The sequence below is a fragment of the Macrotis lagotis genome, chromosome 5, assembly GCF_037893015.1.
Source record: "Macrotis lagotis isolate mMagLag1 chromosome 5, bilby.v1.9.chrom.fasta, whole genome shotgun sequence".
Classification (NCBI taxonomy): domain Eukaryota; kingdom Metazoa; phylum Chordata; class Mammalia; order Peramelemorphia; family Peramelidae; genus Macrotis; species Macrotis lagotis.
Genome location: NC_133662.1, coordinates 253,447,929 through 253,591,315, shown reverse-complemented (window position 1 = coordinate 253,591,315; position 143,387 = coordinate 253,447,929). Strand labels below are relative to the sequence as shown.

The 143,387-nt window shown below is 43.5% G+C and overlaps 3 protein-coding genes and 2 long non-coding RNA genes across 8 annotated transcripts; 3 read left to right on the top strand and 2 right to left on the bottom strand.

The window, feature by feature from the left end:
* Positions 1 to 18,741: 18,741 nt before the first annotated feature.
* Positions 18,742 to 20,328, top strand: CLDN4 (claudin 4). Its single transcript, XM_074189417.1, has one exon. It carries the CDS (start codon positions 19,031 to 19,033, stop codon positions 19,658 to 19,660), a length of 630 nt encoding a protein of 209 aa, XP_074045518.1. The 5' UTR covers positions 18,742 to 19,030; the 3' UTR covers positions 19,661 to 20,328.
* A 2,582-nt stretch (positions 20,329 to 22,910) lies between these two features.
* Positions 22,911 to 38,795, bottom strand: METTL27 (methyltransferase like 27). 4 transcript variants are annotated; one of them, XM_074189416.1, is made up of 8 exons: positions 38,614 to 38,704; positions 35,858 to 35,963; positions 35,516 to 35,639; positions 32,289 to 32,417; positions 31,836 to 31,971; positions 31,351 to 31,443; positions 25,365 to 25,606; positions 22,912 to 23,273 (listed from the first exon to the last, which is right to left on the bottom strand). In XM_074189416.1, exons 3-8 carry the CDS (start codon positions 35,633 to 35,635, stop codon positions 23,253 to 23,255), a joined length of 741 nt encoding a protein of 246 aa, XP_074045517.1. In that variant the 5' UTR covers positions 35,636 to 35,639; positions 35,858 to 35,963; positions 38,614 to 38,704; the 3' UTR covers positions 22,912 to 23,252. The 4 variants fall into 4 exon arrangements, with proteins under 4 accessions (XP_074045516.1, XP_074045517.1, XP_074045514.1 ...); XM_074189413.1 differs by lacking the exon at positions 35,858 to 35,963 and having other exon boundaries at positions 38,614 to 38,794; XM_074189414.1 differs by lacking the exon at positions 35,858 to 35,963 and having other exon boundaries at positions 22,913 to 23,273; positions 25,330 to 25,606; positions 38,614 to 38,794.
* Positions 38,796 to 48,967: 10,172 nt separating this feature from the next.
* Positions 48,968 to 58,513, bottom strand: LOC141490169 (uncharacterized). Its single transcript, XR_012469082.1, has 4 exons — positions 58,306 to 58,513; positions 57,066 to 57,664; positions 56,069 to 56,241; positions 48,968 to 49,096 (listed from the first exon to the last, which is right to left on the bottom strand). It is a non-coding gene; the product is annotated as an uncharacterized LOC141490169 (long non-coding RNA).
* An 8-nt stretch (positions 58,514 to 58,521) lies between these two features.
* Positions 58,522 to 62,998, top strand: TMEM270 (transmembrane protein 270). The gene is made up of 3 exons (XM_074190412.1): positions 58,522 to 58,685; positions 61,661 to 62,089; positions 62,725 to 62,998. The coding sequence occupies exons 1-3, from the start codon at positions 58,614 to 58,616 to the stop codon at positions 62,989 to 62,991; spliced, it is 768 nt and encodes a 255-aa protein (XP_074046513.1). The 5' UTR covers positions 58,522 to 58,613; the 3' UTR covers positions 62,992 to 62,998.
* A 12,039-nt stretch (positions 62,999 to 75,037) lies between these two features.
* On the top strand, positions 75,038 to 81,274 carry LOC141490167 (uncharacterized). The gene is made up of 3 exons (XR_012469081.1): positions 75,038 to 75,248; positions 76,485 to 76,636; positions 79,877 to 81,274. It is a non-coding gene; the product is annotated as an uncharacterized LOC141490167 (long non-coding RNA).
* The last annotated feature ends 62,113 nt before the right edge of the window (positions 81,275 to 143,387 follow it).

Sequence of the window (143,387 nt, the reverse complement as noted above, 5' to 3'; positions counted from 1 at the left end):
CAGTGTTAAGCTAAAGCCTGAGACTTATTGTAGCAGCTGTGTGACCCTAGGTGAGTCAACTTCTCTGAATCTCAGACTACTCTTTAAAAAGACAGATTTTGCTTGGTAGCTGTCCCCTTTTTTAGGCCAGAAAGAAACAAAAATTCCTTCTTCTTTTCATTAATCCAGAGTGGATAGGACAGGGTTAAATATGAATTTTTCCTCTATCAGTCTCAGTCCAGTCATTCTTTAGTGATTGTCATCCTGGGGTAGGAGCTGCCTAGAGAACAATGGGGTCCTTTATTGCTAAGGATCTCAACCTCCTTTTCCAAGAAAACTTTATGGCTCAGAAGTCTAGTCCTTTCAACCCCTCTGCAGAAAAAAAGTAAATCCTTACATCCCATTCCTCATTCTTTTAACTCAATCCTTTGATCAAGGGTTCTTAACTTTTTGGGTGTGTTAGACCCACTGATACTCAAGGATGTTAAGGAGCCCATCTCAGAATTTTGCTTTTAAATGCATAAAATAAAAGAGGATTACAGAGGAAGACTATCCTATTGCCTTATGATTGTAAACATATTCAAGAACAAGTTTCCAAACTCCAGGCTCACAACTCCTATCCTAAACAGACACTTGTGTGCAGGTTCAGCTAGTAAAGGGCCCCAACTGGCAGGACCTTAGTCAATAATTAACCTCTCGTATCTTTTTTTTAAAATTTTTTAACTCAACCTATGATTTCATCGTGGGCAATGAGAAACTTCCCAGAAACAGTACTTTTCCCTGACACTTAGGGGTCTAGAGTTGCCTGCCTGCACAGGCGTGTGGCTGCTGAATATTTAGCAATAGAATTTTCTGAGGAGAAAAAGTCGATAAGAAACGTTTTAAAGTATAATCTGTATCATTATTATTTTCTACATCAATTTCCTAAAACTAAACAATCGATTCGGCCCTGATTTCGTATTATTTGCCAGTCTCCAGCCTGTGAGTGCTTATACTGGAAATCTAACAACCTGCTTTCATGAACTTGGCTTCAGCACCCCCCAGATAGGTGAAATCAGTTGGCCAAGATCTCACACATCACACACAAGAACATACACATCTAAGATGGGACGTGACTCCTGTGAGAGTTCAGGCTCTCAAGTCACTTTCCTTGGCCAAGGAGGAGGGAGCAAAGGCACAGGGAGGTTTTGAGGTGACTTGCCAGAGCCAAGGGTTAGAGCCAACATTTGGACCAGTACCCTTTTTAATTCTACGACTTTGCTTCTTTATGGGGAAACCGTAGGAGACCGCTAGCAGGGAAATGGGATGATGGAAGTAACCCCTTCTTAAAGTTCAGTATATGGGTCTCCTATGGGAAACTACACCTGATCTTAGTGCCCTCTCTACTAATAGTTGTATTAAGTCTGCTTTGTGTAAATTCTGAATTCATTTTTCTGTCTGTTATTTCTGACTAATAGCATGTAAGTTCCTTGAGGGCAGACACATTCATGTTTTTTGTTGTATCCTCAGGGCCTAGCACAGTAGCTGTGTAACCACAAAGTGCTTATTTCCTGCCATAGTTTTTTTTCAGCCAATCTAATTTTTAAAATTTTTTTGCAAGGCAATGGGGTTAAGTGACTTACCTAAGGTCATACAGCTAAATAAGTATTAAGTTTCTGTGCTCCGATTTGAACTCAGGTCTTCCTGGCTCCAGGTCCTGTGTTTTATCTGCTGCACCTCCTACCTGCCCCCCCAAGAAATGTAGGGATGCATTTCAAAAGTTGCCAGATAATTTCAAGAGAGGAGTGGGGGTGGGGGAGGTGGTAATGATGGGATCAAAATGGCAGTTCAGCTCTTCTGGAGAATGAATCTGATGGGCTTTCCTTCTCTGTCCAGGTTCACTCTGAGTGATTGTGGTTCAAAGGACAAACACTAGACCAAGATCACCATCCTCTTTGTACATACAGTAGGTTGGCTGCCTTCCTTAGGTCAGCTGTGGAAACAGGGTGAGGTGGGTGAGGCAGGTACAGTGGGTACCTGCTGGAAATGGGTCAGAGTTTAGATCTTATGACCTCATAGGATTCAGAGCTGGATCATTTTATGGATGGGAAAACTACACTAAGATAGTGTAAGTGACTTGTTTCAGGTTGTAGAAACAGAGACAACCCCTGGCTCTGAAACCGAAGGGCATGGATTCAAATCCTGCCTTTGACACCTCAAATTGTACCTCTGTGGGTCACTGTAAAGTGAGGGAGGGGTTAGATGCCATGATTCAGGAAGTCCCTGCCAACTTGAGGACTCTAGGAGTCTAGGACATATCTCTCTTTGAAAGGCAGTTACAATGGAACAGAAATGGCTCTGGGGTCAGATCTCCTGAATTTCAACAGCACCTTTGATGACTGTTGGATCCAGGGGAGAGTTTCATTCTTGTCCAGTACACACAAATCCTAACCTCCATAGAAACTCCAAACAATGCCCAATCTCACCTTGGTGACCCCTCAAACAAAGCACATCCTCCATGGTGACCCCAACAGCTCCCAATCCTTGTAGAAGCCATATCACCCTGCCTCCTATATCCAAGACCCTATAAAAAGATTTGCTTTTCCCACTACCCACTGCAGGAGTCTGTTTGGACCCAGCCCACTGTACTTTCCTTCAATAAATAGCTTGCATTCACTTCCATTTAGAGTGCCATCTTCTTTTTATCAAGGTTCACCTTTTGATGTTTCAGTGATTACTAGCTTCATGACCTTGGACAAGTCACTTCAGCTCTTTAGACTTCAGTTTCCTCCTCTGTAAAATAAGTGAGTTGGAGTAAATGGCCTCTGAGGTTCTTTCCAATTTTTTATGAACTTCCAGAAGGAAAGGTTCTTGTAGCTTCCATTGGAAGACTCCTGAGAGGTAACTACTACCTCTAGAGACCTACCTGTACCCAATCAACCCCACAAGGTCTGGAGGTTTCTACTTCCATCCCCCCTCAAGAAGGCCTGTTGTTAAACATTTACCATCACGTGCCAATCCAGGCAACTCTCTAGGCTCCTAAGTTTGGGGAACAATGCTGCTTAATTTGGGAGAAGTTCCATTTTTCACAGTGAAATCCCGTGTAGAGCTAAAAACTAAAAACCAGTATGAGATGTTAATTATTGACTAAAGTCCTCGGGCTGAGCAGCAGATATAGGGAAACACCTATTCTGGTGATACTTGGACATCTGTTAGGGAGCCAGATCTGGGAAAGGGGAGACTAGTTTGGGGGGGGCCAGGTCTGGAAAAGGTGAGAGGGCTGAATGAATCATGACCAAAAAGGAACCACTGATGAGTGATGATGAGTAGTGATCAGAGTCCAGGATGTGGTCCTCAGACAGCTGGTTTCTATTCTTGGTTCTCATGCTGATGACTCACCTGGCAATCCCAGGTGGAATCACTCACCCTCACAAATGATCTCTGGTTTCTCTTTTCTTTTCTGAGATATTTTCCTCTGAGTCCTGCCCTTAAGCAGGCAATCAATGAAGGAAAGTTTGGGTTGCGAAGGTTATATCCCGGGGTAGGGGTGGGGAGGATACCTCTCCCTCTTGAAAAGCAGTAGGGAAGGGAGCTGCTAGGTAGCAGCTAGTGGAGCAGTGGATAGAGCATCGGCCCTGGAATCAGGAGAATCTGAGTTCAAATCCGTCCTCAGATACTTCATGATTATCTAGCTGTATGACCTTGGGCAAGTTACTTAACCCCATTGCCTTGCAAAACAAAAAAGCAGTAGAGGAAGCTGACCCAGGGTGTTGAGAAGACCAGGGATGAGAACAGGATTCTCCTTTATTGAAGTTTATTTCTGGACGATTGAGAGACCTTGCTGGGGGAGGCGGAGATTGTTAGCAATGTCAGAATCAGAAAGATGTTGGAGACCTTAAGTCTTTCTTCCTCTCATCTGAACCTAAAATTTAAATATCCAAATTCCAGCCCCTCCCCCTAAATTAAACCACTCTCTCCATTGCTAGCAGAGAGCTCTGATGCCAGAATCGACTTTCTGAGCTCCAAAGGCAAGAGGAAATTCATGGGAAATTTCCAGAGAACGTCTTGACCCTATTTACAAAGATATCTACCCCCCAACTCAATTTCTCTTAGCTTCATGATCATAAGTCCTCAGTCCTTCTATTCTGGGACCCCTTTGATTGAAAGGGAGAGCACTGAGTCCCTCTAAAAGTTCCATTTAAGCAAAGCACCCACACCAGCCATCACTTTTCCTGGTTCTCAATCAATTGCACTCCTTTGGACTTCTCTATTATTGTATTCCCTTGGCTTATAGTTAATATATCCTCATCAATTGATGTGTTGAAAGCACATCGTAACTTCTTTGGCCTTGCTCCAAGGACAATCAGAAGCCTATTTGGAAGAGAAGGGAGACCCTGAGGAAGGGACTTTCTTTCCTCATTGTTCCAATATGACTCCAGGGAGGTGTCCAGAAATGGTTTTAGGATCACTGGATTTGGAATAGAAAGAACTCAAGTTCTGGTCCAACTATGGATGAGGAAACTGAGTCCCAGAGGGATCCATTTACTCATTCAAGGTCACATAAGTAGTAAATATTGAACCTGAAATAGTAATCCAGATATCGGTCCAGACCCAGTGGTCTTTTTGGTATTCCATGGTCCCAACGTATGAGTTTGGGAAGTGAGGGTAGAATGGAGTGGCACTCTATTTCTGATTTGACTAGGGACTCTTCCAGATTTAGTTTGTAGGAAGGACTGAGCATTAGGGACAGGGGTCTGGGCTAACAATGTGGCAGTTATGGCCAAGGTTAAATCTTAACAAAAGGGTAGAACTGATCTTTTCCATAGAGCTCTTTCCTATGGTGGTCAAAAGCTGAAATGACTGCAGAAACAGAGATTTGAACTTCAGAGAATAGCAATTTATTAAGCAATGGATGCCAACTGGATGGCATCTGGACAAGTTCTCCTGAGCATGGCTGTGGATGTTGAATATAAAGGGAAACATTTTATGCATTAAAAGCAATTAAGCAAATAAGACCTATTCATTAAAAGACAACAATGAACCAGAATATGAAATTGGGTCATCTGATATTTAATTGGATGAAAGAATGGAGATTTTCCAACCTGGGAGAGAGAAGAACAATTCCCCGAATTCAGAAAGAGGTGGACCATTTCTCACAAGTGGCGATGTTCAATCAAAGGAACCTGGAAACTATAACTGATTGATTGGGATGGGGCCAGTTTTGAGATAAGACATAGTTTGCTTGGGATATACAACTGGGAGAAACCTCCTCGCATCTATCTTCAGCTCTGACTTAGTTTCTCATCAGTATAACCTGGGGCCTTGGTTGAGGGTCTCCAAACAGCAGGTAGAGATGGTCCAGCCTCCTAGCCACACAGGATTAGGTTAAAACAATGCCATAAGGTCTTAACACAATGATCACAATGGAATAAAGTTTCCTAACAAGACAGAAATTGAACTAGGTCCACAATTGAATAAAAAAGGGAACTGAGGTCTAGAACTGAGTCACCAGATGAAGTCAGTGTGGTTCCCTCATTACCCAACTACTTTCTTTTTCCTGATCTCTCTTCTTTCTGACTTCACTCTAAGTATTCATGTCTATCATTGAGTTTTCCACTCTGATCAGACCCTATTAAGTCTATATCCCTTGTCACTGGGTCCCCCCACAAGACAAAGCTTCTCCAACCTTGAAATGGAATCCCTGCAGCCTTGGCATCCCTGACTATGTTTTCATTCTTAGGTTTGAAATGCCATCCTCATCTTGGAGCTTCCTTCCATCTCTGGGACATGGTCTCTCTTGCTGATTCCATGCATCACTGAACCCCATCCCTGACCCTTTACCCCAGGAAACCACAAGTCCCAATTTTCACTTTGATTCTGATTCCCTGATCCAGTACAGGGCCTTGAGTATTGATTTATTCCTGGTGAATGAATGCTTCAAGCATTATTCTGAAACTAGAATCATTCCCTTAGCACGATACTGAATAATTCCTAATCCCACTACTCAGAAGCAGGGGCTAGGCCAAGGCTGGCTCCCCCAGTGTCTCCTTGGAACTCTCTATTTAATTGCTACCTCTCACTCTCCTGCTCCATCCACACACCCATTCCTTTCTTTGCTTCTCAACACAGCTGCAGGGCCATTGGGGCTATGGCACAACTTGGGCTCCATGGGTTGAGCCCCAACTGACTGGGTGTGCTCAGAGACTTCCACTGTAGTCAAGTCTGTGATTAGCTAAAGCCCTTGAGGCTTCTAGTGATTCTCCTGGCTTTCACCACTCCCCAATAATCTTGCACAAGAGAAGAGAGCAGGTCTGGTGCTTAGACATGTGCCTGTGAATAGTCTTCTGAGCCCCAACAGGAAGCAATCCTGTAGCAGTGAGTCCCCTTCTCTGATAAAGAAACTCTTACCCAGGCAAGGAGCCCCTAACATAGGACCCTCCTGCCTCAATTTCCTCATCCCTGACACTGAGCTCCCCATCCTTGACAATGAAACCCACCCCAGGTAATGATAGTTTCAGAACTAAGCCCCTTAGATGGAGCTCCTGTCTTTGAGACTGAATTCCTTTTCACACATGGAGCCTCCCTTTTGATACCGAAGCCTTGTCCTTAACATCTAGAACACACACATCTACTCAGCTTTTAGATTTAATCTTTAACTTAGAGACCTTGGGGACTTTTCCAGGAGTCAGTATGACTCCAGAGAAATCACCTGCTTTCCTATGGCTTCTGACCTCAAATTAGGGTCGGAGGGCTCAGTCCAAGGTCGTGACCACACTGGCTCAGTTCTTGACGAACCCTTTCCTTGGTTCCTGAGCATCTCCTCTGGTCTCCTCATCCTTGCTGAGTTGAGCATCTCCCCTTTTCCTGGAGTAGTAGATGTGTGGGTCCCTGAGCCCCAGTCCTTTTGAAAAAGGCCCAAGGCTTGTCAGTAACTTTCAACCCACTATAAAGAAGAAAAACCCTATGATATGGTATGGCCTTGGAGAAGTCCAACTGCTGTGGCCAAGCTGTGGGTGGAAAGCTAGCTGTGAGGGTTGGTGCCTTTGGAAAAGCAGGTTCTCGTTTCTTCTGAGTCTTCAGTGGCTTCTCAGAAAGATTCTGAAACGTTCCTGGTTCCTGGGGTGGAGGGGTTAGCTGCTAAGTGATTAATAGTATATATGTGGAAAAGGGGTAGGACCCAGGATCAGGGATTACAGACTGTGTGGGAAATACCTGCCTCAGTTTCCCTCTCTGTAAAATGAGAGGGTTAGAGTGGAGCTTGAAATTTCTAGTTCTCAATCCTATGCTCCTCCAACTCCTCCCAACTTGCCTGAATCTCCTCATCCCCTTGGTATGCTGTATGTGCCTGTGATATGAATGGGGTTGGGGAGGGTGTGGAGGAGATCTGTTTACATCTTGGCCTAACCATTCCCTGACAGCTGGGGCTGAAAGTTGGGGCTGGGACTGAGAAACACCTGGGTGATCCAAGATTCCATGTGGCTCATTGAGAGGCGCTGAATCTCTTGTGTTCTTCCAAGACCGGGCTGGGACACCTAGAACCATTCACCTGAGTCACTCCTTCAGTTTCTCCCAAATTGGGTGGGGCCAATCAAAGGTTATTCCGGGGAACTCCTATCTCTCATGGCAACTGATGGCAAATCCTAGGACAGCCCCAGGAGGAATTTAGGGCTAGAAATGCTTATATTGGGCTGAACCAGCTGATATATACATATTGCCCCCGCTCCCACTCATCCCTACCCCACAAGACGCTGAGAAAAAAAGTGGGTGGGGAGGTGTTATGCTGTAGTACAGCGTTGAATTTGGAGATCTGGGTTCCAATCTTTGTTCTATTGCCTACTATCTATGTTGTCCTGTACCTCAGTTTACTCACCTGTAAAATGAGAAATTGGAATAATGGGCCCCTAAGAGCCCTTCCAACTCTAAACCTACTATTCAACAAACCTATGAATGGTAATAGCTTGAGCCCAGTTTTGAACAGCTCAGGGTCAGGCTACCTGGGAGCCTAACCAGCTGGCAGGGGGGTATGGGTGGTATCAGTCTGAGTTAGAAGTGGTATGTAGGAACAACTCAAGGAGAGAAACAACTCTACATCCAGGAAGACACTTACTAGGGAAGAGAATGTTTGTTCTTCATTTTCTTTCTTGGGGGGGGAGGGTTGAACGGCAATGGTCCAGTTGTGTTACGAGGAGCTCTTGGTGTCCTTTCATCCAAATGGAGCTCTTCCGTGTAAATATCTTGGAGATCTTCTGAGGCCCCTGCCGTCTGCCTGGCAGCAGCATCATTCATTCATCTGAGGACTAGAACTGCCAGATCTGATTGCTTTTCAGTCCTCATCCTCCTTGACCTCTCAGCAGCCTTGTTGGTCAACCCCTCCTCCTGGACTCTCTCTTTTCTGGGTCCTCATGGTTACCTTGGGCTGGAGAATTGCTTCACTGGATCTTTCTGATCTGAGGGTTCTGTGTCTCGAGTCATGATTTTAAGGTTTTTGAAATGTTTTGGAGAGAGCACCTAAGAGAGGATCTTTTCCCGCAGCCATCTTGGCTCCGCCCTCCTGGGTCTTCATGAAGCTGCTCTCTCTCCCCACCTCTTTGTTTCCTTTCAGTCTTTTCTGCCAGGTTTTTGCCCATGTCAAATTCATTAATTGTGAGGATTCTTTTTAAAAATTCTTTTGCCTTGTGCTTTCATACTTGGAGAATCTCATCATCCTATAGTTTCAACTTTTATCTCTATGTGAATGATTTCCAGACCTCTATGCCCAGGCCTGGTTTCTCTTGAGCTCTCTAGGATGCATCACTAATGGCCAGTTGGACAATTCAAATTGTCTATCCTATAGGCATCTCAAACTCGATGTGCCCCAAACGGAACTTTTTATCTTTCCCTATGCTAACCATAGGCTAAGAATGAATTAATAAAAGTTAGTTTTATAAATGAAATTTTATACTCTAGGTGCCATGGGTGGATGGCATCCTTCTGATACCAACCCAGGACTTAATGAAGAATCGATCTTTATAGAATTTTAATAAAAGATCACAAAATATTGGCAGCCAACCAATCAGGTTACATATTTGTGCCAAAGGTGCTCAAACCTGGGGCAGCCAGGTGGCACAGTGCAGAGCACCAGCCCTAGAGTCAGAGGGACCTGAATTCAAATTGAACCTCAGACACTAAATAATTACCTAGCTGTGGGACCTTAGGCAAGTCACTTAACCCCATTGCCTTGCAAAAACAAAACAAAAAAACAAAACATGTTAACCTATGATGCTCTATCCCATCCATAAGCCCGTTCTATGTCAGAATTGAGAAGGATCCAGTTAGCAGGAGGACTACTGTCTCCTCTTCTGACTTGACATTTTATATTGTTGTTAGATATGATATGGACATATAAAACATTGGGGCTTCTCCCTTTCCAAAATGTCGTCAGTATAAGAATTTATTCAGGTTATTATTTAGATAACCAGAGCAATTTCTTTAATTGATTGTTTACAGAACTTTTGCAGTAAAACTTGCAGATGCAATTAGAGGAGGACTAAGTTATTTCACACAGACAGAGCCTGCCTGCAGATTTATATCTAGAGAGAGACACAGATCTTGTGGAGGGGAGAGGTGAACATTCCAGACTTACAAACCTCAATTAGAGGCTGATCGAACAGTTTTTTATCAGAAATATTTAATTCTATATTAAAGAGTATCAGACAGACATCTACAAGTCATTTTCTCTCCCAATATTCCCTATTAATATTCAGGGGTCCCATCAATCATCTACTGCAACCTTAGCATCATCCTTGATGCTTCACTCTTATGCATCACTCCTCTATAATTGGTTATCATGCCTTGTCATTTCTATCTCCAAACATCGCTCAGTGGGGCAGTTAGGTGGCACAGTGGATAGAGCACCAACCCTAGTGTCAGGAGGACTTGATTTCAAATCTGACCTCAGACAGGTAATACTTTCTTAGCTGTGTGATCTCAGGCAAGTCACTTCACCCTGACTGCCTCACCTCCAGGGACCTCTCCAGTCATCCTGATTCATATCTGGCCACTGGACCCAAATGGCTCTGGAGGAGAAAGTGGGACTGGTGACATTCTTCTAGCAACTCTTGCTGATTTCTCCCCTTCTCTCCATATGTTGGTGCCTTCTTAATTCAGGTCCTTACCTCTAGCCTGTACTTGCAAGCCCTCTCTCTGGTCTCTCGGACTCCTTTCCATATCATTGTGCACACAGCTGCCAGCACTTTGTTCCTAAGGCGCTAGTCTGACCATGTCACTTCCCTGCTCAAGAATCCTCAGTGGTTCCCAGAGAATGTACAGACTCTTTAGTTTGGATTTTAAATTCCTCTACAACGAACCATCTATCCAGCATTACTTTGTATTGGTCTTCTCCATGCTCTTTCCACCATAACCAAACTACCTTGCTGGCCAGTTCCCGGTCTCTGAACTCTAGCTTCCTCCTTTGTACAAGCTTTCCTCCTTTCCTCCCCATTCTAAAAGGCTTCCCTCCTTCCTTCTGCCTCTTACAAGTCTCTGTTTCCTGTAAGGATCAGCTCCAGCATCACCTCCTACTGGAAGCATTCCCTGATGGAAGGGGCCAATCTTCAAGTCTCAGATAACCTTGTATTTATTTGTGTCCATGGTGTGTTCGCCTCATCCTCTTCAGTGAATTATGTGCACCTCAAGGGCAGGTAGTTGATTTTTTGTGGTTGTAGATAATTAATAGCGACAGCTAGGCAGGTGAGGTGGATAGAGCACAGCCTTGCAGTCAGGAGGCTATGACTTCGAATCCAGCCTCAGACATTTGACACTAGCTGTGTGACCTTGGGCAAGTCACTTACTCCCGACTGCCTCGCATCCAGGATCCAGTTGTCCTGCTTCATATGCGGACACTAGACCCAGATGGCTCTGGAGGAGAAAGTGAGGCTGGTGACAGCACAGCACCCTCTTACTCAAATCCAATTCACAGGCTTGTCATGGCATCACCTCCCTGATTTCTTGGTCTTCTTCCAGAACAAGGGACAAAAAATAAACATCACCTAATTAATGCTGGTTAAATTGAATCGACTAGAGGTCTGAGGGTGGGGTAGGGATGGGAGTGGGGAGAGTGGGTGGGAGGTGTGGGTGGATGCTTTAAAGTAAAAGTACCTTATTTGAGGACAGCACCAAGGACAGAGTCAAGGATGATCTAAATATCTTAATGGGAGGATTTCCCAAAGAAAAATAGCACTGGATTCAGTCAAAAGGCTTGGGTTCCAATCCTCACTTTGCCTCTTATGAGCTCTGTGACTTGGATGATTGCCTTACCTCTATGAGCCAGCTTTCAGATTGATGCCCTCCAAGGTCCCATCAGGCTCTAGATCTGGGAGTCTGAGTTATAATTAAATGTCTAATTGCTCCTCAGTATTTTCTTCCCAGAAGAATGAAGTTTATAATAGAATTTCACCTACAGCATAGAGTAAAAGGAGAGATAATTTTAAGCAGATGAGCCTTCTTTGAGCACCTCTAATCCCTTGGTATGGGCAGTTACCAATGCTGCTTATGCATAAAGGCTGGCTAGTTGATTTTTGAAAGCTATGTTTCTCAATGACTCTGTAGTGGCAGAACCCTGTAATTTAGACCAATCATCAGGCAAAACTCTAGTACTAAAAGGACATTTAAAATGCCTACTGCACCTCCTCACCCTGCCCCAGTAGAGAGGGTAAGCTTTCTGAGGGCAGGAACCATCATTTTGGTCTGGTGCTCTTACATCCTGCTTTTCCTTGCAGAAAGGAAGGTGAATTAAACTCAATCCCTGGACTATGGAGTCAAAAATTGGAAGGCTGGTTAATTTTTATACCACATTCTATTTCCAGATCAATGGAATTGAGATTCTCCTAGTGTTGGAGCTTATTCAGGCAGAATGAAGTGATTGTCCCCAGTAATTAGGGCAGCATAGCAACTCTCCCCGTGTGATGTTTCACAATCATTTTCATTTTTCCCTCTTTTTACTCACAGAACCCAGAGTTGGGCATGAGGAGATTGTACCAGATTATCACATTTTCCCTGAAAAAACAATTCAAGTTTACCAGATTTGTTTGAAAATCCCTTGTTCATTCTGCTAGCATGTTGGAATCATCTGTTTTGTTTTTGTTTTTTCAAGGCAGTGGGGTTAAGTGACTTGCCCAGGGTCACACAGCAGCTAAGTAAGTATCAAATATCTCAGGTCCTCCTAACTCTCCAGGGCAGGTGCTCTGTCCACTGGGCCAACTAGCTGCCCCCATTTTAGAACCATTTTTAAAAATCTAGGATTCCCTAAGGATCCTTAGAAATGAACCTGACCTGGAGGCAGTTGCCAATATGGCCATATTTGTTCTATATTCAGAATGTGGTGAAGCAGGCTCTTTCTTGGATGTTAATTCCCCTTTACTTCTGGGATCAAACACACCCACATCCATACTCACACCTACACCTCTGTTTGGCATTTAAAGTCCTTCACAACTGACTTTTCCAACCTTATTACCTATAACTCTCCTCACTCTACATTCCAGCCAAACTGATTTTCTTACTGTTTCTCAAAGGTGACATGTTTTCTTCATTCTTTCTGCTTCCTGCCTTGTCTGGAAATTTCTCCCTTATCCCTGCTTCTTGGAAGCTTTGGTACCTCAGCTCAAGTTCTGCTTTGTACAGGAAAGTGTGGTTGATCCGCCCCCCAGAGGTTAGTATCTCTTCTCTTCTGTTACCTTCATCTTTCTAGTTAGGTATGTTCCTATATAGTTGTCCTCTGGAAAAGGGTTGGTGGTAGGGGTAGTAGATGCCACCTCCAGCATAGGCTGGAAGAATGCCTCGGTCCTACAGAGACATTTGGATTTTTGAGTTTTACCCTTCTTCTGGGCCAAAAAAATTATTCAACAGGATTTGGCATCAATGGGGGTCCCAATTAATGAGCCCCCTCTCTAATATTCAGATCTGCTCTGAGTGTCCTTCCTGGGTCCCTTGCTAAAACCAGGAATTCTAACTATGACCCACCCTTCCACTTGTCTGAGGTCTTTCCTTATCAGAATACACTGAATGGGGTTATCTTTTAACCTAATGCAAAGGTCAATCAAATTCTTCCAACATCTGGAGTATTCTTTGATATATAAAAAAGCCTTTTTTACAAGTATGTGTTATAACTCTAGTAGAAGGTCAGTCCTTCTGGTGGTGCCAACTTCTACTCTCCAGATCCACAACTATTTGTCTAAGATCATTTTTTTCTCTCCTCCTTCCACTTTCCCCCCTGTATAGAGGAGGGTTTGTCAGATTCCTCTTGACTAGAAACTCTCCCTACTCTAGCCCCCTGTATTATACAGTAAATGACTCCTTTGGCTAAGAGATTGGCCACCATCTTGGGAATTTATTTTCAAACTTTCTAAGTTGGTTTTCATCCTCATTAGTTGGGGTGTAGGAGCTCTGACCTTTAAGGTCCCTTCCACAGTTAGATCTTATTCCAGCATTAGCACATCCATAGACACTTCATACAGGTTGATTGACTGGTCATCCTGGAGGTGACCCTGAGAATTTGAAGACATGCCCACGGAAAGTAAGTGCTAGGAGGGTTGGCCAATCTAGAAAGACTTTGAGTGTTGGCTTGGCAGTTCAGGGAGCATGATTTTGGCCTGTGTCAACTTTATCTATGGTATGGGACCAACACAGACTGCAGAGAATATGGATTTTGCCAGTCTGTTATCTATTTGCCAACCCAATGTTTTTCTTTTTCTTTTTTTGATTGATATTTTGTTCTTCTAATTACATATTATGCCAATGTTTTTCCTTGATATATTCCTAAGAGTCATGGAATCCTCATATTTTTTGGAATAGAGCTGTAGAAATGTTGCTTTAGAAAATTGTAGGGGCAGCTACGTGGTGGGTGCAGTGGAGAGAGCACTGACCCTGGAGTCAGGAGGACCTGAGTTCAAATCCAACCTTAAACACTTACTCATTACCTAGCTGTGTGATCTTGGACAATTCACTTAACCCTAGTGAACATTTATTTTGATAAATATAGAGTTGATATTTCTTAAATTATGTCCTATTTCCAAGGTTGCAAATGAATCAATGAATGAATGAATGATAGAATAGAAGAGAGAAAGGAAGAAGCATGGAAAGGAGGAAAAATAAAAGAAGGAAGGAAGGAAAGTCGTAGAAAGCCATAGAGAGTTAACTTTCAAATATAGAAGCATTTTTGGAAGCCCTGAGTGGAAGAATTGTGGGGGATTAAAGACTAGACTTGGGGGGCAGCTAGGTGGCACAGTGGATAGAGCACAGGCCCTGGAGTCAAGAGAACCTGAAGGCAAGTCACTTAACCCCACTGCCTTTGCAAAAACGACAAAAAAAGGACTCGACTTGGTATGGTAGAGATGTCATAACTGATGTTGGAATACTAAGGGGGTGCCTGATAATCAGGAGATATATCTCAAAATAGCCTGCAGTTTGATGAGACTGAGACCTTGAAAGAAGGATGTGAGAAGTCAGGTATCCAGAGGCAGAATGGCATCATGCCAGGAAGGCCAGATTGAAGTCAAAGGATCCGATTTCAAATCCTGCCTTTGTCATTTATTAGCTGGGTGATTTGGGGCCACTGTTTCCTCATCTGAAACTAAAGGGTTGGATTAGATTCATAACAGTGCTTTACCTTTTCTGGGTCATAGCCCTGTTTTGACATGTCTAAGAATGCCTGTTTTCAAATTCATCAAACAAAACACTTAAGATGGCCAATTATGTTGAAATAGATTTATCAAAATATTTTTTAAAGGTTCACAGATCTTAAGAATCCCTGGAGGTAGCACCTAAAGTCCATTCCATCTCAAAATTTATAATCTTATAATAAAAAAGATGGTCTTTAGGATCAAGGAGAAAAGAGAGAGACTAGGAAAGGACTTTCCTACTGAATGATGGTGATGGGACTAGAATTCCCCGGGAAATGAGAGTAAGCACAGGGAGCAGCCAGCCAACAGGGGTGGCCAAATACGCGTATGCACAATGGAATTGAGTCTCTGACTCAAAGGGCCCCCTGTACTGGAACTCTTGAGTGGGCACCAGGTGATGGCATGGGCCCCCTGCTAGGCAAGACTGAACTTCAGGAATGCAGGCAAGGAATGCACTCCCTCCTCCACTCCAGTTTGTAGAAGCCAAAGGGATACAAGGGAAAGGACACTGGCTTGGGAGGGAAGGAGCCAGATTCAGATCCTACCCCCTGAAACTTGACTTCCTTGCAAATCTGTGGGGCAAGTCATCTTGCTTTCCAGGGCCTCAGTTACATCATCCGAGAACTGATGACAAAGAGCTATAGATCCCTGGTTTCTTTCAAGCATCTGGATCAGAGTCTTAACTATTCTGAAACTCTCCAGCTGCTCGTACCTCTCCTTTCTAACTCCTTTTTTTTTAAACTTGGTATTTTTTTGGTATTTATTCTTGATAGAATGTAATCTCTTTGAGGGCAAGATTTGTTTCTATTCTTTTTTTTTTTTTTAATTTGTATCCCCATGAACCAGCACAATCCTGGGACATACTAGTTTCTGAATATGTCTGTTGAATGAATTCAACAAATTCATTTAACAATGCTCATCGAATAAATAATCTAATTAATTAATTAATTAATGGACAGAGGAATGGTCACCTTTAGGAAGTGATGGTGAAGCAAAAGACCCTGGAAGGGATTTGGTGAGCTGGAAAAGGGCTGCCATTGGCCACTGAGCCTCTTATTAACGTATTTCTTAGATATTTTTGAGTGTGGGACCATGAGTTTTTTGTTTTCATTTTTTTTTTTTTTGGTGGGGAATTTTGCAGGAAGAAGTGAGAAGTGGAAATTCTTTTTCTCTTAATAAAAGGCTTTTAAGAAAGAGGGTTTCTGCGAAGGCAGATTGGTCCCTGAGGGTTTGGGGAGGAGGGGCTGAGCACCAGATGGCCTATTCTCAGATCTGGAGATTCTGTGGGGAGGAAGAGGGAACTTGAGGGATTTGGCAGGGGGGTTCTTAGAAGTGGGGAGAAGCTGGGAAAATTTTGTGGGGAATCTTAGAGGAAGAAGTTTAGGCCCTGCTGGGAGGAGGGGGGTTATCCTGTTCCCAGGGGCTAGTTCCAGTGGGTGTGGCTGGGTCAACTTAGCTGGAGGTCAGTCAGTAGTCATCTTTGCACCATCTCCCTGGCCCCTTTGGTAAAACAGGTTCCACCGAATACTTGCAGGTTTGACTGGTATGGAGATAACCTGAGTTAATCACTTGCTTCCTGGAAGCTACATCCCCCTCCCCCCAACCTTTGCAGAGAAGGCGCTCGAGCTGGAGAGGACTTTGTAGGCTAACTTGTCCAGCCATCTCATTTTACACATGACAAAACTAAGGCCTCTGGGAAGTAGCGTTCCTTATTTAAGGTCATAGGTGATAAGCAACAGGCAAATTTTGAGCTCAGATGCCAACTTTTCCAACATCAGCTCTTTTCCTACTGTTCCACCTGCCACTCTTGTAGCTGCTAAGACCTGGGGGACCCCTCTTAGGTGGGTGGGGACCATCTTTAGGGGGATAATCAGTTAAGAAGTATTTAATAGGTACCTACTGTGTACCTGGACCTGTGAATACAGATATAAAAATAAAAGTCCCCTCATCCAGGGGGCTTTTATTCTTATTTGGGGTCAGCTTTTGCCCCTAAACATCTGGTCATCACTCCTAACATCTGAATGTGAAACCTGTATAAAGTATATCCCTTCCTCTGAGTTCATCATGGGGATGCCTGGGTTCTTTCCTCCTCTCCTCCCTCCCTCCTTTCCTTCCTTCCTTCCTTCCTTCCTTCCTTCCTTCCTTCCTTCCTTCCTTCCTTTCCTCCCTCCATCCTTCCTTGCCTTCCTCCTCCCTCCTTCCTTCCGCAGTTCTACAATTAGGCAATGTCCATGGCTCCATGGCCACCCCCTCTGTACAGGGCGATGCTCTCAGATTTCCCTTTTCATCAACTCTGACTGACTCTACTAGGCAACAGCCAAACCTGTCCATGTTTTTCCTTACTAATGTTTATCGCATCTATGCTCTCCTTTCTGTTCTCATTGCCAACACCCTCGTCCAGGGCCTAATTAACTCCCATTTGGCCTATTGCAAAAACTTCCTAATTGGTTTCCCAACTGCCAATCTCTCCCTTTTTCAATCCTGCCTCCTCATTACCTCTAGATTAATCTCCCTAAAGCAGTGAGGAATCCAAATTCCCCAGGCTGGCACCAGTCTTATCTCACTAAACTCCCCCACATTTTACCCTACACTCCAATGGTTTCCTCCCTGTTCTTGGAACACACCCCTCTAGGCCTTATCTTGGGACTTTTGCTGCTTCCTCTCCCAAGGGTGTCCTCCATCACTGCCTCCTAGTCGCCATCCTCAGGATCCTGCTCCAAGCCACTTCCTAGGAGAAGCTTTCTCTGATCCCCCCCACCCTACCCCCACCCACAGGGGAGCTCCCTTGTCTTGCTGACTTGCCCTAACTCCTATTTGTGTCTCTTTGAAGACACTTATCACATCCCATTTCATCTAGTTAATTGGGTAATTGCTCTCTTCCCCTTCTGGGACCAAGTGCTGTGGGAGGGTGGGGTCTATGGTGAATTCTGTTTATCGTGTCTTCTTCATACACTTAAAACTGGAAGAGAGCTTCGAAGTCTTCTGGTTCAGATCTATCACTTTGTGGATGAGGAAACTGAGGCACAGGGCGATTAAGAGACTTGTTCAAGATGGCATAGATAGACAGCAGAGGTGCTTTCCTCTAAAGAATCTCCACCACTAGGCAGAGCCGGAATTTAAAACCCAGATCTTCTGTGTGCAATGCCAGCATTCCTATAGCACAACGCTGCCTCTCCAACTCTGCTGCTTCCTACCTGTCTCAGACTGGGCAAACTGTGTCCCCCTTTGAGCCTTATTTTTCACATCTATCAAACAAGGAAAATGTCCTAGAGGGCCATCAAGTACCCTTCCAATTTCAGATTTATAGGCAGACCATTCAGGACTCTCAGGGGAAACAGGCGGAATATTCCAGAATGCGACCCCCCCCCCAGTTCAGTAAGGAATATTTTTTACTCTCCCTGGTTTAAGAAGAGAAAGTAGGATGAATGATCAAAGGGAGGCATTCAATTCACACTCCTTTCAATGTGTGTGTGTGTGTGTGTGTGTGTGTGTGTGTGTGTGTGTGGTGTGTGTATCTGTTGTATGTGTGTGTGTGTATCTGTGTATGTGTGTGTGGTGTGTATCTGTGTGTGTGTGTGTGTGTGTGTGTGTGTGTGTGTGTGTGTGTATGTGTTGGGGGAGGAGGCCCTGCTTCCAGCTCTGAACCCCCAGGCCTGCTCGACTGGATGAGATTGAGCTGGGTCAGTGCTGAGGCCAGGCTTGGAGGATGCTGATGAGGAGCTGTGCCCGCTCCTCGGGATAACACCACTAATTATCTTTGTTATTGTAGTTCAGAATCGGTGACAGCCACAGCAGCAGCCTCCTTCCCCCCGAGGATTTCCACACCCCACCTTGGCCAGCTCTCAGGTCTCCCCGGCCTGCCCTAGGTGGGAGAAAGGTGCTGGATCCTGGGAGCAGCTTGCCCGGGGCTCATCTCCCAGGGACCCTAGGGGAGACACCTTCCTGCTCCGAGGGGGAGGTGACTCAGCCCTGTCTGACCTCAGCGGCCGCCACCTGGCAGGGAGAAGCCTCTTTGGAGACTCCCTCTCCAGGATGACAGGCGGAGTGACTCAGGGACTCAGTCTCCTCCCGGGGCCCCTTGACCAGGGACCGAAAGTGTCTGCTGCTGGCTAGATGGGAGGAATCCAGAGGAACTGGTCAGGTGGAGGCCTAGGTCGAAACTCCACCTCCTCCTGCCTCCCCGGCCACACCCTCAAGCTTTATAAGTCCCTGCCGTCTGGCGGGAAGCTTCACCTGTGGCCCTGGGAGCAGAGAGAAGGAGATTTTCTCACCCGACTGCCGCATCTGGGGAGCCACCTCTCACAGCTCCCTCACCTGACTCCCCTCCTTGGAGAATTTGAACCCCAGACCTTGAACCCGAGCCTCCTCAGGTGCCCAACTCTGCCTTCTCTATCTTGCCTTGCCTTGCAGCTGAGGGCATGGGGTCCATGGGGCTCCAGGTGATGGGCATTGCCCTGGCCGTGCTGGGTTGGCTGGCCGCTATGCTCTCCTGCGCCCTGCCTATGTGGCGGGTGACGGCCTTCATCGGCAGCAACATCGTGACGGCCCAGAACGTCATGGAGGGTCTGTGGATGAACTGCGTGGTCCAGAGCACGGGCCAGATGCAGTGCAAGGTCTACGACTCGCTGCTGGCCCTGCCCCAGGACCTGCAGGCCGCCCGGGCCCTGGTGATCATCTGCATCATCGTGGCAGCGTTCGGGCTCCTCCTGGCCCTGGTGGGTGGCAAGTGTACCAACTGCGTGGACGACGAGACCTCCAAGGCCAAGATCATAATCGGGGCTGGCGTCATCTTTATCCTGGCTGGCCTCCTGATCATTATTCCCACCTCCTGGACGGCCCACAACGTGATCCGAGATTTCTACAACCCTCTGGTGCTTTCTGGACAGAAGAGGGAGATGGGTGCTTCCCTGTACATTGGCTGGGCCTCCTCTGGCCTGCTTCTGCTTGGAGGGGCTCTGCTCTGCTGCAACTGCCCCCCCAAGAATGACAAGCCCTACTCAGCTAAGTATACAGCCGCCCGTTCTGCCCCCAACAGCAACTATGTGTAGGCAGCATCAGGAGGACGCTGGACAGAAGGGGGAGAAGGGCAGTGGGACCACCTGCCCTTCCTCACCCCCACTCTTTTACCTCTTCCTTATCTGACTGCATCCTTCCCCCTTCCATTCTCCCTGACCATTCGGGCCAGAGCTCCTGACAGAGATTGGACACGAGGGCATGGCCCAAACCCTGTCGTCTCTCGGGCTGGAATCTGAGGAGGAGGGAGGCTGAGAGGGGGTCTGGGCCTGTTGGACTCAACAGAACAATGCCAGGGGATACGACCTGTGCTAGCTGGGGCACCTCCTCCAGCTCCTCCCCATCTCTCAAAAACAGCCCCACCTGATTCCTTCTGGCGTGCTTGGAGAGCTAGGACTTTGTCTTCTGAGAAAGTTGGAGGGGACCCTGTCTTTCTAGGAGACTCCAGCTGGTCCTGCAGTTTCCCAGAAGGACAAAGGAAGAGTCCTTGGTGGCCTTGGCTGAGGTCCCAAGTCCCTGCCGAGTTGGGGGCGGCTAACTGAAGAGAAGGAAGTGACCCGAACTGTTGCTGAGCTGGCTCGGTCCTTTGGCCAAGGATTTAAAGTTACAGTCCTTGTTGGCTGGCCCCCTCCTTCCTGGAGTGCATGGATGAGTGTGTGCGTCTTTGTGTGTGTGTGTGTGTGTGTGTGTGTGTGTGTGTGTGTGTCCTCAAATGGGTACATGTCCTAAAACCCATTTCTAATCCTGTATATAACCTCTGCTCCCTCATCTCCTCTCCCCCGTCTATGAGGGTTCCTCGTCTGTGCTGTAGTTTTCTTTAGACAGGAGGGGGTGGGTCCCTGGTCTAAGGGAGCAGGGAGCCACCCCTCCTCACCGCCACAGCTCACTGAACCTGGGCACCAAGGGATGGTTCAGGCTGTCCTTTCTCCCTTCTCTTCCAAAGTGGGCCGACTGGTTTCGGACCAGAGGGTTAACAGCAGAACAAACTGGTTTGGGGGTTAGGTGAGCGAGGCAGGCCTATGTGGGTGGCTCAGGTTGTCTCCTCCCTGTCCTCTCCCATTTCCTAGTCTGCAAAGTTCTCAGGACCAACACCTGGGGAGAGGGACTTTCCAGTCCCTGGTCTCCCCCTGCTCCTTACCTCGGGGCGACTCAGCTTTAGAGTCTGCTGGAAGGGAGTGGGCAGGGCCGGCCGAGTCCTGGGGAGCTAGCTCTTGGCTCCGCCAAAGGCCTCGGGGGATTGGGGAGCAGCGAGTGCAGATGAAGGGGCATTTCTGTGCCCCCTCCCCCTGAGGTCCTGGGCAGCCTCCCTGCCCAGGATGAGGTTTCTGTTTTGTAATTAAAGCTAAACCCATAAATTGTAATTATTATTTTCTACAATAAACGGGACCTGTTCATGGAAGTGTTGCCTGTTGACTCTGATTTCCGTTTTAGGGTGGATGGGGGGGGCATCGGCGGAGAGAGAGAGAGGAGGGGGGAGGTGGCCTAGGGAGACATCCGGGGCTCAGCTGCCTAGGGTCCCCCAAATGGACTAGATTTGGGATCGGACTCCAGGGTGCCAAGTTCCCCTGGGAAGGAGCCTGTTGGACATGGGCTCTCTGTTTTTATCTGGGTTCGGGTTCGGGCTCGGGCTCCATTACCTGGGAGGCCGAACCTTCAGATTCAGCCTTCATTGAGTTACAGAAGATTGTTTGGCAGATTTCCCCCTTGAAGGGACCTTAGAAACAATCACGTCTCTTGAGGCCTATTCTCCTTGCTCCTGAACTGTAGCTAAGTACATTACCGGCCCAGGTGTGGTCATAGGAGGAATGAGGATAGGCCAAGCCAGGGGGGCAAGGCCTGAAGAATGTGCTGGAGGATTCCAGGCCCCTGCCCCCGGGGTGGAGGATGTAGGGATGGGAACTCCGGGGGGAACTTTGTGAGAAGGCATGAGGTTCAGCATTAGGAGAAGGAGTAAGCCCCAGGAAATGAGAGTGTAAGGAGAGATGGACAGTCAGAGGGAAACAGAAGAGGAGGGAGGGAAGGAGAGACTGAGACAATAATCCAGGCTCCGGCATTCTGGCCAGAATGAAACTCTTGGGTCGGGGATGGGAGGGGCTGGAGATCAAGGATCAGAGACAGTCACACCCATGGGGAAGAAAGCTAACTACAGGGTATACTGAATAATATACAAATTGTGTGCACAGAAGCACTCATAAAAGATACAAAAGATGCTGAGGTTTCTTTCCTTACTGCCACCTGAGCGAGTCTGCTAGCGGAAGCAGGAGCTGGCCAGGCTGGTCCACTAACCCAGGCCTCTTCTGTACAGTGGCCGCCGGGGAGGTAGAGGCTCCAAGCTGGGGTGAATAAACTCCCTCTGCCTTCGAAATCTCCAATCCCGAATAAAGTCCATGAGCTTGGACCCAGGGATGAAGAGGCTGCTGGAGGAGTCCCAGCAGGCACTGGGGAAAAAATTCCTGGGTCCCTTGGGCCGGTTCTAGCACTTGGCCCTGCCCCGCCCTTCTCTCTCCAGATGAATGGGTCCGCTGAGTCACTGGGTCCACCAGAGAGGGCCAGGGTGGGGGGATAGGGAGGGGAGTGTTACCTACAGGAATTCAGGCCCACCCTGGAAGGAAAGTCTTCCATCCTGTCCCCCCACCCCAGACCTCCGGTGCACCTTCTTTTATAACCTTTCCCCTTCCCCCCAGCCTGGGATGTTTTGCCTGAAGGTTGGCCATGGCTTTTGAAATGAATCCACTCTGGGGTGGCTAGGTGGCGCAGTGGATAAAGCACCGGCCTTGGAGTCAGGAGGACCTGGGTTCAAATCCGGTCTCAGACACTTAATAATTACCTAGCTGTGGCCTTGGACAAACCACTTAACCCCATTCACCTTGCACAAACCTAAAATAAAATGAAATTCAATGAAACCACTCTGAGAAATCCATCTAGGCCAGGGGTTCCAGAAGGGGCCCAACCTCCTGGGAGGTAGGGAAGCAAATTCCTGGCTTGGGGCCAGAGGAGGGGTTGATGAGTGCGAGGTTTGCCAAGGAGACAAAGCATTCTTGGCCATGCCCCTTGTACCCCACAAGTTGTCGAATCTGTGGATTTGACCTCTACAACCTCACTGGCTGATCCCCTTCCCTCCAGCTGCCATCACTCGCTGCCTCCAGCCTCCCTTCTTCCCTCCCTCTTTCATGAGTAAGCTTCCTAATCCGGCCCTCCCCACTTCCAACCTCAAAATCTTTGCATGGATCTCCTGTGAGACTGGTTGACCTATTATTATCCACTGGCGGAGAAAATCCCTAATGACAAAAGATCTCTAAGAAGTCGGTAATGCTTCTTAATTCTCCTTTAATGACGGCAGCATCTCCATGCATTTGGACAAGAGTCATGGGCAGCTTGAGATAGATGATTTATTTGTTCTACCTCAGGCTTATTTGCTTATTTATAAAACTGAGTCATTTACTGAAATGAGATCAGTAGGGTGAAGAGGAAATAATACTGAATTTGGAGAGGTGACTTGAAGTTCAGCTCCTCCATGACTTGGGCAAGTCATTTCCCTTCTTGGAGACTCAAGATGAGTGGAACAGCCAACTGATGCACGAGGATTGAGAGTCAGAGGATCTGGTCAGTGTTTCTGAGTAACTTTTGTTAGAAATAACTTGCTTTAAGCTAAAAATGAAATAGCAGAAAGCTAATGTTATTCATTAAGTTTTGTTCTGTAGGATCTTACCGAAACTGCGTGGATGGCATCACTAAAGATACCAATCTTGATACAAAATTTTGGAGGCATTTTTTATAGAAAGGATCAAAAGAATCATGAAACTGAGTTAAGCAACCAATGAGATTGCATACAGATGACCTAGTTCTACATTATGATCTCATAAATTATAATATTTCCTCCAAATTCTTATCATTGGAGAAGTATCTGTCATGTTTTTATTATTAAGAAAATGTGATTTGTGCCTTTGGATGTTTTCTGAGGGCTCCCCGGGCAGCAAGGGCCCTAATCAGATGTAAATTCCCTCCTTTTGTTCAATGTAAATTCATAGTTAAATGTAAATTCGACAAGATTAGAGAAATCTCAGCTCCTTCCTTTACCCTTCCCCCAGCTTTCTGCCTATCTCCCTTCCAAAAAGGTTACCTGACCACAATCACGTAGAGGGGGTGGGTCCCTTTTTACCAGCTTTTCCCTGACTCTTCCCTACACAGGAAGTGGGCAAAGCCTTTGAAACTTTGGCCTATACTTCCCTTGAGGCTGGACTCCCTGGAATCTAAGGCCAGCCAGCTCTTAAGGCTATTTGCCTTTCTCTCTTTCCCTCTGGCAGTCTGGTCTAGACCTTCGTTGTCAGTGGTCCTCAAGCAACTTATTGTCTCTCTAGGAAAAGATTAAACCTATAACCTTTGCAGGGCTGTCAAATCAAAACCCTGGGCTTTCCCAGCTCCGGCATACTGGTGTGGTTTTCACTCTTTACGAGGCAACCCATTCTGTTACTTTTCCTAAGAATCCCTCCCAGGTTGGAGAGGGGATGTTCACCAGCAGCCACAGGCTAACTCTTGGGTCTCTTGGGATTTGCTGGCCTAGGTAAAGGATTTATTGGTGCTATTACAAAGTTGATCAGGTAATATTGACACAGACCAAGTCAACATTCAGATGTAGGGGACAGGTCTTTACGTGGCAGATTGACGTTTTACCCACAGAGACAACATTCAGATTTATAACTCTTAGTTGGAGGCTGAGACACCAATTTTTTTTAGGTTGTTTTTTTTTTTGCAAGGCAATAGGGGTTAAGTGGCTTGCCCAAGGCCACACAGCTCGATAATTATGAAGTGTCTGAGATCAAATTTGAACTCGGGTCCTCCTGACTCCAGGGCCGGTGCTCTGTCCACTGTGACATCTAGCCTCCCCGAAACCAGTATTTTTTTTAATGAGAATAAGACTTAAACACTTTGGATAAGTCACAGCCCTTCTGAGACTCAATTTTCCCATCTATAAAATGAGGGAGTTGAATTAGATGACTTCTCAAATCCTATGAACCTGTGAATAAATCTGGTTCCTGCAAATAAATCCTTTAATGGTGAAATTTCAGGTGCCAGTGATAAGTGGTGAGGAAGATATTTGGGAAATTGTGGGACCATATTCAAATTATATCATGTACCACATCCATTGCATCATACTGTGATGGATTTGATAATTAGGACCGGCTCTCAGAAACCACACTTAGGGATCATTCAGCCCAACCCCAATGACCATTGTTTTACTGCAAGAGGAAACTGGAGGTCAGGAGGGGAAGGGACTTGACCAAGGTCACATAGCCCAAGTTAATGGAAGAGCTGGGACTAGAATTCAGGTGGCAGACACAGGATTTAGCTTTTATTTCAGATAATAATTACCCAGCTGTGTGACCTTGGGCAAGCCACTTAACCCCATTGCCTAGCAAAAACCTAAAATAATAATAACAATGGGATCTTAAATTCACACACTTCTAATTTTTTCCCTTTTTCTTTTGCTATTTATTTGTCAAACTGTTTCCCCTCTTTTAATTCATAGTGTCTGCAGACCATCCTTGATGGACAAAAGCAGGGTTGATTTGTCCCTCATTTTACAGATGAGAAAAATCAAGCTGAAGCATCAATCAATATTTGTTAAATGCCTACTATGTGCTAGATCTGATGCTACGTCCTGGAAGGGACTTGTGTGAAGTCCCATAGCTGACTAGACACCTACAGTCTTCTGCTTGAAGTGCATTAGACCTCCATGACCTGGGCTGGGGTAGCTTCCTGTTTACGGAACAGGTAGATGACGCCAGAGATGAAGCCAGGGTTGCTGCCCGAAGAGTCTGCAGCTTCTTGTTTTGATGTAGCTTGTTCCCACTGGTCCACAGTGCGAACTTGAACTCGCTTCCAATGCCCTGCCTGCTCCAGTCTGGCCAGCTCTGCCTCCAGGGCCTCTTTGTAGTGCAGATTTGAAGGGTTGGCTCTAGTGGTCAGACACACCAGGCCCCCTGAGGAGAGTGGGGAGAGAGAAGGGAGACTGAGCTCTCTTGAGTCTGATTTCCAGGCATCTCCACATTCCCCTGGGAGGGAAAGTAGCTTTCCCCTTGCCTTTACTGAGTGTTGAAGGCTAGTCCAACCCCAAACTGGCTGAGCAAGAGTTATCCGAAATACTAAAGTCACCAGAGTTTCTTACAAGATCTATGGCTTAGCAGAAGGAGAAAGGTGCCAGGAGGTGATTGGGTAGGGTTTCCCAGAGGAGGTGAAACTTCCAAGTCATCTAACTCAGAGCCCAATCTAGCTGAGAGATGTCTGCTCCAATCCAGCCATTTGTATAGATGGGGAAAACGAGGCCCAGAGAGCATGGGCCATACAGGCTTCCGAGGTCACAAAGATCACAAATATTTAAGACAATGGTTTAAGCTTAGGTCCTATGCCATTGCCCTATTCATTATGAAATTATCATGTGTTCAGGAAACATGTCTGTGGACCTGCTCATTTGAGTCAACGCTCTCATTTTCACCAAGCAAGGAACAGAAGCCCAGAGAGCTAAGGATCCTTGCTCAAGGTCACCTAGTAAGTAGAAAAATCAGAATTTTAACCCAGCTCCCTTGACTCCGAATCCACCGCTCATCCCATTTCCCCACACAAGCCTATAGTAGAATCTGAAGATGGGGGGAAAGAATTTTTGCAAAGGGAAATGGGATGGAAGGGAAAATAATGAAAGCATATGTAGGAGACAAGAAATGACTCACTTGGAGCCTCTATCTCATCCTGCACTTAGCTCAGTAGGTACTTTGCAAACACTGGTCTGGTAGGATTCTCAGCACCCTACCTCTGCCCCCCACCCCAGCCCTGATAATCAGTCATCACCTAACCACCCCGTGTGTAAAAATCCTTGAAGCCATATCATCAGCCACCTGGGACAGGAACTGAAGGCGTATTTGGGAGTCTTACTTAGCGGCTAGCAGGAGTTTGTTGACTTGTGCTGAGAATCAAGAAAAGCTGGCTGTAGAACACCTGCAGACTTACTAGACCCCTGTCAAAGAGCCTCTTTGTTTCCAGGACTATGATGATGTGGTCCAGTGGGGCATTCCTCCAGTCCAACTCTACCCTAGCTTTCCAAGCTTGGTGATCCCTGATGCTCAACCCAAGCCCCATGTTGTTTCCTGATTCTGGGCTTTTTCAGACCCACTGCCCCGCTAAGCCCGGCATTCCTTTGCACTTTTTCAGCTCTTGGTGGTCATTCAGAGTCCATCTCTTCTGGAGATCTTCCCCTATAGCCCAGAGCCACCTCATCCTTCTGCAAATTCATGTGAAGGAACATTCATCAAGCACACCTGACCAGGCCATACCCTTTAAGAGTTGCAAAGGACATTAGAAATCTTTGAGTCGAAACTTCTCATTTTACAGATGCAGAAACGAAAGACCAGAATGGAGAGAAAATGATCAGGTTTGAAAGACTTAGGAACTCTCATTTAATACAATGACCAACCAAGTCTCCAAAGGGCTTATGAGGAAACATTCTGCCCATCTCCAGAGACTGATGAACTCAGTACAGGTTAAAGCATATTTTCTTTCTTCCTCCCTCCCTTCCTTCCTTTCTCCCTCTCTCCATTCCCCTTTCTTTCCTCCTTCTCTTCTTTCCCTCCTTTTTTTCTTCCTTCAAAAGTTAAATAAATTGGGGCAGCTAGGTGGCGTAGTGGATAGATAGAGCACCAGCCCTGGAGTCAGGAGTACCTGAGTTCAAATCCGGTCTCAGACACTTAATAATGACCTAGCTGTGTGTGGCCTTGGGCAAGCCACTTAACCCCATTTGCCTTGCAAAAAGAAAAAAAAAATTAAAAAAAATTAAATAAAACTGAATTAGGAAAAAAAAAGAAGCATAGAAGAGAGAAGACTGAACTTGGTTTCAGGAAGTTCTCTCAGGAGTTCTGCCTCAGGAACTTAATGGCTGTGTGATTCTGGGCAAACCCGTTTACTCTCTCAGTCTCAGTTTCCTCATCTGTAAAATAGGGATAATGACACCTGATTCTGAAGATTGTTATAAGGATCAAATAAGGTATTTGTAAGAACTTTTGCAAATTTTATTTTATTTTAGTTTTTGCAAAGCAATGGGGTTAGTGGCTAGCCCAAGGCCACACGGCTAGGTCATTATTAAGTGTCTGAGGCCAGATTTGAACTCAGGTCCTCCTGACTCCAGGGCCGGTGCTCTATCCACTGTGCCACCTAGCCGCCCCAAGTTTTGCAAATTTTAAAGCAATGCAAGCTATAATTATCATTGTCTAGGTCACCCAGGTAATAAGCAGCAGAGACTGGCTTTGATCTCAGGTTCTCTGGGACGTGGAGGATTCCATTCATTTAGTGGCATTTACAACACCACATTCAACACTGAAGTGGCATCTTGGTATAGATTCTGACCCTGGAGTTAGAGGAATTAAGTTCAAGAGCAGCTGCCTCTGACACCCATTGCCTGTGATACTTTGTACGAGTTACCTAGTTTCCCTGGGCCTCGGTTTCCTTTTCTGTAAAAATGAGAGGAAGTCCTTGGAACTCTAGATGTGGGATTCTGTGACTCACAATCCTACAGCAGAACAAGACCTCAGAGGTCATCTAGCCACAGGGTCATAGATTTTTAACAGGAAGCTTGATTGTCACGAAGCCTTATTTTAAAGTAGAAACAACTGAATCTCCTGTGACAGTGAAATGGTTTCCACTAGAAGGCTAGGTAGAGAGAAAAGACCTCAAAGGAGAGAAATCTTTAAATATATATGTAAACATCACTTACATGTATAACTTAAAATGATATATTCCTATATCCTTAAATGGCATCACCCCATTAGTAATTCAACAAACTTAGCATTCTGAATTTTATTTTTTTAAGTATATGGAGCATCTGTGATTTTTGTTCACGAGGGAGTTTTTCCTCAATCCAGATCATATAACTTTAAGTCCTAAAGAGTTCTGAGTTCTAGGCTGTTGGCCTCAGTTTCCTCATCTGGCAAAGAAACTGGAGAAGGAAATGGAAAACTCTCTAGTATCTCTGCCAAGAAAATCCTAAATGGGATCAGGGAGATTTGGACATGACTAATTGGCTAAACATGAGCTTTGGTTTCCTTGTCACTAGCTCTGTGATACTGGACAAATCATTCACTGTCCTCTCCAGGCCTTTGTTTCCTTATCTGTAATGGAAAGTGGTTAGACAAGGTCATGTCAAAGATTCCCTTCCTGTTCTTAATGTCTATGATTCAACAGTATCAAAATGAGGTCTTATGGGCCCTGTTATAGGGCAGGACCAAAATGCCAATAAACTAATTGAAAATTTTAAGGACCAAATGTTCTTTCACACGAATCTGCAGAAGGATAAGGCTATGGGCAATAGAGGAAGATCTCCAGAAGAGATGGACTCTGAATGACCACAAAGAGCAAATGGTTCTCCTAGCAACCAAGATTGGGCTGCACGTTACTTCATTCATCAGTTGGGCAATGTTTGGACTTCCCTATTATTCCGCATAAAGTGTCTTTTTCTTTTTCTACCAAGTACCATCTCTTTCCTAATATTAAGAGGGTTCTCCTTGTTTTTAACACCTTCTTTAGTAATTTTTTTAACAGTTTCCTGACCAACCTTGCTTTTCTGGGCTTTTGCTGCCCTTGATTTGTCACTTAATCTGTCTGCCTCAGTTTCCTCAACTGTAAAATAGGAACAATAACAGTGTGAGGCTCTATTGACATAAAGTCAACAGACATAGTTTCTGGTTCACAGAAGGCATTTACTAAGTGCTTGTTCCCTTCCTCCTTCCCTTCTCAATTATTCCAGAAGCTATTTTCATTTCCCCCATGAGTTCCTGTGACCCTTACCCAAGATAACACCCTTCATCCTTAGTAGAATAAGACTCATCATCAGCCTTCCTTCCCTCCCAGTGTCAGTTATTCCTTATTTTTTGGCATTGCCACAACTAAAGTGAGGCAGATATCTCCAAGGAAGTCCAAGCACAGACTCAACCATGGCCTCCTTTGCCTCATGAAACCTGGAGATCCTAAATCACCTGCCTGCTTGGGCTCCAGCCTTCTCTCAACCAGTCAGTTGAAATGTGTGCCAGGCACTCTGCTAGACTCAGGGGTTCAAAACACCAACATAACCACCCTAGTTAAGAATAATAGTTTGTGAAGCAATGAGAAAGTGTTCTCTCATTTGATCCTTCCAATCACTCTGGGAGGGAGGCTTTGTTATTCTCCCACTATAAAATGCAGAAACTGAGGCAGACAGAGGTTAAGTGATTTGCCCAAGGTCAATGTCTGAGGCTGGATTTGAACTCAAGTCTGCCTGAGTCCAAGTCCAGTCCTCTATCCACTACACTTCCCAGCTACCCATGAAGCAGCTCCTGCCTTCAAGACGTCTATATTCTACTGGCAAGATTCTATGTATACATACAAGGCTTACCATGTGCCAGGGCCCTTGGCTACAAAAATACAACAATTTCTAATCTCAAGGAGTTTTCTTTTTTCTTCCTGATGAGGGGACAAGATGTGCTTGTGTAATTCTCTATTTCCCCTATTTCTCCACTCTTTCTCTATCTCTCTGACTCTCTCCCCTCTCTCCTTTCTTTCTCTCAATTTTTTTTGGCAAGGCAATGGGGTTAAGTGACTTGCCCAAGGTCACACAGCTAGATAATTAAGTGCCTGAGGTCAGATTTGAACTCAGGTCCTCTCTATCCACTGTACCACCTAGCTGTCCTTTTCTTTCTCTTTAAATAATGTGTGTGTGTGTGTGTGTGTGTGTGTGTGTGTGTGTGTGTATGTGTGTGTGTGTACACAAAGATAATACAAATAGGATAAATAAATGCAAATCAATACAAAGTCTCTGAATATATTTGGTAAGGAGGTTATTGAAGAGATCAAGAAAAGCTTCCTGGAAAAGGTGTTGGCTTCTACAGATGGGGCCTTGAGGGTGAGAATGGGGGCTTGGTAAAGGAGGTTTTTGCCCTGGATCAGGAATGGGGCTTCTGTGCGGGGGATGGAGAGCTATTACCTGAAGGTTAGGGTAATGTTCTCCTTTAATCCCTACTTCTGATACCAATGGAAGGCTGAGATAGTATCTTAGACCCTAGTAATCAATTAGTGAGGTCAAGGGGTCTGAGGTCCATCCCAGCACAATGATGCGTCTCTTCCCCCAAAGCTCTTGGGTCCCAGAGGTGCTCATGTACCTGGACAGCCTACCAGCACCATGTCAGGGAACTGAATCGCTTCCATTTAAATTGTCTTAGGAAGACTCTGAAGATCACCTGGCAGAAGATACCAGACACTGAGGTCCTTTCTTGAGCTAAATTGCCTAGCATTCAAATGTTACTACAGAGAGTGCCAACTATGAAGGGCTGGGTATGATGTTAGAATGCCCAATGTATGGTTGCCAACAAGACCATTTTACAAAGAACTCACACAGGGCAAGCTCTCATAAGGGGGTCAGAAGAAGAGATACCGAGACACCCTGAAGGTTTCATTGAAGGACTTTAGAATTGACTGTATAGCTTGGGAGACACTGGCACAGGACCACCCAGCATGATGTGCCCTCATCAGTGGGGGGATGCATTCTACGAGGAAGGCAGAACTGAAGCAGCTCAAAGGAAACATGGCATACATAAATTTAGAGTACCCGCCCCAGGTGTTCATATGGACCATTTGTGCCCAACCTGAGGTAGAACATTCCGAGTTCGTATTCAATGATGAAGGACAAGAACCATTCTCTGATAGATCTCACCTGGTTTAGTGACCCGGAGGAGCTCAGACACTGCACTGTAAGGAACCTGCCCATCGCTCAGGGCCCCAACAATCATCACTGCATCATAATGATCTGAAGCAAGGAGGTAGTCAGTCATCCCTCTTGAGGCAGGACCTTCTCCCATCCCCCAAAGATTGACAGAAGTTTTCATTTTTTGCTCAGAACAAAGACAGTAGGCCTGGTCTCAAGAAAGATAGTTGGGATAAGGGATGGGAGGAAGGGCTGCTATATGAAGGGTTCTGCCTAAGACCCAAGGAGACATTCCAAATGATGAAAAGATCCACAGAGGGCTTCTTCCTGGAGACAAGTTCATGCTGAGGGCATTATTGATGTGGCTACATCAGAGAGCTGGGTGTGTGCAGAGGGAGGGGAATGGGGGCTCAGGCATGGAGGTGGTGGCTTAGTGTTGTGAACAGAAGCTTAGAAGAGGGACGCCTCAGGCATGGTGACAGGCGAGATGTTACCTGAAGGGGCAGGCAGGGGTTCTGGGCCCAGGATACAGAGGCTCAGCTGTTGGTACAAGCCTCGCCTCTCGGCCAGCTCTAGCATACTTTTGCTGCCATCTACTCCATGGAGATTGCAGAATCCTCGTTTCTGTAGCTGATGGAAACCAGGTCTTGTTATTGTCCCTACCCCACTCTGTCTGTACCCTCCGGCTCAGTCTTTGGTGTAGGGAGAGGAGAAAGCTGTTTCCTTGGAAGTCTGTCCTAGCTGGTGTTCAGGGTCCCAGGAGGAAGGGACTAACAGATATGGTTCTAAGGGGCAGGGAATTTTCCTAGCATGGGTAGGAAGGGGTGGGACAGAAAAGGGACCTTGGAGGGCAGGTAAGGAAAAGAATAGGTGACTGAGCAGTGGGGATAAATAGCTTGAGAACTAAGGGAAGATGAGAGAACCAGAAAGGTTAAAATCCCCCTTACTGCAACAGCCACCAGTCCAGTACCACAGGCCACATCTAGGAGCAGAGCCTCTTGGGGAGAGGAGAGAAAGGCCGAGGCCAGGCAATCCACAGCCAGGCAGGGAGCTTGGTAATCCAGGATAGCCACATCCTATGGATACAAAGACACATTCCCATCACAGAGCTCTTCCTCCTAGAATGTGGGGATGCCCCTCTCTTCTTCGAGGCAGCTCCATCCAGACTGCCTGTCAATCCCCCACCTCTGGGAAACCTTCCCAGTAGAGCCCACCTGGCTCTGTCATTGGCAATGGTTGGATGACTCTTTAATTTACCTCAAAATATGGTGAGGACTCCTCCCTGGGAATGTCCTTTAGAAACTATGACCTCAGAAGTCATAGCTCTAGGGACCTTGGAGGCCATCTTGTCCAAACCCTTAATTTTTTATATGAGGAAATTGAGTTTTCCCAACTATCACCACCATCTACAGAAGAAGCTGAGATCCAGGTTGGGTAAGAAGTAGACCCCAGGTCACATGAACCCAGAGTAGAGTCAGGACCTTCTTTGGAGTTCTTAGGGCCCTTGTGGCTTGTAATTTCCCACGTATTAGTTATAAAACTAGTTTCCTTTATCTCTGAATCACAAGACTCATCTTTGCAATAAAAGTTCAGATAACACAAAGTTGCTGAATGGAGATAAAAGGAAGAAGGAATCACAAGCTTCAGCAAGAACTTATTCACTGTCTCAACCCCACAGTGTGCTCCCTCCCTCCCCCCTCCCCTCCTCCATCCCAGTTTCTTCATTAAAAAATAAAGCAAGATGGGACTGGATAATCGAAGGACTTCTCTAACTCAAGAAATGCTGTGACTTCACGACTAGGCAACTAGTATGTGGGTCTGTGTGGATTTATGTAATGTGTATGTGTCAGTGTGTGAAATCTTCCTGGGTTCAAAATCTGGCCTTAGACACTTACACTTTGTCTGATCCTAGGCAAGTCACTTTAACCTGTTTTGTTTCCTCATCTGTAAACTGAGCTGAAGCAGGAAATAGCAAACTACTTCAGTCTCCTGCCCAGAAAATCCCAAATGGGGTCATGCAGACCTTGGGAAGCTAAAAAGAGAAGATTCTGGAGAAAAGAAAATGAACATGCTGAGTTGAAGAGGTCCATGGGACATCCAGTTTGAGATGCCTAACAGACCACTGGAGGTCAGAAGAGAAAGGTCAGGGAGGGGGTGGCTAGGTGGGGCAGTGGATAGAGCACTGGCCCTGGAATCAGGAAGACCTGAGTTCAAATCCAGCCTCAGACACTTAATTGCTTAGCTGTGTGATCTTGGGCAAATCACTCAACCCCATTGCCCCTTAAATAAAAATTCTAAAAGATTAAATAAAAGAGAAGAGAAAGATCAGTTAAGATAAGATGTGAGCCCTGTGGGGCAGGAGCTAGTTTTGTCTCAGAATCCTCAATGGCTAGCACACAGTAGGAACGTCATGAATGTTTGCTCATATTGCTTCACTGTTCCATCTCCTGCCTTTTGGAGACAAACATAGATGTAACAGGCTTCAGGTAGAAGTGATTTGCAAAGGAATTCCATGAGCTTTTTCTCTGCAGAAACGAGGAAGTAGGGAGGGGTGGCTTCTAGGCAGACATGGCAGGTGAGATCAGGTTGCTTCTGTTTCCCCTCAGTTTCAACCAGCTTTCTGAAGGTTCCCAGGAACCCAGAGGGTTGAGATTTCTGGAGTCTGATTTCATCTCACTGCTGACTTAGGCAATGAAGGTTTGTGGTATTTCTGTTTCTCCAGTGCCCATCTCCAACATCCTTGGCCCTTAGTCACTTTGTTTACTTTCCAATAACCTGAAAAACCTGTACCATTTGCTTGGATGTCTGAGTTCATTGTGCCTTTTGAATTTCTACTTTTTCAAATCATCACTATAATCAGGAATGATGGCATTTCCTGGGTACTGATTGGGGGGACTGATACTTTTTTCTAGCTTTCTGTGCCTGTGTGTATGTATGTGGGGTGTGTGTGTGTGTGTGTGTGTGTGTATAAGAGATATGGTGTGTGTGGTATAAGTGCATGTGGAGGATGTGATATGTGTTTCTGTGTGTGTGTGGTGTGACAGAGAGAGCAAGCTGTATGTATGTGAGTTGTGGTGTGTGTGTGTGTGTGTGTGTGTGAAAGATGAAGCAGCAGAATGGCATCAGAGAACCTAGCTTTGAAAATTGCCTCTGGTGGGCAGCTAGGTGGTACAGTAGATAGAGTACCGGCCCTGGAGTCAGGAGGACCTGAGTTCAAATCCAACCTCAGACACTTAATAATGCCCTAGCTGTGTGGCCTTGGGAAAGCTACTTAACCCCATTGCCTTGCAGAAAACTAAAAAAAAAATTGTCTCTGCTATTAAGGGCCATGTGATCTTGCTTGACCTCTCTGGGCCTCAATTTCCCCTTTTGGGAAATAAAGGAGAAAAATGAAAGATCCCTAAAGATCTGCTCCACTTCTGGCATCAACATCTAGAGTGCATGGTCTTCTAGGGCAGGACCTCTGCCTGGCCTCCAACACGCACCACTAGCCTTGTTCACTCCTGTGTTTTGGCATGTGCGATGACACACCCCACTGTTAGAAATACCAGCTGCCACATTTTACCTTCATTTGAAAATGTTCATAGACATTTAGCTATTTAGCTGAAATAACTGGAATTTTCAATATTTACTCAACAAACATTTGGGTGCATGGCTTTGGGGAGATAAGGATAGCACCCTCTTCTCCCAAGTCAAATAAGCCTGCATTTAGGAGGAGGCTTCTTTTATATCTGCTCTGGGTCAATGCACAATCATTCTCTACCCCAACCCATTCCCATCAGCCTTCTTGCTCACTAACCACACAGGACTGTCTCTTAGATTGAGGGGGTCCCTGAAGGCAAGGATTTTGCTTTCCCCTATAAGACCAGGATTCATTGAGGGTGGGGGTTGTGTTTCCCCCATCAGATCTGAGGCTTTCCTAAATACAGGGGCTGTTTCTCCCCATCAGGCCAGAGGCTCATTGAAGACAGACCTTGAGTCTCCCCTATTTGCCTGAGGGAACTTTAAGGAGAGTACTGGTCTCCCTATCAATCCTAGGATAGCTTGGGAGATGTACAGGTGTTTATGTGTATGTGTGTGTGTGTGTGTGTGTGTGTGTGTGTGTGGTTATTTGGGGGGGAAGGAAGGAGTGTTTATGTCTAGGAATGGGGGGGGAAGGAAATGGTCTGGTCACCTGATCATAGTCTGCAGCCCAATGGTCATAGAAGTGGATTCTTTGGCTCAGGTCAGTGATACTGTGGGAGGTGCCAATCCGATCTTGTACCTCAGAAAGGCTCCTTCCAGGGGATGCCATCTTCCTGAGGGAAGAAAAAAGATCATTTCCCTACTTTCCATAGGAGCTCTCAGGAGAGATGATCTGTTACAGGTTTCAAAGCCCCCAGCTATTGCCTCAATATCCCCATTCCAGGGCTACCCAGACCTATAGTTGGTACAGTATTGGGGGGTGAAATTTAGAGAAAGAAAAAAACTGCTCAAGAATTCTGATTCATTTTAATTTCTTGGTGGAAGACCTTACCTATGACCACATTTTTGAGGACATTAACTGTCAGTGGTGAGAAGGCTAAATAGGATGATGGGGCCCACCTTGTGATTGAGGAAAGTTGACCTATGGGCAGTGATATCTAGAAGAGAGAACACAGGTTTTAAAAATCTGAGGGCCCAGATGTGAATCTGACTCTCTATTGGAGTTTTGTGACTTTTCCCCATATCTTTTTGAATTAAGGGACTTGGATTGGATAACCTCTACAATCCTGGCTGGCTCTCACTGCTAAATTTCTCTACTATTCTGTGGGTGAGACTTGGGTTGGGACACACTGGGGACGTGTTCACAACTGGTTTACTGGTGTGGCTAGTTTAGGCCCCCACTGATCCCAGGGCAATCATTTCCACCTCAGTGATCAAAGGTTCTTCTGGCACTGATACTCTTTCTGTGCTCATGCTGGGGACAAAAGGGAGGTCAGAGGTAGGAGGGAGACCCTCTAACCCAATCCCCAGAGAAGTTGGGCCCTAGACCATCCCCTTCCTGTGCTGTTTTCATCTCTTTCTGTTCTTCTGTTTCTGTTCTCTACTCTGCCTCCCCTGCTTTGACACCTCTGGGTGGGGGGGGTGGGGTCGGATTCCAGTTCTCTTGCTTTTCCTCCTCTCCATTTCTCTCCCTACTGATGTCGTCCTCTCTCTCTCTCTGTCTGATCTTTTTCTGTGTTGTCTTTACCCAGTATCTGTTCAATTCCCTTGTGGTGCTCCCTTTAACTTTTCAATCTCAGTGTTACTCTGTCCATGGTCTTCTCAGGGGATCTGTGTTTTTTTTACCCTTCTTTGCTTATTTCCCATCTCTAAGCTTTTGCCCTGGCTGTGCCCTCATGTCTAGAATGTACTTATTTCTTATCTGTCTCTTAAAATGTTTCCCCTCTGTCTCTTTATCTCTCCTTAAATCTCTTCAAAGTGTCTCCCTCTTTTCTGTCCCTCAGTATCATTGTCTCTGCATCTCTCTTCCTTCCTGTCTCTTTTTTGTTTTAATCATCCCCTCCCAGCTTCACCTTTTCTGCCAACCTGAGGCTTCATTATCCCTGCCTGTCTTTCCTATTTTAATCATCTCCTTTTAACTTTACTTTAGATGCAATATGATGCACCATTAAAAAGCTTATTGGGCCTCTGACCCCATTTCTTTGTCCAACAGGCACCCCCTCTCTGTTTTCCTGGCATAGCCATTCCATCTTTCCTGGACTTCCACGATAACACTTCTGAGGAACTAAACTGAATCCTTGGCTTCCTTTCCCAGCACTTCTAAAAGCCCAACACCCCTACTCTATGGAAACTTCCAGTTCTTGACCCCTAACCTCCCTGCCACTGTTGACTGACTCCCTTCTATTGGAAACTCCAGTTTCAACAACATTACAGGTTCTTGGTTTACTTCCTCTGCCGCAGGCTCCCTTAAAGTAGTTGGTCTCCACTGGCTCTCTTCTTTTCTTCATCTCCTCTTCCTTGGTAATCCCATTCAGAACTGAAAGGGATCATCACAGAGGCCATCTAATCCAATATGCCTATTTTACAAATGAGGAAACTGAGGCCCAGTGAGGATGCAGCATTATATACATATATATATATAAAAGAGCTGGAAGGGGCCTCAAAGACTAAGATTAATCCCTTCATTTTATAGGCAAAGAAACAAGCCCTGGGGAAATGTGGTTATCTCAGGTCACTTAGATAACCATCCTCAGAAGTGGGATTTGAACCTAGGTCTTCTGATTCCAGAGACTATTATATCCTTTTTCCATGGCAATATCTATAATGATATCTCTAGCCCAGAAATTTCTTTGAGATCCACACCCACGCCTCCTGTTAATTTTGTGTACTAAATAGTTACTCCTGCCTGTTCCAGCAGCCCCTCAAATTCAATAGGGCTGCAATGAGCCTTGTGCTTTTCCTCTTTGGGCTCACTTTTTTGGTCTGTGCTGCCATCCATCACCCATGTGCACAGGAGTGGGACAGGGCTTCATCATCATGGGGCTGGATCATCCTGGATTTTTCCCTTCTTCCACCTTGTACACAACTTCTGTTTCCTGGCATCTGTTACATCTGGCCTCTCTCTATTCTCCCTCCCCATGCCTTACTACAAAATTGGATAATGTCTGGTTTAATGATGTCCTGGAATGGAGAAAGGGGAGCTGAATTGGGAATTTGAGAACCTGGATTCTAATCCTTCCTCTGTCAACTGAGCTGGGACTTAGGCCTGCCATGGAAGCCTTTGGGGCTTTGGTTTCCTAATGGGTAACATGATCTTCCTAAGACCCCTGGGCTCTAAATCTTGGAATTCCTATCAGTATATTCTATCTTGATTGTCTGAACTCCAGCCCTCATAGCTGCTCACCACTCACTGGTCTGGGCAATGCTCTCCTCTGAGATTCTAATGTTTTCGGAGCCTTCCTAACACCCTTAGAACCAAAACTTCCCACGCCTGGCATTCAAGGCCGCTATTCTAGCTCTCCGGCCTTGTCTCATCTTCTCCTCTACTTCTCCTTTACTCAGAGGATCTAGCATATTCTTTGACCCCAGACCCACGTTGTTCTGTCCAACTGAAGCCCTGCTTTAAAACCCATTTCAAAGGTCTCTTACAAGCAATCGAGGTGAATGTATGTGTGACCACAGGAGGAAGCTAGGACTCAGCTTAGATTTCCTGGCTTGCAGGGGCAGGAGTGTGCATGGTGCATGCTGCTTGGGTTCCCTGGGGTTTCTGGGGAACAGGGGAATCCAGGGGGAGGGGAACCTACTCACCTCTTCTGGGCCCAACCAGCTGGTCTGGTGGAGGAAGGGCCCTCAGGAGCTGGAGCAGGGGGGCCCTCAGGGACAGAGCCAGGTGAGTGGTCAGAGGGTGGGGGTGAGGGGAGGAGCTGTAAAGAAGCAATGGCCCCTTCCCCCATTCCTCCTTGGGTCTTGGTTCCTTCTTCCCTTTGGAAACTGATTGGTCCTTACTTAAAAGACGCTCGCCAATGAGATCAAAGGCTGTCTCCCCTCCCCTCCACACACTGTGTTGGTTTATGATTGACCTTTCCCTTTCTTTCCCTTTGCCTTTAAAGCCTTCTGCTGCTTGTTTCAGTGTTTTGAAAATAATCCTTCTTTAAAATCTGAGCCTTCCTGTCTGACATTGAGCTACGTTAGAGCAGTTAGCCTTATCTCCCCTCTCCACCAGTGATACATCATTCATTTTCTAATGTTTTAAGTAGATTTTTATTTATTTCATTAAATGTTCTCTCATCACTTTTAAAATTTTGACATTAATTTTTAAAAGATAGTCTCCCTCTCCCCTGCCCTTCTCCAGCCCCCTGAGAAGACAATTATGTCATGCAAAATATATTTCCATATTAGCCCCGTTGCAAAAGAAAATACACTCAAAAACCAAAACAAAACGAAAAGTTAAAAATTCTGTAATAATCTGAAGATAGCATTTTTATTATGTGTCCCTCCAATCTCCTTGGATCTTTTGCATGCCAACAGTAGCGAAGTCTCTCAGTTGATCATTCGTTACTGTTACTTTGTACAACATTCTCCTGGTTCTACTCAGTTCACTGTATCGGCTCCTAATTCTTTTCAGGTTTTTCTGAAAGCATCCCACTTACTATTTCTTATCACACAATATCCCTTTACAGCCATACACACTTATTCACCCCCAGTTGCTGGGCATCCCCTCACAATTTCTTAAAAGTGAAGGGCCATTCCAGCCACAAAGTTCCTGTTCCTGATGCTGAGCTACCATTTCTAGCCGGCATCATTGACACTGTATACAGTTAATCCTGTTCCTCTGAAAAATTTTATTATGTATTTTGCTTTTATATCTCTTTCATTTCTTATCTGAACCCTCCTCTTCTCTCACCCAGAGTCATCCTTTATAGAAAAGAATAAAAAACCCAAACCACTCATCAGAATCAACCACCACACCAATCAATCAAGTCTGATAGCATCTGCAGTAGCTTACTCACATAGTCTACCATGTTGGTAGAAAATGGAAGCAGATACATTCTCCTTTCTTGTCTTCAGAACCACACTTGGTTGAAACAATCCCTCCAAGTATATTGTTGCAATCATTCTGTATGTTTTTTCCCCCTTTTTCCTTTATCTTAATCAGTTCATCTAAGTCCTACCGCCATCCCCATTCCTAACCCAAATCTCTATTGCTGATCTGCTGAACTGTCATTCCAGATCCAGGTTTAACATCCCTACCACTGAGTTCCCACCCTAGACATTGAGCCCCCAATCCTAATGCTAAGACTGGCTCTAACACTGAACCCATATCCCAGAATATTCACATCTCAATTCCCACAACAGTCAGAAGCCTTGTTTTTGTCTTGGAGATCTAGGTTGGGGGTTTGTTTGTGGGGTGGAATGGGATGAGCTGGGCAGGGTTGAATGGAGAAGCTGGAAATGTTTATACAATGGAGTGGAGAGACCATAGGATTTTTAGTCAGAAGACCTGGGTTTCAATTCTGATTCTTTTACCTGTGTAACCTTGGGCAAGTCATGTTTTTTGGGGGGTTTCAATTTCTATAAAATAAGGTTGGACTAGATCATCTCTGAGATCCCCAGAACCATGGCTAGAAATTCAAACATGGGGTACTCTTAGCTGAAGGGGAGCAGAAGTATAGAGACCCCTGACACTGGTGCTGAGAAGACTAGAAGGTACCATCTGCAGACCTGGTCCTTTTGTTGGTTCTGCTCATATTATGGGATTTCATCTGTAGAAGCTCAACATTTGCAGTCAACCCCGAATTACAGAGGGGAGGATGGAACCTAGCAAAGGAGTCAAGGGTCAGAGAGGTAGTTTTATTAGGTATTGAGTTGGCAACAAAAGTCTGCTGTGGGAGAGGAAACACATGTCCCCAGCTAGAGTCACTCAGTTGCTTGTCACCAGCTCTACCTGTTTCCTTCCTCTCCATTCCCATCTTTACAACACATTCACACTTTCAAAAACCCTAAATCTCCAACCAGTGCTCATACATGTGGAACCCTGGGAACCCAAGGCTGTGATGTGACTCCATAGGAGTGACTGGTGAACTTCTCTCCTGTCCTAACATGAAGGGTGACTCAGAAACCATTAAGAACCAAGCATGTTTCCCCTGGTCCTCCCAAGTACCCTGGGAATAAGAATAAAATGTACTGGGAAATAGTTATCGGAATACACAAAAATATAATAAAATATGATAGTATCAGGAAATTAACCAATTAAACAATTATCAACAATACCCTTATTAAGCAATAATCATTCAATATTAATTTTTTTTTTTAGGTTTTTGCAAGGCAAATGGGGTTAAGTGGCTTGCCCAAGGCCACACAGCTAGGTAATTATTAAGTGTCTGAGACCGGATTTGAACCCAGGTACTCCTGACTCCAGGGCCGGTGCTTTATCCACTATGCCACCTAGCTGCCCCTTCAATATTAATTATTAACCAATGACAAATGGCATGTGACCCCCAGGAATCTTTTCATCTGGATTAATGGTCTGTCTCTATGAATTTGATACCACTGAGGTAGAATATGAGGAATTCAGAGAAAGATGGCCAAGTCTGTACAAACTAATGAGGAGTAAAGTGAAAGAGCAAAAGATGCAAAGGTGAGAACCATAGAGTTAGTGAGAAGATTCTTAAATGTTAGTTGAATTCCAAATAACTAAAAAAACCCAAGGAAACAGTAGAAAGACAATCAAAACATTAGCAAAAGAAAAATCTCAAACTATTAAAAATCACATGAAAGAATGCTCCAATCACTAATAACAAGAAAAATGCCAAAGCAACTTGAGGCTTCACCTCATCTCTGGAAAAATGGCACAGATGACAAAAGATGAGAAATAGGTAAGGCTGAAGGGTTGTGGAAAGAAAGAGACATTGGTGGATTATTGGTAGAGCTGCAAAGTCTGGGAAGCAATTTGGAAATATTCATATGGAGTGGCTAAAATGATCGTATCTTTGATCCAGAGATTCCACCTTTAGGAGAAACCCCCAAGAAGGGCATTGATAACAATACTCTAAATATATCAAATATTTATAACCATATATTTTTGTGCAACAAAGAACTGGAAACGTAGTATGTGTCCATCAATTAAGAAATGACTACATAATTTGTGGTTTATGAAGTAATGGAATTTTACTGTGTTTTAAGACAAACAGGATAAAGACAAAGAAACAAGGACAAACCACATAAACTGAATCAAAGGGAAGTGAGCAGAGGTAAAAAACAAGTCACAGTGATTGTAAAATGTAAATAGAAAGAACAATGGCTACAAAAGAATCAAAATTTATTATTTCAAAATTATATATAACAAGCTTGACTTAAAGAGATGTGAGAAGACTTCTTCCTTCCTTTGGAGAAATGGTACGGTGGGACTTGGAACAAAGCATTACATATGTCAAAACTTTTTTGATATATTTTCCTCCTCCTCTTCCTCTTCCTCTTTCCTCTGCCCTCTTTTCCTCTTCTTCCCTCTTTTCCTCTTCCTCCCTCCTTCTCTTTTTCCTTCCCTTCCCTCTTTTCCTTCCCTTCTCTCTTTCTCTTTTCTTTCTTCTCTTTCCCCTCCTCCTTCCTCCTCCTTCTCCTCTCTGTCTCTCTCTGTCTGTCTCTCTGTCTCTCTGTCTCTCTCTCTCTCTCTCTGTGTCTCTGCCTTTATCAGTCTCTCCCTTCCCCCTCCTCTTCTGTCTCTTTCTTCGTCTCTGTATCAAAGATTCTTTGTTATAAAGTATGGCTCTCTGAGGGCATGGAGGTGGAGGTGGGGAGGGAAACTGCGAAACCTAGATGATGTAAAAACAAACAGTATCAATAAAAATCTATTTTAAAAAGACACACCAATAAAATTACCTGGGAACAGATACTGAAACATTCCCTCTCTTTCTAGCAGCAAAGTTGGAGACCTCTAGAGTAGAATGTCCTATATAGTAGTAGATAGAGCAGAAGGTATAAGGTCTTTTTGCTTCACCTGTTTGGATGTTCCAATGAAGAGATGGGGAAAAGGGACTTTGTTCTCTCCCAGATTTGGCTGTGATATAGACACAATGTATCAGGAAAATCTTTTGGAAAAAAATTGGGCTTTCTCCACAGATTTTGCTTATGAGGGAATGGGGGAGTGGAAGGTTCTGGGGATGGTACCAGAATGCTCATACCTTCACTCCCAACTTTCAGGTAAATTATTACCTCCTCAGCTTTCCAGGCTCCATCTGTACATGTCCCTCCACCCCCGGCTTCTCGGGCAATCCTTCTAAGTGGAATCCTCCAAGTGATTCACTGCTAATTCCTTTCCTTCAAGCAGACCACAGGTTTCTTTGTAAAAACACTTATGTTTTTAACCCTAAACTGAATTGAGGAGAGGCAATTCAGTGGAGAGAGAGAGAGAGAGAGACAGAGAGAGAGAGAGAGAGAGACAGAGAGAGAGAGAGAGAGAGACAGAGAGAGAGAGAGACAGAGACAGAGACAGAGAGACAGACAGAGACAGAGAGAGAGAGTGAGGGAGAGAAGAAGAAGAAGAAGAAGAAGAAGAGAAAGAAGAAGAGGAAGAAGAAGAAAAAGGGAGAGAGGAAGAGGAAGAAAACAAGAATTAGTTGAAATCTGATTATTCCTATAGCATTCATTGATTTTCCTTGACTTTGTCAGATCCCCTGAGTGAGAGATTTAACATAAATAAAGGGTGCCCAGAACCAGGAATTGAGTGGCTCAGTGCTGGGAAGGGGATTCAGTATCCAGGGTGGAGACTTGGTATTCTAGATGGAGGTTTCTGGTTTAGGGATGGGGTTCAGCGTCAGGGAGGGGATTTCAGTGTCCAGGGTGGAGTCTTGGGGCTGGGGATAAAAGCTCAAAGACAGGGATGCTGGGTGGAGATGTTTGATGGTCCTGTAAAAATAGTTGGAGGAGTGTGAAATCTGGGAATGAGTAGAGGTTAACAAGGAAAGCTAATGATAACAAACAGAAGTGGTTTTTCAAACTTGTATTAAGGGAAAGAACAAAGGAGGGATTGGATTCATCGGGTGGGTGGGATAATGACATTATCAGTGAGAGGGCAGGCCTGATTAGTCAACTCCTTTTGATTCAGAAATTATTAACATCCCATTCACTGGAACTTGGGTGTCATCCTTTTTGGATCCTCCTCTTTTCCCTTATATAGGGTGCTTGCCAAAGGAAGTAAACATTTTTTTTTTCAGTAAATGTGCCAAATGTTTTATGGATAGTATCTCTTTTAGTCCTCCTAAGTTTGTGAGGTAAGTGCTATTATGATTCTGATTTTACAGTTGAGGAAACTGAGGCAGAGAGTAGTTAAGTGACTAGTTTAGTGTCAAACTGCTCCTTGGCACCTCAGGCTGGATTTGAACTGGTCTTCCTTGATTCCATACTTAGCACTCTGTTGGATCACTTATCTGCCCATGTCTCAGTCATGTTAGTAAATCCACTTGAGAGTTCAAGTTGAAGAGAGATGTCCCATGAATGGTGAGGAGTTCCAGATGTTTGTGAATGATATGCTGCTTGCACTGAGTCCCGGAATAAGACACTCTGTAGAGCATCTTTCATTACAACTATAATTTCTCCAAAGCATTTGGTCTAATTAGCCACATGGTAAAAACCAAATGGATGAAGAATGCCCAGTGTCTGGTTTTCTATCTTTATCTGTCTCTTCCCTATTTATCTTTTTTTTTTAGGTTTTTTTTTTTTGCAAGGCAAAGCGGCTTTTTTGCAAGGGTTAAGTGGCTTGCCCAAGGCCACACAGCTTGGTAATTATTAAGTGCCTGAGGTCAAATTTGAACTCAGGTCCTCCTGACTCCAGGGCCTGAGTCACCACCTAGCTGCCCCTCCCCTGTTTATCTCATACTAATATTGCAAATGGACAAAGAGTTTGGATTAGAATTGAACAGGAGGAGAGGAGAATGAATTGTCTTTGGGAAATTGTCTCCCTGAAAAGAGGGCATGGTTTTTAAATACCATGATTCTGTTGTACATCATAGAAAAATCAGAGTCTCCAAAGATAAAGTTGAGGAACACTGACAGGCCAAGGAACTGTATAAATGGAAAGAAAATAACCTGGTTAAATGGCAAGAGCGAGGCTAACCATTGACAGTCTGTGTGCTCCAATGATATACTCATATTCAGAGACAGTGACAGGACCCTAAGTTGGTGGATGCCCTTTAAGAAACTTATGGCAAGACAAGTCCATGACTCACCCATTGGGGCCCTGGACCCATGGATTTGCATCCTTGGAAAAAATATCTATATTGATGTGTCTTATGATACATTGGAGTATTAGATTAAAGAATTTATTAAGCACTGCCACTATATCAGTCCCTATTTGGCAGTGGAGATAAAGAAACAAAAATAGTCTCCACCCTCAAGGAGCTTACATTCTATTGATAAAATATTCACATGTACAAGAAAATATACAAATATATCAAATAAATGAAAATTAGTTTAGGATCCTCTAATAATATTTTTCTGCCAAAGAGAATGACCTTTGGACTGGAAAAGGACAATACAGAAATGAGCAATAGGGAGTTGGTATTCAGGTAAATGAGTAAATAAGTGATCGCATGGCTGTTTTTAATGAGTTTTAGTCATCTGGCTCCAATGAACTTTACTGTAGGGTAATGAAAGGGCTGGCAGCTGTAATTGTGGAACCATTCATTCCCAATGGCCTTGCAGAGGTTGTAGGGAATGGGAGAGGTACTTTAAGATTATAGAAAAGTGGGTACCCCAATTTTTCAAAAAAAAGAGAAAGGTCTGAACCTGTCAACCAAACATCAAGGAGTTTTAATTCAATTTCTGGCAAAATTCCAGAATGTCTCATTAAAGAGTTGGCTAATGAACATCTGGGAAAAGTTTGTAGTAATCTCAAAGAATCCTGGTATCATCAGGAACAGAACATTTTATTTCCTAGGACTGCAGACTGCAGACTTAATTCCTTTTTTTTTTTTCAGATTTCAAGATTGAGGGCAATGCTACAGGGTTATTTAGTTTTGAACAAGATTTTTGACATGATCTCTCATGAGGACAAGAAGAAGCTATAAGGACTAGTTGGATTTCAAACTAACTGAATGGTTCACCCCCCAAAGAAGTCAGTCATGATCCAATGCCTATTTAGAAAGAGATCTCTGGAGGAGAATCCTAAGCATATGTATGTGAATCCATGTTTCAGCTTCAAAAAATGACTTAGATAAAGCTTCAGGTGTCATTCTTATCAAGTAAGCTAGGAGTGATGGCTAACACAAAGGGAGACAGATAACTAACCCAGACTGAGAATTTGGCAGATTAGAACAATGGACCAAATTTAATGAGATGAAATTATATATATACATATATACACACACACACACACACACACACACACACACACACACACATATATATGTATGATATCATGCACTTGGCTTAAAAACAACAATCCAGAGACATAAGTAAGTACCAGATAAGAAAATGTGGCTAGGTGAGTTTGTTCTGGGCGCCTGCCAGCTCAGTACTAATAACTACCATATAGTGTAGTTTGGGAGCCAAGGAAGGGAATTCAGTCACAGATTGTATTCAGAGAGGCAGCATCTAGCACTAGGGAGCTCATAATTTAAGTCCCTAGTCCTAGGAATGAAGTCTATAACTGTCTCATGCGTCCTAGGAGCTGCTTCTTTTGGCTCCCATATGACACTCTTTACATCAGCTGATCAAATGATGGATATAGTCTTTGATTGTCTCTTCTCAGGAGTAGGGGCAGAAGTGATGTCTGCCTTCCAACGCTGAAATCTAGAGTTCTCAAAGCCTCAGTGCCAGATATGAAAACTACATAGCACTGGGCCTGGGGTCATGAAAAAGTGAGTTCAGATCCATCCTGAGACATTTATGTGTGGCAAGTCACTTAACTGTTGCCTGCCTCAGTTTCCTCAGATATAAAATGGGGATGACGACATCATGCGCCTCCCAAAGGGTTATGAGGGATCAGATAAGATATTTGTAATGTGCTTGGTACAGAGGAGGTCCTTGATAAGAGGTTTTTTCCTTCCTTCCTTTCTAAATGAAGGGGAAAAGAAGGGAAGCCTCAGAAACCCAGTCCTGCCAAGCTCTCCAGGAACATCTTCTGGAATGTCTTCATGGATCAATTCTAGTCCTGGTCGTTGCTGCCCCCTGGAGGTCAAAGGGCCTCTTTACACTCCCACAGGCAGGCACAGTAACACCAAGCAAAGACAGAACTTGAGTTTTCCCCATTTCTATGATCTTCCTTGAGTTAATAAATTTCTTTTAAGATGGAGAAAAGGACACAGGGATGATTTCCTCCCCCTTTGCCTTCTCATCAAGCAGCAGCATGAGGTACCGTAGTGGACAATGCATCATATTTGGAACCCATGGGGTTTGAATTCAAATTCTGTCTCTGATATTAATTTCTGGACAAATCACCAATCTTCTCTGAGCTTTAGCTTCTTCATCCATAAAATGAGAGGACTGAGGTTAGATGAGTTTGGAGATTCCTTGTGCCTCTGACCTTTTCCTTTTCTGGTCTTTTGGAAGGGAAAGGAAGAAGAGGAGGAAATGGGAATGGGGAAGGCAAGAGCTGGTGGGAAGCAAGGGAAAAGAGAGGGGGAATATCACAGCTCTTAAGGTCTAAAAGGGCTAGAAGTCCCTTAAGACCTTTTCACTGTCTCCCATTTAATCATGATCCTGATGTTTGTCCTTCTTTCTTGAAGAAGACCTTGACATCAGGGAGATGATGATACCATGACAAGCAAGTGAATTGGATTTGAGTGAGGGGGTGCTGGGCTGAGTCGCCAGTCTTGCTTTCTCCTCTGGAGCCACCTAGGTCCAGTGGCCAGTTGTGAATTAGGACAAGTGGACGTGGGATGCAAGGCGATCAGGGTTAGTCGAGTTGCCCAGGGTCACGCAGTTAGTATGTGACCAATGTCTGAGGTCAAATTTGAACTCAGGTCCTTCTGATTCCAGGACTGGTGGTCTATCCACTGCACCCTTCACCTTTACCAAATGACTAACTGACCTGAACAGAATTATAGAATTGTTTATGCATGTCTACTTATGATCCCTCTGGGACACTTTCTTTGCCCACCATCATAGCTCTGTCAGGAGGATCCTCCTCACCGAAGAAATGAAATACAAGGGTGTTTGGAAGTAATTAGGTATAATAGTGGGGGAGGGGCAGGGAAGCTATCATGTGGAATTAGGTGTTTGATCTGTGTCCTGAGGACAGAGGTTCTAAGGAGGGATAGTGAGTGAGGGAGACCATTGCCAGCCAAGGCAGGGCATGTTGGTGGGAGACTGAGTGGTGTGTGGAAGAGAGGAAGACTACAATGTAAAAGAGGGCTTGGAATCTCAAATGAGGCTCAAGATCCTGTTTTTTCCTCTGAACTCTTTGACTGATTCTCTTGTTAAGAGGATAAATGATTTGGGATGACTTTCTTCTCAACATCTGCTATGAATACACAAATAATGTGGTGACTGTTTCTCTAGTTACTTGGTGCTGGCAAAGTTGGGGTGGTACTAGGAATAGTGATGCCAAAAAGGAAGAAGAAAACTTCAGTGAAATTTTAAGTTTTAATTTTTGTTTTTTGTTTTTTTCCAAGGCAATGGGGTTAAGTGGCTTGCCAAGGCCACATAGCTAGGTCATTATTAAGTATCTGAGGCCGGATTTGAACTCAGGTCCTCCTGACTCCAGGGCCGGTGCTCTATCCACTGTGCCACCTAGCCACCCCTAAGTTTTAACTTTTTTAAAAGTATGTATTGAAAAGGACAGAGACAGCTAAGTGGCACTGTTGATAGAGAACTGGACTTAGAATAAGAAAGTCTTGACATCCTGAGTTCAAATCTGATCTCAGACACTAACTGTGTACCCTGGGCAAGTCACTTCATTTTGTCAGTTTCCTTGTCTGTAAAATGAGTTGGAGAAGGAAATGACAAATTCTCCAGTTTCTCTGCCAAGAGCATCTCAAATGGGTTCAAAGAGTCAGACAAGACTAAAAAAACCACAATAAAAAATAAAATAATCGAAGTTTGGAAAGGAACACAAATAAGCAAGACAATATTGGAACTACAGAATTAAATTGAGTGAATACTATTTATTCAATTTAGAACATATAATGGAAAGACTGGAATTTACAAAGACCTAAGGACTGATGGACTAAACCCTTCTTTGTGTAAATTTGATAGCCTTGTTCTTCAAACTGTACATATGGAGATTTGATATCAAGGCCTCTTTTTCTTTTCTTTGTATAAAGAAATGTTCATGTTTGTTGGTATTTGTCAAGTTCTGAAAGATAAGAATTTAAACATAAAATAAGGTTAGGAAATTTGAAACTAAGGAATCCATGGCAGGGAGGAGGGGGAGAATTGAAGAAAGGAGCTAGACATAAATTCAATAGTTCTGAATGTCTCTACACAAATGCCCAGCTTAAATAAGAAGCAATTAGAGATGTGAGAGTAAGTTATAGATGTAAAAGAATAAGTTAAATTGAGATGATAATACAAGATAATGAATTTGACCTTGCAAGTAGCCCTGAGACTTAGTCAAAAGTGAACCATGATGGAAATATGACTCTGAAAGGCATAAAATAGAATATCTTTTCTTTAAAGATTTTTTATTTTTGCAAGACAATGGGATTGTGACTTGCACAAGGTCACACAGCTAAGCAAGTTATCAAGTGTCTGAGTTTAGATTTGAACTCAGGTCTTCCTGACTCCAGGGCCAGTGCTCTATCCAACTATCCAGTTGTTTTCAGTCTTTTCCTAGCTGCTTCTTCTTTTAAAATTTTTATTTTTAACTCATTTTTTAGAATTTAAAATTTTGGGCTACAAATTTCATCATTCCCTCCCACTTTTTTCCACACTCAAAAGCAATATGATACCATTTCTACATGTGAAATCATGTAAAATGTATTTCCATATTAGTCATATTAAAAAAGCAAGAAAAATGAAAAATTAGAAAATTATACTTCAATTCACACTCATAATTTATTAATTCTCTGGAGATGAGGAGCATTTTTTTTCTTCATGAGTTCTTTTGGAATTACTTGAATCAGAGTAGCCAAGTCTTTCACAGTTGATCATCATTAAAACATTGCTGTTATTGTGCACAATGATATCGTGGTTCTTCTCAATTCATTTTGCATCAGTTCATACAGATCTTTCCAGGTTTTTCTGGAACCCTACCCCAGCCCATATTACTCCATCATCATCATATACCAAAACCTGTTCAGTCATTCTCCAATTGATGAGCATCCCATTGATTTTCGATTCTTTGCCCCCACAAAGAGGAGTTTTAAATATTTTTGTTCCTATGGGTCCTTTTCCGTTTTCTTTGATTTCTTTGGGCTTCAGACCTAGTAGTACTGCTGGGTCAATGGGTATGCAAAATTTCATAACCTTTTGGGTATAGTTCCAGATTGTTCTTTGTAATGGACCAACTCACAACTATATTATCAATGCTTAATGTACCTATTTTCTATAATGCCCTTCAGCGTCTTTCATTTCTGGTGGATGTGAGATGGTGCCTCAAAATTGATTCAACTTGCCTTTAGCTGATCAATTTTAGATTTAGAGCATTTAGATTTAGAGCATTTTTCATAAGATTAAAAGTAACTTTCATCTTCTGAAAACTGCCTATTTGTATTCTTTGACCATTTATCAATGGCTCTTATTTTTATCAGTTTGACTCATTTCCTAATGTTTGAGAAATGAGTCCTTTATCAGAGAAACTTCTTGTAAAATATTTTATTATTCATTGTCTATAGTATATTGCATCACTTAGTTGTTTTTAGTCTTTTCCAACTCTTTGTAACTCCATTTGGGGTTTTCTTGGCAAAGATGTTGGAGTGGTTTGCCATTTCATTCTCCAGTTCATTTGAGGAAACCAAGGCAAAAAGTTTTAAGAGACTTGCCCAGGGTCATAAAAGCTAGTTAGTGTCTGAGGTTGGATTTGAACTTGATTCCTTACTTCAGGCCCAGCCCCCTCCTTGCCCACTATCTATGTTAACTTTTAGCAAAATATAATTTCCCTTATTATTTCTTTTAATTAGTTCAGTTTTTTGCTTTTTCTTTGTCTGAGTTCATGATTGCTATTTCTATCTTTATTTTCTTCAGCCAAAGTGTAATGGGTTGCTCAATTCTTTTTGTGTCCAAAGTGTGTCTCTTGTACATAAAATATTGTTGGATTCTGGTTTCTAATCCCTTCTGCTATCCTCTTTCATTACATGGATTAGCTCAACCCATTCACATTTGCAGTCATGCTTACTGTGAATTTCTCTGTATTCCATTTTCTTGTTTCTTCTTCTTCTTCTTCTTCTTCTTCTTCTTCTTCTTCTTCTTCTTCTTCTTCTAGGTTTTTGCAAGGCAATGGGGTTAAGTGACTTGCCCAAGGCCACACAGCTAAGTAATTATTAAGTGTCTGAGGTTGGATTTGAACTCAGGTACTCCTGACTCTAGGGCCGGTGCTCCATCCACTGTGCCACCTAGCTGCCCCATATCCTGTTCCTTCTTAAAAAGTTTGTTTGGCTTCTGATCAACTGCATCCCTTAATCCACCCTCCCTTTTATCATCCCCCCCATCTTATTTTCCCCTCCTATTTCTTTTTTAGATAAGATAGATTTCTATGCCCAAATGAGGTTCAAGCATTGCCTGTCATCCCCATTCCATTTTCCCTTTCACTGTAAAAATTCTCCCTTGCACAACTATTTTATGTGAGAAAAATTTCCTATTCTATCTATCCCTTCCCTTTCTCCCTTTCTCATCCCTTCATTTTTAGTTTGGACATCATCCAAACATAATCAACTCACAGCCATGCCCTCTGTCTATGTAGATCCTTCTAACTGCCCTAATGATAATAATGATAATAATATACTTAAGAATAATACGTATCATCTTCCCATATAAGAATGCAAATAGTTTAACTTTGAGTCCCTTATAATTACTCTTCCATATTTACCTTTTTATGTTTTCCTTGAGTCCTGTGTTTGAAAGTCACATCTATTTTCCTTAAGAGCAACAGAGTAGAGATGGCTAGGTGGCGGAGTAAATAGAGCACCGGCCCTAGAGTCAGGAGTACCTGAGTTCAAATCCAGCCTCAGACACTTACTAATTACCTAGCTGTGTGGCCTTGGGCAAGCCACTTAACCCCATTGCCTTGCAAAAACTAAAAACTAAAAAAAAAAAAAAAAAAAAAAGAAAGAAAGAAAAAGAAAAAGAAGAAAATAAAAGAGCTACAGAGTACATACAAAATAAGCTTCCACGGGGACATTGTATATTATTCATGGGTAGAAATCCAGGGAAGTATGTGGGGGAAGAATGTTTGGATGAATATCAAAGGAGGTAGTAATGGAAATAATTTTGTCATTGGAAGTATTCTACAGACCACCTGTATAGGAAGAGGAAATGAATGAAAAATTGAGGAAATGGATTAAAAGTCAAGATCAGAGGGATGGCATCATCCCAAAACGGGACTCAAGTAAAGAGATATCAGCTGGAATTATTCATCTTGTCCCAAGCAGATCTTGGCCTACTAATAATTTTTTGAAAAATAAGCAATGAGGGGGAACAGTCATTCAGGACCTGAGTCTTATTAGCAAGGAAGGATTGACTTTTTTTGGTTTGGTTTTACAAGACAATGGGGTCAAGTGACTTGCCCAAGGTCACACAGCTAGGTCATTATTGTTTCTGAGGGCAAATTTGAACTCAGGTCCTCCTGACTCCAGGGTCAGTGCTCTATCCACTGTGCCACCTAGTTGCTCCCAAGGGTTGACTTCTGAAGGAGAAATAAGGCTACTTTCGGGAAGTGATTTCTCTCTTCTCAGTTTTGTCATATGGGAGAAGAAAGCTGAAAGATCTGGCTTGTACTCTCACTTTTGGGAGTGCAGATTTCAAAGAATTTCCTACAGATTAAAATTTTCTAGGAAAGTCAGCATAGGAGTAGTGGGAAACTTCCAAGAATGAAGTTTTAAGGACAAAAAAAGAAATGAATACTTCTAAACCTCTTCACCTTTTTCTCAATCAAATCCTGGATTCAGGTCCTGGAGATGCTGGGCTCTGAGGGATGAGCATTATCTTTCTGGGAATCAGACCTTCACCTCATGGCCAGGTTATCATAGCAAAACCAAGTCACAGTGACTATTATATGCTCCACCTCCTTCTATCTCCCCTTTAGGTGTATTGTAAGCTCCTTGGAGGGCAGGGTCTATTTGCTTGCTTGGGATATGGTATATGATGAGTAGAGTAAGTTAATAAATGCTCCATATTTCCACTTTCTGTCTCTCTGTCTCTCTGTCTCTCTCTCTCTCTCTCTCTCTCTCTCTCTCTCTCTCTGTTTCTATATATTGATCTAGCCACTCATCCATATTGATCTATCAATCTATTTATCCAGCTTTCTCAGTCTCTCTCTAGGGCCAATATGGAATAGAATGCTAAGAGAAGCAGAGAGATAGAAAGAAAACAGGAAGCATCCTTAATGAGTTCAAGTCACCAAGCCTAGAAAAAATGGCATCTAAGTCCCTGAAAGAATCAGCCGATTCAACTGAAGTCTTCCCTGTCCTCCTTGTTCCTCAGCTGAGCTGCTATTTTCTTCCTTCCTCAGACTATCTTTATATATATATATGACTGTAGTTTAGAACCATAGTTCTACAGAAGGGAGCTTGTCATATCCTGTACCCTCATTTTACACATGTGGAAACTAAGGCACAGAGAGTAAATGACTTATCCAGGGTCTCATAGCTAGTAAGTGTCTGAGTGAGGATTAAAACCCAGGTCTTCCTGAATCCAGCTTTCTATACCCAACCGTCTCGCTTGATTTCTCCCTAAATAGAATGTAAGCTCCTTGAAGGTAGGGACTATTTTTTATTTTCTCTTTGTTTTTTTTATTGTCTTGCTCAGTAAATGTTTTCTAAATATTTATTGGTTGTTTTTCTGACATTATGCCTGAGGCATTTGTTGGTGATTTTTTAAAAGATTGTGGGAAATCTTAAGAGGTGTCACAGGATTGGAGAAAAGTAAATATTGAACCCCAAATGGAAGGAACTGAGCCTGCAAACTATAGGACAATGAACTTTATTTTAATTCCTGCCAAAATTCTAGGATGAGCCATTAAAAGTTTAGGCCAGAAATATTGGGAGAAGGAAATGATCCCCCCAAAGCTAACATGACTCCATGAAGAACAGGTCCTACCAGACAAACCTCACTTCCTTTTGTGACGAAGCTCCTTGACTGGTAGACTGGTAGACTTATCAGTTCTTGTGGCAAAGATGGAGGAGTGTGAGTTAGGTGTACACAGAACTGGTTGAATGATCCAGTCTCAAAAAGTCAAAATTATTTTGGAAGGACATCTTCAGTGGAGTGCTTGGACCTAAGCCGTTTAACAGTTTTGGCAAAAACTTGGAGAAAGGAATATATCCTATCTGCCTATTGTTTGCACCTCACTCACAGGGCAATTGTGAGGGCCAAAGTATTTTGTACAACTCCAAGTGTGATCCAGAGTGTCCCCCAAATCTTAGTGAAGTTTTAAGTTATTTTAACTTAATTTCAGTGTGTCCCAAAAATCTTAGTACAGTTTTGAGTTATAGTAACTAAAATTTTGCAGACACCCTATATAAATGCTAGCAATATACATATTATACACATGTACACACACATATCTACACACATATACATACACACACAGACATATATATTTTAGGATTTTTTTTGTAAGGCAATGGGATTAAGTGACTTGCTCAAGGCCACACAGCCAGGTAATTATTAAGTGTCTGAGGCTGGATTTGAACCCAGGTACTCCTGACTCTGGGGCCGGTGCTCTCTCCACTGTGTTTAGAAGACATATCTAATACACTGACTGAAAGGATCAAGGTCCAGTAAGATTATGATAGGCTAGGACATTGATTCAAATAAAATACGTTGAAATTAGAGATAATTGTAAAATTTTACAGTTAGGTTCAAAATGTCTTCCCGAAGATGAGATCAATCCATAAACACCTATTAAGCACATGCTATGGGGTGGGGAGCCTGAGAAAGATCCTGAATCATTTTTATGTATTAAAAAGAGTCAAAAATTTGAAATCTTAGAATGTATTAAAGCAAGTCTATTTTAAGGATGTGACACTCCCAAACTCTTTCTGCCCTGGTCAGATCCCACCTTGAATAGTGTGTTCAGATCTGAGCACTACTTTGAAGGAGGAGGCTCCTATGCTCAGAAAAGGGTTAGCAGAATCCTAGGATCACAGGATGGAAGAGACCTGAGAGTTCAGATCTCATTTTACAGATGAGAAAGACACCCCAAATTAGTAATGCCATAGGAGGAGCAGTTAACCACAACAAACACCAAAGGGGCGATGGAAGGTGACGAGCTGAAGACTGTCTTCAGTTATCACTGGGGGAGGAGATCTTGACAGCTCTCACTGAAGGGTTGAAGACCAGTCATGCAGGAGGAGATATAACTTCCTCTTCTAGGTTCCAGAGGGCAGAACTAGAGGCCAGGGAGTGAGGCTATGGAGGTAAATGTAGCCTCTACATAAGGAAAGTGACCCTCACAAATGGACCTTCTCCTAGGGCAATGGGCTGCTTCAGGATGTTGTCCTCTTCGCTAACGGTTTTCAGGAAAAGGGTGAATCACCTGTCACTGAGGAGTAAAGGATGTGACTAATTACTAATTAATGTGATTTCATTTCCAGTGCTCCTATTTGGTGATGGGAAATTATCTCAATGATAGGAAATTTGACAGTAGAGCCTTGTCCCAATGTGGGGTTGGGTCCTTGGTCTAGACATCAGTCTGCGGATTTTAACTTGCAGGGCTATGAAAAGGGCTCCCCGGGAGCCCTCACTAGAGATGAAGTGAGCAGGGAAGCCAGAGCATTTCTCAAAGAACCGATCATGTTGCCTCCATTTTGGGAAGGGGAATCTGGTGTCACAGGAAATAGGCCATCAGATGAGCCAGCATGAGAACCCAAGCCCAGGGTCCTTTCCACTGAACCACCCAAGATGAAGACTTCTCACTTAACCTTGGTCACCTGATCTGTGATCTGAGCCCTTTAATGGTTTGATTTTTTAAAAAATGTTTTTAATGTTTTGATGCATTCTCACTACACATATCTTAAAACACTAACTGAAAAAGGATAAAAAAATCAATTCAGTCAAACTAACGAATATATCAATCTAATCTGAAAGTACATACTGCTTTTCATTATTCTCTAAAGAGGGAGATGCCTGCCTTTTCACTAGAGAAGTCAAGTTTGCTTATTATAATTACCCGTATTTTAATACCCCTTTCTGTTGTTCCATTTACAGAGTTGTGGTCATTGTGCATCTTGTCTTCTTGGTTTTGCTCACTTCACACCTTCATCAGTGCAGGAATTTTTCTAATGCTTCTATCAATTTTCACATGCCATCACACTTATATATCATGTGTTGTCTCAACCTTCCCTGTTCAATGAGAATTTATAAAGTATTTATTTTTATACCATTTCCATTTCTGAATGCATCCCTTGGCCTCAACCACCCAGAGAGCCATCCTTGGCAACAGAAAATACAAGTGTAAAGAAAATTAAGAAAAACCCCATCAGTTCAGCAAAACTAACCAATGTGTCCATTGAGTCTGATCTCCCAACCCTGAAAAGGGTGGGGGAAGATGGTCTGAAAATTCTCATATTCCACTGATATGTGAGTTCCTTGCTAGGAAGTATTTGATTTTTCTTTGCACTCTCAATGCTTAGTACAATGACTGGGACAAGTAAACAAGTAATAATTCCAGGATAGTTGATTCCTGACCCAAATGATTCCTACTTGAATCCCCACCTTCTCCTGCTGATGCTGATTAAATTCTCATTCTCAGAAGCCCTGAAAGGATTTGAAGGCAATAAGGAGACCAGCCTCTTAGCCAACCTCTCTCAGGCTGAAGGAATAGAGGATGTGTACTTTGGAGAAGAGAAAATTTGGGGAATGGAGATGGGTCTGAGATCAGGTTTCATTTATTGAAGGACTGTCATATGGAAGAGGGGCTAGGAGTGCTCTTTCCCTATAGGGGAGAAAGGAGCAGTGGGAGCTAGAAATCTGGAGAGGCAAATTTAAACTTGTTATAAAGAAAAGCTGCTGGGGCCAGCTAGGTGGTACAGTGGATAGAGCACTGACCCTGGAGTCAGGAAGACCTGAGTTCAAATCTGGCCTCAGACACTTAATAATTACCTAGCTGTGTGGCCTTGGGCAAGTCACTTAACTCCACTTCCTTGCAAAACCCCCTTAGTTCTCACCATTGTAAAGTTGGATGTGTGGTCTCATAGTCAGAGGATCCTAGGACTAGAAATGCCCTCAGAGGCCACTGAGTCCACCTCTACCTCCATTTTGCAGATGGGAAAACCAAGGCTGAGGAAGTGTCTTGTCCAAGGTCACAAAATTTATTGTTGTTGTCCTTCAAAATTGAAAAGACTATGATTTCAAATGAATAATAGGATGAGTTGCACATTAGGTTTATTACAGTGAGGGGAGGGTTGTACAAAGGCATCCTTCTCACTGCCTTTTTTGAGACCTGTTTTCACTCCATGGCATGATTTGATAGGAAAAAGGACTTCTGGTGATGGCTGGAATGCTCTGAGAGTCCTTCGTCTTTCCTTCCCATGTCAGCGAGACACCTTGGCACTCGTGCAATGATGGGGCAAAGTGTGATACGTGATTTTCTGGTGTCACATGGGTAGTAAATGATAAAAGCAGAATCTGAACCCAGTCCTAGACCACCAGAGCCAGAGCTCTTTCCATTCTACCACACTGCCTTTCTCGCAGGTGCTGCTCTCCTTTGAGGTCTTCAAGTCAAGAATGACAGAATCCTTTATAAAGAGACGTGAATGCCTTTCTTCTGTAGGGATAGAACTAGTTCATTATAAATATCTTTTATGGCTCCGGGATTCCGTTACCCCCCAAGTCTCTTTGTTCTCATTGGGCAATTCTAAGCACTATTGGAAGCTGGAGAAAGAAGGCTTTAGTAAAAAAAAGAGTGACACTGTCGGGAACCCTTCTCCCCATACCCAACTCATTTCCCATCTTCCCCTCCTTTTGCCTTCCCCCTCATTGCCCCTTCAGAAAGGGCAACTCAGAAGGAAGGTAACGGGGTCAGCACAGTAAATGGACTTAACAGTGGAAGTACAATCTGCATTGAGAAACTCTCCCTTGTCCTCAGTTTCCCTCTCCCAAATCTCCCAGTTCCACACCCTTCTCCTTCTCTGTAGGTTTTGCCTGGGTGGACAGAGCCCTCCCACCCCACTGGGCTTTGTAGCGTCTGAAGATACTGTAGTGTGACTTCCTTGTATGGGTTAGTGGGAGCAGCAGGAGGAGCTGGAGGTCCTGATCCATGAATGTCCTAGTCCCCCTCTCCCTCAGCCCAGTCAGGTTAGACTAGTTCAGGGCAGGCTGAGCCCTCTTCTGCTCCTCCCAGTCTTTCTGCCGTAGTGGAAGGCGCCTCAAGAGAAACTGGGTTAGCATCTCCCCTCAGATGCTTACCGTCCACGTGATCTTGGACAAATCACTTCCTCTCCTTGGGACTCAGCTTTTCTGATCTGTAAAATGAAGAGCTACTTCCTAGTTGACTTCTGAGATCTCCTCCTTCCATGGGCTCTCTGCTGTTTGATGTATTCTTTTCTGCCCTTGGTATCTCAGAAACTCTAGAACTGAGCAAGAGTGAGCCGTCAGAATAGATGGAGGTGGGGACCTGGTATCCCATAGCAACCACACGTCCATAGAAACAGCACCTTTTCACAGAGGATATCTGTGAAGTCATCTACTGTTCAGGTGACCAGGAGAAAATCAGGATGGCAGACCCTCCCCAAGTCCGATCAAGCATTTCAGGGATTGTGCTTCAAATAGCAAAGATCTCTGTGTTGGTGAGACCAGTTTGGGTTAGGGAGGGGGAGGGAGGAAGACTTAAGATGTTACCCAATTCTCCCTCCCTTGTGTTCTCTTTTCACCCACCCTCTCCATTCTGCCTCTGATAACTTGGTTCTCCAGAGTCTAGATTACAATAGATCGTCTATCAGATACTTTGTTTCCAGGGTAGGTCTTGCCCCTTTAGTTCCCCGGGCCTCAGTTTCCCTATCTGTAAAGTAAGGAGACTGGAATACATAGTCTCTGGGGTGTCTTCCTGATCTAGGATGATCTTTTCACCAGGAAAAGTCTCCCATCTCTAGACATAGGATAATAGGATTTGAGCTTTTTATCTGGAAGAGACCCCAGAGATCACCGAGGGCACCACCTTTATTTTGCAGATGAGGAGACTGAGTTTGAATGATCATGCAGGTAGCTTTTAAGCATCAGAGATGAATCCAAAGCTCGTTGAACTACACAGCCTCTTATCACCTTTCCCCTACCAACTTATCAGAGAGCATGTAAAAGACCCCTGTTACAGAGATTCACCCATTTGGGGTGAAGGCACCACCTGCTCCAATTCCCCTTTCTATCATAAAGCCATGAATCTGAATCATAGAGTGGAAAGGCGAGGAATTGAAGGTTAGGGAGAGAACTGCAAAGCATCACATGAGGGATGATGGATGCTAAGTCTGGAGAAGAGAAAACTTGGGGTGGATCTGGGCCATGGTCTTCAAAATCTGAAAGACTGTTATGGGAAAGGGAAGTAATAGATGGAAGATATAGCAAGGCAGATTCTGACAATATAAAGAATTTTCTAACAGGACTAACCAAAATGGAACAGACAGCGTGAGGTAGTGGACTATCTGTTGTGAGAACTAGATCCTCCCCCCCTCAGAGATCTATAATTTCAACACTGGACAGGAAATTGGTCCAGATCAGGAGTTCTCAGCCTTGTCTGTGTTCTGTTCTCCTTTAGTCCATGTCTGTTGAAACTCATGAATCTATTTTTTTTTTTAATGCAATAGGGTTAAGTGGCTTACTCAAGGCCACACAGCTAGGCAATTATTAAGGTCTGCGGTCAGATTTGAACTCAGGTCCTCTTGAATCCAGGGCCGGTGCTCTATCCACTGTACCACCTAGCTGCCCCTTCATGAACCTGTTTTAAGACTAAAGTATTGAAAAGCACAAAGTATTGAAAATATACAAGAAGCACATTGAATTGAAATATAGTTATCAAAATATTTTTTAAAAGGATCATGAATCCTGGATGAAGACCCTCTGACTCAGATGATGTCTGGGTTTCTCCAAATCTGAGATGCTTCAAACCTTGGGAAGGATCATAATCCAGTCCCTAATCCCTTGACTGAATGGAAAGAACACTGTTCTCATAAGTTAGAAGACTACACGTCTCGGTTTCTTCAACTGCAAACTGTTGAGGTTGGATGGAGTATCTACCCAAGGTTTCTTTCACCTCCAAATCCTAGAACCCCAAGATCTCTGTAGGACTGAGAGTATCAGTTTTTCTCCATGATAAGAAAATGGGGCAGCACCAGGCTGCTGTGGAAATGACTTTGGATTTGAAATTAGAAGCCTTGGGGATCTCCTCTCTGGGCCTCAGGGTATCTAAATCTAAGAATCTATGACCACTTTCTTTCAATAATTCATTGGGATGGGCTTGGCCCTGTATTACCATTATCAGTTAAGACAAGACAGAATCATAATTGATATTTATATAGCACTTGGAAGTTTCCACGGGACTCTCCATATTTATCTTATTTGAACCTGTTGCTGTCTACTCAATTAGTTGTATCTGACTCTTTGTGACCCTATTTGGGATTTTCTTGGCAAAGATACTGGAGTGATTTGGCCATTTCCATCTCTAGCTCATTTGACAGATGAAGAAACTGAGGCAAATAGGATTAAATGACTTGTCCAAGATCACACGATCATTAAGTGCCTAAGACTGAATTTGAGTCTTCCTGAGTCCAAATCTGGTGCTTTATGCATTATGGTGGCTCATGGTACCACCTAACCGTCTCCATCTTTTCTTCCATACATATTATTCCAATCCCTGGTCTTCTCTATCAACCCTTAATGGTTATATTGTGATTTGTCCATGTCCACCATGCACTCCTGCATGATTTTTTGAGACTGGACCTGTCATGTTGTTATAAAGAACTCTCAGTGAGGAAAAACTCCCTTTCCCAAGTCAATCTTCATCTACTCTGCAACTCAGTTTTAGGGCCTGGGAGCAATGACAGATTAGGTAACCTGTCCAGGGTCACACAATCAGTCTGGGTCAAAAGGCAGATCTTGAACTCAGGTCTTCCTACCTCCAAATCCAGCCTTCTATCTACTATTTCAATGCCCCGCCTGTCTTTTTTTTTCCCCCATGTTCATCCCTGAACGTCAAATATATCCTGGTGCAAAAGTAAGTTTAAAAAATGCCTCCAATGTAAAATGTCAATAATGGTTGGATTATCTGTATCTTTGTTCTTTCTCATCCCTGTGAGCATTGAGATTATTTATCCCCATGAAAAGTCAGTCCTGGATGGACCCTTGACGTTCTTACCTTTTTCTGTGTGTTTTACCCCCTCGGCAGTCTGGTGAAGCCTGTGAAGAGACCCCTTCTTAGAAATTATCTTAAAGAAATGCTAAATTTTAATTCAAAGTCTGTGCAAATAAATGAGTGATTTTTTTTCTCACCCAGCTTTACAGATCTCCTTAAATCTATTCACTGACTGTTGTGGACCCCAGATCAAGAAATTATTTTCTAGTCCAATTGGATAGAAGAGGTCTGGAGAGGGTGTGTATCCTAGCAAAGGTCATTTAGGGATCTAGTTGCAGACCTGGGGCTCTGATCAGCACTTCCCAGGCCATGCTGGGAAGTGTCTTCTGGAAGGAAGTCCCATAGTCCCTTTGCTACATGCCCACCCTGCTGTGTCCCTGACTCACTAAGGCTGGTTTCTTGTGCCTCCCTCATCCCTTTTAGCTTTTCCAGAATCTCTTTTATCTCTACAATTTGCTGCTCCTGAAGATCTTTCTTTTCAACCACTGGGTAGCAAGGTTGGCCCAGAAAGCAGAGGTCTCCGAGTACCTGATCCCTGCCCCATCCTGCTCCTGTCATTTCTGCCCCCTGAGTTCTGTAATGAGGAGTCTGGTGACTTTATGGAGTTCTCTGCTGTTTTCCTCTCTCTATCTGCCAAGCCTGGTCCTTATCCACATGTTGAATGCTCCTCATGCCCTTTGCCATTTCTGCCAAGCAGTCTATGGTTACCTGGGCAGTTTCTGGGGCATGTGGAAGAATATGCTCCATTATTGGCTTCAAAGCTTGATGCTTGGTGTCCTGCTGATCCTCCTGATCACCTGGAAGCTCTGCCAGACAGCCCACCGCTTCAGCATCAAGCAGCTGAAGCGACTGGTGAGTAGGCTAATGACCGGGCCAGACCTAGACATAGGGAGTGGACATATCATTGACCAGTAGGAGTGGTTGATGAGGGTGGAAATGGGGGGGCATGGTAGGTCAGACCCTTGGTCTATCTAGCCATTCCCATGGACTAATTGGAGGATGGGTCTTGATGGTTAGCAGTAGGTCAGGAGAACTAAATGTTGGAATGATTTATTTGGGATTGTCAAAGTAGATGTTGGAATAATCCATATGGGACACTATCAGTTGGAGAGGTAATAGGCATAGTTATCTGGAGTGGATGTTAGGGACATATTAAATAGGAAAAATGAGAGAGTGGTCTCTTAGGATGGCTATTTGGGGGAGATGCTTGGGTTTTCAATTGATTAGGCCAGCAGGGTAGAATATTAGAATGGTGTGTGGAGGTATAGTCAACAGGAAGGTTACATCTGTATAGATGTCATAAACAATGGAGAAGATAACCAATTGAAGAAGTTGGGGAATGGTCATTAGGAGTGGTTAGTTGGGAGGATATTAGGGATGATCCATGGGGGCATAGTCAGTGATCACTTGACGGAAATGTTGGAGCGGTCAGTGGGGATGGATATTGAGGCGACTTTTGCCTTGGGGTTACACATCACCTATTCTAGGCGCTGCTGGATAACCCTTTGACCCTGGAGTTCCTGGGCCTGTTGCAGCAATTATACTGGCAAGTGGAGAGCACAGCAGCCCTTACCTCATGGCATCTGACCTACATTGTCACCTGGGCCACCTGCCTGGTCTCCCATGTGCTCCAGGCTGCCTTTGAACACACAACCCAACTGGCCCAGGCTCAAGAAGGGGAGATGGACATGGTGTGGGAGGACAGTACCACGGACTCATTGCTTCCTGAGGAACTCCAAGCTGTGGATGAATAAACTGTCTTTGGAGCCATCTTGAGGAAGCTGCTTGTTTGGGGTTTTGGGGCTCCCTTCTCGGGACCATGGTTGAGAATCAGTGGGGCTATAGCCCCCTAATTGGGAGATATTCTGCTAACTGGGAGGGTATGTTTGCAGGAAAGCCACCTCTACTGAAAACTAACCCCGATGGGATGGGGTAGCCCCCCTCCCTTCCTAACTGGCAATATAGATGCCTTTAGCCCGACTATAAAAACTCATGTTGTTTGTCCTTGGTTCTCCAAGAAGACCATGACATCAGGGAGGTGATGCCATGACAAGTACATGAATTGGATTTGAATTGGGGGTGCTGTGCTAAGTCACCAGTCTCACTTTTCTCCTCCAGAGCCATCTGGGACAAGGCTGACTGGAGATGGTCCTGGATGTAAGGCAATCAGGGTTAAGTGACCTACCCAAGGTCACACAGCTAGTCACTATCAAGTATCTCAGACCAGATTTGAACTCTGGTTCTCCTGACTCTTGGGTTGATGCTTTATCCACTGTGCCAACTAGTTGCCTGAAATGGACCCTCATACTACCGGGTTAACTCCAGAGAGAGTTGGAGAGCCAGGATTGTCAGGGGCCAGAGAAATTAGCCCTGAATTGTTGGGGTCTCTGGGGGTTGTTCCCCTTGGGTCAGGGTTGGTGTTTCTCTGCCGTCACTCAGGGGGAATTACTACAGACTGCTTGAGCTTCCCAGAGGACTGAGTCTGGGTCTCTGGGCCAGTGCCATCTGCTCATCATGCCCCCTTCAAACATCACTTGGTTTTGAGAAGGTGACATAAGAATATAGTTGGTGGCAGAGAAAGCGTTCACTTCCTGTCTGACCAGGCTTCTTAATCCTTAGGACTTAATGGGGGGTGGTACAGGTTTGGTTCAGGACATCTCCCCACCATGCCCAGGTCCCATTGCTTTGGCAAAGAGAATGGTGGTCATGAAGAAACTCCAGTGAAGAGGAATTGGAGGGTGGAGGAAGGGTCCCCGCAGGCACTTCTCTAGACTGGAAAAGGGGGAGGCCCCTGTAGTTCCATGTTTCGGGCTCTGGAGGGAGCCACATCACCATACTTAGGGGATCCCTCAGGTAACCGGGGAGATGTTCCTTCTGGGCAAGTCCCCAATCATAGGACCTGAGGGACCTTAAGAGTTCGTCTAGTCCAACGCCATCATATTTCAGAGGAGGACACTGAGGCCCAGCAAGGAGTAACTTGCCCAAGGTCACCCAGACAATGTCAGACCTTGTTTTTCACCTGTGCCTCTGGTCTCTCACTCTCTCCCTGCCTTTTTTTCTTTTCTCAACAGAGAGGAAACCTCAGCTCCAGGGTGGGGTTAGAACTGGTCTAGGCCAGTGGGTTGGGGGGAGGCAGAGACCTGACTGGGACTGGTCAAGAACTCAGATCATTCTCCTGGTTCTAGAAAGAATCCTTTGGAAAGTGGCTCTGGTATATCTGTGGCCACAGCATGAAGACCCACCCTTGAGAATCTGGTCTTGGGAGGCACAATGGCTCTGCTGTCAGAGGAGCCGGGTTCAAATGCTACCTCTGTTACGTGCTACCTATGCGACCTTGGGCAAGTCACTGTACCACCAACAGGGCCTGGCACCTGTGGCTTCTGCTTTCTAACTCCCCTTTCCTATACTCTTCTCCACACTCAGCCCCATTTAACAGAGGGGAAAATCAAAACACTAAGAAATGGGGTGAGGTCGAGATTGGGCATTTATAAAATTTATAATTGAATTGAGTCCAGGCAGAAAAGGTGAAGAATGAGAAAGGACGATGGACCCTGTCCAGCAAGTTAGGGGAGTCTGCTAAAAGGAGGTGGGATCTTGAAGCCCTTGATAGGATGGCAGCGTGTGACCCCATTTCCCTTCAGTCTTTCATCTCCCCTTCAACATTATTCAATTCACTTATTTAGCCTCTGCTGTGTTCTGAGGTCTGCCTAGGCACCACCAATATTCCAAATGGAAAATGTAAGCATCTGCCTTCAAGAAGTTAGGAGGGGAAGTGTCTGGGGACCTGTACAATTAAACAATCATTGGGCAATAATGTGTAAATGTGGTGAATAAGAGCAAACTGAGGGAAACGTTTCCATCTACCTCAACTGCCCACTCCTATTGGCCACCCAGTGTCCAGACCCGCCAACCACAATAGCTACCCCAGGTGACCAGTTCAGTCAGCTTCAACACTCATGGTAAATATAATTCTTTGAAGCTAGAAGGGACTTTAGAAATCCTTCAACATACAGATGAAGAAATCGAGGCACAAAGAAGTGAATTTGGTACCCAGGTTCACTGCCTGCTGAGCCCAGGGCCCTTCCCACTGTACCCCACTGCCTCCTGTCAGCAATGTTTGGGGGTAGAGTTGTCCAGCTGATAGGCTGAGGAAGGCAGACTAGGGACACACACGTGGAAGTTCTCTCTGGAGAGGGGTGCAACCACTGGACAGGACCGAGACCACTCTGGATGATGGATTTCAACATTTGGGTTCACATCTTGGTTTTGCTACCTACTGCCTGGTGTGAAATGAAGGGTTTGATCAAATGACTTCTGAGATCTTTTCCCTGACTAGATAAGTCACTGGCTCTCTTTGGGCCTCAGTTTCCCAATTTGAAAGATGAGACGATTGAGCTAGACACACTTTACAGTTTCTCTCAGTTCTGGGTCCATAATAGTAATTATGTAGGAAGGAATGAAATCATCAAAGAGGGGAAGGGAGTCTATACCTCCAAAACTGAGCTTATTTCTCCCCAGATCTGTGTCTCTTCTAACAAAGGACAAAGGATGCCCACACTTAGGGGGTTTGTTGATTTGTTGAACAGAGCAGTCATCCTAATAGCCAACATTTATTTATAAATGTTTATAAACCTCTTTGGGGTTTGCAAGGCACTTTATATGGAACATCTTGTTTGATCCTTAAAAGTACCCTGAGAAGTGGATACTCTTTTATCATGCCCATTTTACAGATGAGGAGACTGAGGCAGCTTAAAGTCACAAAATAGAGTCTGAAGAAATTTTCCTGACTCCAAATCTGACACTCTATAACATACTGAAGTTACCTTCACTGGAGTTGGCAATAAAGAAATACATCCCCCCACCCAGGCCCCAGAGTACCCCTTGGCCTCCCCTTCAATCTCTAGATGGGCTTGAGGCCAAGTAGGGCTCCACCTGTCACTTCCTCTGGTTCAGAGGCCCTAGACAACTTCTCCTGCCCTGCCCTCCTCCCTCCAATCTTTCCTTTTGCCCCATGCCTTTCAACCCATTGAAGGGTCCACCCAGACCTCCCCGCCATACCCCACCCTCCTTAAACAACTTGTTCACACTCCTTGGCCCTTTCCCACTGATAATTGGAACTTCTGGTCCTCTTACAAGATCAACAGAGCAAGGAACTGGGCCAGTTTCTGCCTGGGGTCCTGGCCCGATGCCCCTCACATTCCTTTCTGCCACCCCCACCTCCCCCAACTCTGGTTCCCAGGGATGTGCTGGGTTCTTTGGTCTCCCTGAGGTTACAGCTGTGCAAACAGGCTTAGGGAAGAGGTCACCTGTCAGCTGCCCCCAGGGCTCCAGCTATGGACGTCCTCGGGCTAGAGAGGCTGTCCTGCAGAGGTCATTTCCCAGGCTCAGTCTTGGCTTCCCTTTCACCCCCCACCCCCCATCCAAATGCATTTGGGCAATATTCTGTCTTCATGGATATCTTTTCAGTCCTCAACCACCTCCCCAGGACTGGAGACAGAGGAAGAAACTTGTCATCCTTTGTCAACTTTCAGCCTGTGGGAGTAGCTACAGTCCTAGCTTCAGGGGACCTGGGCTGATGGAAGAGCCCCATCCCCTGCCCTCAGGGATCCCTAGTGGGACGGGAGAGAACTGTGCCCACAGGGAGCCCTGTTTTGAAAGTTGCCAAATCAGCCGGGGAGTCTCAAATCCTCAGATAATTTTCTCTTTCTGAACTCGCATCTCCACTAGCCAGTTGTTCCCGTTCTTTCCTCATGGTTAACAATACTCAACAAGATGGCGTCCACTTTAAATTGATGTTGGTCTCGGGTCTATATACTGAATGGTTAATAAAATACAACTTAGTCCCTCTGGCTCTTCTTTCCCTCTTTATCTGCTTCTATGCCCTTATTCTGTCCCCAGTTTTTCTTTCCTCCTCCATCTTTCCATGCCTTCTCTCTCCTTACCCTGTTTCCCACTCCTCCCAGTCTCTCTGATCCCTCCTCATTCTTTTTTTCTTGGCTTCCCCTAGTCTTTCCCTTATATTCTACTAATGCCCTATCCCTAGATATCACTTTCTTCTGTTCTTCCCACTTCCCCCCCTGCCTCCCTGCCTCTGCTATCCCTCTAGGCCTCTTTCCTCCCCAACCCACAGAACTTCAACGATCAGCTTCCCCTTCCCTCCCCTCAGGAAATTGCGTCAGCCACGGTTTCTCTGGTTTCAGTGGTTTGGTTGGAGTGAGCAGTGGAGGTTTTGGGGGCTAGGGGAGGAGGTGTGAGAGTCTGTGTGTGTGTGCATATGTGTGTGCGTGTGCGTGTGCGTGTGTGTGTGTGTGTGTGTGTGTGTGTGTGTTTTGCCCCAAAGAGAATTCTTTATCAAATTCCTATAATTTTCTGGGAACCATTCTATAGTACAATGGGAAAGAGGTGATTAGGGTCCCCAGATCATGTTAGCCCCCTTAACTGGTATACTGGTCTTTAGGAGGTCACATCAGGCCAGGATGCAAATCCATCTTACTCACTCTCCCCTGGGGAAAGGACCCATAAAGCAGGCATCCCATTCTGGATTAACCCATCTAGTCACGGACCTTTGCTTTTCTCCTCCTTCAGGCCTCAGTTTTTACCTGCAAGCTCTCAAAACATTTTCTGAGTTTTTTCCAGGGAGTGAGTCTCTCAATTCTGGCATCCTTGGGGTAGCTGATGACTTCAGTGGTCAGTTGCCCAATCCTTTCCTTGAGGAATGTCCAGTTGTAAGGTTCTAGACTTGAACTGAGAGTAGAGCCAGCTAGTCACAACTTGGACATAAGAAGAAGACATAGAATAGATTATTGGTTGAGATGGGATGGCAGGAGAGATCAGTGTGGGCTGACACGGTCAGGGAAAGCTACCTTGGAGGAAGTGGACTAGAAGGATATTAGCCCTCATGAAGAAATACAACCCCTTATTCCCTGCCTTCTTGGAAGGCACTCAACAAAAGACCCATTTACCCTATAAATGTGATTGGTAGAAATGACGCAAAAAAGAGCAAGGAGACCAATAAAGTAAGTTATCTAGCCATGGGGAACTGGAAGTCTGAACACTGTAGCCAAGGATGCTGGGAAAACTTGTGTGTTTAGACATCAGAAAGTACCTTGGCTATAGAAACCAGTGGCAGAAATCCCCTGATACTAGTGATCTGATCTTCCTTTGGCTCCTTTTCTGAGCCTCATTGTAAAGAAATGGAGCTTGTTGAAGCTAAAGCAAGGCTGAGGATAATGCCTTGGGAAACTCTGACCAAGTAGTTTGAGAACATCCGGTCTTTTTTATCCTCTGTATGAATCTGCATATCTTCCTTGGAGGCCTTCCATAGGGAGGCTTGGTCCCAGGAAGAAATGTCCTGTTGATGTGTTCTTCAGAGAATGAAAAACTCTTAGGTGGGATCTTTCTGTAGCCTGAATTTGACTATGGGGAGTGGGAAGGCTAAATTGGTCAGATGACTGAAGTAGGCAGCTGAGGATGGGTTGTAGGCAAAGACTAGGCCAGTGAGTATGTATCTGAGCGTTTATCCTTGTTTCCATTTTCAAGGAACCATACCCATGAAAGAATTAAGTTCACCTCACTTGAGTAGGATCTAATGAGGTAGAAGGAAGGGATGATGGCATTCCAAGAGAAGGGAACCGTATTGGGTAGGGGCAGGAATTGAGGAGACTGACCTGGATGGAGTAGTCAGTCCACATGCATTTTGAAATGTGTTTGCACTAAGTTCATGGAGTCTGGAAAGTTGGGGATCTAAGGCAGAAATCCCTGAATTCTTCTGAGCTATGGCAGTAAAATTTAGAGAGCTCTTCTCAACACCTCTTGGGCACAGACCAACTGCTGACATGAGTATGTGTGGGAAGGGAAATAACAAGAGGGATAAAAAAAGGGCCCCCATGACACAGCCTTTGGGTAGTCTGGCAGCCAGTTTGTGTAGTCTATAATGCACTTAATGGGGGGGGGGCAGAGTGGGGAGGGGAGAGCACTGTATTAGAAGTCAGATAACCTGGGCTCAAATCCCAGATCGACTATTGCTTATATGACTTCAAACATATAATGAAGCTCTGAGCCTCATTTTCTTCATCTATTCCATAAAGGAGTCAATCTCAGTAATCTTTAAGATTCCTTCCAGTTTTGAAGTCTTTGATCTATTGACCCCCCTTCTTTATCAGGGCAGGAATAGCACTAGGAGCTAAAATGAAATTCATTTGCTAGGTCTACTCTGATTTAAACCTTGGAATCATTTTTGATTTTTTTTTCCACCCTTCCTTTACCTCCCTCTACATCCATTGAATAATCAGGTCCTTTCATTTCTTCATCAGAAATCTCATATTCCTTTCTTCTCTATTCCTTCTGATACCATCTTAGAATTTATTTACTAATTACTATCTTCATTACTATCCATTTAGATTATGGCAATAGAGACCTAACCAATCTTTTTGCTCTCATTTCAGTGTACAGTGTACAGATGTATAGATTGCTGATTCTCGGGGGTTTTCTAAGTCATCATGTCCTTAGCAAGGAGGAATCATTTTTGTTTCTCCTCCCTTCATTATATATTTATTTTTTTCTCTTTGTCATTACTATCACTAGCATTTCTAGAACTGTATTAAATGACAGTAGAGGGAATGGAGCACCCTTGCTTCACTCCTATATTTATTAGGTAAATATTTAATGTTTACCCACTTCTGCTTTATTTAAACTGAACAAAGATTTATTAAGATCATGCAAAGCTTGTCTTTGTGACTTTCAAGGTGAACTTTTCATGAAGCTATTCTCTTTATGTCAAGCGAAAGCAATGAAAACATACTGTGTAAACACTGCCCCTATGACAGACATAGACGAGTAGGATCTATATGATCATAGAATTACCCTTCCTCCCATGACAGACTAATAGGATGACATGGATAAAAGGCTACCAACTTGATAGATGCGAATGGGTAGCATCTATATGATCATAGATTTAGAACTAGAAGGGACCTTAGAGGTGATTTATAGATGAGCAATGTTAAGTGATATCCTCAAAGTCACCAAGTAATGTGTCAGAGATAGAATTAGGAGAGTCTGGGTCCTTGGATTCCATATCTAATGTTCTTTTTCCTCCATATCTAGTTCTGTTCTCTTCTATCACTCTGCCTCTCTATATCACATCTCCAATGGAGATTTTTGTTGTTCTTGTTTGGTCATTTTTAATTGTGTCCAATTCTTTTTGACCCCTTTTGGGTTTTTTGTGGCAAAGATAGTGGAATGCTTTGCCATTTCCTTCTCCATTTGGCAGATGAGCAAACTGAGGCAATCAGGATTAAGTGACTTGCCAAGGATTGCCCAGATTGAGTTGGGATTTGAATACATGAAGATTAGTCTTCCTGATTCCAGGTCCAGTGCTCTATCCACTGCAACACCTAACTATTCTTTTTTTTTTTTTGGCAAGGTAATGGGGTTAAGTGACTTGCCCAAGGCCACACAGTTAAGTAAGGATTAAATATCTAGGGTAACATTTGAACTCAGGTCCTCCTGCGCCTATTCACTGCACCACCTAGCATCTAGAACTGGTGGGGACCATATAGATCACTCATTTTATAGGGAGAGGAGGAGTAAATAGAAGAGCCAAGATTCAGACCCTGGTCCTCTGACTTTGAATCTCATGCCTTTCCTCTCCGCCTATGTCCGCCATGAGGTTCCTCTGTTATGGATTAAAGACTTTGACTTGATGCCAAATGGGTGACTAAGAGAGGTGGTAGAGTCTTTATCTCTGAATAGGAAAATAGAAAACAGATAACCATGGACTGGAAGGACATTGGCCAGTGACAAGGAGTTGTGCTGGATGGCCCAAGGGGGTGTGCTAGATGGCCTTTAGATATTCCTCATAACTTGGCTGACCTTTTGGTCTGGTTGAAGAGATAGAATCTCTGCCTGTAGAGAGCACGCAGTCACATGAAAGAGATGTAGCCTCTACCCTTGGGGAGTTTTCTGTGTGTGTTGGATTGGTGGAGGGCAGGACATCCACAAATGACCTCTCTGCCCTGATCTCTCTTACTTGGGTGACTCATTGAGACAAGCACCAAAGATACAGCTAGTGTGGCTAAGGACCAAAATGAGAGCTAGGTGTGAGAAGAAGATGGGAGCAAGATAAAGGGATGGGGGTTCAGCATCAGTGAGAGAGACTTGGTGTGAAGGATGGCGACTTGTGGTCAAGGATGAGATAGTTGGGATTCAAGATTGGGCCAGGTTCGCATGTTCAGGGTTAGGGCTGGGGACTCAGTGTTAGGGATTGGGGACTCAGGGCTTGGAATGGGGGCCAAGGAACACTTTCCTGTTAAGGGTCCAGCCCAATTAAAGCTTGTAGGGGCCCTAGACCCTGTGTGCTTGTTTGGAGGAAGTTGAGCCCCAGACGCTGAGGAGCCGGCCAGAGCCCCTATGTTTCTTGGCTGAAGCCCGGTCCTGTCCAGCCAGCCAGCCAGGTATGCAACTATTCCAGCAATTTCCTGCTGTATTAATAAGAAAGGGGCTGATATAAATACACGCTCAGCATAAATAAATACAGGCCAGGCCTCTGGGTGCATAGCAGACGGATTGCGTCGCTGGGGCCTGGGCTGCCAGCCCCCGCTCCCCACTTGTTTCCCCTCTGGCAGGAGAAAGCCCCAGCTTTGCCATGGTTGTATCACACGGCCTGGCCTGCCCTGGGGCCTTGCTTATGATTTATGGACTGCCTGCCTCCCTCCCATCCTCCCTAGCCTCAAAACAAGAGACTTAGGGAGCAAGTTCTGGGTCAAACTGAAGGAGAAGATTGGACCTAGGTGGGTGAACACAATGAAGAATCTCCCAAAGAGGGGTGTCACTGAATGTTAAAAGTTTCTCTCTTCTAATCGCTTAGGAAAGGGTGACCTTAGGAAAGTCACTTGCCTTCCCTTGGCTTTCCCAAATTCCTGAACTATGGTCAAAGGCTTCTGGGACTTACTGCTAGCTCCTCCACAAAGATCTAATAGAATGGTATTATTCTTCTGGGGCACTCATTCCCTTATCAGGCTTCACTGTTCCCATCACCACCATCACCAAACTCCCCATCACCGTTACCAACAACTCCTTTGTGTCAAGTCTCCCTTTTCTTTACAAGTTGTTGTGTAAGAATCACTCTTTGGTTGTGTCCAGTGAAGACTAGGCCCACCCACAGTACCCATCTGTCCAACTGTCCTTTCTGAGGGCCAAGAACTAGCATTGGCTAAACTTTGTCCTTGCCTTCATGGAGCATGAAGTCTATGAAGGGAAAATGAAAGACCAATAGAAGTTTATACAAGGACACAAGAATTAACTGCTCAAAAGAGACATCCTTGAGTGATCTTCCTGTTCTTTTCATTAGAGGGATTTCTTTCTGGAACTCCACAGGAGGGGGAAGAGAAGGAGGTGGCAACTGGACCATGTCAAGAGATGGGATAGAGATGGGTCTAGAGACCACCCTCAATGACTATTAACTGGTACCATTTACCCTGAAGAAGAGAGGGTTGGGGGGGGATGGGGAGCAAGACAGTTGATTTCAGGTATCTGAAAAGACTTTGTCAGGAAAGAGGGAATAGACTGGTGACTTGTTCAGTTTATCCCAGAGGGAAGAAACAGGAGGAAGTTGTAAATGGTCAATTGAGGTCCAATAGCTAAGGAAAGGTGTCCTAATTATTTGAGATAGACCTAATCTGTCCCAAAGGGAAAGGGATGCTTCAGGAGATAGAGGTCATCAAATAAAGTTTGGTGGGCTTGTCAGAGAGGGGGTTCTTGTTTAGGTATCGGTCAGGCTATAGGCATCAGTCAATATTTATTAAGGATCATTAAGGAACAAGTCATAGTGTTAGATGGTTTTTACAACTCTGACAATTTGTGATTATGAGTTAGCACTACCACCTGGTTATATCTGAGTAAAATTTGTTATATACTGATTATATTTGAGTTAGCTATGGACTACTGGTGCTATAAAACCCTGAGGCTCATAAACTGATGGCTATCTTATCAAATAGAAAGGCAGCCTGGTACAGTAGAAAGCAGAAAAGACTTGCAGTGGGAGTAGCTGGGTTCAATTCCACATTAGCCCAGAGCTGACCACATCACATCTCATCCCTCTCAAAATTGAACATCTTAGGCTCCCTGTTGCCTTTAGAGAAAAATAGATTCTTCTGTTTGACATGTAAAAGCTGACCCCAAGCTACTTTTTCTGCCATATCGAACACCACTCCCCTACCAGACTCTAGAGCTGCTCCTCACCCATGACTCCATATCTCTCCCCTGTGACTTGGCATGGGTGGGCTTTCCTATATTGGAAATGCATTCCCTCCTCACTTCCATCCATCAGATGTAGTTCAAGTGTCTCCTTCTTTGGGAGGTTATTTCTAGTGTCCTCCCCCTCCAATTGCCCTGTATTTATTTTGTATGTTTATGCATACTTATTTAGGTGCATGTTGTCTCCCCTTGTAGAATATATTTTTGTCTTTATACCTCCAGCACTTAGCTCACAAGGCTTTGGTACAGAGTGGCTATTTAAATAAGGCAGTGAGGTGGTGCAGTGGCTAGAGCACTGGATCTGGAGATAGGAAGACTCATCTTCCTGAATTAAAATCCAGCTTCAGACACATGTTAGCCTTGGTGGAGCTTCATGGATGCCTAGAGGCAAGAAGACCCAGCTTCCTAAATTCAGCTTCAGACACTTACTAGCTGTGTGCCCCTGGCAAAGTCACTTAACCCTCCTTGCCTCAGTTTCCTCATCTGTAAAATGAGTTGGAGAAGGATATGGCAAACAACTTCAGCATCTTTGCCAAGAAAATCCCCAAATGAAGACATGGAGAATCAGACATGACTGAAAAAAACAGAACAACAGGTACTTAATAAATGTTAATTGATCAATTGGTTGATTGACCTTGGACAAGTGATTTTTTTGGATTTCAAATTTCTGTTTTTAAAAATCAAGTTTGAGGGGCAGCCAGGGGGTGCAGTGGATAGAGCACCAGCCCTGGAGTCAGGAGTATCTGAGTTTAAATCTGGCCTCAGACACCTTCCAATTACCTAGCTGTGTGGTCTTGGGCAAGCCACTTAACCCCATTGCCTTGCAAAAAAAAAAAAACCCTAAAAAAATTGAGTTTGAACCTGATGATCTTTAAAGGTTCCATTTATCTAGGAAAATTTTGATTCTATATAATTATTACCTGTCATCATCTCCAACCTTCTGATCAGTATCTCAGTATCATTATGGATTTCATCATCATCATCATCATAGTTACTATCACCAACCCCCTCCTGTCATTGATAGTCTTTCCATCATGGTGGGGGACACTAGATGGTGCGGTGGATAGTGCACCAACCTTGGAGTCAAATACGACTTCAGACACTTCACATTTATTAGCTGTGTGACCTTGGGCAAGTCATTAACTCTGATTGACTCACATCCAGGACCACCTCCAGTTCTCCTGAATCATATCTGGTCACTGGTCCCAGATGGCTCTGGAGGAAAAAAGTGGGACTGGTGACTTAGCACAGCACCCCCTCACTCAAATCCAATTTACTATCTTGGCATGGCATCACCTGCCTGATGTCTTGGTATTTTTTGAGAATGAAGGTCAAACATCAATCACCTCATCACGGTCTTTGTTAACGTTCCCAACACTGTCGTAATTTGCACTTTTTTTTTTATCACTGTCATCACCAACCTCCCCATTGTCCTTGTCACTGCCACTTTCTACATCACCCGCCTCTTTATCAATGTCATAATGGGCTCTCTTCCCATCACCATCATCACCAACCTCTCCATCATGCTTACTACCAGTCTCTCAATCACCCATGTTCCCATTACCATCAATATCAAGGTCTCCAGCAACACGATCACATCACATCTCTTCAAAAGTTTTATTCATTTCACCAGTGATGAAGTTTAAAAGCTGAATTGATTAGGTCTCTACCTTTATGAAGCTGATAGCTAAGAAATACTCAGTAATGTGGATAGAAGTGAGATGATCCTCAAATAACTGGAACCAGCATGCCAAACCAAGTATATGAATGTGCAACAAAGATTTTTCTGATCCAGGAAGTTTTCTAGTCTGACCCAATTCTACCTTTTATTTTGTTTGTTTTTTTTTAGGTTTTTTTCAAGGCAATGGGGTTAAGTGGCTTGCCCAAGGTCACATAGCTAGGTATTTAGTAAGTGTCTGAGGCCGGATTTGAACCCAGGTACTCCTGACTCCAGGGCTGGTGCTCTATTCACTGCACCACCTAGCTGCCCCTACCTTTTATTTTTACATAGGATCACTGAAATCCCACTTCCTACATGAAATTATCTCAGACAGATAGAATTGCTGGGTTCTACCCTGTTTTCCCAGTGCAAGAATGATCCCTTTGACGCTTTTGACCCGTATAATATGGTAGAGTGGAAAGAGCATGGGACTAAGACATGGGTTAACAAGTCCCAGCTGAATGACCTTGGACATGCCTTTCATTTTCCTTCTATCAGAACTATCCTTTTAGAGGGATGGTTCTTGGTAGAGAAATTTGAGTAATGGGAAGGTAGAGCTGGAGAGAACAGGTTAGTAGGAATTATTTTGTGAGTTAGGGATGGCCCTCCTAATCCTTCTTATTGGTGGGAGCATGGAAACTGTCACCTTGAATTCTCCTTTCAAGTTGCAAAGTCTCTGGGAAGGATTTGGCTCTAAAGCAGGGGTTCTTCACTGTTTGGGGATATGAACCCTCTTGGCACCAGTCCTGGGAAGCCTATGGGATACAGAATATTGTTTTCAAATGTACAAAGTAAAAATCCATGAAATTATAAAGGAAACCAATTAAAATAGCTATCACCAGACTATTTTAAAAAAGTTCATAGTTTCTAGGCTAAGAAGCCTTTTTTGAGAGCATGGGACTGTGCCCCAGGTTGCAGGAGTAGCATGGGTTCACCTCATAGGGCAGTGCCGTTCCCAGGACTACAGGACAACAACGACTTTTTCTTTCCCCATACCCATTCTTTTCAAGTTCTCTCCCCAAGTCCTTCCCCAATGCCACCCCACCCCAATCACGATTAAATACATATTTTCTTTCTTCCTTAATTCTGGAGCTGAGAAATATGCAAAGCACTCATTTCATCTGGGGTGCAGAGCTGTCCAGAGATGCCTGGGCTTCCAGCCAGACCTGTCCCACAGCGCGCCTCCATCCACATGGAATTTGCCCCCTCAGATGGGGGCTGCTCTGGGACCCGGAGCTGGCAGAGAAGACCCATGTTCTTGTCCTTGTTTCCCAGGCCACTGTCATCTCAAAGTTAAATGGAGGCCCCTGGGAGGGAATGTAAGCAGAGACCCGCCACCCGAGGCCAGGACTTCACCAAGAACTGTGTGTTGGAAGATAGAGGACACTGAGGAAGTGTGACTGCAGCTGACAAGGCCAAAGGGGAAGGTGAGGCTCTTCTGAAGGGGAGGAGATGCTTCTTAGGGCTTTCTAGAAAGAACCTAGTTGTTCTTGAGCTCCCAACTCTGACACTGGGGCCCCCCAACCCAATACTAATGGGCCATCTCTGACCCCAAGTGTCCAACCTTGAGAACTCCTCATACTCAACGTTAAAGCCTTTCCCTGAAAGTCAGGGCCCATTCCTGGCATTAATCTCCCATCCCCAATATCGAACGACTATCCCCCCAACACCAAACTCCTCTTCCTAGCACTGCACTTCTCTCCCTTACACTGACTGAACCTCCATTCTTGGCCCCAAGTCATTGGCCCCATCATGATGAAGATTGATGAGCTCTTCCCATCACAAACTCTAAAGCCTACCAGAAACCAGATTTGCAAGGTATACAAGCCACACAGAACATGTAAGAGAGTGTCCTGTCTTAATCACATGTGTTTCCCATGTGTGTTTTCCCATGACTCGTGTTATTCCTATTCCCAATGTTAAGGCCCCCATTCCTGACCTTGATCTTTCATCTTTGACTCAGGATTCATTCCTTGACATTGAACCCTCAGGACTGACATGGTTTTCATCGTTATTACTGATAATCACATGTGCTTAGATCCAGTCCCCAACAGGGAGACCCACACCTGATGCAGAAAGCCCTCATCTCCAAAAAAGCTACCATCCCCCAAATGTAGCCCCCATTTTTGATACTGTGCCCTCTTCCCTGACATTAAGTCCCCATCATAAGGCAGATAGATGGCACAGTGTCCTGGAGTCAAGAAGAATTGAATTCAGATCTAGTCTCAGAAATTTAGTGTGCCCAGTGTGACCCTGGGCAAATCACTTAACTTCTATCTACCTCAGTTTCCTCACAGGATTGTTGTTGAGGATTAAATGAAATAATATTTATTAAACCCTTAGCAGTGTCTAGCACATAGCAGGTACTTAAAGATTTGCTACCTTCTTCCCTCCCCTCCCCTCCCTTCCTCTTCTCTTTCCCTCCCCTCCCCTCCCCTGCCCTGCTCTGCCCTTCCGACATCCATTTCCCATTCTTGATTCTTGATTAATGTTGTTTCTGAGGGAAGACTAGGAGAGCCTAGGGAAGTTCCTGGCTTCTCTCTATCATCTTGGCTTTGACTCCTTCCTATTCTTGATTTTTGAGTCCCAATCCTCATCTTTCAACCCCTGTCCCTGACCCTGAGCACCAACCCCAAATACCGAACTGTTATCCCCAACAAGGCTATCTCTCTGATTCTGAGACCCCTCCCCAACACTGAGCCCTTATTTTAGGCACAGAGATTCCATCTCTTCCATTTCTACTCTTCCAACTCCAGAACTAAGACCCTGTTCTAAACAATGAATGGCCATCCTGGAGCCTGAGGTTCCTCCCCCAATAAACACGATGCCCTTATTTCCAACCCTTTATGCCTATCCCTGATGAAGAGTTCCTATTTCCAATGCAGAGTTCACGACCTCAGTACTAACTGGGGTCCCTACCCCTTAGACCGAGTCCTCAGATCTCCAGATCAAGTCCCTTGTCCTTGGCACTTATTATCCCATAGACTTAGAATCCATCAGCTAGCTATATTTTAAGGTTTAGTGGTTTAGTCTATCAGGAGCTCATGCTTTTTCAGTCCCTGGTTCTATTGCTAGACTGAGATGGTTTCATGCTTAGCCTACAAATCAAGGCACCATACAAGTCCTGCCCTCTGCATGGTTCCAGGCAGAGGTCAAGGAAAGGTATATGAGATGAGAATAGAGTAGGGACTTATGGATGGAAGACTCAAAGAAAAGATGGAATAGGGGAAAAAACCTAAAAGGAGTCAGGGTGGGGGATATTAGGGGAAAGACAAGGATATTTTGTTTGAGAGTCAGGTTCTTTGAGGTGAAGATGAGGGAGAAGAAGAGAAGAAAGGTCTTCTTTAATTTCCCTAGGTCTTTGAAAAATCCCTCCAGATTTCTAGATTTCTGTGGGAGAAGTAAGACTCTCTGTCTCTATCTCTGTCTCTCTCTCTGTGTCTTTCTGTCTCTCTTTCTCTGTCTGTGTCTCTTTTGTCTGTTTCTCTTTGTCTATCTCTCTGTCTCTGTCTCTCTGTGTGTGTGTCTCTCCTGTCTCTGTCTGTCTGTCTCTGTCTCTGTTTCTGTCTGTCTGTCTTTCTGTCTCTGTCTCTCTGCCTGTCTCTCTTTGTCTCTGTCTTTCTGTCTCTGTCTCTGTGTCTCTATCTCCCTCTGTTTGTCTGTCTGTCTCTCTGTCCCTTTTTGTCTCTCTTTGTCTTTGTGTCTCTGCCTCTTAGTGTGTGTGTGTGCGTGTGTGTGGGGGAAGGGTGCTATTGAGACTCTGGGTTATTTCAGGATCCAAGCTGTGAACCTTTTGCTGTAGGTGAAAGACTTTTGAATTCAGAGATGGCCTGGCCCTGACTTTCAGCTCTGCTCTGTTTGACCTCTGTGACTCTGAATGAACTACTTCCCCTCCTAATATCTCAGCTTCCCCTTTTATAAAATAAGGGGCCTGGCCTCGAAGGGTCTCCGCTTCTCCCTGGTCTATGACCTGAGACCTTCCCCTTGCCCTTGGGCTGGTGCCTCCTTCTTGGCTGCTCCCTTCAGCCAGGGCCAGACAAAACAAGTGAGTTTCTAACCTCTCGGGTCCCTGAGCCCCACTAACTCTGGCTCCCAGGAATACGGTTCTCCTTCCAGCTAATGCTCTCCCACCCCAACGAAGTTTAATACTTTAAAAAATGTACCCTGGCCCTTTTCTTTCCCTAGGGAGCCCTTGCTTTTCCTAATCCTCTCCACCCTTATCATGTCTGGCCTACTTGGACAGATTTTGCACTGAAAGATGCCTTCCTCTTTGCTTCTCTTAGGAAGGCCCTCCTTTCTCTTTCTGGCCCCTCACTGTCCAGTTCCTCTCAACCATCTGGGGTGGGGTGCTTGGGGGTTTCTTGGTGAGGTTCTGGGCAGTAGCATCTGGGGGGGGGGGGAGATGGGCAGCCCAACAAAACTTCAGGAATCAGAAGATGGGAGAGTCCTGGAGGCAGTTCAAGACAGATCAAAGAGTGCTGAATTGAAAATCTAAGGGTTCCAATCCCTCTCTGTTATTTTTCCTCTGTGTTGCCTTGGACAAGTCTTTTTAGGCTTCTAGGCCTTCATTGTCCTCCTCTGTAAAATGGGGAGCTAGGGTGAATAGCTTCAAAGGCCCCTTCCAGCTCTAAATGTCATCTTCTAGTCCAACTCTGTTTTTTTAACAGACCATGAAGAAAGAAGTGAGCGACATGAGATGGCACATGGGATCCGGATTCCAGCTTGGAACTCCAGTCTTCTGATGCCAAAGCAACCATTCTCATCATCTTCCAGTGCTGTGCTGCCATAGTCCTTGGAATCCTCTCCTAAGGAGGACCCTCCTGCCTTCCCTGGATCACTCAACCACCTTTCCCCCTCCCCTCTTTTGAAATATCTATGGACCTTGGTATGTGTGTGCTGGGGATCGGGTCTATCTGTCACCTTCCTAGCTGTCTCATCCAGATCTGTGGACACTCTGAGCACTCCATAAGTCCTGGTCAATTGGGGCCTGTCTTTGACCCAGCCAACTAAGGCCAGGCTCCACCTCTCCTTGTCTTCAGGCTGTGGAGTTATTAGATGAGGGAGCCCTGGGAGCTTCCCTCTCTGATCTGCCCTCCTCTCCCCCTCAGAAGAAGAGTGTTTATCCTTCCCCTCTGTTTGGGAACAACTGGTCTCTTTCCAACATCCATGACTGCATTCCCTTCATCTTGCCTGAGTTGGGATCCTGGCCCTCTTCTGAAATGTCTAGCCCAGATTTCCTCCTATGACCCCCTTCCTCGTCTCTCTCTTGGCACCTCCTTCTCCCCTTCTCCCCAAGCATGTCTGTTCACGGGCTTACAAATCTCTCTGGGTCAGGGATTAGTCAGGTCCCCTAGACAACTGATCAATTAATCAGCAAGCATTTATTGCTGTGTGCCCATCTGTACCATGCTAAGCGCTGGTGATAAAAAGAAAAAGGGGGCTGTGTTCTAGGCTGGGGATGGGGTGGGGAGACAAGAGATAGAATTTTAAAAAATCATAAATGAGGAGCAAATTTGTTACTAACTTGTTGGGTTAGGGGTGGAGACTTCTTCCTTGGAGGTCCTTAAGCACAGTCTAGACATCTTTCATGTATGGATTGGACTTGATGACCTCCCTTCTACTGCTCAAAAATTCTCTCTGTAGCTATTAACGTAATTTATCCGGATACATAATGATGTCAAGAGCTACAATATGTAAACAGATGATTACATCTTCATATTTTGTTATCACAAAAAGGCTCGAAGTGCCCCACAAAGAAAGCTTTCTCTGAGAGCATCTCACTTCCCAGAATGAGTTGGCTCAGAATATTAGAAAAAGAAATGGGACAGCCTCCGTTGGGCAGGCATGGTTCTGGACAGCATCAATAAGGCCAAAATAGAACCAGAACAATCCCGTGTGCTTATCTTTATGTGGGTCTGCTGGGAGAAACATCAATTTCCCCCCTGCCAACCTCAAGGAATCCCAATCTCCTCTGGGGAGAGACTCATTCCCCTTCCCCAGGAATGCCTCAAAACCTTTGAATGTCAGATTTTATAAGTCTTAAAGGTTATCCAATTGATTAAACAAGCAGCATTCATTAAGCACCTACTGTATGTCAAATTCTAGTGATTCGAAGATAAACAATAAAAGAAATCCTGTCCTCAAGGAACTTAACATTCTAGGGGGAAAAAGCACACATATGAGGATATACAGAATAAATAAAAATTAGTTGAGGATAGGGAGGGGCTAGCAGTGGGGTGAATGAGAAAAGGTTTCATGTCTTCCAAAGATGATGTTTGAGCTGTGTTTTGAAGGGAGGAATTCTGCAAGGTGGAGGTGATGAAGAAGGACATCCCAAGCGTGGAGGAACAGTCACTGTAAAGTCAGGGAGATGAGAGATGGAGTATGGTAGGGGAGAAAGAAAGAGAAAGTCTGTTTGCCTTCATCTCAAAGTACAGGATAGGAAGCTCTGCACAATAAGATTTGAAAGAAAGGTTGGGGCAAGACTGTGAAGGATTGCAAAAGTTAAACAGGGTTTTTGACTTTACCTGCAACAGAGCTCCACTGGAGTTTACTGAGTTGGGAAGTCATGTTGTCATATCTGTGATTAAGAAAAATCATTTTGGTAGCTATGTGGAAGATGGACTGGCATGGTGGGAGTGGAAGGTGGGAAGACCATTGAAGAGGCTGATGCAATAGACAATGTGAACTGAGGTGACTGTGAGTGAAGAGAAGGGGGTTGGAGGTGAGATATAGTGAAGGTAGAAACAGCAAGATTTGGCAACTGGACAGACATGTGCAGTGAGGAATGGACATGGGAGGCTGAGAATATTGGGAAGGTTACAACCTGGGACACAGGGAAAAGGCTGCAATTAAAATAGAAATAGGGTAGTTTGGAAGATGGATGCCTTCAGGGAGAACAGTGATGAATTCTGAAAAACAGAAGCATGTTGAGTTTGAGATGTTCCTGTGACACATGGGTTGTAATGTCCAATAGGGGATGGCGGATGGACATTCAGGGAATATATTGAGGTTGGATATAGATCTAAGATTGGTGTAGGAGAGAGACAGAGACAGAGACAGACAGAGAGAGAGAGAGAGAGAGAGAGAGAGAGAGAGAGAGACACAGAGAGAGAGACAGAGACACAGACAGGCAGATAGAAGACAGAGACAGAGAGACAGAAAGAGAGAGACAGAGAGATAGAAAGACAGAGAGTCAGAGAGAAGTAAAAAGAGGACAGAGACAGAGATAGTTTGCCAAATATTTGACTTAATTCTATGTAATCTGATGTATCAATCTAGTTAACAATGTCTAAAAGGGAAATCCATTTTGTGTGTTCCGAGAAGGTCTAGATGAAGCAACACTGTTAGTGACCAACGCTTCCTTTTCTAGATGTTCCCAAACATTCATTTAGTAATTGAATTTCACCCAGAATCAAGGGAAGAGAAGCAAGTGTTTATGCAGTGCCTACTTTATGTCAAGAACTTTCCAAATATCTCATTTGATCAGAGTCAGCGTTACTGGCCTATCATTTTCAGATTTTATTTTTTCTCTTTTTTTTAAGCATTGCTTTCCTTTATCCGCAGTATCTCTTCATTTCTTTGATCATGCTTTCAAAATTACCTGAATGGTTCAGCAATCCCATTTGGTCATTCATTTAACATCTAAAGTCAGAGTTCATCTGAGCTCATCAAGAGGACTGAGGTGTTTTCTGACCTTCACCTTATTTTCTGGGGTTCCATCTCCTTTGAACAATTTTTATTTTGTTCCTCCCAAGCCACAGTGGGTTAAACAAGAACAAAACTAGAGCTGAGTAGTTTTGTCTTCTCTCTGTCATGAGTTATCCCTACTCGGAGTGGCAGGTTGTACACTTGGATTCTCCTTTCTTTAATGTAGCTTTAAAAAGCCTCCTTTTGCTAATCTTGACTTCCTTTGCCAGCCATAACTGATTCTGAGATAACATTTCTGATTCTCTTATGAGAAAATTGTGTCATGCTTTGGCATTTGTCCTTTGCCACCTGCCTTTGTTTCCAACTTTTATTTATATCTTAAAAACAACAGCAAGAACAAATTGGTGAATTCCCCATGCATCTATATTGATTCCTTTTTTTTTTTTGTTTGTTTTGTTTTTTAGGTTTTTTGCAAGGCAAATGGGGTTAAGTGGCTTGCCCAAGGACACATAGCTAGGTAATTATTAAGTGTCTGAGACTGGATTTGAACCCAGGTACTCCTGACTCCAGGGCTAGTGCTTTATCCATTGCACCACCTAGCCACCCCTTATATTGATTTCTTTACACAACTCCCCATCAGAATTTTTTTTCTCTGGATGTTTTCCTCTTCCCACTCCTTGTGGGGATAACTCCTATAGAATTTCAGTCCAGGAGATTCTATCTATCCTTTCTCAGAAGCTTTTGATATCTACTCTCCTAAATCTGGACAATTTCAAGGTTTATCTTCATTTGTTTCTCCACTTTTTGAAAGATGAAATGATCATTAAGTCAAGTCAAGTCATTATTAGCTGCTCTGCTCTTGTTAGAGAGAGAGAACTAACTCCAAGCACATTGGTGTCTATACCATACCAGGCTTGTGATCTGTATCTTGAACTCATCTATCTTCTCTTTATAGCTAACTGATCTAGTATATATGTGTGTGTATATATATATATATATATATATATATATATATATATATATATATTTATATATTTAGTTTTTGCAAGGCAGTGGAGTTAAGTGGCTTGCCCAAGGCCACACAGCTAGGTAATTATTAAGTGTCTGAGGTCAGATTTGCAGATTTGAACTCAGGTACTCCTGACTCCAGGGCCAGTGCTCTATCCCCTGCGCCACCTAGCCTCTCCTAGGGTATATTTTGATGATAAATACTTTTATTCCTGCCTTCGTTGCTCTTTACTCAGTTGCTGTTCATCTGGATTTCTAGCTAAGATATGTCTCCTCAGTATATAATGCTACCTCTTCACATATTTTGACCTGCTTTGCTTCTTATGAGTAAATTATAGTCATATTTTAGTTTCGTTTACCCCCATTAGACTTTCTACTTCATCTTGCTTGATTATTATCTTTGTACCTCTATACAGACACCTGAGATATGAGCATGTGTATTTGCTTCTTGCTTAAATTTTGGGGAAACTTCTTTATAGAGTCACTGTTTTTTTTTTAAGATCCTACTTTTGAGCTACCCCTTGGAATTTAGCTTGGATAAAACCCTTTTGATTAAATTTGCAAGGCACAGCAAGTGCATTCTGGTGATCCCTTGTGAGGGATACTCCATCCCTGACCATGTGCCTGTCATTCTATAATTTTAAACCATGATCCAGAAACTTAAATTCTATTTTCAAACATTATTTTTCTAAACCAGCTGTTGTTCACTTTTCAATCTGCCTTTCTTAAATCCCTTGCCTTTAGACAGCAATATTGAAAACATGAAAACATTTTGTACGCCTATAAATTCTTCAGTTTATTGCCTAAAATTCCATACTCTTTGTTAATGCTCTCTAGCAACCTCATTTATAATCCTATGATTCATCATAAGTGAGTAGTAGACATCTAGTTTGACGAATCTTGGGAAGTTTTCTGAATCATCTTGGAAACGTGCCTTGGAGAGGCAGAAGGTCACTCATATTGTTAGCAGGTCCACAAATCACTCTCTGTATCCCTCAGCAGGAAGTCATCAATACTACTTCCTCAGCCTCTAATTTCATAATCTCAGCACCTGTAAGTCTACGCCATTATTTCTTGGAGGAAGAGTTCTTGCTTTCTCTTCAGAGTATGCAACTCATTCATATATGAGAAGAGCCTCATATTTATCTTAGCTGAAAGTATTTAATAGTCTCTTTTCCCTTTCTCCTCTATTTAACATTTTCTCACCTGCCAATCTCCCAGCATAAATCAGGATTACCATCTGGTAATCAGATCCTTTTTCTTTTCACATTGAAATCCTTCTTCATTTCATTATCCCAGATAACTTGAAAAGTCTTTCATCAAAACCCTTTATCATCTTCTCAGGAAGGAGATTAACGTGACTATTGATTGACCTTGAATGGCAGTCACTTGACCCACCCTCTCAGATCCCTGGGTTTGATGAAAGAGGTGAGACAATTGACTTTGGACAAATTTGATTTTATGAAGACATAGTCCCCATTCTGAAGGAGTCATGGTCTTATGGGGAGGGTGTGATACAGTCCCCAAGTTCGAGGAGTCTTTAGGTCTTGTGGGAGACACAGACATACCCTGGGGCAGTTGAAGATTCCCATGAAAATTATTTAGAAACAGGTACAAAGCAAAATAATCCACAAGTGTGAAGGATATAGTACAAACAACTTCCATCCCAACCGAAGGGATAGAGAATGATGGGAGCTGGAGAGGAGGGGGAAGTTAGAGGAAATTGGGTCAAGGTTGGAATGCATACAGAGCTATCTCTTGGGCCAACTGTCCTTTGTTCTTGGAACAGTTCACCTGTTGGATCCTAAAATTTATACCTTCCGTGATGTATTTCTGGAATTTCTCAGAGGGGATGAGTATAGAGAAAAATAGCTTTCTGAAATTTCTTTGACTTGTACTCAGGTCCTAGTCACAGGGATCAGGCTGGGATGTGAGAAAAGAGTGCCCCACCATACATGATTGGGTTGTTCTTGTCCATCATGTTTCAAAGACTGGGGCTGGAGAGATTTGGAAGAGGGTTAGTTTTTGGAAGGGGGTGGAGAAAGAGAAGGATCTATGTATGAAGTAACCCAGGAGAAGACCATAACGGACCTAGAGTGAGAAGGGAATCTTAAAGGCCATCTGATTCCACCCTTCATTTTGCAGATGAGGCAACTGAGGTCTACCAGAGTCACTGACTTGCCCAAAGTTACACAAGTACTAAGTGTGAGAAATGGGATTTGAACTCAAGTCTCTCTATCTCTAGAGTTAGTGCTCTTTTCATTGTATTGTGGAAGGGACTCTGATCATACATGAAACCTTGGTTCTGCCATTGCATGACTTTGGGTGAGTCCTTTCCCTTCTTTAAACCTTAGTTTCCCTATCTGCAAAATGACATTGACTTTTATGGTCTCTAGAATTCCTTCCACTTCTAACATTTTGTAGGTTAGAACATTTTCTAACCAAGGAAGAAATTATAAAAGATGAAAGAATCCTAACTTGGGGAAGGAGTCCAAATGGAGAAGGATCGAAGGGGAGTGGGTTTCTAGGATTTACTCCTGGAAGAGACTAACTTCAAATCTCAATTTTACAGCTCAGCTACCTTTGCAACCACGGGCAAGTCCTTTCCCTTTTGGGATCTCAGTTTCCTTGCCTGCAAAATGAAGAGATTGGTCTACAATATTCTTCTGCTTTCCAACTACAACATTCTTCATTTTTACAGATTAAGTGGTCAAAGCTTACTCCATGTGCCAACCTACATACGGAACCCCTCCTAGGAAGTCATGATACATTGAAGTCCAAAAAAGTTATTTGCCTTTGATTCAAACCTGGGATTGGAAGCCAGGGTTTCTGACTGTAGATCAAACTCTCCCTTCTTTATCATGATACCTAGGACTAAATTGCAGAGGGAAGAATACTGAGGAAGTTCAGGAGGGCTCTGATTGGGGAGAGGGAGCAAATGAATAAGGGACTCTGAGAGCTCTTGATCCTTATTGTCGGTTGTGAGGTTCTGCTTCAGGACCCAAATGAGAAGTTGGTCTTGAGTCTGTAGACCAAAGAGCACCAAGAAGAAGGGGAATGATTGTTGGGGCAGGGACCACCAAGGGTTCTGATGTGTAGGTACCATCTCACTCTTTCAGACTTGAAATCATGGAGGAACTGGTGAGACCTCATTCCAAGGCCTTGTCCCCCAACAACCCCCACATGCTCCAAATCATATGCAACATCTGGCTCGAAAGTCCCATCCCAGGTTCCTATTCCATCCATCTGGACCCTACTTCTCCTCCAGCCCCCACCTCAGTGAGCCCATCTGGAGCCCAAGCTTGTGCAGCCGACTAAACATGGAGCATCTGGAATCTTGAAGGGCCCCAGTTCCCAGGTTAACACAACACATCTGGGTTCTGCGTTCCAGTCCCCACCCTAACCCTTCCACTTAACAGGGCACATCTGGACATCTGGCATCTGGCCAAGAGTTCTCTTCTCAGCCTTGTTTCTAGTCTGGCCATCAGCTCTTCTCCACGAAGTTGTGGTTCCAGCCAGTACCCCCTATATTCCTTTTCCTCAAACTCCTTCTCCTAGGGTCTTGGCATGAAGCCTGGGGCTTTGAAAGCAAAATTCTCCCTCCTCCATAACATTTCTCTTCTTCCTCTTCTGGTACTGCATGTGTCTAAGCTTGGGGTGGGGAGTGCATGCCAATGTCCCTCTTTATCTCCCCCCCCCTTACCCCCCACCATTAGCCACAATAATATTTTCTCTCTGGGACTGATCTCAGAATAACTTTGTTTTGACATAATCTGGACAGATGTCCCCCAGTGGGGATGGTGACAGACTTCACTCCACAACAACTCACCCAGCAGCCTATTGGCTCATCTTGAAAGCCTGTCCTGGCTTCTTCCTGCTGAGAGCTTTTCCTCCCTTGGGGTCCCTTGGCCCACTGCAGTGGGTTTCCCACCCAGCCATGGGAGTCTTCATCTTCCCCTCTCCCACCACACATGGGAGGTGTGTGTGTGTAGGGGTGTTGTTGATTTCTCTCTTCATATTTGCTGGGTTCAGTCCCATCCCATCCTGGTCCCCCTGCCAACACCTCCCAAAGGAAGGCTAGGGACCTTCTTCTCCTTGGGAGAAACTGACTTTTCTCTGAGCTGGGAATATAGGGATCCAAGAACGATGTCATTTGAGGGATAGTGGGATATTTATCCTGGGAGGGAAAAGAAGATTACTGTGTTTCCATATCTGAAAGGTTGACACGTGAAAGAGGAAGCAGATGTGTCTGTGGAACTCCAGAGGGCAGAACCAGGGCCAGTGGGTGGAAGTTACAGGGAGGCAGATCTCCACTGTCTAAGGAGTTTTCTAACAATCAGCATTACTGAAGTAGTAAGTTCCTCATCTCTAAATGTATTCAAGTTGCAAGTTGGGACCAGTGCAGAAGGGTTTCTAGCCCTGGAAGGGGAATTATATTAAATAACTTCTAAAGTTGCTTCTAAGGTTCTACTCTAAGACTTGGTGGGTCTTTTTATGTCTAAAAAGTCATATAGCTCAGCATACAGTGAATGCTTAATAAGTGCTTATAGAATGAATGAATAGGGGTTGGTGAGTGGGTGTCTGGTAGGATGATGAATAGAAGGTGCATTTGTAGGTCCTGGAAATACCCAGGAATTTATAGAGGGGATGTCCCTTGGGGACACCTACCTTAGGTTCGATGTACTCTGTGGTTCCAAACTCTTAAAACCCAAACTAACTCACAAGTTTCCAACTCTGGCATACAGTCATCTAGAGCAATGGTGTCTCAAATAGAAAAACCTTAAGGATTTTAAAGATCCATTTAGGCTGCATTTTAATTTAGGAAACCATACATGTTTGTATATTTCTTTAAAATAAGTCGGAACATTATAATCAGATAGGAATTATATTTTAAATTCATTTGATCAGTGCTTGGGAGTGTTGTGGGTTATATGGGACCAGTGAGCTGTGTTTCTGACACCACTGATCCAGAGGACCCAATTAGTTCAAAGAAAGGATTTTTTTTTTTTTTAGTTTTTTCCCAAGGCCACACAGCTAAGTATTATTAAGTGTCTGAGGCCAGATTTGAACCCAGGTAGTCCTGACTCCAGGGCTGGTGCTTCATCCACTGCGCCACCTAGCCGCCCCTAGAAAGGATGTTTAATAAAACAACACAGTAAGAAAAGAAGGGAAAGGAGGATAAGAAGAAGGAGGAGGAGGAGGAGGAGGAAAAGAAGAAGAAGGAGAAAAAGAAGGAGTAGGAGCAGGAGGAAGAAGAAAGGGAGAAGGAAGAAGAGGAGAAGAAGCAGGAAAAGAAGAACAAGGAGGAGGAGGAGGAAAGAAGAAGGAGGAGAAGAAGAAGAAGGAAGAAGTAGAAGGAGGAGGAGGAGGGGGGAGGAAGAAGAGGAAGAAAAGAAGAGGAAGAAGAGGAAGAAGGAGAAGAAGTAGGAGAAGGAGAGGAAGAGGAAGGAGGAGGAGGAGGAGGAGGGGGGGGAGAATAAAAGAAAGAGGTATCACTAAAACAGTTCCTTGGTGCCCTCTCCCTCCAATGCTCACAGCATCATTTCCAAGAGTAGATCAGTATAGGAAAGTGTGGCGAGGAATACACACAGGGGCCCTGTGTCACCAAGACACATTCATGGAGGGACAACTCCTGTGTGACATGGTGAGGTGCTATCTTCTAAGGTTGTCATCGAGCCAATCTGGGGTCCTCCTCTATCTTGGAATCTCTCCTGCAGCTCCTCAGAGGGACACAGTCTCCATAGCACTCTCTGTTCAGTCAGACCCCTCATCGCCCATCGCTCTTCAGCTAGGCTCTCTGCTGTCTCTAGAGTTTTGCTTCCAATGAAATCTTTAGGGAAGGTGGGTGCTGCCTTCATCTTCTATATAGGTTTTTCCATGACTCTTAAAAAAAATCAGAAAACTCTTTGGTCTAGGGACCACATACATACACACACACACTCACACACACACATGCATACACAACACACATACACACACCACACACACACACACCACACGCACACGCACACGCACACGCACACGCACACACAAACACCCTTGTTTTGTTCCCTCTAGCTTAGTCACTGATGCTTCCAGGAGATGCTCACCACCAGGTGCCAAGGTCTTCTCTAGATTTCACTGCTGGGTCATACTTAGGGATTTTGGAGTGTCCCCAGACATGGTACAGAGGGAGAAATGGAGAGAGAAAGGGTGGCTTTGCTTGGCCTGGGCTTTGTTTCAGTCTGCAAGGTGATTCTTTTTACTCTCAGAATAGAGTGAATCAGGGAAAGTGGATTGTCTTGAGTACAACAGGGGTGAGCCTTTCCATCTGATGGTGCCATTGGAATCAGAACTGGGATCTTTTTTTTCAAATTTGGAGCAAGGAGGTGTGGCAGGGGATGGGGGAGGGAATCTAACCTGGGGAGCATTCCCTAGGACCTGGAGAGATTTCTATGTATTGATAAAAAGGCAAGGATGGGATGGATTGACTGAATTCACCTGAGGTATCGCTACCTGAGACAAACCAGGGTGAGAGGAAAGTGTGCCCATGGATGGATGGTAAAGTTCCAACTTCCATGTCCTCCCTAACTACAGTGACCAAATCACTTAACCTCTGCCTCAGTGTCCTCACTGTAAGAGGAGCATAATCATGCCCCCATTTCCCAGGATTGTTGTGAGGATGAAATGAGATAATGTATACAAAACATTTTGCAAACTTTAAAGTGACATATGAATGTTAGCTGTTGGTTGTCATATTTGAAATGAATCCTAAGGTCATCAAAAACAGCCATACTTGGGCTGCCTGCCAAAGTCAAAGAGAAATGACCTTTCCATGGGTTGTTATCTTGGTCTCTCTGTGACCCAAGTACAGTTTGTGATAATACAACCTTACAGGTAATAGATTAAGGGTGACGAACCAAATCCCATTTGCAATAATTAAATTCCCTATACCCAGTGATGACTCTCCATTGTCACTGAGGTCATGAGTAGGTGGGTAGTGCAGGACTCAACCAAAAGACATTCGCTTCCTTCCTGGCTCTGATTCTTGCTCCTTGTGTTACCTTGGACTAATCCCTTCATCTGTGGCACCTTAGTCTCCTAGTCTGTGAATTGGAGTAGATACTAGAGGAGATTGTGAGGGAAGGGTTTTGCAAAACCTTACAGTTTTTGAGTACGCCTGTGAATCTTAATATAATTTTCAATGATGTCGAGTTTCTTTCCAAAGTGCTGAGCTTTGGTGGTGATCACTGACTTTTTGTCCCTGGACTCCTGCCTGAACTGAGCCATCAGATCTGAGGTGGAGCCCCATCTACTCCACTAAATTCCCAGCTCTCCTTTGAAACTTGGGTCCCAAATTCAGATCCCATGCCTGATGTGGAGCCTCCATCCTCTATACTGATCATCCATCTCTCTTGTGGTCCTCACCTCCCTTTCAGCAAGTCTCACTGCTATTGCTGAGGTCCATGTCTGAAAATGAGCCCCCCATCTCTGTCACCGTGTTCCCACTGTCACTTCTAAATCCAAACCCTCACTACTTCCTAAGCCCTCAACTCCTGCACGACATTTCAAACTTGAGCCTCAGGAGAATTTCTTGTTCATTGCCAGGTCCCAGACCTGTAAAACTCTAACCTCAAAGCCCCAGCTTTAGCCTAGACTGCCCTCTGGGTTTTAGTACCCCAGAATCCAAAGGGTGTGAACATGGGTGATTGGGCTGGCCCAGGAAGGCGGTGGGGTTGTGTCCTCTGCTAAGGGGGCAGGGCCCAGGGAAGGCAAAGAGAGCAGGAAAGCTTTGGGGTTTTTGGCCCTCTCAGAACAATGGGAGTGAAAAGCAAGAGGAAATCCTATGGGAGGAAGCAGGGCAGGACTTCTCAGACAATCTGTGCCCAGAGACACATTCCTGAGAGGGGAGAGGGGGAGAGGGGCAAGGAGGGCATGAGGGGCCAGTGGCATGCTCTGTTCAGGGCCCCTAAGACCCAGGGGAGACAGAGAAGGAGACCCCTCCCTAGTTCTGGGTGGAGGCATGAGGGCAGGGTCTTATCCAGAGAATTGAGGGCAGAGGAGGAATGAATTGGTGACCAAGATTAGACATGGAGACCAAACGCATGAACCAAAGGCAGATACGCGCAAAGGGGACCTTGGTCTTTACAAAGGCTCAGCTCTGGCCCCCAGCTCAGAATGGGTGTTAGTCCCCTTTGCATTTGTTGCAGGCTGAGCCCCAAAGCTGTCCATGGATCAACACCCTAACTACTGTGACACATGGACTCCCCATCTCTGGCCACAGGTATGCCCCAGAGCCTAGTCACAAACTGACCCTGATCCCACCTCAGCCTGGTTCTAGACCCAACAATGTCACAATTCTCTGCCCTGAAGGCATACTAGCTCTTTCACCTATTCCTTCCACTCCATCCCTCCTTCCTTCCTCTCTCTCTCTCTCTCTCTCTCTCTCTCTCTCTCTCTCTCTCTCTGTCCCTTCCTTCCTTCCTTCCTTGACTTTCTGAAGGAGAAGGAAGGAAAAAGATCTGATAGCTAGTACCAGAATTTGCAAAGAATGACCTAGGTTCTCTAGTCTTTGCTCTCTCTTTCTGGGTAAGTAACTGAGACTCAGAGCCTCAACACCACCATCGGTCTGTAACATGGGTGCTGGAAGTTTTGGAAACCCTCTAGGACAGAGCAGGTCTCATGGGGACTTTAGAAAAGAACCAAAGGCAGCAGAAATATTGTAGCAAACACAAGTTTACTGCCATCCCCTTGGATGAGACCTTTGGCTCATCAGATGTTGAAGCCAGTGAACTTCTTCAGATGTCTGTCCAAAAGACCTAGGAGTTGGAGTGGACGGCAAGTCATCTGTGAGCCAAGGTTGAAATAGGACCATAGTCACACAGATTTGGAGCTGGAAGGACCCTCAGAAGGGCTTAAGTCCCGACCACCTCCCAGCCATTTACATGGTGGGATTGGTTCTGCCATGTGCTTGCATGGAATTGGGTAAGTTACGAGACCTCTGTGGGCCTCAGTTTCCTTCTCTGTAAAATGAGAAGGTTTGGGACTGGATGGTCCTTTCAACTTTAAATCAAGAAGCCTGGGATCCTATGTCATCTTTAATGTCCTTTCTACCTTTATCAGTCCGTATTGTAGGCTGGGCCTCTCTGTGCTGGGCAAAACTGCTCGACAGCGCAGCTTCTCCCATATTAAACACAAAGATTCCAGGGCCAGCAGCTTTCTAATAACCAGGGACCCCTCCTTTCTTGGTCTCGGACCTCGCACTCTCATCTTGGGAGGAGGTCTTTGAGCATCTTTCTCTTGCCTCATGAGGAGTGGAGTTTTTAACATAAACTGGTGACAGTCTGTACTGGCCTAGGACCTTCGCTCCAACTGGAAGGGAGGATGTCCACGACTCTCAGGGGGTTTTATTCAGCTCCCAAACATTCCAGAAAAGTTAAAATACTTAAATCCCCCACCCCAAGCCAACCACGGAACTTGGATGGCGAACCTTATAATTAAAGATGCAACAAGGGACAGGATCTCTGCCTGCCCCACCCTAGAGGTTGGGAAACCTGAGGAATCCCAGAATCTCAGAGCTGGGCAACTAGGGAGTCCTAGCTATAACTGAGAAAACAGTCTCCTCTACACCATTCCCAATAAGAGCATTGGGAAGCCTAGGTCCAAATCTTATCTCTGACATTAGTTGCATCTTAGGCAAGTAACAACTCCTTTGGACAAGTCACTTTACCTCTGTCTGCCTCAGTTTCTTCAACTGTCAAAGGGGTATAATCACACTATTCTTGCAGAGTTGTGAGAACCAATGAGATATTTGTAAAAAATATTAATTATAATAGTAACATCCTGGTTTGAGGTATTACAGTATTTTCTCAATATTTATTTCCTGCCCCAACCAACTTCTGTTTGCAATCTTCTGGTGAAGGGGGACTCTTAAAGCTGCCCACTGGTTTGGATGGCTGATTTTTTGGAAGTTTTCCTTCCATTTCCACTCCCCACCAGGTTTCAATTGATCGCAACTAGTTCTATTAGGGGCAGAGCTTGAGCTGAATGGGTCTCATCCTTCTTGGGAATGACAAGACCAGATCCCTAGGTTTGGGGATCTCCTAGCACTCTATAAATGCTAGGGATGGGGATGGTGATAAGGATGGTCTTCCAGGTCTCTTCCTGATCTCCTGTTACCTGCTCAGATGGTTTAACGCCCTCACTGTAGCTCCTGAGGCCTGTCCTAGACACCATCCTCCCCCTCCCCCGCCTCAGAACAACTGGATGTGTCCTGAATGGTTCCAGATGTGGTCATGGGACCCTGACCAGCTGTGTTTGCCCATCTCTCCTGCAATTCCTGTCAACACCTCCACAGGGGACTGGATGAAAGGTCGGTTGGCACAGTGGGTCTCACGAAGGAGCTACTCCATCCCAGGCCGAGGTTGGAGTAGATGAGGACGCTTTGGCCCTCAATCTGGGCTGCAAGGCTCACTGGCACAAGTGAGATGAAATCTGTCTTGAGTAGTAGCCTCCCTATATCGCCATCACTCTCCTCCATTTCCTGGGATCTCAGTCTCATTTTATAGAGGAGGAGACCGGTCCAAAGGAAGAAGCAAAAACAATGGCTGTCCTTTAAACAGCATACATTTTGACTTTTTTTTTAAATAAAATTTTCTATTTTCTATTTTACCTTACTTGGATTTCCTCCTGTTCCCTTCCCCACACCCTCTCTTAGAGAGTCAGCTCTCATAAGAAAAAATATTTTATTAAAAAAAAGAGGAAGAGGCAAAATATTCAATAAAGTTAATCAATGCATCAAAAAAATCTGACATTATATTCAATATCCCCTACTTTTTCAAAGGAGTTGAAGGATTTGTCTTTACACGCCTCATCTTTGGGGCCTGTTGCAGTAGATAGAGGAAGACCTGAGTTCAAATGTGACTTCACTTACTAGCTTTGTGACTCTAGGCAAGTCACTTGGCCTCTGTCTCAGTTTCCTCATCTATAAAATGAGGCTAATAATAGTATCTCCCTCCAAGGGTCATTGTGAGGATCAAATGAGATGATAATTGTAAAGAAATTAGCCCTATATATACATTAGTTATCATTCTGAGCTATCATTATGTGGCCCCATTCATTTTCAATTGTTTTGTGGTCATCGTTTTCTTGGCTCTGTCTACTTCACTTTGCATCAGTTCATGGGTCTTTCCATGTGTTGGATATTGGTCCCCTTAGTTGTTTCTCACAGAACAGTAATATTTCATGACATTCCTTTAAACATCATTGGTTTGGCCATTCTCCAATGGATGGGTATCTATTTTGTTGCCAGTTTTTTTATTAGTCCCATTCCTCACAAAAAAATGTTGCTATTGCTATGGTTGGTATCTATGACTCTTCGTTTTGATCCTTCACCTTCTCAGGGTTGTGCATAGTACTGGGATCTTTGGGTTCAACTACTCATCATTTAATGCTCACCATCACCTTTGGGCTAGCTAATCCAGGTGTCCCCGTGGAGAATGGGAGAAGGATACCATTGTTTACCCATGGACCCAAAACTTGGGAGTACCTGGGTCTCTTTATGACTCCAAGTCCAGGTCTGTCTGCTCCACCAGAGTCTCCCTAAGTGGCTTATTCTCTGAAGAGTGTGTTCAGGAAGCTGGCAGGGAGGAAACCTCTAATAAACTCTTTCGAGGGATTAGAAGCATGGACTACAGATAACAGCTTGGGGCACATCTTACCAGGGAATTGTTCCTTAAGGCAAAGGAATGAATTCAATTCAAGAATTCATTAATCATCTACACTCAGCTCTTGAGATGTTTAAAATTAGTGGGATTCATAGATTTGGAACTAAAAGAAAGGGACCTCAGAAGTACCTCATTTTATTTTGAAGAGAGAGCCAAGGACGAGCAAGTACCTTGCCCAATGTCAGTTGGTAAGCATCTGATTCAGGATCCTCCTCTGACTCCAGAACCAGATTTTTTCTGATCGTGCCCTTTCAGATGACTTGTCCAAAGAAACACAGAATGAAGTAAAAACAGCTTGAATTCACATTGAATCTTCTACTGGAAATCTCATGTTCTTTTCAAATGCCTCATTCAACAGATGGGGGAATTGAGACCCAGAGAGAAGTGATCATACCAAGGTCACATAGTTAGCTATTGACAGAGCTGGGACTAGTGTCCTATTTTTTCCCTCTGCATGTGAAATAAATTAAATTAAATTAAATTAAACCATACCAATTAACTGTGGGCAATTGATTGGTAACATCTTTCTTTTATTTCACTGGGCTATAGCATATTCCCTGATAAGTTGGGGTGGGAGGTTGGGCAATGAAAATACCCCAGCAAAATACCCTAGGAGAAATTGAGAACAGGGAGATCTGGGAGGGCTTCTTGGAGAGGATGGTACCTGAGTTGGACTTTGAAGGATGGAAGAAAAAAAAGAAGGCCATATATCCCAGGCATCAGAGGTAGCTTGTGGGAATGTCTGAAGGTGAGAAAGAATTTGTGGTTCAATTTTACTGGAATTAAACCTGGGAACAAATTGGAATTTTGGGCAGTATCATTAAGGGAGATCTTTTGAGGTGGAAGCTATATTTTTTTTGGTGGGGTTAAAATTTCCTGGTAAGTCAATCAATTAATGAATCAGCAAGCATTTATGTACTATGTGCTTAGCATCATCCTGGATTTGGTTACATAAAGAGTGAACAGTGAAACACAAAGGGAAAGAAGGAGAGGAACTAGCAAGAAATGACCAGGGCCTTGCCTCACAGAACTGAATCTTAGGGAAAGGGGCATCCTTCTTTCTCCCTCTCAACTATCCCTGGGCCACCTATCCTGGACTCCTGTTGGTGCTCCATTTGTTAGCTCCGCTCAGTTTCCTCCAAGAAGTTGTCAAAGTGAGGGAGCTCTTCGCCTCCTGGGAGGGGTAACATATCAGAATCCCACCTTTCTTTCCTTCTCCCTCTCCTCAAAATTAATTTGCCCAGGATTCAAGAATTTCTAGCTCTTCTGTCTAAAGAAAGGATTGTTAGCCTGAAAGGGACCTGTAAACTATTTTTAAAATCTAGAGCTCTATTTCAATATGATTGAATTCCTTTGCCATCCTGTGCATTTTATTTTATGCATTTAAAATTCGGAGACAGAGCCAATAGATTTCGCCATGACACAAGGGCGGTTAAGAACCCCAGTCCAGGGGAATCTAGTCTAGAGGTATTGCTAGCCCTCCTCCGATTTGAGTTTCAGGATATTGCAAGGTTCCCTCCCTTGTCCTCTGGATTGAAAGTTGGGGTGAAAGGGCTTCTACTTGAACCAGATACCCCTTCCCTCACTGCCCCGTCTCACTGCCCCACCCTGCGGGTCCGAGACTCCTGCCAAACCCAATGCTGGCTGTTTTCCCAAACTTGCTTCCTCCCATTGTCCCAGAGTCAGCCAATGGTTGAGATAGCAGGGTCCAAAGTCCAGGACCCAATATCAACCCTGGGGGCTTGAGTCTGCTAGGGAAATGGACTCATGCCTTCTTTGGACAACAGGCCCTACCAAGGATGGCCGACTTATAAGAGTTTTACCACCTGTTCCTAATGACCATCTGAAAAATGGGAGCAATAATTTTATTATCTCCCTCATTGAGCTGCAGTGAGGATAGAGGCTTTAGTGTATTGTTCTAATATCTGTTCCCTTTGGGGAGCACTGATTCTCAATTTTCTCTACATAGAACCTCCAACCAGAAACCCAAGAACCATGAATTTCTGAACAGGGTTCTAATTAGTCTGGGATTAACTGGGGACTAGGGAACCACCCAAGAGTTGAATAAAGGACTGTAGATCTGGAGCAGACCTCAGAGACCACTGAGTCCCAATCCTGCTCAATTTATAGAGAAGGACACTGAGTCTGTCTTTCTCTCTTTGTCTTTGTCTCTGTTCGTCTCTCTTTGTCACTGTCTCTCTTATTTATTCTCTTCTTACATTTCTTTTTTTTCAACTTTTAAAAATGTTTTTCAATTACATGGAAAGATAGTTTTCAACATTCATCCTTTTGTGAGCTTTAGAGTTCCACATTTTTCTACTTACCCTCCCTTCCCTCCCCTCCTCCCCACGTCAGCGAACAATCTTAGATAGGTTGTACATGTAGAAACACTTACATCTTACATGTCACCCCGGCTTTGTACTGTACAAACAATTCTCTCCAGGGACACATCTTTTGGCAAGCTTGGGCATGGAGTTACCCTCCAGTTCATAGTTGTCTTTCTCTCCAAGAAAGGTTATGGAGTATAGAGAGAGGGTGTTTCCAGCAGGATATCTGGCATATACTGAAGAACCAGGATTTCTTGCCCTTTGGAACTCAGCTTGTCCCTTGAAAGCTGTACATGTCTCCTAACCTCAATGAGGGTCACACAAAGTGGGAGAGGCAGTCAGAGACCCTGAAGCTCAGGTTCAGTGGGTCTAGGCAAGCATCCATTCCATTTGCCCTGGGGAAATAATTGACCTGTTGCTGGAGTGGAGAGGACCCCTTCCTCAGCCCTCAGAGATCCTTTCACATCACCTGGAGAATTGAAGAAAGAGAACTATTTAGAAGTAATTTCTCCTTTGTAACTGATATACCTACCTTTGCCCTGGCCTATGTCATAGGTCAGAGAAGGACCAAGGAACCTCCCCCACCCCGCCGAGTTTGCTCCATCATAGCAATGCACTAGGGTCTTCAAAGTTGAGTCCAAAAGGTGTCTAGTGAGCACTCACTATGGGATGGTCCCTTCTGGTCATCCTCCATAATACTTAGATAATCCCATAGTGTTTGTCTGGCATGTCTCTATTCACCCTCTTCTTTCTTACCATCTTCTTTTCTCTTCCTCCATACTGCCCTTTCCAGCAGTCCCTTACCAAAACAGCAAAAACAACACAAAGCATCCATAATAAATACAAGAATGAATTCATTAAAAGTTTCCATATCAACTTGATTGTATCATATACATTTGATAACTTTATAATAGTATCTAATAAGTGATTACTAATAAAAGTTTTAACTATTTTCCGATGTTTAAAAAGAATCAAAACCTCTTAACTGGAAATGGATTTCTCTTAATTTTTTTTTGTTTTTGTTTTTGGGTTTTTTTTTTTTTTTTTTTTTTTGCAAGGCAAATGGGGTTAAGTGGCTTGCCCAAGGCCACACAGCTAGGTAATTATGAAGTGTCTGAGGCCAGATTTGAACCCAGGTACTCCTGACTCCAAGGCCGGTGCTTTACCCACTATGCCACCTAGCTGCCCCTTTAATTTTTTTTTAAATAGACCACAGATCATTTTTCTTTGGATATCTTAGTTGACTAACATTCCTTTCCTTAAAACAGAACTTGAGATAGTTATGATAGTGAATCATATCTTGATGTCACATAGGAGAGATTCTTCCCTGATTCTATATTAGGACAAAGTTTTATTTTCAGAATCCTGGAATACCTTGACCTCAACCCTCTCCCTGCTCCAATGCAGAATTCCCAATTCTCCACAGTGAGATGAACTTGGGTCCTGACCCTTCTAAGGATTCCAGTCTACTATTTGGAATCCTTAGAAGGGTCAGGACCCAGATTCATCTGTTAAAATTAGAATTGGAGGCTAGTATATTAGGCTCAGTCAAGTCATCAAGTCTTTATTAAGCACCTACTGTGAAACAGCATTGTGCTAGGGACAAAAACCCAAACCAAACCAAAGTCAATCCCTGCCCTCAAGGAACTTCCAATCTAATATACTCTTTGAATCCAAATAGTCTTTAAAATGTGGAAGCTGAGACTCAGAGGTGGGGAACAATTTATTCAAGATTTCAAAGTAAAGGTTCTAACTCATAAGGGACCAGAAGGGTCTTCTCTCCTACTGGATTTTCTGGGTAATCTAGGTTTGGGGATCTACAGGGTTCCTTCTTCTCTGGGCTCCAGACTCAGCCTGGGTTGATCTTTTCTCTCTTGGCAGGAAGAGCTGCTTTCTGCTTTGGAGTTTGGGCACCCCTCCCTTCTAGTCTCTCAGTCTCCCCTTGCCTCCTCCCTGTCCTGGTCCCCACTACTCGGCCTCCTATTCTATCTTCATGCAAACGGGTGACCTTCTCTTCCCCCGCTCCACCCCTCCAACTGTTCCCACCCAAGATAGCCACCCTCCGGCTTCCTGGTCGCCGTTACCTTGATAACCTCATTCTCCCTGAAGTGTTAGAACTTAAGTGGGTCAGAGTTTAAATCTTGTTTTGCTTGGCCTCAGAGGGCAGAACCGGAGCCATGAGCAAAGTTTTAGGGAAGCTGATTCAGACTGGCTGTAATCTAAGGCTTCATAACTTTGAGAACCATCCAGAAGTGGGATAGACTGACTCAGTTCTCCATCTCCATCTCCAGAGGACTCTTCACACAGAGCTGGGAACAGGAATGCCATTTGATAATACTGTGGGAGAGATTCCTGCTTTGGGCGACTTCTGGGGTCCCTTAAACCCAGAGAGGCTACAATTCCAATGTACTCCAACTCTTCTCTTTCCCCAAGGACATTGATATTTTAAAAGACAAAGGGCAGCACAACTCTATCTAGGAGAATCCTGCTAAAATTGGAATGAATAGAGCAGATACAATTCACTTCAGCTCATAACAATTTAATGCAACTGATATTCATTGAACCATTCAGTCAACAGTTAGGTGACAAGCATTTATTAAACTCTTGTTTGTGTCATTGGGTGCTGGCCCTGGGAACACCCCCCCCCCCCCAACCCCAAGAACTTAATAAACATTGAGTGACTGGATTATTCAAAAGAAACAGCAGAGGAAAAATCAAAACAGAAACAGTTCCTGCCCTCAAGGAGCTTTTATTTGGCCAATGTAGTGTTAGGCGCTGTAGAAGATTCTGGGTAATTAAGATAGAGAGGTTAAAGAGGTTAAAGAGTTCCCAAACAAATAACCAGAAAATAAATTAGTATAGTGGAGTGATTTTTGTTTCTATAGAAATGAAAGCAGTCGTTTGAATGTTGAGTTTCATGGATGACAATTGGTCCCATGAGAATGAAAAAGAATCAGAAGGAGTTTCTCTTTTCTAAATCAGGTTCTTAATGTTTTGGACCATGTTTCCCTTCGGCAGATTATAAACCCTTTTTCAGAATAATGACTTCAAATGTATAAAATACATAGGATTATGTATTTATCAACCAGTGATATTGAAATAAAATGTATGAAATAAAAATGTGATTCCCCCCTTCCCTCATCTAAATAGGTGGACCTCTAGAAATTTACCCATAGACTACCAGTCATGTCCAACCCTTATTTGGGGTTTCCTTGGCAAAAATATTGGAGTGGTTTGCCATTTCCTTTTTCCAGTTCATTTTACAGATGAAGAAACTGAGGCAACCAGGGTGAAGTGACTTGACCAGATTCACATAACTAATAAATCTCAGAGGCCAAATTTGAACTCAAGCAGATGAGTCTTCCTGATTTCAAACTGAGTGCTCTACCATAGGTACCCTATTGGATTCCTACTGACCACCTAAATTTCCTTATTAGAATATGAGTTCAAAGTCAAAAAAGGGAATGATCTCAGAGCATCCACTCAGATCCCATCACCAAAGGAATTGAAAAGGCAGATTCAACCCAAACTGGAGGGCTTCTTCTCACTAGCCTATGGCTTTGACTGTTAAACCACAAAGGATAGGGAAAGATGTATTTGGGAATTAAAGTGACTAAAAACAGAAGCTATCCATAAGAATAGAAAATTCAAACAAAAATCACAGAGAATTGAAAAAGTCTGATAGCAGGGGCATTTCAGAGAGTAGCCTTGCCATAGAGGACCAGCTGATGGCTAAGCAGAGGAGGAAATAAATAGCCTGGCAGGGCAGGGCAGCAGCCCAGAGTGCAGTGACCTTCCAGGAGCCGTCAGCAGCTCTTGGGAGAGAATGGCCAGCAGAGGCATCTTGAAGGAGAGTTTCCAGTGACATCCTTACCTACCCAAAGCTCAGGAACTGCTTTGCTCTCCATGTTCCACCTGGAAGTGCCCACTGTCTTAGTTCTCCTGGTGTGTTCCCTTTTCCACATGATATGGTGATCTGTGGGAAAGAGTCTTCCCCAGTGTGCCTAGGATTTTCCTTGCCATGTATTTTGCTGTATATTAATTTTGTTTGTTTAACTAAATGTCTTTTGCTTTGAAATAAGGTGTCTTCTGATCAGGCAAAAGGATCATCCAGGGGAGGCTGACTCAGGAGCTGTTGTTTGGAGTAGACCCCCCAAAAACCGTGAACTTGGGGTAGGTTTCAAGGGATTCCTGGCTAAAGGGGAATGTCAAGTTATATTTTGGGGGTTCAATTAGCATAACTAACATTGTGGAAATTCTTTGAACATTTTCTTTTTTTTCAGCACCTTTATATTATCTTCTATACATATTATTTCTATTACTTTTTTTTGCTATGTCAGTTTGTATGTGTTATGCAAGTTTGTAGGCTTATATATCTTCATAGACAAGCTAAGTTTGAACATACCTATCTCCAAACTTGCACACACCCATATTAGAAAGTAAGCTCCCGAGTGGAGGGCAGGGACCTTGTTTTTAATCTTTCTAGTACAAGTATTTAACACAGTGGCCAACAATCAGCAAATGCCTAATCAATGCTGGGCGACTAATGATTAACTTATGATTGGATTAGGTGTAGCCTTTGCTGATTGTCCTTGATGTAAGATAACTGTTGTGTTGTTGAGGAGAGGCAGAGTTGAAGGATGTTATTGTTTATTAATAATATTGGACACTGTCAGTGTAGTAGAGGGAAAAGAGCAATGTCTCCAGAATCAGAAGTCCTGAGTTCACATTTTGCCTCTGAAGCTCACTACCTATGTGACCCGGTCAAGTGGGCAAGCCCTTGGGTCTCGGTTTCCTCATCTGTATAACATGTGGGTTCGAGGGCATGACCTCTGGGTCTTTTCCAGCTTTAGAAATAGGATCCTAATTTTAACTCATTGTGATTGAGCATTGAGTTCAGTGGTGATGATATCTGTGTAGTGGAAGATTAGGGTTCCTTCATGGGAACTGAGCCTTCCTACAAACTATCGGCTGTGCCAATAGCATTTCTTGTCTGTGCTGACAGTAATATTGTATAGACACATTGGACTGGTAGGCTTAATGAAAATATCAGTCACAGGCTTCATTCCAAAATATAATTAATTCTAACAGTCCAAGAGGAGAATTGTTAATGGCAGTGCTTAAACAAAACTACCTAGCAAAGCCTAATGGGAAGGATGAGGACCAGAAATGACTGAGAAGTTTGGAGAGCTTCCTAGTAAGAAGAATGACAAGATTAAGAGAGCAACCCACCAGAAGTCAAGTATGACCTGGAAGAAACCCAACATGGCTAGGAAAAGGGGAAGGGAAGAAGCTTGTTTCCAATGAGCATCTATTTCTGTACCAACAACTTTACAGAAATTATATCAGTGACTCCTTTCCAGTAGCCTTAGGTCCCCTAGATCTCCTAACTAAATGACCAAATTTATTTGATTCTTAGAAGAATGATATCAGGTCCATGGTAGCTAGGTGAAGTCCACCTTTATTTTTCGTAACAATTTACAAATAAGTAAATAAGTAGGAAGCCCAATACTCCATCACAATGTACCTTAGAGCATGAGCTTCTCAAAGGCAGAAGAACCACGGTTGCTTCTCTTTGTATTTCCAGTGCTTGGGACAGTAGCACATATATATTATATATAACTATATACAATATATTAATAATTAATATTTGATAATATAGTATATATATATAAAATAGAGCTTTTTTAATGCTTGTGGAGTGATTGAAGCTAGCATTCTGGATCTGGAGCTGGAAGGAACTTTAGAGGTCATCTACTCCAACTTTCTCATTTAATAAATGAAGAAACTGAGGCCCAGTGAAGTTGTGATTCACTCAAGGTCATCCAGGTAGAAAAGAAGTACTTAACAACAGAGGCAACAGCCCAACAGCCCAACTATAAGGAATTCAATATGGAAAAGTCCATTCCTTTTTAAGAGGCTTAACTACCTACCAGATGAGAAATGCTTCATGGCCTGCCTGGAACATATTGGAGATAGGATTCAGGGTGCCACCGGAATCAGACAATGAAACAAATGATTATTGAACATCCTCAGTGATCTGCTTATGCCATTGTCTGTATATTAAAAACAAACAAGAAACAAAAACCAACCAGTTGGGTTTATCCTATTTGCATGTCTGTGAATGCTGGGTAGTTCATTTGGTGGTGACATCTATATAAAGTTGCTAACGAGCTTCCAACAGGAAGGAAAAATAGTCCCTGACTTTGTTTTAAGTTTGTAGAAGCCACTGAGCAGCAGAGACTATGATCAAGAGTGTGGTGTCAAAGGAGGGCATGGATGATGCCCAGCTGGTATGATAGGTAGGTGGGCAATTGGGTGGGCAAAAGAAAAGCACTCTCAGGAGCTCAGAATTTATATAATCAAGTCAGTCTGGAAAAAGAGTGACCTGATTGTCAAAATCAGAGGGGCAAAGATGACTTGAGGAAACTTTAGATGATTGGCAAAATGTACAGAATCTCAGAGATGGATAGGACCTTCAAGGTCATATTGCTCAAGTTTTAGCCAGGCAGGAATCCTTCCCATATGTCCAAAAAGAGGTCATTCTTTGCTCATCTCTGCTCATTCTATCATAGCTCCTAATCTTAGAAATCTTGTACTTACATCTCACCTGCAGCAGTCTCTCTGAACCCACCCTCCTTTCCAATGGAGTTAAGCAAAATAAATGTGATCTTTCTTCCAAATGACAGCCCTTCCCATACTTGAACCCAGCTTTCATGTCCCTCACTGAGTCTTCTCCTCTACAGGTTAAACCTCCTTCTTCTCCAGCCAATCCTTATAGAACCTCTGTTGCCTTCCTCATGATAATCTCCGTTTGATTACTGACCTTTGCCATATGTGATCTGACCCCAAATATTCCATAGGTGGTCTCACCAGGGTAGAGAACAAAAGACAGATGTTACCATCTTAAGGCATACCCTCATCACCTCTCTGATGGCCTTAACTAATGATCTCCCCATTTCCTGTTTCCAGCCTCTCTCCTCTTTGATTTAGCTTCTACACAATACCCTCAAATAATCTTCTGCCATCTCTTTAGACCTGCAACCTTGAGCTTGGCCTATCCAATAAGGGCCAGGATTAGCATCAAAACCTGCCTCTAATACCTTTGTAACCTTGAGTCTTGCTTTACCTCTCCTTATCTTAGTTCCCTCATTTGTAAAATGAGGGCGTTGGGTTTGACCCCCTTTAAATGATGCTATGAATGCTCTAGCATTCTTAATTATCCTGTTTCACCATTGATGCATACTGAGATTGTGGCCCACTGTCACCCTTGGATCATCTTTTTAAGGTGTATCCTAATTGAGCCATGCTTCTTCTACCTTTTGTTTGAGAAGATGATTTGCTTTTTTGGATCCATAGGTAAATTTACCCATTTATCTCTCCCAAACTCCACAATAATCTTTCATCATTCCAACCAAAGCAGATTGAGAGCTGTTATGGGAGCCAATCATTTCTTTCTCCATGAGCCCCAGCTAAATTGCGTTAGGCTGGGGCTGTGGAATGGATCAGGGAGTTGGGTGAATTTGTGTGGGTAGGAAAGTGGAGTTAGTGCCCATCGCCTAGCCCCAGTAGGTCCATTTGCAGATGTTTGGCCCTTACTCCTGATGCTGAAGCTTAGTCATTTTCCCTGACACTCAGATTGGCACAGGGCCTGGAACATGGTAGATGTATAATTAAACTCCTGTTGATTGATTGATTGATTGTTTGGCCTCAACCCCTGCACTGAGCTCTCAGTCTATGGTGCACAATGTTCTTAGCTAGAAGCACCTCCCTTTCAAAATCTTGAGTAGGATGGAACCCCTTCATGGGATTCCTATTTGACAGATAGTCATCTTCAGTATTTGAAGGGTTAGACCTCTTAGACTTGTTCCATTGGGGCCTAGGAGACAGAATGAGGAGGACATCATTGAGAGACATGCTTAGCTTTGGTGTAAGGAGAATTTTCTAACAGCGAGAGCTGTCCCAAAGTGGAAGGAGATGATGATGATGATGATGATGATGATGATGATGATGATGATGATGATGGAGAACAAGAGAGGAGAGAGGGAGAGGGAGAGGGAGAGAGAGAGGAGAGAGAGAGAGATTTTTTTTTTGGCAAGGCAAATGGGGTTAAGTGACTTGCCCAAGGCCATACAGCTAGGTGATTATTAAGTGTCTGAGATGGGATTTGAACCCAGGTACTCCTGACCCCAGGGCCAGTGCTCTATCCAGAGAGAGAGAAAATTTTAAAACAATGGTTAAACAATTGTTTACTCGCAAGGTTTTACTCATCATCTCCTTTGTTCTAGTCTCAGGGTAGGAGGTAAATCTTCCTCTTTTTCAGGCCATATTCTTTGTTTGTGTCCTTGATCTGCCTACAAGGACTTGAACTGTTGGGCAGCTAGACAGAGTACTGGCCTTGGAGTCAGGAGGACAGGAGTTTGAATCCAGCCTCAGACACTTGACTCTTAATAGCTGTGTGACCTTGGGCAAATCACTTGACCCTGATTGCCTCCCATCCAGGGCCATTTCCAGTCATCCTGATTCATATCTTGTCACTGAACCAGATGGTTCCAGAGGAGAAAGTGAGGTCTGAGACTTAGCACCCTGCCCCACTCAAATCCACTTCACATGCATGTCATAGCATCACCTCCCTGTTGTCATAGATAATGACATAGATAATTGATCTGTCCCATCTCCTTGAGCAAATGACCTCATTCATCATTTTCTCTGTTCTCTCCCTCTCCTCCTTTCCTTTCTCACTCTCAATCTTTTTCCTCTTTTTTCTTTCTTCCCCTTGACTTTATCCTCTCTTTGTCTCTTGCTTTTCTATCTCTCCTCCTTTACTCTCTTTCTTTGTCTTCTCTTATTTCTTTTTAAATTTTTTTGTTTCTCTCTGCTTTTTTCTTTTTTCTGTTACTTCTCCACTTTTCTTCCTTCCTTCCTTCTTTTCTTTCTCTCCTTCCCTCCTTCCCTCCTTCCTTCCTTGCCTCTTTGCTTCCTTCCTTCTTTTCTTTCCTTCCCTTCCTCCCTTCCTCCCTTCCTCCCTCCCTTCCTTCCTTCCATCCTTCCTTCCTTCCTTCCTTCCTTCCTTCCTTCCTTCCTTCTTTTCTCTCTCTCTCTCCCCTTCCCTTCTTCTCTCCTTCCTTCCTTGCTTCTTTCCTTCTTTCTTTTCTTTCTCTCTCTCCTTCCCTTCCTTTCTTGCTTCCAACTTTCCTTCCTTCCTTTCTTTCTTCCTTCCTTTCTTCCTTCCTTGTCCTTGGGGACAATTTATGACTTCAAGAGGTTGAAGCCAGGTACTGGCAGCCAGCTTTAAGTCCAGTCCTTCAACTGGACTTCTTCTTGGAGGAGAAAATAATATTGACTGGAAAATGAACCATATCTATTTGGAGGCCAAGAAGATAGAAAACTCTCAGGAGTTTCTTGGATAGAGTTGATTAATCCCTTGGGTCTCTAGATAACAGATTTAAAGCTAAAAAGAGAAGTTCTAATCCTTCCTCACATTATACAGATGTAATAATTAGCCACAGAGAGGTGAAGAGACTTGTCTAAGATCATAGAATATCTCAGATAGAATTTGAACCCAGGTCTTCCAAGACTAAGACTAAGCTTATCCTCCTCACTGGTCTGTCTTTCCTCCTGGAAAAACACTAGAATGTTACTGATTCAAGTTCCAAGTAGTTGGCAATATGCATTTATGAATGTATTTTTCTTTTGGCAGGGAAAGTAAACAGCCCTATTTATACCTGAGATGGGTGGGTTAGTTCACTGAGCAACTAACTTTTGAGAGGTTAGTCCCCTGAATTGAGGCACGAATCAAGCCCAAACTTTGTCAAATAGATTTTCCTTGGCTTGGCTTGTGGGTTTAAGGGGCCAGAGAGTGCAGAAAAAGAATGTCTACCGCTGCTCTGTTTTAGGAAGATTGGATTTCCTAGGACCGAGTCCAGCCCACTTGAGACCAAAGCTTGAGCCTCTCTGTGGGAACCGTGACCATTCATCCACCATCATTCAAATCAGGCTAGATCAATTAAGGTTTCTTGGAGCAGGTGGCACCTGAGACTTGGAAGAAGCTAAGGATTTTGAGAGGTGTGAGTGAGGAGGGAGTGCATTCCAGGCAGAAGCCAGCTGGGGGAAAGGTTGATGGAATGTGGAGTGCAGGGAGCAACTAAGAAGTAGGTCAGTTTGGTTAGACTATTGAGGGTGTGAATGTGAGTGATATAAATGTCTGGAATGGTCAGTGGGAGCCAGATTTTGTAGCGGCCTTTAAATGCGAGACTTAGGAATTTATGATCTACCCTGGAAGGAAGAGGGAAGGGGACATTGTCAAAGGAGCCATTTTCAAAGAAGTGAGTCAAATAGAACTGTGTTTTATCTTGCTGGCTGAGTAGACGTCCAATTAGAGAAAGGAGAGGATCAAAGTAAGGGGATCAATTAGGAGGCGCTTGCAATAGTCCTGCCAAGAGGCAATGAGGTCCTGAGCTGGGGAACTGGCCATGGAAGTGGACATATGGATGGAGGTGAGACTTATTGAAGAGTCAGAATAGAATCCATTTAGTTGGATATGCAGCATGAGGGAAAGGGAGAAGTCAACAATGGTTATGAAATTACTCTGAGGTGACTGGAAGGATGATGTTACCCCCGACAGAAGCAGAAAAGTTTCGAGGAAGGGGAACTATAATAGGAACAACAATAAAATGACATTAAAATAAGCTTTTATGTTAGCGGTGGAGAACCTCCAACCCTTGGGTCTTATTGATCTGGTGCTGCCATGGCACCTATAGTCTCAAGACTATCTAGGAGCTGTTTAGGGATGAATTAATCAAGTGTTTAACCAATGGGGGCAGCTAGGTGGCACAGTGGATAGAGCACTGACCCTGGAGTCTGGAAGACCTGAGTTCAAATCCAGCCTCAGACACTTAATAATTTCCTACCCATGTGGCCTTGGGCAAGTCACTCTTGCTTAAATAAAAAATATCCAAATGACCTTTGGCAGAAAAAAGGTTCCCTACCCCTGTTTTATGTAGAACTTTGCAAAGTCTTTTGCAAGTATTATTTTATTTCATTATCATAACAGGCCTGGGAGATATTTACAGATGAGTAAACTGAGTTAGACAAGTTAAATGACCTGTAGGGTCACACTATTAATAAGTGTCTGAGGCAGGATTTGATCTCAGATCTTCCTGACTCCCGTTTCTACACTATGCACTGCATGACCTGTCTGCACCTAGTTTGATGGGGAAGGATGATGAAGAAAATGAACTTCATTGCTGAACTCCTGTGAACTGCCTATTCTTGCTGCCTCTATTCCTTCCCCACCTTCAGATCACTCAATCCATGAGAAGTTTCTAAGCACCTCCATGCTAAGTGGTGGGGCCACCAAAACATAGATGAAGCAATCTCTACTTTCATGGGGCCAGCATTCCAATGGGGAAGACTATGAACATACAGGTAAGTGAGGCAAAATGAACCTACAGAGAATTCAATTCTATATGGACTTGTTACATACAAGGTAGTGAAAGGCAGGGCACTCCGAGCTGGTAGGATGGGATCAGGAAACATGTTGAAGATGGTATTTGAGTACCATCTTGAAGGGAGAGAAGGCATCTGTAAGGAAGAGATGAGGAGGAAGTGCATTCTAGGCCTGGAGGACAGCTAGAGAAAAGCCTAGCAGATAGGAGATGTGTGTGTGTGTGTGTGTGTGTGTGTGTGAGAGAGAGAGAGAGAGAGAGAGAGAGAGAGAGAGAGAGAGAGAGAGAGAGAGAGACTAAGATACTAAGATAGAGGGACAGAGAGACAGAGAGACAGAGAGCACACAAAGAAAAGACTTGGTTGACAGGTCTGAAGTTACAGAAGTCCCACAGAATGTGCCACAAATCTAAAAAGAGAGATTGAGCCCAGATTGGGGAGGGGCTTTAAAAGATGAACACTGGAATTTGCACTTGCTCCTAGAGGCAATGGGGAGTCAGGGATATATATGGATCAGGAGAGCATTATGATCAGAGGTGCACTTAAGGAGAATCTCTTTAATTGGATGGAGGGCACATTGGAGAGAGGAGGGGTGGGAGATGGGAGCCCAGTTGGGAAGTTGCTGAGGCAATGAGGGTTTGAACTACGATGGCAGCTCTGAGTAGAGTAGAAAGGGACAGAGAGACAGAAAGAGATAGAGAGGGTTGATGTGAGATCAGTTTTAGAGGCAGGTTAGTATTGACTCTTCATGTCCTCACAATGATGTGAACCTCCCCTCATTATAAATTCTTCTTTCCAAGGTCACTTGTGACCTCTCCATTGCTAAATCTGATGACCTTTTTTAGTTTTAATTCTCTTTGATGACTGTACAGACTTGAACACTGTTGAATGTTGCCCATCTCCTCAACTTTTCCTCCTTTGTTTTCTGTGGATCTTCTGGTTTTTCTCCATGCTCTCTCCCTGCTCTTCCTCAGACCATCTTATTAGTTCATCATCCATTTCTTTTCTGGTAGTAAAGGGCCTTCCCCATGATTCTATTGTATACCCCTTACCCTCTCTCCCACTCTCAGTGACGGATGATATTATCCTTCTGTGTAGCCCATGTACAACTTCTGGAACATTTTATAAAAGGAAATTTTCCCCAATGAGTAAAAGTTCCAGCCCAAAAGCCTTGTGAGAATTGCAGTCAATATTGTGTCTGCCTATATCATGTGACATATACATCCCTCCTTAATCTCTCCCTTTCATTTCTGTTCTTCATCTGCCACTGTTTGCTGGATACCAGAGTCAGCATTTCAGGTTGGGGTAGGGGGCAGGGGATGGAGGCAGGGAGTGTTCATCTTCCACTAGGATTGGCCCTTCCAATTGTACATTCAATAAGGATTTCACTAACTTCCCTCCGTACCCTGATACTTTTCTGAATGTCCTTATAGTCTCTCAGGATTACAACCTCAGAGCTATCTCTGACTCTTCCTTTCCCATCTTCCATGTTGAATCGCTTGTCAAATCTTATATATGCAACATCCATGGTATATTTTTTTTCCTTTCTCTCTGCTCCTCTGGTGGCCATCCACTGAACATTCATTCAGATTCTCTTCTCTAAGAGACTATCCCGATTGCCAGCTAGCTGGCTGCTCTACCTCCAGTGTCTCTCCTCTTTGGTCTTTCCTCCACGGCTCTGATCATGTTACTTCCTGAATCAAACACCTTCCATATTTCCTCCACACTACAAACTCCTAAACTTAGCATTCAAGGCCCTTCTCAGTCCAATTCTTGACCATCTCTGTAGCATTTTTCTTGAAGGATGTATGGGGTGTTCAGGGAGGACTAACACCTCTGGTGTGTGGACTGCCAAGCCTTGTTCAGGGCTGCTCATCCATCTTTGGAGTTTACCTGGCACTCACCTATGGCTCCATGAAGCTATGGCATTTGTAGTGACCACACCCCAGTAAAACTGTTTTGGCAGATAGACTAAACTAGGTTGAGGGTAACTGATGGGCCTCAGATCTGTTGTTGCATCAGGGAGGTGTCAACCCCGAGCATGTGAAGACTTCCCCCTGGCAGAATGGAGAAATGAGAACAATTTGTTCCATTGGTCATGAAGGTGACTAAAGTGGAGAGCTAGGGAGAGTTTAGAGCCCTGTCAGATACTGAAAATGCCAAGATCACCCACTGTCTCCTGGACCATCACCACTGGACCACCACTGCACTTCAATGACTAGGGTGAAGAGGGTGAGTCTGAGGATTTTGTTTAACTCTTCCTCATTAAATTAAATTCATATACAAGTCAAGACATTTCCCTGTGATGCCTTTGGACTTCCCATGAAACCAGTGACTGAAAGACAAAACAATAATTCCCTTTCCAGCCTTGACCACTGATTACTAGCTGGTTGCTAAGATGGCATCTCCAGGTCTTCGAAAGACCATCCCCCTATGTCTGGAAAGCAATTTCTCTTCTCTGCTCCTCAGCATCCTCTTCTTTTGAGGCTCAGTTCAAGCGTTCCCTCCTCCACGTCGACTTCCCAAATACTTCCCAGATGAAAATGTTCTTTCCTACTGATATTTCCTGGACCACTGCCTGGATTTCTCTATTGTTTTATTATGGCCTCTCTTATTTTTCATCATACAGGGGGCATTCCTTGAAGAAGCATGGAACAGAAGAGTGCTGAATTTGGAGCCAGAGGATCTGAGTTCAAATTCCATCTCTACCTATATTTTCTTGAGTATATTGATTTAGTGGGGCTGGAGAGCATCATAGAGCACAGAACTCTGGATCTGGTTTCCTCATCTAGAAAATGAGCTGGAGAAGAAGATGACAAACACTTCAGTAATTTTATTGAGAAAACCCTGAATGGGGGTCAGTCGGACATGGCTGAAACAACAACATAACTTAACCGTGCCTCAGTTTCCTCCTTTGTAAGATGAAGAGGTTTTCCTAGATGACTTCTAAAGTCTAAATCTATGGTTCTATACCTCAAGAGATCATGAGGCCCCTTTCAACTGTGATATGTTGGAATTCTACTTTTCTTTCTCTTCCCATACCTCTGCTTATTCTCTTCTCCAAGACTTTTTTCTTGGCTATAGCTATATTGGTTTGACCTTAGGCCTCTAATTTTGCTAGAAAAGTTTCTCTTACAATTTCATCTCATGGAGGTGGAAATGGGGGCCTTGGCATAAAGAGAAGCTAGCAAAAAGAGGAGGGGTACATTGAAAGATTGAACTGGGCTGACTCTCTCTCTCTCTCTCTCTCTCTCTCTCTCTCTCTCTCTCCTCTACACCATGCCCCCCACCCCTTCCCGTCAGCCTTAGGAGGTTATTAAAGAGCAAACTGTCCCAGACAGATTTTACAAACAAATAATCAGAACAATAGAGAACCAATTACAAAAGCCAAAGATGAAGGGAAGGAGGCCGACGGACGGTATCCATCTGCTATTTGGGAACCCTCTGGCCCTGGCGGCTCAGCCAAGCAGTGGGGGTATGCAGAACCTGGGCCAGCCGGGGGAGGGGCTGGGGGCTGGGGAGGTCAGACCATCTCTGGCCTGGACTATTTTTATAATAATGTCTTGGGATGGAAGGGCAGAAGGGGGGGGAGGACTGTTGATGAAATCCCAGCTGTGTTTCACCAAAACACTTTCCCCTTAACTGAAACTTCCATGTGCCTCTCATTCATTTACACTTAACTCATCATACTGGCTTCATCCTCCCCCCTTCCCCCACCCTCTCCTCCTCCCCTGGGTATCTGGATGGAGAGGATGAGACTGAGCATCATCCCCGTTATCCAGCCCACCCTCCCCTTGAGTTTTCCCATCTTGGACTTGTCCAGATCAGCCCCACAATGCCCTAGAAGTGGTGACTGCCACACCTTGCCATGTTTGACTCCTCTGGGTATCTTGGTCCCCATTTAGCCCCTGCTGACTTGCTGTATTACCTTGGACTGTTAACTTTCTCTCTCTGGGCATTGAACTCAGTAGCCTCTGAGCTCTCTCCCAGCTCCAGATTTAGGATCCTATCATCTTTCCAGATCTCACTTTTCTCTTCTGGAACATGGTCAGTTTGACTTAGCTTCCTTCCAGTTCGAATATCCTCTGGGTCAAGGGGGTGACTTAAAGTGCCTTTCCTTTTCATTCAGCCCAGACAATGTTGGACGTTTTCAAAAGGAACTTTTGCTAGGAAACTTGAAGGAGAGAAAACAAATACAGAATCACAGACTGGGAAAGTTTCTAGAGCCCGGATTTTGGAGAGGAATGTAACTTCAGTCTAACCACAGCTGGCTTGGCTGATACAGCCCAGGGGACTCCCAGCTCTGGATCATCCCTTTTCTCATCCCCACTCCTACCTGGGGTTAGAACGTGACTCAGTACTTACCACAGTGCTTGCACATAGTAGGGACCTAATAAATGTTTACTAATTATTGATGTGATGAGGAATCTGCTCTAAGTTAGGTTGGGATTATCCGGTAGGTTCTGCAATTCCTCCAGGAAATTGCTCTGAGTGTGGTCTTTGGAGGAACTGGTGTGTAAGATATTGTGGAAAGGGTGATGAACATGGAGCAGTAGGATCTGAATTTGAATCCTGCCTGTCCTCCTGTGAACCCTTGGACAAACTACTTAACTTTGCCGAACCTTGATTTCCTGAACTATAAGATGTGGAGATAAGAAAAGGAGTCCTGGATGGTCTTCTTCATCTCCAGGTTATCAGCCTCTCCAGGGGATGGACACTCCCTGGGTCACAACGTGTGGCGGTGGCTGTACTTCCCTCCTAACCACAGACTCATCTTGTTCTTGACTTCTTGGATGTGGAGGTATTTTCCTGTGGGCCCCAGATTCCTCCCCTCAGGATCCAGGTCCTCCTACAAGGACCCTATAGCCCCCTCTTTTACCTCTGCTCTGACAAAGCCCTTTCCTCCTCACCAGGGACTTTCTCTGTGGAGACTGGAGGAGGGAAGAGACTACTGGGACACAGAGCTGGCCTTTGTTGTTGCAGGTCTTCTGTGATACGCTTTCTGGAGATACAAGGTGCTCAGATGCATGTTGCAGATTTTTCACATCTTGGGCTCATGGTCCTCACCCAGCAATCCCACCTACTTTTGCATGCACATGGGCCGCAAAGCTCAAGGAAGAAACCGTTTTTGTATAGGGAAAAGACTCCAAATGGAACACTTAGCAGAGCGGATGGGAAATAGCAACACCCATCCATAAACCCCATTCCCAAGAGACCCATAAAGTGAACTCAGTCACTTGCACCAGGCCCTGCTACTCGAGGGCATGGCTCCTCCTGTAGCCCTGGTTGCACAGTCAGCTCTTCATAGCTGATTGCATAACTGGACTGCAGCTGACATTCACCTAGGCAACTAGAGTCCTGCATCTGGAATCTGGAAGTCCTGAGTTCAGATCTTGACTTGGATAATGTGTGACCCTTGACAATCCACATAATCTCTGAAAGTCTTTGGAAAATTAGGGTGTTATTGGATCTTATTTCCCAGAGTTGTAAGGATCACATAAGATGATATTGATAAAGCATTTTGCAAACCTTCAAACATGTATAAATGCTAATTTTTACCATTAGTTATTATTCTCCTGATGCCTCAGTTCATTCCACCTGCAATTTTCAACAGTTTCCAAGAGAGAGCACCACTAACTTTTTCAGGGGGAAAAACCTATTTCAGTACGGCAGGAGTTGGACATTTCAGAATTTTAACTCTCTCAAAGACTGAGATAAAAAAGAAAGCTGAATTCAGATGAATTGAAAACCCAATAATGATCCCAAAGAATAAGGGACTATAGCTATCTCCTCATGGCAAAAAACAAGACTTCTAGGGTGGAAGGTGGTGTATATTTTTTATTGAGATCACTGCAATAGGTGTTTTGTTGGTTTTTTATTGTTGTTAGAAGAGGGTTTGAGCTGATGATAACAAGAAGTAAATATTTCCAGAAATAGTTGGGACATAAAACCAAAAGGATATCAATAAAACTTTTTTTTTTTAGTTTTTTCTAGGCAATGGGGTTAAGTGGCTTGCCCAAGGCCACACAGCTGGGTAATTATTAAGTGTCTGAGACTGGATTTGAACCCAGGTACTCCTGACTCCAGGGCCGGTGCTTTATCCACTGCGCCACCTAGTCACCCCTAATAAAACTTTTTTTTTTTAAATCTGAGCCCCCATTCCTATCCCCATCCAGGGCAGGGAGCTCCATAAATGGTCTCTGTCTGTCCCTAGATGTTGGTCACTCCCCATTGGACACACTTGATTCATCCTCTTCAACCTCCTTTCCTAAAGCAGTCACTCATTCAGTTTCCAACATTTTTGGTCTTTGTATCTTCAGGGTCTTGCATAGTATCTGGCCCATGGTAAACTTTTTTTTTCTAGGTTTTTGCAAGGCAAATGGGGTTAAGTGGCTTGCCCAAGGCCACACAGCTAGGTCATTATTAAGTGTCTGAGACTGGATTTGAACCCAGGTACTCCTGACTCCAAGGCCAGTGCTTTATCCACTAGGTCACCTAGCCGCCCCTCATGGTAGACTTTTTAATAAATGCTTATTGTCATCCTTTTCAAGAAAGCCTCTTCATCTTCCCAGTTCCCAGCAGCCCCATTCCCCTATGGGGTCAACAGCACAACTTTCTGCACAAAAAGTGTGAACTAGGCAACAAGTTTAGGGAAGGGATGTCTGTGCTGAGATTTGTACTTTGCCTCCATCTGAGAAGCGATCAGTCTCTTCCTGCCATCCATTGGCTATCTGGAAGACTCCCAGTTGAGGAGTTTTCAATCAGTGCATTACTTTTTGGCTTGGAGTGAATTTGCGAACTATCAAATAAACACCAAATTTAAATCTGAGAATCCAAATACATTTTATAGGCCTAAAGCCTTTGTTTAGATTATTCACTCACAGAGTATCTGTCATGGCTTCCCTTCATTAGAGAACATAGTTCCCTGCCCTGGCACCAACCTGTTGATTCTTCTCTTTCTTCCTTGGCTCAAATTCCTCATTCCCATCAACTCAACTTCCTCTCCCATCTCCTGCTTTCATATCCACTTCTTTCTTTCCTTATCTCCCTGCATGGGCCAGGATGTACTTCAGTACCCTCTTTCCTCACCCCCTCTGGGTGGCAGTGGATCCCTTCTATCCCCCTCCACTAATATTCCTGGCTCGTGTGGTGACATTGGAAAGGCAGACAATTCAGGGAAATGTTTGTACCCAAACAATGGAGACATTCTGGCAGCTGCCCAGCTCTAGCAAAGTAGCTTTGGGCATCACCACCCTGATGCCCCCTGGAGAACCTGACTAGAGTAACAGTGGACAAAAACAACAGAGAAGGTGGGTTACCTGGAAACAGGTGGTAGGATCCATACCTCTCCATTCAGGAATAGAAGATTTCCCTCCTTACCCTGTGAGTTTCAAGAAGTCACATCCAGGTCTGAGAGGGGTGATATGTGGATGTTTGGGCTGCAAGAGTATGGTGTTAAGCAAGAAATAAGAGATTAGGGCTGACAAGAGAATGATTTCAGTTTTCCTGTCTCACCTACCTTAAGGGGTGGTATTCCTGGATTATACTCCCTCTACCCATGCCTTTCCCCAAATTGCAGCCTAATGCAAATCTGGGTCTTGCCCTCCAACCTCACTCACACAAATTATCAGGCTTTCCTGAAAAGGATGACAACAAGTCCTTCAAGGACCTTGGGGATGTCACAATTCTCCCTTGGATAATTCTAAGATCTTTTCTAATGGTTATTGGGACATGTGTGGGAATGAGTGGGTTTAGAGAAGAGTTTTCAGGGCCACAAATATAGAGCTCCTTCTACCTGCTCTATTAACTGAGAAGGTTCATATGAGTATTATCAGTGTCATTTTTCTATACAGGAATACACACAGTTCATCATCATTAAGTCCCTCATATTTTCCCCTTCTCCTCCAATCTCTATGCTTCACCTGAGTCCTGTATTTGAAGATCAAACCTTCTGTTCAACTCTGGCCATTCCAACAGGAACATTTGAAATTCTCCTGGTTCATTGAAAGTCCATCTTTTTCCCTGGAAGAGGACATTCAGTTTTTCTGGGTAGTTGATTCTCAGTGGCATTCTAAGCTCTTTTGCCTTCCGGTATATTATATTCCAAGCCCTACGAGCTTTTAATATAGTTGCTACTAAGTTCTGTGTGATCCTGACTGCAGTTCTACGGTATTTGAATTGTGTCCTTCTGGCTGCTTGTAATATTTTCTCTTTGACTTGGGAGTTCTGGAATTTGGCTATAATATTCCTGGGGGTTGGTTTTTTTGGATCTCTTTCTTGGGGGAATTGGTGGATTCTCCCCATTTCTATTTTGCCCTCTGCTTTTAGGATATCAGGGCAATTTTCCTGTAGTAATTCTTTGAAAATAATGTCAAGGGTGGCTAGGTGGCATAGTGGATAAAGCACCAGCCTTGAAGTCAGGAGTACCTGGGTTCAAATCCGGTCTCAGACACTTAATAATTACCTAGCTGTGTGGCCTTGGGCAAGCCACTTAACCCTGTTTGCCTTGCAAAAACCTAAAAAAAAAAAGAAAAAAAAAGAAAATGATGTTAAGGCTCTTTTCCTGATCATGACTTTTAGGTATTCCAATAATTTTAAAATTATCTTTCCTAAATCTGTTTTCCATATCAGTTGTTTTTTCAATGAGATGTTTCACATTTTCTTCTAATTTTTCATTCTTTTGGTTTTGAAGTAATGAGTCCTGATTTCTCATAAATTCATCAATCTCCCTGAGTTCTATTCTTTGTTTGAAGGATTTATTCTCCTCAGAGAGTTTTCTTATCTCTTTTTCCATCTGGCCAATTTTGCTTTTTAACCATCTGGCCAATTTTGCTTTTTAAAGCATTGTTCTCCTCACTAACTTTTTGAACTGTTTTATCCATTTGACCTAAGCTTGTTTTTAGCATGCTATTTTTTTTTTAGGTTTTTGCAAGGCAAACGGGGTTAAGTGACTTGCCCAAGGCCACGCGCCTAGGTAATTATTAAGTGTCTGAGACCGGATTTGAACCCAGGTACTCCTGACTCCAGGGCCGGTGCTTTATCCACTACACCACCTAGCCGCCCCTAGCATGCTATTTTCTTCAGCAGTTTTTTGGATTTCCTTGACTAGGCTGCTGACTTCATTTTCATGTTTTTCCTGCATCTCTCTCCTTTCTTTTCCCAGTTTTTCTTCTAACTCCTTCATTTGAGTTTCAAAGTCTTTTTTGAGCTCTGTCATAGCCTGAGCCCAATTTCTGTTTTTTTGGGGGTCTTTAGATGCAGGAGCTTGTGCTTCCTCATCTTCAGACTGAGTGTTTTGATCTTTCTTGGCCTCACAGGCAAATTATTTCCCAATGGTGTTCCTCTTGTTTCTCTGTTTGCTCATTTTCCCAGCCTGAGCCTGGTTTTGGGGTGCTTTCTGAGCTTTTGGGACACTCCCACAAGGATCTCAGTATGTGAGGCTCTGTCCTCCCTCCTGGTCTGTGAATGACCATAAGCGCCCCCCTCTGCCATGGGGCTGAGGTGGGGGGGGCCCTGCTGTTCTATGGGGGGGCCTAGACTGTGATCAGGATCTGAATGTGGTCAGAACCTCAGCGTCCTGTTCCAGAGACAGAGGACAGAGTTCGGCAGTCCCTCTCTCTTCACTCCCCTCCTTCTGCTGAATGGGCTCATGCCCTGGGGGCTCCTGCTTACTGGCTCCACCTGCTTCTGTTTCCTGGATCTGGACTGCCTTGGCCACATTGCTCCCTGTGTGCCCTGAGGGCTGGACTTCATGTGCTGGCTCTGGCAGAGGTCCCCCTCTGTTCCCCCAAATTGTGCACCCCTCTGGAGGGCCGCCCCTCTGACCCCGGGGAGCAGAGCCTTTCTGCTGTTTTCCAGGTTACCTTGAGTAGGAGAACTGCCTCACTGGGTCCCTCTGTGGGTTCTGTCTCTTGAAAATTTAGTTAGAGTCCTTAGTTTATAAGTTTTATGAGAGAGCACCTAGGACACAATCCACTCTTGTGGCCATCTTGGCTCTGCCCCTCTGCATTGTAGCATTTTTAATGGAGTTCATCTCTACAGCATCTCTAGATTTGACCACTGCAGTGTCTCTAGATTTCACATCTATAGCATTTCTAGATTTCACTGCTACAGCATCTCTTGCAGACTTGCACTGTAGTATTTCTTATGCAAATCACTCCATGTATCCTCTTCTTTCCTCTGACACTGCCCCAGCCCTAATCTAGACCCTCAACTCAGGACTAGTGCAGCAGCTGCTGAGGGCCTGCCTGCCTCAAGTTTCTCCCTATTCCAAATCACCTTCCATTCAACCACTAACATGATTTTCCTAAAGCTAGAATCTGGCTATTTCACTTCCCAATTCACCAAAGGCCAGTGGATACCTATTACCTCTAGGATTAAATACAAAAGTCTTTGTTAAGCATTCAAAGACATTTTTAACCTGACCCACTCCTACCTTTCCAGTCTTTTTGTACTTTACTCCCTAAAATGTACTCTTTCATCCAGTAACTCTGTCATCCTGGCTATTTCACCAAGAATACTCTCTCTTGTCTCCTGTCATTTTCTCTGGCTATCCCCTGTTCTTCAATGCTCTTCCTCCTCCAGTCCCACTACTGACCTCTCTGTCTTCCTTTAAATTCCAATTAAAATCCCACCTTCTCTAATCCCTTTTAATTTGAATGCTTTCCCACTATTATCTCCTATTTATCCTGTACACAGCTCGCTTTGTATGTATTTGTTTGTATGTTGTTTCCTCATTAGACTGTAAACTTCTTGAAGGCAGGCACTAGCTTTTGCCTCTTTTTGATCCCCAACAATTAGCATTGTGCCTGGAACATTGTTGTTCAGGATTTTCTTGGTAAAGATACCAAAGTGATTTGTCATTTTCTTCTTCACAGGATTAAAGCAGAGTTTAAGTGACTTGCCCAAGGTCACAGAGCTAGTAAATGCCTGAGACTGGATTTGACCTCAGGTCTTCCTGATTCCAGACCCAGCATTCTCTCCTTGAGCCGTCCAGCTCCCTGTGCCCGGCAAATATTGATTGATTTTCCCCTTCCCTTCATTGTCTAGTGCAGACCATATCCTTTGGGATGATGCTGTTTGACACTTTGGTGTACCAGGTCCTCCCTCCCCCTCCCTCCTCCCCACTATGTACAGAGTTTCATCCTGGTCTCTACTACTGAGAGGAAAAGAGACAGAGAGACTTGGGGTTGGGGAGGGGATGGAATGGGGTTGGTTAGGTGAAGGACTGATGAAAAAGCTTTTGCTTCTAGAGTAAAGGATATTTTGGGTCCATATTTGTGGACAGATTTTGGGAGAATGTGAATTTGGTTGGAGAAAAAAATATATCTTCATTTTCACTATCCTCTAACTGAAATTTAGCATTTCCTTCAATTATGAATTATTATTTTTGAAAGTGATGAATTATTCTGAGAATGGATTCATAGAGTTTACCAGTCAAAGGGGGTGATGACACCAAAAAGCTGAAGAATTCCTATTTTAGAAAATAGGAAGCCTATTCTGATCCGATGGGAGAAGTGGTGCTTCCTTGGAAGGGAATAATGTTTGTCCTTCATTTTTAAAGAAGACTACAGCATCAGGGAGGTGATGCCCTAACAAGCATAAATTGGATTTGAGGGAGGGGGTGCTGTGCTAAGTCACCAGCCTCACTTTCTCCTCCAGAGCCATCTGGGTCCGGGGCCAGATATGAATCGGAATGACTGGAGAGGGTCCTGGATAGGAGGCAGTCAGGGTTAAGTGACTTGCCCAAGGTCACATGACTAGTGTCAGAGGCTGGATTCATCCTCCCAAACTCCTGATTCCAAGGACAGTGCTCTACCCACTGTGTGAGTTAGTTGTCCTGGAAAGGAATGAAAGCATTTGGAATCAGTAACGCCATGAACTGATTACTGATGGAAGACTTTAGGAGGGGTATACTACAGGAAGGGCCTCAAGTATAAGATGGTGCTTTAGCTGAGTCTCTTTCTCAGGGCAGCCCATAATGGAGAGCATGAGGCCTTGCTTGGGAAGGCAGCAGTGTAGAGCTGCCAACTCCCCATTCATTCATTCACTCATTTGTTTATTCAGCAGTCATTTATTAAGTGCCTATTGCCTACAGATCATTCTTTCAGGCTTTGGAGGAGATAGAGATGTAAAGTATTGTTCAAGGTTCTATCTCTAGACTTACACAGACTGGGTCCCATCTTGGGGACAGACCGAAAAGATAACAATATCTTTTTTCGTCTCAGAGAGGGTTTTGAAAGCTAGTTAAAGGAGTCTGGACTTTTCTCTGGGGAGTCAAGGAAAAAAGTCAAGGAAAAAAATCTCTCAGCCAAAGAGTGATGTGACTGAATCTATGGGTGAGTGAGATCAGTCAGCCAACGGTCTGAAAGATGGATTCAGGGGAGGACACAACTAGCAATGAGAGTTCTTTCCTTGGATTAGATGGGTGGGAATAGAGGGGGGAGGATACTGTGGAGGTGAAATCAGTGACTCATTGAATGTGAGAGGGCAGGAAAGGGAAGAGTCAAAGATCACAGTGATCAATTTATCTAGCTACAAGCATTTATTAAATACCTCTTGTGTACATGGTGTATACAAAAGCAAAAATGAAAACAGTCTCTGCCCTCAAAGTTTATAGTCTAATGGGGGAATCAGCATATATTTTTAGAAATATATGCAAAATGAATGAAAACTTGTTTCTGAGGGGACTTAAGTAGTTGAAGGGAGGAATGAGGAAAAGTCACATTTGCAGGCAATATCTGAATTAAACTTAGAAGGAAATGAGGGATTCTAAAAGTTGGAGTTGAGGAAGGAGGACATTCCTGACATTGGGGACTGGTTCCCCAAAGGTATGGAAGCAGGAGATGGAACATTATGAGTGAGGAACAACATGAAGGAAGGCAGAGTGAATAGAGTCCTGGCTTTGGAGACAAAGACTCTGGATTCTAATTGGGCTCTTTTACTTATTGTCAGTGTAACATTGGGCTAGTTCCTCTTCCAGAGCCTCAGTTTCCCTCCATTGTAAAATGCGAAGTTTGGACTGGATGACCTCCAAGATTTCATTCAGCCCTGGGCATTTGATAGGCAAATTGACTGAATCTTTGAGGGCCTGTGGAGGAATAGAAGTAGATCAGGTTCATATTGTGAGGGGCTTTAAATACCAGAGGATTCAGAGGCAATAAAACAATCATAAGATGACTCATGACTGTAGGAAATGAGATGAATGTTGGTTCCATTGACATATAGTGAAGTCAAACGTGAGAACAGGTTTAGGGGAAATGAAAACAAATTTGGCTTCAGACCTATTGAGTTTGAGGTACTCATGTTCCTTCATGTGTTCCTCTTCCTGGAACAGGAAGGACTGGGTTCGAATTCTGATTATTGACTGGGTAAACTTGGGCAAGTCACTTAGTGCCCTAGGATATTCCCTAAGATTATATATTAAAGAAACTGATGCCTCAGAATCAAGCCAACAGGAAACTCCCTCTACTTATGAATTTAGAGGACCAAGTCTAGAGACTCCATTGGACTCAAGCAAAAAAGAGGTTGGTTCTGCATGTAGTTAAAACACATTTTTTAGTCTCTGACCACTAGGCTCCAATCAGTAGAAGGATTTCCTGACAGATCAAGAATGCTATTTGGTTTCCTGGATCAGGTCATATGGTATCTTAAACTTCACACCCACCATTTTTTTGAATGACCAAAGCAAATTGTGGGGCATATGGTGAGAGACACCACTGAAGAAGAAAGTCCTTGAAGGATGCAGGAGAACTTTGAGAATTTTGACCCTGAAATCAGCTGATTCTGGAATCTCAGTCTTGGCAGAAGCTGCCCACAGACAGATCTCAGCCCGCAGACAAGGGAAGGGCTCCATCATGGACTACTCCAAGGTTTTCTGGCCCTCGAGTCAGGGATTAGCTTGGAATGAGGCTGCTCTTATGGACCAGTTTTTCAAGGAAAGTATGGACTTGATTAAGGATGAGCTCAAGATGGGGAATGGACTCTGCCCACTCTGGTGAAGTCACAAGATTCTAGACTTTCCAAGGTAGAAGAGACCTCAGAGGAAATCCAGTCTAGCCTCTACCTGGAAAAGATTCTTTCTGGCAACATTTCTGACAAATGGTTGTCCAGATTCTGCCGGGAGATCTCCAATGAGGGGACGCCACCATTGCCCAAAGCAGTCCATTCCACTTTGGAATGGAAGGAAGGAAACAAGCATAATCTTTGTGCTCAACATTTCTCAAACGTTATCTCATTTGATTCTCACAACAAACTCTGGAAGAGGGATATAATAATGATCCTCATTTTACAGATGAGGAAACTGATGTGTCAGAGGTTAAGTAACCTGCCTAGGATCATACAACTACTAAATGTCTGAAGTATGATTTGAACTCAGGTCTTTCTGACTCCAGGTCTATTCACTGCCCTACATAGCCCATGCCTCATTCACTCTTGACTCTCTGGACAACTCTTCCAAATATATACAAAGTAAATGAAATGTATTATTTTTCACTCTATTTACCGCAATCTAATTTTGACTGGGAGGCAGATTAACAGATGGAGGAATCAAGAATGGCTTCTTGTAGCAAATGGTATCCAACATGGGACCTGATAGAAGCTTAAATCCTAAGAGGTGGACGTGAGGAGGTAGTGTATTCTAGGTATATGGCTTTTTATAGTATTCTATATTGCAAAAGCATGAAGATGGGAGGTGGAATTCTGAGTTCAAGAAATGCACATTGGTTAGATTGTCTGGATAGGTTATTAGAGCAAACATTTAGAATGGTAGAAGGGAACCAGACTGTGGAAGATTTTTAGTGCCATATTTGAGGCTTTGCATTTTGGTGGAGAAGCATTAGGGAGTAGAATAAAGACTTCCCTACTTGGGTCACACTTCAGAATATTAATTTGGTAGATATGTAGAAGATGGATTTAGAGTAGAAAAGGGTGTGGATTGAAGAGATGTTCTAAATGACATTTTAATTTACATCATAGATCAAGTCAAAAATATCCAGATGATCCCAGCTGTCCAGGCCCGACTCCATGAACACTACTTATGTCCAAAGTAGGAAAAGTGAGAGTTAAGAGAAGTTACAAAGTGGAGAAAAAAATATTCATATCAAATATCTCAAGGAAGGTCTGGTAGCCAAGATATATAGTGAATGGGTACAAATATGTAAGAATATAAGCCGTTCCTCAAAAAATATGATAGGTAGTTTTCTTTTTTCTTTTTTCTTTTTTCCTATTACATGTAAAGATAGTTTTCAGCACTCATTTTTTGTAAGATTTCGCATTCCACATTTTTCTTCCTCCCTCCCTTCCCTTCCCTTTCCCCTGGACAGTGAGTAATGTGATATAAGTTCTCCACGTACAACTCTATTAAACATTTCCACAGTTGTCATATTGTAAAAGAAGAATCAGAGTAAAAGGGGAAAAAACCATGAGAAGGAAAAGGCATAAAATAATTTTAAAAATGGAAAATCATACGCTTTGGTCTGCATTCAGACTCCATAGTTATTTCTCTGGATGTGGATGACTTTTTCCATCGCAAGTCCTTTAGAATTGTCTTTGATCATTGCACTTCTGAGAAGAGCACGTCCATCAAAAGTACACATAGTGTTCTCCTGATTCTTCTTACTTTACTCAGCATCAATTCAGGCAGGTCTTTCCAGACTTTTCTAAAGTCTGACTTTTCATGATTTCTTACAGAACAATAATATTTCATCACATCCATGACTTGTTCAGACATTCCCAAATTGAGAAGCATCCTCTCAGCTTCCGATTCTTTGCCACTTCAAAAAGAGCTGCTATAAATATTCTCGTACATGGGTCTTTCCCCTTTTTATGATCTCTTTGGGATACAGACCTAATAGTGGTATTACTGAATCAAAGGATGCACAGTTTTATTATCCTTTGGGCTCAGTTCCAAACTGCTCTCCAGAAAGGTTGGATCAGTGAGTTAGTGTCTCCACATCCCCTCCAACATTGATCATTTTCCCTTTTTGTTATTTTGGTCAGTTTGATAGGTGTGAGGTGGCACCTCAGAGTTGTTTTAAATTGCATTTCTCTAAGCAATAATGATTTTGAGCATTTTTATATGACTATAGATAGCCTTAATTTCTTTTTTTTTATTTTCTTGACCTTTCTTGAAATTTTATTTAATTTTTCCAATTACCTGCCAAGGTCATTTTCAACATTTGTTCATTGCAATTTTATGAGTTCTGCCCTTTTCTACCATTCTCCTTTCCCTCCCCACTCCCCATGGAGTGGTAACAATTATATATATATATATATATATATATATATATATATATATATATATATACACATACACACATACACACACAATCATGTTTAACATAATTCCTTATCAGTCATGTTGTAAAAGAGGAATTAGAATTAAGGAGAAAAAACCATGAGAAAGGAAAATATAATTGAAATTATTTTTTTTTTGCAAGGTTAACACAGCTAGGTAATTATTAAGTGGCTGAGACCAGATTTGAACTCAGGTCCTCCTGACTCCAGGACCAGTGCTCTATCCACTATGCCACCTAGCTACCCCTGAAATTTTTTTTTTTTAAATGAACCTCAGAATCCACAGTTTGCTCTCTAGATGTGGATGGCATTTTCCTTAGCATCTCTCAGGATTGTCCTTGGTCACTGAACTGCTGAGAGGAGCTGCAGCCATCCTGGTTGATCATCTCACAATGCTTTAATTAACGTGCACAATGTTCTCTTGGTTCTGTTCACTTCGTTCAGCATCAGCTTATGCAAAGCTTTCCATGATAGTCTTAGTTTCTTCATCTGAAAACTGAACAGGCATTTTTTCAAAGGAAGTAAGGTAATCAATTATCATATGAAAGATTTCTCCAAATAATCTTAATAATAATAGAAATCAAATGAAATCAACTGAGATTTTGCTTCAGATCCATCAATTTGTCAAAGATAAGAAAAGCCAAAAATGGTACAAGGTTCTATGGGAAGACAGACACACTAATACAGTGATGGAAGAGCTGTAGATTGGTTTAATCATTATGGAAAACAATTTGGAATGATCCTAGGAAGGACACTGATCCATATATTGATGTAGTTGTGCTGCTACTGGGAATCTATCCCAAGAAGGATTTCCATCAAAGCCCCAAAATGTCCACAGCAGCATTTCAGGTGTTGGCTTTTGCTCTTTAGCTTGAAGCAGAGAGGAGCCCATCGAGTGGAGAATGTTCGAACACGTTGTGAAAAAAATTGTAAAGGAATTTTATTATTTTATAAGAAATATCAGAACCTTGGGAAGTTTTGTTTGAACTGATGCAGAACAAAGTAAGATGAGTCAAGAAAACAATATATATCAGATCTCTGGTCAATATAAATATCAGTCTTGATTTCAGAGGCCTGGTGGCCTCCCTATTCTTGGCAGAGATATGATGGACTACAGGTATATAACAAGGTATATCTTTGTCAGACTTGGTCAAAATTATGTTTGTTTGGGTTTTTTTGCCTAATTCTACTTCTTTGTTATGAAGGGGAGGTGTTTGTTTGGTGGGGGAGTGGTATTATTGAAGGGTGGCTAGATGGTACAATGGATAGAACAGAAGACTCATCTTCCTGAATTCAAATGTGACCTTAGACTGATTTGATGATCCGGGTCAAGTCACTTCATCCTATTTGCTTCAGTTTCCTCATCTGTAAAATGAATTGGAGAAGGAAATGGCAAATCACTTCAGCAACTTTGCTAAATGGGTCATGAAGAATCAGACACAACTGAAATGACTGAAAAACAAAACCCATAGATAAATAATCGTCAGGATCATTGGTCTGCCTTGTTTGTGACTGTTGAAAGCTAACAATTTCATTTACATTTACTCAGAACAAACTTTCCCCCTCACTCCAGGTACTGATTCTACTACTGACTCTTTCTTCCATTCAAGTCACAAACCTCTGTTCTAACAATTTATTATTTTTTTCCAACAGTTTTTATTTTATTATACAAAAATAAATCAACATTTATCCGTTTGCATGCTTTTGATTCCACATTTTTTCTACCACCTTCCCTTCCCTCCCTCTTTCCCTTGATAGTGATTAATGTAATGTATTTCCATATTTCTGACAACTTTTTATTATCCAGAAGAGCTATAAGATGTTCCTAGAAATTTGCAAATTATCCATGAGACTCTCCAGGTCATGCGTAGGCGCACTGTTCTCTAATCCTGAGTGATCTCTGCAGGTGGGTGATCAAGACTAAATATTGACCAAAAGCTCCATATTAGTCAACCCTTCCAGAAGTTGGATGGCAGGGTTACTGAGTCCTTCCCAGTAAGGAAGACGGTGTGCCTGATGGCTTTGGATTGAAGTTATGACTGTTGTATTACCTCCTAATTACTGCTCCTGCCTCAAGCCTCTGCCTACTCCAATCTATCTCCCCAAGGCAGCCAAAGCAATTTTTCTAAAATGTCCATTGATCCAACTCACGCTCCCCATCCCCATTCCATAAATTACATTGGTTCCCTATCACTTTTTTCCCCACATCAAATTATTATCACTTTATACCTAACTTCCTTTTCAAGTACCTTCCATGGACACACAATCCTCATGAGCCATCAAGCAAAGGCGAATCATTTCATGAACCGTTTGTATCCCACTCCCTCCAATTGTAGCCAAAGCAGCAAGCTAAGCACAATCTTTTCATGATGTATTCATATCCAGTCTTTCAAAGTATACTCTCTCTTTCCATCTCTCTCCCTCCATCTCCATCCCATCCAACCATAGCCTTACAAAGTATCAGGTACACTTTTTTTTTTTTTTGCAAAGCAATGGGGTTAAGTGGCTTGCCCAAGGTCACACAGCTAGGTCATTATTAAGTGTTTGAGGCTGGATTTGAACTCAGGTCCTGACTCCAGGGCCAGTGCTCTATTCACTGCACCACCTAGCAGACCCAGGTACACTTTCTCCCACACTTCCAAACCATGGCTCTTAAACCCTCATTAATTTTGGATTAACTAAGTATGGATTAAGATAAATCACTTCCTAATCTCTTTCTGTGAAACCCTTCTTTTTTATTTTTGCAAAGCAATGGAGTTAAGTGGCTTGCCTAAGGCCACACAGCTAGCTGTGAAACCCTTCTAATGAGGTTCCTACTCTCTGCCCCAAAGTACTATAAACCTCTAAGTATCTAGTGAAGTCAAGTCACTTCTTGTTTAATTAAATAAGAGCCTCTAAGAACACTAAGTACTCAGACACCCCTTAACAATATCACAGGAACAGAACAGGGGTCTATATACAATATTTGGATATCGAACCAAAGCCTTATGGAAAATTATGTTGAAATTTGGTTGCCTGGAGAAGTTCATCAGTATTGTCCATCAATTTCATGATGGCGTGCTTGCCTGGGGTTCTGGATAGTGGATGATGCTCTCAAGATTCCCAGTCACCAATGGAGTGAAACAGGGATGTGTCCTTGCTCCCATGCTTTTTTAGCATGATGTTTTTAGCCATGTTCTCAAATGCCTTCACCGAGGATGGACATGGCCTTAAGGTCGTCTTACTGCCCTGATGGCAATTCTTCAACTTGAAAAGGCTACAAGCCAAACTCAAAGTTGAAGGGAATTGGTGCATGATCTTCTGTTTGCAGAAGCTGGATGGATTCTCTGCTGCTTGTGCTAATTTTGGTCTAACAATGAACACCAAGAAAACCCAGGTGCTCCATCAGCCAGCACCACACCATTCCAAATGTGGACCCATTGGTTACAGCCACTGTAGAAGACTTGAGTCCTGTGGACAAGTTCATTACCTTGGCAGTGTCCTTTCCAAGGAGGTCCACATTGACAATGAGGATGCCACTCCCATTGCTAGAGCTAGTTCAGTGTTTGGGAGACTCTGAAATAAAGTGTGGAAGAGAAGAGATATTAGACTGACTATCAGACTGAAGATCTACAGAGCTGTTGTGCTGACTTCCTTGTTATATGCCTGTGAAACCTGGACCATCTACCAGTGCCATGTCAGGAAACTGAATGACTTCCACTTCAATTCAATTCAATTAAATCTTGGGAAGATTCTGAACATCACCTGGCAGGAGAAGATACCAGACACTGAGGTTTTTTCTTGAGCTAAAGCATTCAAATGTTATCACAGACAGTGCCAGCTACGATGACTGGACACATGGTTAGAATGCCACTTGTTAAAAAGATTATTCCATGGAGAACTCACATAGGGGAAGTGCTTACAAGGGGGTCAGAAGGAGTGATCCCAGGACACCCTGAAAATCTCTCTTGAGAACTTTGAAATTGATTGTACAGAATGGGAGACACTGGTACGGGACCTCCCAGCACAGCGTGTCCTCATCAGTGAGGGGGCTGCACTCTATGAGAAGGACAGAATTGAAGCAGCTCAAAGGAAACATGATATACCTAAGTTTAGTGTAAGCACTCCAGGTGTTCACATGAACTATTTGTGCCCAACCTGTGGTAGAGCATTCTGAGCTCTACTGGTCTGATCAGCCACATTGTCATTTGTCTCAAGCAAAGTTTATTTTGGTCTCCTTTGATAATGAAGAACTAGAACCAATAATTGATTGTAAGGTATGGGGGACACTGGCACAGGACCACCAGGCATAGGGTATCCTCATCTGAGAAAGTACTGAACTCTACAAACAAGGCAGAATTAAAGTAGATGTCATAGGAAACATGAGACACATAAGTTTAGAATACCGCCCCCCAGTGTTTCACCTAGACTATGCACAATCTGTGATAGAGCATTCTGAGCTCCTATTGGTCTGATCAGCCACATTTTGTAATTTGTCTCAAAGATAGTGATGTCATTTTGGTCTTTTTCTTTTGCAAGGCGTTGGGGTTAAGTGACTTGTCCAAGGTCACACAACTCAATAATTATTAAGTGTCTGAGGCTGGATTTGAATTCAGGACCTCCTGATTCCAAGTCAAGTGTTCTATTCACTGCGCCACCTAGCTGCTCCTGGTTTTCTTTGATAGGAGGACAACAACTAACCATGGCCATATCTTCTAAGTATAATCTCTTCATCTGTATTCAGTCCTTTAATTATCCTAAATAAAATGCAATTCTCAAGAGGTACAAATGTTATCTTCTCTTGTAGGGTTTAGACAATTTAATGTTCTTAACTAACATTTTTTTTTTACCCCTTTCCATTGATCTTTTTATGCATCTGTTGAGTCTTTGAATATTGAATTCTCTGTTCTGGTCTTTTTAACAGGAAATTTTGGAAGTCCTTTATTTCATTGAATATTCATATTTTCTCCTGATAGAATATGTTGAATTTTGCAGGATGGTAAATACTTGGCTGTAATCCAAGGTCCTTTACCTTCTAAAATACCTTATTCCAGGTCCTCCTATCTTTCAGTGTTGAAGTTGATAAGTCCTGTGTAATTCTGATTGTATTTTTTTTGTATTTAAATTGCTTCTTTTTGGCTGCTTGCAGTACTATTTCCTTTATTTGAGAATTCTGAAATTTGGCTATGATAGTTCTTGGAGTTTTTTTTTTCCGGGGTCTCCTTTTGAAGGAGTTCTGTGTATTCTTTCAAGGATTACTTTGTCTTCTTGATCTAGCAGATTTGGACAGTTTTACCTGATAATGATACCTTCCAGGTTCTTTTTTTCATGATTTAAGCTTCGTAATTCATAATAATTCATAAATTATCTCTCCTGTTTTATTTTCCAGGTCGTTTGTTTTTCCTAAAAGGTACTTTACATTTTCTTCAATTGTTTCAGCCTTTTGACTTTGTTTAGTGTCTCATAGAGGCATTGGTTTCTATTTGTCCAATTTAATTTTTTTTTTTTGCAAGGCAATGGGGTTAAGTGGCTTGCCCAAGGCCACACAGCTAGGTCATTATAAGTGTCTGAGACTGGATTTGAACCCAGGTACTCCTGACTCCAGGGCTGGTGCTCTATACACTGTGCCACCTAGCCACCCCTGTTCAATTTAATTTTTAGGGCTTTATTTTCTTCAGTTAACTTTTGTGTTTCCTTTTTCAGTTGGTTAATTTTACTTTTTTGATAAATTGTACTCCCTTTGCAGTTGGTTGATTTGAGTTTTAGATGAGTTACATTCCGTTTCTAGTTGGTTCATTTTATTTTTTGAAGAGTTACATTCTTTTGCCAGTTGATTATTTTTACTTTTAAAGAAGTTGATTTCTTTGGTCAATTTTTCATAATTTTCCTACATGGCTCTTGTTTCTTTTTTTCCATTTTTCTTCTTCCTCTCTTTGGTTTTTAAAATTCTTTTTTTAAGCTCTTCTATGAGGTTTTCAATTTGAGTCCAATTCATAGTCCTTTGAGACTTCTCATGTAGGTAATTTTTCAATGTTTTCTTCTGAGGTGGCATTTTTATCATTTCTATCTGCATAGTAACTTTCTATGGTTAGCACTTTTTTAGGGTTTTTTTTTTTTTTTTTTTTGCTCATTTTGATTGAGCTCTGCTCTTGGGGTATAGGGAATATAGAGCCAAACTTTTTTTGCTGGTGCTGGGGTCTGATCCCTGGCTTATCACTGACCAAAGTGTTGCCTTTGCAGCCCAGTTATTATCTAGGCAGAGGTTTGCTTCCTCTATGTTCAGACTCTGCCTATGCAGTGGTTTATTCCCAACCCAATTCTGTCTTTTGTCCCAGTGTGCCCAGGGTTTAGATTTTGTTTGGGCTTGGGACCCTTCCAGCTGGCTTGCTCTAGCTACCAAGACCTCTGTTGTTGTGTAGCTGTGGAGATTGCACTCTGGTTAAAGAACTCCCCCCCCCCCCCCCTCCCCTAATGGCTTTCTCAGTCTCCTGTCTGGCTAGACTTTATTTCTCCTTTTCCCTCAAGAGACAGAATGCCACCGAAGATTCTCCATAGTGTCTGCAGTTGAAAACCTATTTTGATATTTTTCTTTTCATTGGTGGGATATGTCCCCCATCAGTTCTTGGATGAAAAATAAATTCCTTAATTTGGTATTTATGACTTCACAATCTGCCCCTTCTTTGTAATTCAGTCTTCTCATTCTCTATTCCCTTCCAGCTATATTGTTTTGTTCTTCTCACACTGAAGTTCCACTCCAGTCCCAATGCCTTTATATTGGCTGTATCTTATACCTAGAAGGCCATTCCTCCTATTTCCAGCTCTTAAATACTTGATTTCTTTAAGACTCAGTTCCAATGTGACCTCTAAGAAGACTACCTGGGTCCTCTCCCCCTCCAAGGTTACCTTCTATCTACTCTCTCTATATCTTAAGCAGAACTATTTATTTACCTGCTGTCTCTCTCATTAGAATATAAATTCCTTACCAGATTACAGAGATTATTTTTATTTTTTCTTTTTCTTTGGACTTTCTTTTTCATATTTATACCCACAGTTTTTATCAGGGTCTGGCACAAAGTAAGTGCTTAATCCTGACTAATTGAATTTCCTAGACACTGGCAGGATCACTCTTTCACCTATCATTGCTCTTGTGGCCTTCCTTCGGGGGTCATTGATGAACCAGTTATGACAGAGGCACCTCAAGTGTGTGTGTGTGTGTGTGTGTGTGTGTGTGTGTGTGTGTGTGTGTGTGTGTAGCCAACTAAAATTCAGCATGCTCCCAGACTGTTATTTCCAACTTTGACATCCTTGTAGGCCAAGGCCAAGGGGAGGCTTGCAAGGAAGGGGATGGTGTCTGGTTCCATCATCAGTAGAGATGTAGAGAGTTGGCACAGGCTCTGACTGAGAAGGTAGCACACCTGGTTCCCACATCTTTATCCTTTGACTCCAGGTTCCTGGTATCATTACTTGAATCTTCATCATAAATTCTGTACTTTTCCCCAGAATTTTCCAAGACTGATTACTTCAATGTCAGCACCAGCTGATGCTCATCAGTCCTGTCTCTGACAGAGTCAGACTTGAAAAACAGCTCTGGGGAGTTCTCAAGTGAGTAGAGGTCACGCTGCTGTTCATATGCTCCCCAGAATCCTCCTTGGCTCCTCTGAATTTCTGGTGTCTCCTCAAACTCGTCTGGCCCCTAGCAGATGCTTCCTGATCTTTTGGTTTAACATGTTCTCGGAACTTTGCCTCTTTGTCCTCCCTTTGGCTTTCTCTCTGCCAAACATCAGAAGAGAATTGAACTACCCAAAGAAGTCCTGGAAGGAGCAGAGAGCACAATCCAGGTTTCTGGTCTTGCGAAGCCTGGTTTAGTCTAGAGCACCCTCCCCTGCTGCTTCTTCAGTTATGTCTGGAACCGGATGGCTGACGTTCTCTCCAAGAGGATGGCTTCGCTAGATTTATTTATGGTGAAACCCCATGGTGAGAACTCAAGGGACACTCCTAAGTTACTTTTAGTCTTGAGTTTCTCTCCTTGACCATTTTAGACAGTCTCCTTGGCTAACTATCGACAACTGGTCTGACTCCATCCTTCAGAACAAATTGGAGAGAGCCCTTGAAAGTAGATGGTATTGGGGCAGCACCAGCCCTGGAATCAGGAGTGCCTGAGTTCCAATTCAGCCTCAGATACTTAATAATTACCTAGCTGTGTGGCCTTGGGCAAGTCACTTAACCCCATTGCCTTGCAAAAACCTAAAAAAAAAGTAGATGGTAATGATTCTTCAACCATGTGGCAACAGGAGACATTGAATCCCTATAACAGTCTCCTTGAGAGAGGAGGTATAGCACCAGCATCTAGAGAGGCAGTGTTTTAGAGAGTCTGGGGCACTGGATTTGAGCTTAGGGAAAACCTGGATTCAAATCCTACCTCACTTACCGACATTGAGCAAGTCATTTAATGATAGTTAACATTTCTATAGCTCTTAGAGTATATCAGACACTGTGGTAAATGCATTATAATTCCCAACTCATTTTAAAAAATGTATTTATTTTATTCTGAAATTAATATACCAAGTATTTCTAAAATATATAAATGTTTATTATATTTATATATAAAATTGCCTACATGTTTATGTGCATCTGTGAAAACAAGCTATACATACTTCTACTTGTCAATTCTTCCTCTGGATACAGAAATATTATCTTGTTTGATTCTCACAATAACTCTGAGAGGTAAGTACTAATATTATATACATTTTATAGATGAGGAAACTGAGCCACTTAGAGGTGAAGTGACTTACCCAGGATCATACAGCTAGCAAGCATCTGAAGTCACATTTGAACTCAGATCTTACTGATCCCAGGCCCGGAGTGCTATTCACCTCTCTGTGCCTTAATTTCCTCATCTGAAAATTAGGAATTGGACTTGATGATCACTAAGGTCTCATCTAGTTATAAATCTACAATTCTGTGATTTTGAAGAGAAGAGATTTTTCGAGAGAGAAGGAGGAGAGCTTCAATAAAAACCAACCTTCTAGAGAGGAGAGGACTGATCTTTTGGTTCTGGATCTAACTGAAGGAGCAACAAGGGTCTAATGCAGACTAGGATATGGAAGATCAAAAATGTGAATTGTGTTTTCCAGGAGTTATTCCAAATCTCAGGAGCAAGGGTGGTGGCTTGCTATCACTTCAGGCTTCTTTTCCTCTTGGGAGGAGTTTCAATCCTTCGAGTGGGTGGGATCACAAAACTGGAGGCCTCCATAGCTACCTGGGATAGAAGGTGGGACACAGCAAAGAGTGGAACTTCTTTACATTATTCTAAATTTCTGTGTAGTAGAACCAAAGTTGCCCCAAGTCTATTAGTCCTCATCACCTGGAGGGTTTTCTGAAAAGCTTGTGCCTACGTTGTTATTTAGTCATTTTTTTTTTCCCCTCATGTCTGACTCTTCATGACTCCATTTGGGGTTTTCTTGGCAAAGGTGCCAAGTTTATTTTACAGATGAGGAAACTAAGGTAAAGTAAAGAGACTTTCCCAGGGTCACATAACTAGTAAGTTTATGAGGTTTATGATTTGATTTCAGGTCTTCCCTACTTCAAGCCAGGTACTCTTATCTATTGCCCCACCTGTCTGCTGTATCTCTTGGTGGAGAGTAGATTTGTTCTATATATTGATCTACAGAAAGAAAATTGGGGATGGGAAAAAATGATATGTAATTTAGGGAAACTTCTCTCAAGATTAAACTCAGGGATTGGGGTAGGGGATGTTGGGGACATGTTAAATCGGTATTATGATTCCCTTATAACCATATGATTATGAGGTAAATGAGTTCCAGAAGGTCTATTTCTCCTACAGGTAAATACCAAGGTATCTGACTGGCCAAGTTTGAAAGACACTGTCCAGTCCTTCACAGAATATCATTCCATCTATGGTCTCTAGAGCAGATGCTGACTTGGAAGCTGCCATTATCATCATGTTGATCTGTTTGTTTACATCCATCCTGAATACTAGGAGACAGGATGAACATCTGTGAGTTTGATTCCATCAGCTGCAAAAGACTGCATTGGCTCCCTGGGCCCTTTCAGTTCTGACATTCCATAATCCTATAACCCTGAAAACTGCCAGGGATGTTTGGCTGATCTGCAGAATTGCCTCTAGGTAGGTGGCTGGCCGACCTCGGTTGATGTCTTTCCATCCCTCTTGGCAAGAGGCTTTGAAAATAGTCAGCATCTGGGCAACAAGGTGGAGCAGTGGATAGAGATCAGCTGTAGAGTCAGGAAGATCTGAGTTCAAATTCCAGTCTCAGGCACTCACTGGTTGTGTGACTTTGGGCAAGTAACTTAACTTCAATTGCTTCTAAAAATAAAAAAAAGAAGAAAGAAAATAATCAACATCAGGGTAGATGGTTTTCCATTTCAAAGATCGTCCTGCCTCCAGGTCTGGCATTCAATCCACTGTGCTACTACCCAGCTGTCTATACCAAATATGTTTATTTTCTAAAAGCTATTTAAAACTAATTGGTTTTAACCAATAAACAATGGAGGAAATACACTTGTGGGGGGCTCATGAGTTATAATAGAAAGATAACTTCAAATTCTTCAAGGTTTCCTAGAAAATAAAGGAATACAGTCAGCTGCCCTGTGAGGATCCAACTTGCTAGTGAGAGTGGAGATTGGAAGTGTACCCTCAGAGAATGTGCTGCAGCTAACTGACCTTTGAAGTCCATTTTAACTCTGCTGTGTTCTCAAAGTGAGGCCTGGGGATTCCTAATGGTTCTTGAGACTCCTTCAGGGGTTCTGACAAGTCAAAATCATTTTCTTTTCTTTTCTTTTTTTTTTTTTTTTTTGGCAATGCAATGGGGTTAAGTGACTTGCCCAAGGCCACACAGCTAGGTAATTATCAAGTGTCTGAGACCGGATTTGAACCCAGGTACTCCTGACTCCAGGGACGGTGCTTTTTCCACTGCTCCACCTAGCTGCCCCCCATTGCCTTTATTCTTAATGAAGTTACCAGTTACTTTCTTTCCAACAGTGGAAAGCAAAAGAAAATTAAAGAAAGCACCTAGCTGCCCCTAACCATTAGATATTAGGTGCTTTCTTTAATTTTCTTTTGCAATGGGGGGCAGCTAGGTGGAGCAGTGGATAAAGCACCGTCCCTGGAGTCAGGAGTACCTGGGTTCAAATCCGGTCTCAGACACTTGATAATTACCTAGCTGTGTGGCCTTGGGCAAGTCACTTAACCCCATCTTGCAAAAAAAAAAAAAAAACAACCTAAAAAAATATCTAATGGCTAGATATCCATAGGTATAACCCATATTGACAAAAGCTCTTTTATGGGGTCCCCAATCATTTTTAAGAATGTGAAGAGGTCCTGGGACTAAAACATTTGAGAACTGCTGATCTGATCCAACTCCCTGACCTATGAATGAGATTTCTTTACTTCCATAAATTTCATTTTTTTATACAATGCTTTTTTCTGAGTCCCTCACTACCCCCTTCTTGAACCTTTCCTGGCTTCCTTGAATTTATTCTGTATTTATTTTGTAAATCTTAAATGGTTGAAAGAACATTGGCTCTGGAATCAGAGGATCTGGGTTCAAAATCTTTATCCAGTGCTCATTATCTGTGTGAACTTAACCTTCCTGGATCTTGGTTTCTTCATCTATAAAAAGGGGAAATTAGATTGAATGACCCCTGAGATCCTTTCTATCTCCTCTTGCCTGATGATTTTAGGAAGCTTCACCAAAATATAAATGCCTTTTTTTTTACTTCCTATGCACACAATTTTACTTTCTTTAAAAAATATTTTACATTAGATCACTGAATTTTCATAGCATTAGGATGGAGAGAATTTTCTCTTTTCACACTACAGTCTCATTTTCAAAAATTCTGTACCATTTACAAAATCAAAAACCTCCTCTCTGACATTCTAAGGTTAAATGAAGATAGTAGTCTATCGATACCTATCTATACTTCAAATGGAAATGGTTCAACTTTTTACTTAAAGAGCTATTTTAAATATTGTTTCTAACAGGTGGATGAACCCAAACACAATATTTTCGTACTTTACAACAGTTCTTAAATGGTTCTAGGGAAAGAAAAGGGTTCATAGGAAGTACTAACTTGGTAGCACAGGTACCCAAGTGCTATACCAACAGCAATGGAGGTTAAATGAAAGAATAAGGCAAGAAGGACAAAGGATCCTTATAAATTTAATGGTGTCCATTAATTAGAGTTAGAAGGGAAGGAGCAAAGGTTAAAGGTCTTTGCCCTCTTCCTTTAATCCGTCCATCACTTTTTATCTTTTCTACTCTAACCTCTATTCATAAACTAAATCATAAGCTGATCTTGAATATAAACTCTTCGGAGTTGGGACTGTTTCCTTTTTGTCTCTGTAACATCAGCACTCGACAAGATAACAGGCATGTAGTAGGTACATAATAAATGATTGCTTATCAGTTGAGATTACCTTTGCTTCCTGGGCTTTTCCATCTCAACAGATATCTCATGGACCATGGCCAGCCTAGGTGTGTCAGGCATTGTAAGACCAAAGGTCAGGGCAACTCAGAGCCCAGAGAAGTGTCCCCCATGTTTTGTAAAGGTAGTGGGGACAGGAGAAAGACACTGGTTGGGGAGAAGGCACAGTGAGGGTAAACCCTGGGTCTCTCTGGTATCTAGGAGTGTTAGAGAAGAGAAAGGAGAGAGGGAGGAAAAAGTTAGGGGGAAGGAAGAGAGAGAGAGGAAAGAGGGAGAGAGAAGAGAGAGGGAGAGAAGGGAGGAGGGGAAAAAGAGGGGGAAAGGAAGAGAGAGGAGAGAGAGAGACAGAGAGATAGAGACAAAGACAGAGACAGAGACAGAGAGAGACAGAGAGAGATAGAGAGAGACAGAGACAGAGAGAGACAGATTCAGAGATAGACAGAGAGTAAATCTATTTTTGCAAAGGTATAACCCTGACTCCTACAGTAACTTCTTATTAGAATGATGCATATTGTAGATTCCAGGAAGCAGAAAGATTTCCTCCATCTGGCCAGGAGAGAAAGATCAGGAGGACATCTCAATGGCAAAAAGGAAAAGAGGGAAGCAAAGACTAATTTCCTTCCCTTAGGATCCTAGAATAATGGATTGAGGTCGGAAGGAACATTAGAAGTCTTCCTCATTCAGTCCTCTTATTTCCCAACATGGAAACACAAGCATAAGGAAATTAAAGAACAAACTTAATTCATTTAAGTAGTAGGTGATGGGCAAGATTCTGGCCATGATCCTTTCCTTACCTAAGACTGAGAACACACAGGGTACCAGGGAAAGAACTCCAGAAGCCATCTAATTCAACCCAACCCTTACTTGAGCAAAAATCCCCTTGAAAATAAATCCTTCCAACTGATTGGGTGATCCTTTTAACAACCTCATTGATGGGGAGCTCCCTGCTCCCAAAGCAGAATGGGGCTGTCTCATTTCACTTTAGAATGGCTATCAATATTAGGAAACTTTTCCTTACTCAGGATGGCTTGTTACTGACTTCATACATAAATACATCACACCCACATATAAGTGTATATAATATATAATATAAAATATAATTATATTCAATATTATATACCTATGTATTTATATAAGAATTATAAATATAATATAAAATATATTTTATAATGTAATATTTATATATATTTATAGAATTCTTGATATATTCTATATTATAATACATAATTCTTATATAAATAAACATGTTTAGTATATTTATATAATTCTTGATATATTTTACATAATACATTTCTTTAAGAATTGCATAAATATTACAATAGAAAATATATCAAGATAATAGTATTACAATAGAAAATATGTAATTGTAACTTGCTATATATGCTTGCTATATAAGATATATATCTTATACACACAGGAACGACCATCTTTTAGAAACTAACTTTCTAAGGTAAATAGAATGTTGAAAAACAGCTGTTGGTCTGGCAGTTTAATGTCAGTTGAGAAACTGTCACCATGAAGTTCATCTCCCTATAGAGTCAAGACGGGTTGATTTCATCTTTGAACTAAGAGACTAGGAGCAGTTTGGGCAAACAATGGAAAAGGAAAAAGGGGATTTGAAACTTCTTCCTTATCAGAACTGTGGTAAGCAATTATGTTATAAAGAAACCTCAAAGAAAATTGAGAGGAGCTGGCAAAAGGATGTATTTTGGAAATACTATTCCCTGTAATCACTTGGGATGAAAAACGAAAAAGGCGAATTTCATTTTTTTCCCTAAGAGACCGAATATAATTCTTATCTTGAGGAGAAATATGAAAAATATTCTGAAGAATCTTTAATCAGTGTCTGGAATGAACTGAATGGTGAGATTTCAGATAAGCAAAAGAGGAGTTCATTTGCTATTATAGAGAGTTTATGAGGTGATGAGCTGGGACTTCAGAGCCAAAATATTGCAAGAGTTTATATCCGAATATATATATATATATATATATATATATATATATATATATATATATATATATAGGTGATAATATTACTACTTAATATACTTCAAACCTAAAACCATTCTTTTGCAATTTCTACCCATCGCTCCTATTTCTACCCTTTGGGATCAGACAGAAAAAAGGTCTTTTTCATAAGAGTTTTCCTTATACTATAAGACAGTGACAATTCCCAACTATGTCTTCCTTTTCTCCAGACCAGGCAGCTCCCCAGGCACCCTAACAGGAAAAAGACAGGTAAACCTTCAGGGCCAGTCCAGTTGAATGATGTTGGGGCAAGGAGAATAAATTGTATTGAATTGAATTAAGTTCTCCTACTCCAGAATCACCTCCTCTACAATGTTACTCAAAATCTTTTTAACACAGGGATTATGACCTCTTTGGCATGGGGAAATCCCACGGATCCCTTTTAAGAATAATGGTTTTAGATGCAAAACACAAACAATTGTTTTGAAATATAGCTATAAAATTTTTTTTCTGAAAACAGAGAATTGGACTTCGGATTAAGAACCCTCTATCTAACAAGAGATTAGCTTTTCATTCCAGAATCAGTAATAAAAGGAACAAGAGAGTGAGCCCACTGGTGTGAAAAAATAGCCAAGTGCACCTGCCTCCTTCCCAGATGATGGTAATGTCCAGTCTCTGGCTCTTTGCTTACCACAAACTGAACTGGTTTATTTTCCTTTCTGAGAACTACTTTGTTCCTCCCGTCCTGAGCACATACTCATCCTGTGTTTCTTTCTCTCTCTCCACCCCCATTTTGCTGGCCAAAAGACAGCACATTCCATCACACTGATCTCCCCACCAGGACAGGCACATTCTTCCCACTCACACAATATAGATGAAAGGGGTGTATTGAGAGGAGCCCCAGAGTCCAGGTGGGGCTGGACCAACTTCTCTATGAACCTCCTCCTACCACCCCCTCATATCCTGACTGCAGGTGGTGGTGGTAAGAGATGCCCAAGTCCAGAACGGGCAGTAGGAAAGGAACTAAAACTTTTATTATCCTTGGGGGGGAGTTCCCCATACTGTCCCCAGACAATTGCATTACTCATTCAGGCTTTATTAATTCCCTTGGATTCTCAGTGAATCAATCCTTAAGTGGATTAAATAACAGGGGAGAAGGGCATTAATTGCTGAGGAAACCAGGAAAGGGTCCATACAGGTCTCACTTAAGCAGTTTTGAGGGAAATGGGATTCTAAGAGGTAGAAGATGAGACAATTTATTTCAAGTCTGGGGGACTCCAAGTACAAAAACATAAAGATAGAAAATGGAGTGTATTAGGTAAGAAACAGCAAGTTTAGTTGGACTGGAGTGTGGGAAGGGGAGAACTGGGTATAATGTGGCTGGACAAGGAGGTTGGGGACTCATTGTGAGGTCTTTGAGATGATTGATCTCAAACACAACAGGGAACTATTGGAGTGTGGAGTAAGGGTGGGGAGCAGTAATGTAGTCAGACTTGAATTTTGGGAAAATTATCTGAGTATCTCTGTGTTGGGTAGATCGATGTGGGGGTAGATGGAGAGAGACTGGTGGGAGTAGCTGATGGCAGTTGTGCCCCTGAAGTCCGATGTTCTGTAATGGGTGACTGCTGCATGTCTCAACCCCATTAACTTCCAAGTGGAGAAGCTAGAAAGCTTGCTTCCAGGACCAACCCAATGTCGTATAGAGAGACTGTGGAACATGTGGAGACATTCTGTAGTGGGGCTAATCCTGAACTTGGGAGGATCCAGAAATATTGATGCCTTCAGGAGACCCGAGTCCCGTTTGGTGGTCTCTGTTTCATGTGGTCACTTCTTTTCTCATGGAATCCAGTGAAAATTCGTGTTCCAAGGGAAGAGGCCTTAGAACCTCCTTAAGGTCATATGACCCCCTGGTCTCAGTCTTTTTGTCTTTTTTTCCCCCCATTCTAGATGAAGTGGAGTCTTCGGCCTCGTGAGTTTCAAAGGTTGGCCGAGTGGGCCCCAGAAAAGGGGTCCACATTTAGGCCAGGTTTTGCTGTTATGGCCTCATGGATTTCTCCCACAGAGCAAGTAACCGTCCTGAGGATGGGTTTTGGAAAGCCTCGCCCACCAAAAAGACTAGGCATCTCAACAAAAACTGGGCGGGACTAAGGCTATGTAGGAACTGAGTTAAGTTTTGAGCCTCTTTCTTCAGAGTCCGAGGTGTATAGGGGAAGAGAATGTCTAGAGTCATTGTGTTGTGTAATTACTACCACCAAGTTTGGCTCGGGAGAAGAAACAAGGAATCTTGTAGAACGGCAGGAGAAATATTTCTACATTTATTCTTGCTGTACCTTGGCAAGTGGGTTCATTGGAAGCGTCTTCACTGACTTCTAATAATGCGGGAGAGGAGGAGAGAAACCGGACTAATGAGAGTTCAATGGGATGGCAGCAGTCCTAAGTGACAACTCAACCCCACATAGTCTTCTTGCTTCTGGGACAGTGTGGCAGAACATACCTACCATGAAGTTGGTTACCTGGTTCCCAGGAAAGGGACCCATAGTGTTGTTCAAAACACTTGATGTTTGTACTGAGACTTTATTGTCACAAGCCTCAAGCTTACCCCGGCCAGTCTTTGCAAGGACTACAGAATGCTTCAGGGAAGAACTTTGACTTTAGATGACTTTGCAAGGCATCCTTGATATTTTGTACTGGTGGACACAGTGCTGGGGCGGGGGGCGAAGATATAACCTAATTGGAGTTGAGACTTTTTCTCCTGAGCCACAAGGTTGATTTACTCTTGTGTATCCTTGGACAATTTCCCCATCTATTGCATTGTTTGCTTTGGGAAATATATTTACTATCCACCTATGGTTGTCTTTTGTGTTTTGAGTTTCTTGGGGGGGTTTGAGTTGGTCCAGAATGGACATAATAGAGGTGAGATCTTTGGAAAAAACACTCATCCAACCCCAGCAGCAGTCCACAACTTTTTAAGATGGCCATGGTAATGAATGGGTGAGGCAAATAAAGATCCCAAGAGAGTGTATGTTGGAACATGCACCCAGCTCTATAGGGACCTGATCCAACCTTATAAGCAAAGTAAGCAGGAGAGGGAATGGGAAGCCCGTCCCAGACCCTCTACCATGGGCTCTTGTTTTCCCTTCACTATGAGGAACCTCAATGACGGAACCACTTAAGTGCTCTGCCACAGAAGAGGAGACACAGCTTATATTTGGTTTACAAATTTAGATGTTGAGGATGACAAATGATGACATAATGGGGTGGGGTTGAATGTCCTTGATTAATTTAGAAGACTTTTGATCCTCAGCACAATGTTTAGCAATTGTCAATAGACTAAT

Excerpts from the sequence above, each read along its gene's own strand:
- TMEM270 (XM_074190412.1), top strand. The coding sequence starts at position 58,614 with ATGGCAGACCCTCCCCAAGTCCGATCAAGCATTTCAGGGATTGTGCTT. Across the intron at positions 58,686-61,660 it reads TAGCAAAGATCTCTGTGTTG|CTTTTCCAGAATCTCTTTTA; the intron begins GTGAGACCAGTT and ends CATCCCTTTTAG. Across the intron at positions 62,090-62,724 it reads TCAAGCAGCTGAAGCGACTG|GCGCTGCTGGATAACCCTTT; the intron begins GTGAGTAGGCTA and ends CACCTATTCTAG.
- METTL27 (XM_074189413.1), bottom strand. The coding sequence starts at position 38,759 with ATGGGGGAAGGGGCCATTGCTTCTTTACAGCTCCTCCCCTCACCCCCA. Across the intron at positions 35,640-38,613 it reads GCTGGTTGGGCCCAGAAGAG|GAAGATGGCATCCCCTGGAA; the intron begins GTGAGTAGGTTC and ends TTCTTCCCTCAG. Across the intron at positions 32,418-35,515 it reads GGGCTGCAGACTATGATCAG|GATGTGGCTATCCTGGATTA; the intron begins GTGACCAGACCA and ends TTGTATCCATAG.
- CLDN4 (XM_074189417.1), top strand. The coding sequence starts at position 19,031 with ATGGGGTCCATGGGGCTCCAGGTGATGGGCATTGCCCTGGCCGTGCTG.